This window comes from Diabrotica virgifera, chromosome 2, assembly GCF_917563875.1.
Source record: "Diabrotica virgifera virgifera chromosome 2, PGI_DIABVI_V3a".
Classification (NCBI taxonomy): Eukaryota; Metazoa; Arthropoda; class Insecta; order Coleoptera; family Chrysomelidae; genus Diabrotica; species Diabrotica virgifera.
In genome coordinates this window covers 135,818,813-135,962,991 of record NC_065444.1, presented here as the reverse complement: position 1 = coordinate 135,962,991, position 144,179 = coordinate 135,818,813, and the positions used below count along the sequence as shown (strand labels likewise).

Sequence of the window (144,179 nt, the reverse complement as noted above, 5' to 3'; positions counted from 1 at the left end):
CTTGCTCCTGTAGTAATCCTTTTACAAGTTAACAAACAACTTTTTTAACTTGCTACACTATACTGACGAAGCCCAAATAGGCCGAAACACCGGTGTATATAGTTGCACAGAAATGTATGGAATGATGACCCTTCATCATTTTATATATTTCCAACTAAATTCACATTCACTTTACGAGTATTAGCCAATGATTTTGCTTATTTATTTTTATATTTGTACTCGATTATCCAACATCATTTTATTTAATAATGTTATGGCTTTTCATTTCCTCAGGTAGCTTTACCTCCTTGGCAATGTTAGTTGTAGCCTTGCGACTGCGGGTCTTCTAACAACCTGACCAAAATTGGTAACCTTGCTCCTGTAGTAATCCTTTTACAAGTTAACAAACAACTTTTTTAACTTGCTACACTATACTGACGAAGCCCAAATAGGCCGAAACACCGGTGTATATAGTTGCACAGAAATGTATGGAATGATGACCCTTCATCATTTTATATATTTCCAACTAAATTCACATTCACTTTACGAGTATTAGCCAATGATTTTGCTTATTTATTTTTATATTTGTACTCGATTATCCAACATCATTTTATTTAATAATGTTATGGCTTTTCATTTCCTCAGGTAGCTTTACCTCCTTGGCAATGTTAGTTGTAGCCTTGCGACTGCGGGTCTTCTAACAACCTGACCAAAATTGGTAACCTTGCTCCTGTAGTAATCCTTTTACAAGTTAACAAACAACTTTTTTAACTTGCTACACTATACTGACGAAGCCCAAATAGGCCGAAACACCGGTGTATATAGTTGCACAGAAATGTATGGAATGATGACCCTTCATCATTTTATATATTTCCAACTAAATTCACATTCACTTTACGAGTATTAGCCAATGATTTTGCTTATTTATTTTTATATTTGTACTCGATTATCCAACATCATTTTATTTTATAATGTTATGGCTTTTCATTTCCTCAGGTAGCTTTACCTCCTTGGCAATGTTAGTTGTAGCCTTGCGACTGCGGGTCTTCTAACAACCTGACCAAAATTGGTAACCTTGCTCCTGTAGTAATCCTTTTACAAGTTAACAAACAACTTTTTTAACTTGCTACACTATACTGACGAAGCCCAAATAGGCCGAAACACCGGTGTATATAGTTGCACAGAAATGTATGGAATGATGACCCTTCATCATTTTATATATTTCCAACTAAATTCACATTCACTTTACGAGTATTAGCCAATGATTTTGCTTATTTATTTTTATATTTGTACTCGATTATCCAACATCATTTTATTTAATAATGTTATGGCTTTTCATTTCCTCAGGTAGCTTTACCTCCTTGGCAATGTTAGTTGTAGCCTTGCGACTGCGGGTCTTCTAACAACCTGACCAAAATTGGTAACCTTGCTCCTGTAGTAATCCTTTTACAAGTTAACAAACAACTTTTTTAACTTGCTACACTATACTGACGAAGCCCAAATAGGCCGAAACACCGGTGTATATAGTTGCACAGAAATGTATGGAATGATGACCCTTCATCATTTTATATATTTCCAACTAAATTCACATTCACTTTACGAGTATTAGCCAATGATTTTGCTTATTTATTTTTATATTTGTACTCGATTATCCAACATCATTTTATTTAATAATGTTATGGCTTTTCATTTCCTCAGGTAGCTTTACCTCCTTGGCAATGTTAGTTGTAGCCTTGCGACTGCGGGTCTTCTAACAACCTGACCAAAATTGGTAACCTTGCTCCTGTAGTAATCCTTTTACAAGTTAACAAACAACTTTTTTAACTTGCTACACTATACTGACGAAGCCCAAATAGGCCGAAACACCGGTGTATATAGTTGCACAGAAATGTATGGAATGATGACCCTTCATCATTTTATATATTTCCAACTAAATTCACATTCACTTTACGAGTATTAGCCAATGATTTTGCTTATTTATTTTTATATATATATATATATATATATATATATATATATATATATATATATATATAATTATTAATATGTAGTGACTGTTAATAATACAAAATGAATAATTTTGGGGAATGCTGTCAATGTGTTTTTTAAGTATTTTTATGTTTTTTATAAGTATGTTAGTTATTTTGTAAACCACGAGCAGTAAGTTTTTATTTTTCTAGTTTTCATCTAAATTTAAACATTTGTATTTTTAGATTGTCTTGATAAAGGAAATAAATTGTCCGAAAGCTCGACAAAAGTTCAAAGTGTTTCACTTTTAATCAGCCCAAAACACATTGACTGCATTCCCCAAAATTATTCATTTTATATATATATATATATATATATATATATATATATATATATATATATATATATATATATATATATATATACATCCCGCTATCATTATGTCATCTTTTCATGTTGCAGTCATTTGGCATCACCAAGAAATACTATCATTTTCGAATTTTAATTCGTGTATGTTTGTTGAGCGCATTTTTTAACGCCCTGTATCGTTCTCAGTTTTCTAAAATTTTAATTTTAAAAATTTAAATTATATACAACAATTTTTACACTTCATAACCATTTTGACTTCCACCACATAAAAATGTGTATTTCCCATCATTTTGCCGCTTTTCGACGTTGCCACGAGTTAAAAATACCGATCTTTTGAGGACAGGTAGAAAAGGTCTATTGTAAACTTAGAGGATGGAATATTTTGGTAAAATATTCCATCCTCTCAGATTATAAACTACATAAAAGGTAGGTTCTTTACCTGTTCAGCTGGATTACCAAGCAAGGGTCTAAATATTTTACGAGTTGAATTGTGTTTATTTGATTTCATCTGTTAAATTAAAATTTCTCATACCGACTTAAAATATTTGTTTGAAAAATTCATTTTATATTTTCGTTTAATTTACTTAGGGTTTTTGGTCAGAATTTTGAAGAAACGCTTGGTTTGACATAAAATTTGGGACACGTACCTATAGCTAATATGTTAAAGAAAAAAAGTGGTATTGTGCCGATATGTGCTTTTGATCTGGAGGTGAGTTTCGTCGGTTATAGGGTATGAAAACAAATACGTTCAAATAAGTCCGGAATTGGATAAACTGACTAATTCTAAGCAACTTCTATTTTATAGCGTTTTTCACTAAGTCAATACTTTTAGAGATATTTGCGAGTGAATATGTTCATTTTTCAACAAAAAAAAAAACGTTTTTATACGGTTTTTCGCAAATAACTCAAAAAGTAGGTACTTTATTGAAAAAAAAATAGCAAATAGTAAATATAGCTTATAAAAAAGTGAAAAAATGGTATATGTGTCAGGTCTGTAGACCCAGTAGAAGCAGAGTTATTGCTAAGCTTTGTTTTAAAACCAAGAGGAGTAGGTAAACTAAATGGCAGATTCACACCCAAGAAAGTCACTAGAAATATCATCAGATAAATCTTCTTTTTTGGTTGATCATATCGGCCTTTGACGGTAATCTTGACTAAAAATCTAAAAATAAAAGGAAGAACGCAGAAAATACAAAAATTGCTGATAAAATAAATAAACTAACCTATGAAATGCCAATAGTGTTAAAATTTGATATGAGTAAAATTGCCTGAGGTTGTACCAATTACAAACAAGGTGTACGGCGCGGGAAATTTGAATGACTCCTCTTGTTTAAAAACAGACTATAGTGAAAAATAAGCTCTTATATCTCAAATTCCAAATCGAATATTTTAACGTGAAATAAAAAAAATGAAACACTTTTCTGGGAAAACTTATTACAACTTTCTTAAAGTGTTTAAGAAAACGTTTATTTTTATTTTTTTTAAGTTTCCAGCAGCAAGAGTAAGCAGGTTACGCTCAAAATACAGTTGTTCCTTTTTTTTTTGGTTAAAAATATTCTAAAAACTCCCTCTAATTAACAGCCCAAATGGAATTAATCGTTACCACTTCACAAGTAACTTTATGTATTGTTTGTGTTTGTAAGTTTCATCAGTTCAAAGTGCTTATTTGTGGAAAAATTTGGTTTTAAAGTAAATTTTTTTAAATCTTTAATTTTGAAAAAAAGACTTTTGTCAAAATAACTTAAAAATTATTAGTGATACCAAATATCTTAAAGAGTAAAAAATGTAGGTGTTGCTTTTTTAAATATTTGGAATTTTTTGATTTTCTGGAAGACAAAAATTGGTTAAGATATGGCTGTTCAAAATTTGCATATACATACTCGTGACTAGTGATTCGTTCGAGGCCTTTCAACAAAACCCCTTTCAAAAATAAGCATTTTGAACCAATGCAACTTACAGATCATATACAGGGTTTCCCCGAAAATAGTGCGTTCCTTAAAGGTATAGATAGAAAGCACAATGTAGAGCAAAAAAGTCTTATAACATTTTATTCTAAATTCAGCCGTTTGACCAAAAAACGAAAATACATTTTGATATGCAAATTGATACTCAATTAGTAAATAAACAAGGGGTCCCATTAGATTAAATTTCACAGTCACAGGTTCTTCTACGCCATGTTGCCAGGTCATATAAATTTATGAAAATAAAAATTTACTCTTATGGAGAACAACGTAATTTTTGTTGAAACGGTTAACTTTAGGAAAAAATGTTACAACACCTTTTTGTTCTAAATTGTGTATTATATCCACACCTTAAAGGAACGCACTATTTTCGGAGACACCCTGTATAAACAATACATTTATCTAAAGTAACGTGTGAAGCGGTAACAATTAATTTTCATGACTTTCTTTTGCCAAAAAAAAGGGAACGATTTTATTTTCAGCGTAACTTGCTTACTTTTCACGCTAGAAACTGTTTTAAAAACACCAAAAAAAATTTTTTTTAAACACTTTAAAAGAGTTATGATGAGTGTTTCCCGAAAAGTGCTTTATTTTTTTGGTTATTTTACGTTGAAATATTCGATTTGGTATTTGACGAATAAGAACCTATTTTTCATTAGTTGCAACCCTGCTTCTACTGGGTCTACAGACCTTATACTGACACCTCTTTTTCATAAGCTATATTATTGCTAGGAATATTTTCTTCGATAAAATATGTACATACTTACTTTTTGAGTTATTTGCGAAAATCCGTCCAAAACGTGTTTTTCTATGAAAAATAAACATATTCACTCGCACATACCTCGAAAAGTATTGACCTAAAACTTTTATAGAACAAAATTTGCTTAGAATTAGAATTAGTCAGTTTATCCACTTCCGGACTTATTTTGCACGTATGTTTTTTCACCTCCAAGAAGGGGTGAAAGTCACATCCAGGACAAGAGAACATATCGGCATAATCTCACTTTTTTCTTTGGCATTTTAGCTACGTGTGTGCCAAATTTTATGTCAATCCAAGCGGTTCTTTAAAATCTGGAGGTTTTGCGATATTTTATCGTGAGTGAATGGAATAATAATTATTACAACGGCAATTATTGCCGTTGTCACTTTTAGATAAGAAGTCATTATCACAATGATATAGTCAGGTTAACTGAATTGTATAATTATTGTTTTTATCATTAAATGTGAAAACCTAGAATTATCCATGTCTGTCCGTCAATAAACACAACTCGTCTATTAGTAGGACAGAAAGAATGGCAAATAAGGTGTCAAATGAAAGCCTATAACCAAAATATGATATTACATGTGAGAAGTTTGACCTCGGACTGCCTGTTCCAGAGTTGCAACCGAAAGTACTGTTTTAAATTCGTCGAAATAGTACAAACTATTGGTCAACACGACTAAGAAAGACCAGAACAAATACATACTTCCGGTTTCATGCCTGTCTGTTCGTCCATATCTGTAGGTGAACAAAATTCATCCGTCATATCAGCTGACAAAAAGTTACACGAAGGGTTCAAATATCGACTGCCGGTTCAACTTCCTGTCACTTTTTTTGAAAAATTAGAACTTACGATGTCCAATTGCTTGTTACAATTTTTTTTATAAGTGTTCTACTCTATCTATTCTGACTTTTCATTAACTTACTTAGATCACATATAATTTAATACAGTTTTGATGTCAGGGTCTTCAAAATTTATGTGGTGAGTTCCGGTATGTGATGAATGAAAAACGACTCCATAAGCAGAAGAAAAAAGTGTTCTCAAGACCTAAGACAATACATCGACTCACAAGAGCGTTGTGACAGTAGCAAAAATTCGAGTTGGGGTTCTAATTACTTTCTCATGCGGCTTACTCTCCTGACTTGGCCCCCTCCGATTATTAAGTGTTCCCAAATCTGAAGAAATGATGGGCGAGTCACAAAGTTTCACAAAAAAGCGAATATTTCGCGAAATGAACGTCAGATTGAAAAACTAAAAAATGCGTGTTCAATATTTTTCAAAAGTCTATCGAATGATACCAAAAACGAACCCCCACGGAAAGGGGTGAGGAGTAAATTAAAAATTTTAAATACGAACCCTGCGATATTTCGCGAAATGAACATCAGAGTGCCAGTGTGTGCTTTTTTTCTGGGGATGAGTACCACCCCCTTCTCGAGTGTGAAAAAATATAGGTCCAAATAAGTCCGTAAGTGGATAAACTAATTAAATTCCTTGTAACTTTTGTTTTTAGATGGTTTTTCGCAAATAAATCAAAAAGTAAGTATTTGATCGAAAAACTATTCCTAGCAAATATAAAGCTTATAAAACAGTAAAAAAAATGATGTATGTATGAAGTCTGGACACACAATAAAAACAGAGTTGGAGCTAATCAAAAGTTGGTTCTTATTCGTCAAATTCCAAATCGACTAGTTCAACGTAAAATGTCCAAAAAATAACGCACTTTTCGGGGAAAACCCGCCACAAATTTTTTAAAGAGTTTAAAAAAAGTTTTATTTTTGTTATATAAAAAGTATCTATTCTATCACCATCAGCATCAAAAGTAGACCGGGCAGTATCGTCGCCCCCGCTAGCGAAATTATTCCGATTCGATTTTTTTGCACAAACTTACTCAAAAAGAGGTCCTTATAACATATCCAAAGGGTGCCGGGCGGTGCATTGGTCGAAAAATTGTTTAAAAAATTTTTTTGAAACAAATTCACAAAAACAATTTTTTCATTTCGAACAATTTTTTTTAGATAACTTGTGTCATTCTGGGCAAAAAAGGTGTCTTGCCATTTTTGTTTAAAATTGATTGTTGTCGAGTTATATGCGATTAAAAATTTGAAAAATGCGAAAATGGCCATTTTTAAGTCTTAATAACTCGATTAAAAGTTATTATTATGAAATTAAAAAGTGAGCAGATCAAGTTTCAAACCCTTGCTTCAAGGTCCTTAAGAGATTTTTGTCATTATTTTATTACAAAGCTGTTATTTTTAATTATTAATAATTAGCGCTATAGTCCCGGATTTATCGTCGCCCCTGTTAGTGAAATTATTCCGATTCGATTTTTTTGCACAAACTTACTCAAAAAGAGGTCCTTATAACATATTCACAAGGTGCCGTGGTCGAAAAATTGTTTAAACAATTTTTTAAACAAATCCACAAAAATAATTTTTTCACTTTGAACAATTTTTTTTAGATAATTTTGGACATTCTGAACAAAAAAGGTCTCTTGTCAATTTTCTCTAAAATTGATTGTTGTCGAGTTATACGCGATTTAAAACCTGAAAAATGCGAAAATGGCCATATAACTCGACAAAAATCAATTTTAGAGAAAAATCTCAAGATACCTTTTTTGCTCAGAATAACCCAACTTATCTAAAAAATCGTTCGTAATGAAAAAATTATTTTTGTGAATTTGTTTAAAAAATTGTTTAAGGTGATACAGTAGCGATCAACAGGTAGCCAAAACGCGTTCCAAGATTGCGGCTGTAATTTTGAATATTTTTTCAAGATATTTGGCACACGTATCCGTAATATAATAAAGAATGGCGGTACAGAGCCCAATTTGAAAAATATATTAGGTAATATTTGAAAATTATTCTGTAATTAAATACAATATTAAAAAAACGAGCCTGTACCGCCATTAAGAAGAACAAAAAAATACACTTTCTTCAAATAAACTTTTTTATCCGATGCCTAGATTTTGTGTCATTTTGGAACTACTAAAATGTTTTATTTCATTAGTCCAAAACAAAATTTAAATTTTTTAATTCGACAAAATATTTCCACGCACAGGCTGTGGTCTGTATTAATTCGAGAACCAAGAGAGACAGCTCATTAACCGCCTTTCATTTTTTCTTAGAAAATAAACGATCTCTACACAAAGTACTTATAGGATAATACGCCGCCGTTATGAAATGATTGTAGGATGTTAAAATGACGAAGGATGTTTTACCCGGAAATCCGAATTTTATATACTTTTGTTATATTTAATACCCTAATAGCACACGACGTCCTTTGGACGTCCAAAATAGGTCAATTTTTGGTCCTAACGTCCATGGACCATAAACGGACGTCCTTTGGACGTCCGACGCTGGACGTACTTCGGGTGTACTAAATATGTACGTCCTTTGGACGTCCGGCGTTGGACGTCCTTCAGGTGGACTAAATATGTACGTCCTTTGGACGTCCGGCGTTGGACGTCCTTCGGGTGGACTAAATATGTCCGTCCTTCGGACGTCCGGTGTTGGACGTCCTTCGGGTGGAATAAATATGAACGTCCTTTGGACGTCCGTACTCGCACGAAATACGGACCTTTTCCAATCGTCCATATTGGACATATTCTACCAATAAGGGGATTAAACAGCAAAATTATTTAATAAAATATTAACTTAATTATGTTAATAAAATAGTTTAAATGGAAAAGATTATAAATCATATTTAATTCAAAACTGTATATGTAGTTTAATATCTAATACATGTTTTTGTTTTTATGTAAATTGTGAAAATCTGATCGGTAAATTATTCGTTATGTCCACTCTACATCAACAATAAATTGAACAAGAAATTGACTAAGTTATTCAAGGCCAAATTTGACGAGTACAAAATGTATGATTTGTAAAAGAAAATGAAGGAATTTGATGAAATAGAACAATTGGATATGTTTTATTTTGTCAAATTTCTTTATTTTCTGTTTATTCACGGCAAAATTGGAAGTAGAATTGTGTTTTGTATAAGCCAAATTTGACCTTGAATAACTTGTCGTCAATTTCTTGTTCAATTATTGTTGATGTAAAGTGGACTTTATAATGTTTTATTATTCCCGTTACCAAGATGATAGAAGTTTGGTGGTTAATTCTAATAAGCAAAAATATAATTTTTATCAATGTATCCTTACTACAGATGAATATTGAGAGCATCCTTTTGAAGTTGAGCGTACGTGTGCCCAAAATAGGTCCAGTTTTAGTCCTAATGCGGATGGACTATAAATGAACGTCCTTCGGACGTCCGACGTTGGACGTACTTACGTGTTGAATAAATATGAACGTCCTTTGGACGTCCATTGGACGTCCGTGCTCGGACGTCCGTTGGACATTGACATCGATCCGTGAGCGTCATCTGTAAAGAAGAAAATCACAAGCCAGGACAACCAATCCAAATAGTGAGTGTTTCAAACTTTTGTGTTGTGTTGTCAAAAGTTTATTTAATTATTTATGTTTTTCCTTACATACTTACATATTTTTTCAAGCTTTTTGGTATATTTTTCATATTTTTTACTATATTTCGATAAAAAAATTCTTCGCAGTTTTATCCTAATCAACATCATCATCATTCTATCCAAAAAGGCAAATCGCCAAAATCGCAATTTTATCATAATATGATATTGTATATTTGCATTTTACCACATTTTTTCGATGTTTTGAAACATTTTTGTATATCTTTTGTGTATCTATCTATATTTTGTATATCACCCCTCCTCGGGGTGAAACTCACCCCCCAAATTCACATACTAATTTGTAAGTACACATACTTTGTAAGTATGGAATAAAGGTTGCTTAATATTAATCAGTTTATCGAAGTCCGGACTTATTTTGAACGTTTTTCACCCCAGAGAAAGAGTGAAACTCACCCCAGGGCAATAGCACAAATTGGCACAATATCACTTTTTTTCTTTGGCATGTTAGCTATGCGTATGCCAAATTTCATGTCAATCCTTTAAAATTTACAGCAAAAACCATCAAAGAATGTAGTAATACTTATTTTCATGAAGTCGGTGATAGAGTTTGACAAATCTTTATGGTTGTTAAATATCTTTTAATTTGTGTATTCGATTTTTAAAGGTAGGTACTATATACGTCCATTTGGCACAATAAAAAATAACCTTCGACCGGTACATATTGCTTGTATCGATGCTCGGTGCATTGTTCAGTCATAAATTTTACCTGTCCCTATAGCGTCGGCCGTCGGGTCCTATTGTAAATTATTATAATAATAGTCCGTCTCGGTATTTTATTATTTCTGTCATAAGTATCTCTGTGGAAATGCAAATGCTGCTTGTAACATCCCAAAAACCAGCTCTACTATTAATTGTACTCGTATAAATAAGTGTATAATATGTACCTACCTACTTATTTATTGTATTCATTTATAGACCTGGATCCCGCGTAATAAAAAAAGTTGATTAACAGCAAGCTGAAAATTTGTTAATAGCTTCACGGTGTCTAGTCGGACAAACTTTGATGTACGGGAATACTGGAACCGGGGAAGTTTTAATTGTGGAACAGGTTAAAAACTTGGAACATCAGACTACCGAAAACGTTCCATGTATTTTGTCGGACAGAACTTCCAATTGATTTGTTACCATTTCATTAAACTCTTATGCAAAAATCAGACTGCGTACCAGTCTACTTTTATTCTCTTAATATTTTTACTTAAAAAAAGTGTACTACAATCATCTCGCTAAACTTAATATAACTGTTTTCGAGATAAACCCATTTTAAATCTGCGATATAACATAATTTTTTGCATAATATTGTAGTTAAATCCGAAAAATCAACTTAAAACCATAATAATAATTGTGCCAATTCTCATTTATGTCATTTATATTTTTGGAGATTTTTATGGTTTATAAGTTATTTTTCGAGTTTAGCGAGACGAATGTAGTATATATTTTTTAAGTAATAATATTAAGAGAATAAAAGTTTTGATTCGAAAAGTATATGTAATGTAGAGTTCCCTCAGCGATGTGATATAATATTATTACAGTATAGCTCCCCGTGCATGACAAGCTTATGGAGGTAGCCCATATAGCCTAGGCTATAATATTATTAAAAAAATCACTTAGATTTGACAATGGCTTTAGGAAATTCGAGACATCAAAAATGGCCCATTTTTAAGGTGGTGCGTTAATTTCTTGGAGAAATGTAATTATAATTTAATGTAAATAATCTAATATCCAATAATTGTAAATTAATATAAGATGTAATATAAGTTCCTTAAAAAATATATTTTTTATTTCCCACAATACATTCTCCACAGGTATAAATATCGTCTCTAGACGTCCACCGAACGTCCTCCCAGGATGTTAGATGGATGATCGGCAGCAATACATTGGACCAAACTGGGACGTCCTATGAAGGCCCAATTGACGTCCACCGAACGTCCCTTCGGACGTTAGGTGGACCTCCATTGGGCGTTTGGCAACGTGGAATTTGGACCAAAATTGGACGTCCTGTTAAGGTCCAATTCACGTCCCTTAAGACGTCCGATTAAGATCCAATTTACTCCGATTAAGGTCCAATTTACGTCCAATTAAGGTCCCATTTACGTCCGATTAAGGTCCAATTTACGTCCGATTAAAGTCCAATTTACGTCCGATTAAGGTTCAATTTACGTCCGATTAAGGTCCAATTTACGTCCGATTAAGGTTCAATTTACGTCCGATTAAGGTCCAATTTACGTCCGATTAGGGTCCAATTTACGTCCCCTAGGACGTCCGATTAAGGTCCAATTTACGTCCGATTAAGATCCAATATATGTCCCCTCGGACATTAGATGGACGTCCAATGGACGTTCGGTAGCGCGACATTTGGACCAAAATAGGACGTATAAAGGACGTTCCTCGGACGAAAACGGACGTCCAATGGACGTCCCTAAAGTCCGTGAAGGACGTCCATTGGACGTCCTTGTGCTATTAGGGTAGGTACCTACCTATAATTCTGGTGATTTTTTAAATCCTCTATTGTTAAGAGAATTTACACCTTTAGCCAAAGTTTTACGATTTTCTAACGGAAATTAACAAGTTATTTTAAATACGCACCAATTATCGATGTTGAAAGGAGTTTTTCAAGTTATAAAAATATTTTGTCTGATCAAAGAATATGTTTCCTCGTAAAGAATTTGGAAAAACACATTGTAGTGAATTATAATCGAAGATATATTTATAGTGATATTGTTGTTTTATTTTAAATAGGTAACTATTGGTAGCAGTTTTTGTAAAAACTGTGAATAAATTGCATATATAAAAAATGATTTTATTTGAAAAATAATAAATAAGATTACTAAATAAGACAGAAAATTTGTGGTTTCCCGAAATGCGCATTTTTTGAATTTTTGTGCATATCTTGCGCATATTTCGTAATTTTTTACCGCATATATATGCGAATATTTCATCAAAATTGATCGCATATAAATACGCTCCCTAGTCATTGTATTCTGTTGGCTGATTCCAATGATTTGAGCCGCCGTACGACACGTTGGGACCAATGGGAGTGAAGATACGTAACTAATACCTATCAAGAGGTTTACTCAAACTTCTTTTCTGTACTTATACCTACCACTCGGTATAAGTACAAAAAAGAAGTTTGTGTAAACCTTTGCACAACTGTGTAAATACTAAAGAAAAATCTAAAATATTAAAAAAAAATAGTGGAATCCGTTAATCTGTTCTCGAAAAAATTAGCTATGAAAATGAGCATAATTTTCTATATCCCTAACTTTTGACGAGCAGTTTAGCTTAAATGGGGAAAAGCGGTAAGCTTAGACCAAACACCAGTAGGAGGCATTCAATTAATTGAGGAAAAAAGTTAAATGGATAACAATATTCATTTCAGTTATAGAAAAGGCATTGCCCCGCTAGAATGGTTGAAATCACAAGTAACAATTAATAGTCCTACAAAAAAGAGAGGCGCTTGAAAGTGATAAGACCATTGAACAATAAGCCTGCGAACTGCCTTTTAAACACATTCTTAAAAATAATCCATAACACAATTAAAAAAAGGTTTGTTAAGAAATTCTTTTATAGACTTCAGAAATTCAACAACTTCTGATTATGTTTAAAAAACGTACGGAATGCACTAAATGAAAAAAAGAAGAAAAAGATTTATCATACCGTTATACTCTAATATATTCTTACGTTGAATATTTGATGCTTCCCTGTAGAGTATAAAACGGACAGTTGTGTTTTTCCCGTGAGCTGCCTTGTTTAGTCTTCTTTGTCGTTCTATTCGTTAAATCCTATCCTCTCAAGTCACAGCGTCAGAAAGCAGTGGGTATATGCAGTGAACGGGAGGCCTATGTCGAGCAGTGAACGTTGGGGCCCTTTCGCGTTTATCATATGTAGAGAAGTCGCTTGTCAAAAACTGGACGTATGTAATCGTATTCTATTTGTTAAATACTCTCACCTAATATGTCATACCATGTGTGTTAATCCATTTTATTTCTACAATTTTAAAGTGTTATTACATGCCGTCATTTTCATTTGTCTACACCATCTTATTCTGCCAGTTAAATCCCATCATTTCAGACGCTGTACGTCACGATTGAACCAATAGAACCGTAGATACAAGACTAAGGCCCTTTTGACATGATGCTGTAATTGATTTTCATACGTCATTGTATTATATTAGTCAAATCCAGTTATTTTAGGTGCTGTACGCCACGATTGGACCAATAGGAGCGAAGATGCGTAAATAAGGCCCTTTTGACATATTGCTGTATTTGATTTTTCTGTGTCATTGTATTCTGTTCATTAAACCCTACCATTTGAGCTGCTGTACGTCACAATTGGACCAATAGGACTAGATATACATAACTAGGGCCCTTTTGACTTGTTGCTGTATTTGATTTTTCTGTGTCATTGTATTTTATTTGTCAAGTCCTATTATTTGAGATGCCGTACGTCACGATTGGTCTTATAGGACCGAAGATACGCGACTAAGGCCCTTTTGACATGAGGTTGTATTTGATTTTTCTCTCATTGTATTCTGTTTGTCAAATCCTATCATTTGAGGTGCTATACATCACGATTGGACCAACAGGACCGAAGATACATAACTAAGGCCCTTTTGACATATTGCTTGTTTGATTTTTCTGTGTCATTGTCTTCTATGATGTCTAAGGCATATCTCTGATATGCCCTATTTTTAAATTGGACTTCGTAAGTCCTAGGTTTTCACCCACAAGCTTTTATTTGACACCTCATTTGTCATTCTACCCGGTATAATGGCGGAGGAGTTATATTGGCGGTCGTACGGACCGACAGAAAGAGTACCCAGCTCAAATATCTCACCTTTAGTACCATCCTTGGATTATAAGCTTTCATTTGACACCTCATTTATTATTATAGCTGGTATAATGATAGAGGAGTTACATTCGCGGTCGGACGGACCCACCGACAGACCGCCTAGGTCAAATATCTCACCTTTAGTACCATCCTTGTATTACCAGCTTACATTTGACACCTTATTTGTCATTCTACCTGGTATAATGACGGAGAAGTTATATTCGCGGTCGTACGGACCGACAGAAAGATTGTCTAGGCCAAATATCTCACTTTTAGTACCATCCTTGGATTATAAGCTTTCATTTGACACCTTATTTATCATTCTACTTGGTATAAAGACGCAGAAGTTATAGTCGCGGTCGTACGGACCGGCGGAAAGACAGCTTAGGTCAAATCGCTCACCTGTAGTACCATCATTGGATTATCAGCTTTCATTTGACACCTCATTTGTCATTCTACTTGGTATAAAGACGCAGAAGTTATAGTCGCGGTCGTACGGACCGGCGGAAAGACAGCCTAGGTCAAATCGCTCACCTGTAGTACTATCATTGGATTATCAGCTTTCATTTGACACCTCATTTGTCATTCTACCTGGTATAACGACGGAGGGGTTATATGCGCGGTCGTACGGACCGACGGAAAGACAGCCTGGGTCAAATATCTCACCTTTAGTACCATCCTTGGAATATAAGCTTTCATTTGACACCTCATTTGTCATTCTACCTGGTATAATGACGGAGAAGTTATATTCGCGGTCGTACGGACCGACAGAAAGATTGCCTAGGCCAAATATCTCACCTTTAGTACCATCCTTGGATTATAAGCTTTCATTTGACACCTCATTTATCATTCTACCTGGTATAATGATTGAGGAGTTATACTCGCGGTCGGACGGACCGACGGACAGACCATGTAGGTCAAATATCTCACCTTTAGTACCATCCTTGGAATATCAGCCTTCATTTGACACCTCATTTCTCATTCTACATGGTATAATGACGGAGGAGTTATATTCCCGGTCGTACGGACCGTCGGAAAGACAGCCTAGGTCAAATATCTCACCTTTATTACCATCCTTGGAATATAAGCTTTCATTTGACACCTCATTTGTCATTCTACCTGGTATAATGATGGAGGAGTTATATTGGCGGTCGGAGGGACCGGCGCACAGATCGCCTAAGTTAAATATCTCACCTTTAGTACCATCCTTGTATTATAAGCTTTCTTTTGACACCTCATTTGTCATTCTACCTGGTATAATGACGGAGGAGTTATATTCGCGGTCGGAGGGACCGACGGAAAGACAGCCTAGGTCAAATATCTCACCTTTAGTACCATCCTAGGATTATCAGCTTTCATTTGACACCTCATTTGTCATTCTACCTGGTATAATGACGGATAAGTTATATTCGCGGTCGGAGGGACCGAGTCACAGACCGCCTAAGTCAAATATCTCACCTTTAGTACCATCCTTGTATTATAAGCTTTCTTTTGACACCTCATTTGTCATTCTACCTGGTATAATGACGGAGGAGTTATATTTGCGGTCGGAGGGACCGACGGAAAGACAGCCTAGGTCAAATATCTCACCGTTAGTACCATCCTTGGATTATATGCTTTCATTTGACACCTCATTTGTCATTCTACCTGGTATAATGATGGAGGAGTTATATTCGCGGTCGTAAAGACCGACGGACAGACCGCCAAGGTCAAATATCTCACCTTTAGTACCATCCTTGGATTATCAGCTTTCATTTGATACCTCATTTGTCATTCTAGCTGGTATATTGACGGAGGAGTTGTGGTTACAGACAGACGGACAGACGGACGTGGATAATACAAAGTTTTCACATCTTTTCAAAATTGGGTGAAAACAATAAAACATGATGCCAGACTGATTTCTTTATGAAAATAATATATACATTCTCAAATTGTCTATTTTTCGTTGTGAATAATATTGTATTCAACAGTGATGCCAAATTTCTGATGCCAAAATGATTGATAATGAAAGTGGGATATACGTTTTCATGTATATAACGGCAGCGACAAAACGGTAAAACACTGAACTAAATGTATATAATATTTTCACTGTACGATCATTTTGGACTCAAACATTTTATGGAATAAACTTATATAACTTAGTAAGAGGTAAACAAGGAAAGCTGATATATTAAAGTAACATCAAGGAATCAAATCTCTAACTACCGAGCTGATTAGACTTCTGGTAGCAAGTACAGGAATAAAGTTATTAAGGTAGTGTAAAGTGGCATCGATATACAGATGCCACTTTGCAAGACGATGCCAAATCGATGGTAAATGCATAATGTATCGATGCTATAAAAAAGCACAAAAACTTACAACGTGAGGTTAGTTCATTAATTTAACATTTCCATAAAACATAATTATATAAAATTTTATATAATTATGTTTTATGGAAATGTTAAATTAATGAACTAACCTCACGTTGTAAGTTTTTGTGCTTTTTTATACAATGTTCTTTTATCTTTAATTTCATTGTATTTATAATTATATACTCATTTTAGCTAATCTTGACGAAGCAAATAAATTTTGCGAAAGCTCGATTGTAACAAAGAGTTTCTCTCATCCTGCCCCTTACACTGACTGCAACCTCAATAAAAACTTGTATCTACATATTGTCAGTCAATAATACCAAACTACTTTATATATATATATATATATATATATATATATATATATATATATATATATATATATATATATAATATACGAGAGGGGCAAAATTATGAAATAAATTAATTTTCTCTACAACGGACGATTTTGGAGAAAAACCCCGAAACAAGTCGATTTTTATTTTTAAATTACAATTTTTTGGGTTATATTTTCATAGTAGTAAAGTCATCTAACTGTGCGTGATCACGTAATCAATGATTTTTTTAAATGGGAATAGGGGTCGTGTGGTAGCTTATTTGAAAGGGTGTTATATTCTCTATTCAGTAATATAAACGTTAACGTAATTATTGATTGATTGATTGATGACGTCACTAATATGAAATATAGATATGCCAAAAAATTGTAATTTAAAAATAAAAATTGACGTGGTTCGGGTTTTTTTGCCAAAATCGTCCATTTTAGAGAAAATGAATATATTCCATAATTTTGCCCCTCTCTGTATAAAATTCAATGTTGCTAAAAATCTTATATTTCTTTCACATTCACAACTAAATACAGTTAGCTTACTTTTGACACAGTTTATAAAGAGAAAATTTTCCTCCTTGGTTGTTTTTTGAGCACAGCTCTTCACAAATTCTTAAACCTCATCAATATTGGAAGGAAGTCGACCAGGCATCATTTTCGTCGTTAATTATATATATTTTTTTCTCATGTAAAAGACATTTATCGTAGTAATTGTTTCAGGCAAATTAGCTGCAAGCTCTTGGCGAATTATTTTTGGCGGTTTTTCAGTATATTCTCTTCGGCTTTACGTTTACAAGAGTTAGAAACAATTTTTCGATCTATCTTCTGCAGATCTGGTTCATGATTATGTTGTAGGCTACTTCTAGTTATTGTAAAATTTGCCCCAATAGTATTCAATTTCGCACTAAAAGTTATTTTATTGCCTCCAGAACACTTCTTCACTTTCTAAAACTTTCACCTTATAAAAAATAAAATTTTCAAATACCGCGATTACTTTCTATTAAACATACCATTTTTGTCAAAATTCCAATTATGACTAAAAATAAAATACTATAAAATTAATTAATTAATTATTATAGGTACCTACTGTAACTTTATAGTAGATAAATAATTTCCTTGAATGCCTTTTAGTAAAATCTACCTGAAACTACCATTTCAGTTTTGGTGAGGAAAATACCTGTCGGATTATGACATACCCTTCCAAACTCAGGTATAAGATTATTTTGGTGAGGAAATTACACCCGCCGCAAATAATAAACCAGTCGGACATTAAATTATATTTATACATAAAAAATACTTATTAATTTATGTATTTCATATTGTTCTGAAGCTATTTTTTTCTGGCATCTATGCAATTTACTATTTTACTTGGGAAATAAGCTACAATGTAGGTTGGAAATTAAATTTATTGACGTTTCGACTTCCACTTCGGAAATAGTTATTGAAATACAAGATATTAATAAATTAAACAAATTTTGATGAAATGAAACAGACAGTTTATGTTTCCTTTCGATTCAGAGGCGACACACAATTTCCAGACAGCTGTTTCTGTCTTACAGACTTCCCCAGTAGAGCTGCGTGCACACCTCTGAAGCAAAACGAAGCCAAACTGTCTATTTGTGTGGAATTTTAAAAGTACAGTAGAACCCCGCAAATCCGAACTAATTGGGGGGACAGCCGGTTCGGATTCCGAAAAGTTCGGATTATCCGAAAGTTAGCCTGGAAAGCATGGATGAATAGTGCACTTTTTAAGGAATGATTTGAAAAACAATTTGTTCCATCCGTTTCGATATTCAATAAGGAAGTGGAAAAGCTGTTTTCCTACAACCCAATTAGACCACCTTATTGCAACCCATGGACCAGGGTATGCTGCAGTTTATGAAACTGTATTATAGAAAAAATTTGGTACGGACTGTATTAGAAGCCGAGGAAAGCCGTCCACTACTGACAACCTAAAAAAATCACCGTAAAAGATCTCATTTATTGGGTGGCTGAGGCCTGGGACAACAGCCCTTAGACTTTAATTACAAAATCATGGAAGAAGTTGTGGCCAGATTTAGAGTTTGAAGAAGCTCCATTATAAGATGATCTAGAAGTCGTAACACAACTTCCAAGATGTGAAAACAAAGAAGAAAGTGCAATTACAAAATGTATTGAAGCTGACGACAATGGGCACCAATAAATAATTTGCGGATGAAGACATTGTAGATTTGGTTCAACCTTAAGGCAGCCCTAATGAAGAAGAAGAAAGCGAGAAAGAAGTTTTTCTGCCAGATCGAGTGTCACACGCAGTTGGCACTAAAGCTCTGGATGTGGCTCTACGTTACGTGGAGCAGAACTCTGCTGCGTTACCGGTCGATGTAATGTTTATGCGTAAATGGTTTAACATCGCTGCGTTAACTCGCTACACCTCCATGCGTCGGACGAAAGTGGCCGACTTCTTAAAGAATACGCCTTATTAATCCTACATTGTTAAATTTTCTGGTTTTACTATGTATAATAAACATGTTTTTAAGTTTTTGTCTTGAATTTTTAAATTTTTTTAACTTTCCGTGGGTTCGGATTTGCCGAACGTTCGGATTAGCGGGGTTCGGATTAGCGGGGTTCGGATTTGCGGGGCTCCACTGTAGTGTAAAATGCCCTTTTCGGGCGCTGCAGCCTGCAGCGTTCTTTCTTGTTCATTGTTAGGTTTGGTTTTAGATAAAATAGATCTCAGTGGGTACGTTCACCAGACCAGTGCGCTACGTCAGCGCTTTGAAACTGTTTAAGATTTTTCGGGTGAACGTCATGTCAATTTAGGCTAAACTTCAACGTGTTGACGAAGCGGTCGCCATTTTATTGAACGTAGTGTTTGTATCGCTTCAATATTGAACGTGTTTAAGAAATATATTGTAATGGCGCGATTATTTGAAAATATTTATTTTACAATGGTTTTAATTATAAAGTAATTGAAACTTAGGAGATACATAATTGTATATGCTCACGAAATTGTAAATCTGTGTATTAAGGAACAATATTTTCAACTTAATTCATATTTAGATACGTGATAATTATTATTTATTTATGGTGGGTTATCCAATGGTTCTGCTCTGCCAAGTCCAGCACAGCCAGCAGCACTAAAAATTATTTCTTGTTCATTTCATTATCAAACATCAATAGAGGTAGTATATTTTATTCATTTTTGAATTAAATTTGTTTAAGATACGTCCAATTTATCGTTGAACGATAAGTATAATAAATCAACAAAAACAACGAATCTCGTTTTAGGTTAGGTTCATAGAACAGGTGGGAACACAAAAAAAACAACTATGAAAGTGTCAAACGGAAAAATACCATTCACCAGACTAAACGTAGTTTTAAAGCGCTGCAACACAGCTGTTTAGTTGAAAGTTAAACCGATTATTTCTGGTGAACGCAGCCAATGTGTTTGTTGTTTTAAATATTGTTGAAATGTTGCATTTATTTCCTGTTATTATAAATTTCTCGGATTAGCATAGGAATAGGATTCTCCTATTATTTCTTGTGAATGTTATAAGAACCCGTCCCAAGTTGTTCTTTTCCATTCGATCCATTCATGACAATTCCTTATTTATAAATGACAAATGATCATAAGTTTTTAATAAAACAGATGTTAACAATTATTGTTTTTCTTCTAAGAATAAATTTTCGTTACAACAAGTAATTTTGGCTCTATCGTGTAAGGATTTAGTGATTCCCTTTTTAACATTGATGTTGTGATTTGATTTGTTATTTACTCTCTTTATCTCTATTTGTTATTTATCTTTCACTCGCCCGTTTCTTGTTTTTTTTTTCTTTATTACCAGATTGGGTATCCCCATTGTTATGTTTTTTATAGTCTAATTGTTTCGGGGTTATACCTATTTCTCCATCTATTTTTAGTACGTTATAGTTAAGGTACGCCTTGTAGACTTCTCTAGCTAATTTCTAGTTTAAGTTCTATTTTAATAGGCCTATTTTTATTGTTTTGGTTTCCTACTCAATGAATATCTAGTATCTCCCCGTTTTCATGTATTGAAATTTTCATTTTATTAGTAATTTCTTTGACTTTATTGTTTACGATTTCTCTATTTTCATTTTGCTGTTTGATCTACACTACACCATGTATCACGATTGTTACGTTGGGATGTCCACGAGTTACTTCACGCAAAGATCCCTGGTTCGAAATTAAATTCGCTTACCTTTTATTGATGACTCTGAACTTACTAAACTGGGTCTGTCTTCACATTTGTACTTCAGTTCATAGTAGCGTGTGCTGTATCTATCCTTTGCCTCCATCTCACTGATTAATTCTGCTTCGGAAGCCTTTTCGAACATAGCTTCAAATACCGCACTTTCCACGACACAAAGCTCATTGTACTTAACTTGTAAAAGTTCCCACTGTACACTAGTTTGTTGCCAGGGTCGAGTGTCCTCCGTTTCAGATAACAAATTGTCCAAAACATTAGCAGCTGTCGTAAAAACAGTACGAAGCACTGTTCGGCGTTTTGTTTCTAATTCTAATGCCATATTTCTCGCTTACAAGGGTAACAACTTCGGCCGAGCCTCACGACAAACGAATTTATTCGCCGGAAAAAAGTTGTTTACACTAAATAAGCGGAAACAACTAACTTTTAAGCACACCCGTATATATTTAAGTCCTGTCACGGTCGCCAAAATGTTACGTTGGGATGTCCACGAGTTACTTCACGCAAAGATCCCTGGTTCGAAATTAAATTATAGAAAATAACTTTCGATTCTAGAAAATTACCCCTATTAAAAATACGCAAGTGTAGCTTGAAATAAAGTTTTTATTTGGATGTTATCCGAAGAATGTTACAAACTCGACTGACTTTAAAAACATATTACAATATCTACACATTTCTTAAAACGGCAATATATTCTTATCAAGGGTTTCAATCTGAAGTGGGCTAGTAAGCCCAACCATCTCTTCACCTTAAAACAACGAAAAAAAGCCATATGGCTCGCCTTATGTATAAAGCAGAAATATCTTTTAAACACGGACACTGCCATATATGACTCGACATTCTCCCACCTTGGGGAATTTGACAAAATTTCTCAACAAATACAGAGAGTCACGAAAAATTACAACAAAATATCAAATAAAGTGAAAAGTAAAATATCAAAAAACAAACAGAGTCATGAAAAAATCAAGTCAATAAAATTTCACTTGAATCTTACAGGAGTTTGAACTACCCGGCCACTTCGCGTACATCTTTCATTTAAATCGGGTGCTCTGCTTTTTGTCACTCCCGCACTTATTTCACTTTTCCTCAGCCCGGAGCTGACAACCGTTCTCTTGAGGCACTGTCTCTGGAGCCGCATCCCGTAGGGTAATACCCTGGATATTCTCGCCAGCAATAACTGCCTCCACGACTTCCACTGGGTAAAGCCTTTGCAACGGTCTCAGAAGTTGGCCTTGTGCCGTCGCAAGACGAACTAATCGCACCTGATTATCTCTACCGGGTAAAAGTTCAATAACTTTTCCTAAAGGCCACTGAAGACGACTACTAAAACGACATCCCCGATAGACACTTTAAACACTTTCGTCTTCTTCGTTCCCGCTTTGAGTTGAGCCAGATATTCAGCACGAAATCTTTTTCGCAAATGACTTCTCAACTCTTGCAAACGGCGTATTTTGCGTGTGAGAGAATTCTGCTCTAGCAAATCACAATCCGGCAACTCGTAACTGACTTGCTCACGTAAAAACATACCTGGCGTCAACGCGGCTAACTCAGTAGGATCATCCGAAATATACGTCAACGGCCGCGAGTTGACTATACTCTAACGATCACACAACAATGTCAATAAGTCTTCATAATTGAGAGACGCTCGACCCAAAACTTTTCGCAAAAGTCCTTTCACAATACTTATTAATCGCTCCCAAAATCCACCCCACCATGCAGCTGTAGGGGGGTTGAAACGCCACTTAATACGTTGTGTAGAACTATATTCCGCGATCATGTTCCAGTCCAATTGCTTAAGCCCGTTCTCAAGTCCCGTAAAATTCGTTCCATTGTCACTATACACCGTTCTCGGGCGTCCACGCCTGGCAACAAAGCGACGGAAAGCTTGAATAAATGCATTTGTTGACAAGGAGGTAACGAGTTCCAGATGAACTGCGCGATAAACGGCACAAGTGAACAAACAAATCCATGCCTTCTCGCCCGATTTCAAGTAAAGAGGCCCAGCTAAGTCCACCCCGGAAATCTCAAACACTGCAGCATCTCGAACTCTATCGGCCGGCAATGAAGGCGTTTGTACTTCGAACGATTTCCCATCTTGTCTCTTGCACACACCACATTCTTTTAAAATGGATCGCACAATCCGTCTACCCCCTAAAGTCCAATATTTTTCGCGGAGCAAACTAAGCAGTCCCTGTGTACCAACGTGACAAGAGTTTGTGTGTAACCTCAAAATCAACTTGCGCACTATAAAATGTTCACCCGGAAGTAAGATAGGCAGACGAAAATCTTGCGTGTCAATTCTCTCGGTAACGCGAGTTTTTAAACGTATAAGTCCAAATTCATCGACAAACGTGTTCAGCGAGGAAATTCGTTTCGTATCTGAACCGAACGCTTCGTTCTGCACTAACTTCAACACAAACATTTCGGCTTTGTCGATTTCCACCGCGACCAATTCGCCTGTAAGTTTTCCATTTGAATTTCTCGTATTGTAACAAAATCGTAGCGTCCAAGCCATCATTCTTAACAGTTTCGTGTACTGAGAAAAGTATCGCAGGTGCCAATCGTCGGACGTCATATTCAGTAGTGACGATATGGCTTTTTTCTTTTTCTCAGTGCCGACTTCTTCTTCATCAACCTCTACTTTTTGTTGGGGCCAATAATTTTCGTTTCTGTGCAACCATTCCGGGCCTTCCCACCATCGAGATTCAAACAATTGCCGAACACCACAGCCTCTTGATGGAAGATCGGCAGGGTTGAGAGAACCAGGCACATATTTCCAACACTCAGCATTGGCTAAATTTCTAATCTCCTGAACTCTATTAAAAACAAAAACAGACCAGTCATCCTTACGTTGAATCCAAGAAAAAACCGTAGTGGAATCACTCCAAAAATAAGACTCAACATGCTGAGAAAATTGTCTTTTGACTGACTGATAAAGTCTAGCACCAATGGTGGCTGCCAACAGTTCCAATCTAGGTATAGAAATCTTCTTCAAAGGAGCCACACGACTCTTAGCTGCTACAAGAAAAATCGAAACACCATCATTCCGAAGAACTCTCAAAAACACTATGGCTGCATAAGCTTTCTTACTTGCATCTGAAAAGGTGTGTAAACTCCAATGGTCAGCTTTAATGGGCCCAGCCTGGATCCAACGTGGAATCTCAATACTCGACAGTTCAGGAAGATGAGTAACCCATTGACAAAATTCCTCAGCCATGTCATTCTCGACTGGTGCATCCCATCCCAAGCGCTTTTCCCAAAGTTTCTGCAGCAACAGTTTAGGGAACAGAGATACTGGACAGGTAAAACCAATAGGGTCAAATATACTCTGAGCCACAGAAAGCATCAGTCTCTTAGTTATGGGTTCTTTTCCGACCACTCCCTGAAAAATTTCACCATTGATTTTTAGTGTGTCTCTTGAGGAGTCCCAGAGAAGACCAAGAACAGGGACAACTGTTTTTGTACTACCAGAAGACTCCCACCCTCTCAAATCCATCTTAGCTTCCTCCATGATGGCAGTTGCTTCTGACACGAACTTTCTCAACTCATTCTCATCAGTAACACTAGTCACACAATTATCAACATAGAACCCCATCATAAGCCTTTCAATTGTATTTTTAGAGTACGGCATATCATTACAACACTTCTCCAGCGCCTTTATCAAATGAAATTCTATAGTAGCACCCAGAAGAAATGGACTACAGTTGACTCCAAAAACAACTCTCCTATGTCGAAATACAAATTCCTTTCCTTCATTGTTTACCCATAGGAACCTCAAAAAATCTCTGTCCTTCGAATGTACAGAAATTTGAAGAAAAGCCTTTCGAATATCCGACACAACACCTATTTTTTGTTGTCTGAACCCGTAATAACACAGAAGGAATAAGTTCAATAAGATTAGGCCCTACCTCTAAACACTGGTTCAAAGAAGGACGACCCTGTTCATGAGATGATGCATCAAAGACTGGCCTAATTTTCGTGGTTTCGCTAGTATTTTTAATAACGGGCCTGTGAGGCAAATAGTGCACACAATTATTCTCTTCGGGATTATTTACTATTTCGATCACACCCTCGTTCAACCACTCATTGAATATTAAATTATACGATTCAAACAAATTGGACTTTTTCAACTTATTTAAAGTAGTATCTAACCTTCTTCTAGTGACAACTAAATTATCTGAAATTAAAGGATGCTTGTTCAACCAAGGTAACATAACCTCATACCTACCTTCGTTGTCACATCGGATAGTCTCATAGAAAAAATTCTTAGCCTCCTTGGCCGTCACCTCTCGTGTCAATTTTTCTACAGGATCGGTTATCCCAATAATATCAAGCTCCCAGAGTTTCGCCACAGAAGAACTATCAACAAACAACGCAATCGACATCATAGATGTGCTGAAATTAGAAGCAACTGCCGGCACCTTGCCCATAAGGGTCCAACCTAACAAAGTTTCAACTGCTACAAGACCACACTGTAACTGATATTTCCTCCCTGTATACAATTTGCCTACAACATCAGCTCCTAACAAAATCTCAATTGGTGCTATATGTCCAACATCGCTGAGCGAAATATTCATGTCACTAAGTTCCTCAACCCAAGGGCCGTGATAAACAGGAGAGACATCTGCACAAATTTTTGGTTGATCTAAGGCATCAAATGAACAAGAGTAAGCTCCTTCACTCGCAGTTACCTTGTATAATTTATGTCGTTGTTCAGAAGTACTTTTACCGCCAAATAACGTATGTACGATATTTTCCGTTCCTTTAGCAGAAAAACCCATTTCTTGTGCGGTACGCTGTAAAATATATGTTCTCTGCGATCCAGTGTCAATAAGTGCCCTTACTTGTTTAGTACCATGTGCACTTCTTATGTTTACTCGCAGAGTTTGTAAAAAAACCTGTGTATTATTCAAATTCGCAAGCATCTGATCTTCAGTCCTATTCTCTTCCGAGCGGCTGATACTTGAGGTCGATGTATCAATTTTGTTAACAGGTAAATCAGGACACATCAAAACAACATGGGATTTACAACACAAAATACAATTCAAACGTGCTCTACAGTTCTTCGAAGAATGTCGCACCTTCAAACATCGAAAACAGGCTTTCTTTTCTGACAATGTTCGTCGTTTCTGTTCCATAGACAATTTTTGTGCTTTAAAACAATTGATACTGTCATGCTGTCCTTCGCAAAAAATACACCTGTCAACCTCATAATTTATCAACCCAGCAGCGGTCGCTGACGGCTGATCAGTTCCTTGCTTTGGTAATTTTATATTCTTCTTTTCAACCAGGTTATTGGATTTATATTTATTTTCAGTCGATAAACCAAAACCTTCCGTTGCTAAATTAATTTTTTGTTCATTTTGAACTTCATTTTGTAGAAAACTCATTAGCCCACTTAATCTTGTCTCCAAAGTTGAAACTTCTGCAGATTCTTCGACATTGTGCATGGATACGGAACCAGAAGGCCTTAAAAACTGTGAAGATCTATGCCATAGTCTGATCATATCCTCCGGTAAACATGACTCAATAAGGGGATACAATATTGCCGCATATTTGTCAGCAGTTATGCCTAAGGTCTCAAGTGAACGAAGTTGATTCTCTATCATATCATATAGTGCAGAAACATTACAAGAACTACTAGAAACTCGAAACTTTGTCGTTTAAATCAATCGATGGATCATCATGCACTACTTTGAACTGCGACCAAAATGGAAGCCAATCTATCAAGTCCCCAGAATATTTCTTGAATTCGATTGGAGGTAATTTAAAACTGCGCTTAGCTTTTATTGATGACTCTGAACTTACTAAACTGGGTCTGTCTTCACATTTGTACTTCAGTTCATAGTAGCGTGTGCTGTATCTATCCTTTGCTTCCATCTCACTGATTAATTCTGCTTCGGAAGCCTTTTCGACCATAGCTTAAAATACCGCACTTTCCACGACACAAAGCTCATTGTACTTAACTTGTAAAAGTTCCCACTGTACACTAGTTTGTTGCCAGGGTCGAGTGTCCACCGTTTCAGATAACAAATTGTCCAAAACATTAGCAGCTGTCGTAAAAACAGTACGAAGCACTGTTCGGCGTTTTGTTTCTAATCTAATGCCATATTTCTCGCTTACAAGGGTAACAACTTCGGCCGAGCCTCACGACAAACGAATTTATTCGCCGGAAAAAAGTTGTTTACACTAAATAAGCGGAAACAACTAACTTTTAAGCACACCCGTATATATTTAAGTCCTGTCACGGTCGCCAAAATGTTACGTTGGGATGTCCACGAGTTACTTCACGCAAAGATCCCTGGTTCGAAATTAAATTATAGAAAATAACTTTCGATTACAGAAAATTACCCCTATTAAAAATACGCAAGTGTAGCTTGAAATAAAGTTTTTATTTGGATGTTATCCGAAGAATGTTACCAACTCGACTGACTTTAAAAACATATTACAATATCTACACATTTCTTAAAACGGCAATATATTCTTATCAAGGGTTTCAATCTGAAGTGGGCTAGTAAGCCCAACCATCTCTTCACCTTAAAACAACGAAAACCAAGCCATATGGCTCGCCTTATGTATAAAGCAGAAATATCTTTTAAACACGGACACTGCCATATATGACTCGACAACGATGTTTTTCTTTCTTATTTCTTTTTCTAGAACCTGGATTATACATGGTGTAACAAAAATACAGGTCATAAATTAAATCACATATTCTGGGACCAAAAACAGTTTGATTGAACCTTTACCTTAGTACAAATATGCACACAAAAAAAGTAACAGCCCTTTAAAGTTACAAAATGAAAATTGATTTTTTCCGATATATCGAAAACTATTGAGAGATTTTTTAATAAAAATTAACATGTGTTATTCTTATGGCAAGGATATCTTAAAAAGGAATTATAGTGAAATTTGTGCACCCTATAAAAAATTTATGGGGGTTTTGTTCCCTTAAACCCCCCTCCCAAACTTTTATGTACGTTCCAATTAAATTATTATTGTGATACCATTAGTTAAACACAATATTTTTAAAACATTTTACCCTTTAGTAATTTTTTGATAAATCAGTTTTAATCGAGATGCGGCTTCTTTTTTAATATGTTTACATAAAATTTTTATGGGGTTTTCTGCCTTTAAACCCCCCAAATGTTTGTGTACGTTCCAATTAAACTATTATTGCGGTAACATTAGTTAAACAGAATGTTTTTATTTAAAACTTTTTTGCGTCTTAGTATTTTTCCGATAAGGCACCTTTTATCGAAATGTGGCTTATTTTCGAATATGGTTCAATATATACCTCAAACTGTAATTATTTATAAATAATATTATTACCAGGTCTGCTAGCTTTTCGAAAAAGTACTAAAAGGCAAAAAAGTTGTAGATATATTGTTGTTAACTAATAGTGCCACAATGATAATTTCATTGAACCGTACACAAAAGTTTGGGGGGGGGGGAGGGGTTTAATGGAACAAAACACCCATAAAATTTTTATGGGGTGCACAAATTTCTCTAAAATTTTATTTTAAGATGCGCCTGTCATAAGAATGCCACAAGTCCGTTTTCATTAAGAAACCACAAATAGTTTTCGGTATACAGTCGAACCCGCTTATTGGAATAGCCTTCGTGCCAAGCAAAAGTATTCCTATAACAGGGATATTCTAATAACCGATCATATGTGCCTAGTTAAAACGTTTTGTGACCTCAAATTTCTATTCCTTAAACCGGGATATTCCTTTAACAGGTACTCTAATAAGCGGGTTCGACTGTATTGGAAAAAATCGATATTTACTTTGTAACTTCAAAGGGCTGTAACTTTCTTTATTTGAACATTTGTACTAAGGTAAGTTAGGTTCAATCGAACTATTTTTGGTCCCAGAATATACGATTTAATTTATGACCTGTATTTTTGTTACACCCTGTATAATACTTGTAACTTATTTAGTTCGATCGATATAGCATCTATTTTATTTTCTACCCTGCTATCTCTCTCTTCCATCATATTAAGTTTTTCCAATATTACTTCCATGACGAAGTATTTGCTTGTACCTTTCCCTACAAGAGCACGTAACGAGAAAGATTTATCACAAGTCAATCCTTCAGAGGAACACTCTTCTTTGAAGTGGTTTAATTATGATTTAGATAAGAGTTTACCTTTTAAGTTGATTCAGGGCTCCGACACCCGGAAGGGCATTAAGGATTATGAGAAAGAAGAAGAAGAAGAAGAAGAAGAAGAGGTCCAGTATATTTCTAAACTTACAACGTATCGGATGTATGCACAAATGATAATGTTCGACATCAACAAAATTTCTTGGAAAATAGATCCTGACACTAAAGAGTTATTATACTACCTACATAATATTATGTAGTAAAGCCGCTGAAAAGATGGACTGATCACGTGAACGACACGCCCTCTTAAACGTTCTTCTCCCGATGTCCCCACTTTTTCCTCGTTTACACCGCTCAACAAACCGTTCTTGAGGTGGTTTACAATTACACGAGAATGTTGATTCTGATTCTGATCAATAGTCAGATCCTTTTGAAATATATACAATGTTTTTAAAGGTTTTTTGATTTTATTCTAAACAAAAATAAAAAATATTAGTTTAAAATATCGTAAAATATAAAGTTCCCAACATTTATTTAAAGAAAACGTTATTTACAAAAAGACGTATAATTTAGGACACGTGCCCGCTCATGTGAAATTAAATAGCGCGCCCATAGCTGGTTAATGAAATTTTTTTTGATATTTCTTTTATCATTTGAAAATCTACTTTCTTTGTTGTTACACTATAAAATGTATAGATATAACCTGGCACAATTTTCAATAAATTTTTAGTGTTGTACAGAAATTTAATGTATAAAAGACATTTAATCAGTGTCTAACTATTTTTTTGATGCAACAATAGATTGAGCCGAATCAGAAAAATTCAATACAGTGTTTTGATAGTTATTCGTATAAAATATAAGTAACTAAATTAACATGTTCCCCATCGGTAATCACGGGTTCGTGTGGTAGAAGAACATCCGGCAATCTTAGGAAGGGGAAGAACGACATCTAATTACCTTAGCAATCCCTATTTATTCCATGCGCTAGACAAGTGACGTCAATTAAACTTTTGTAAAAAAAATTAAATCCACTTCTGCTTTATTTATATAAACCGCCGCATGTGTGACCAAATAAAGACTTTATTAGTTGGTACTAGGTATATCTGGAGCAAAAAAAGGCAAAAAAGTAATCAGAGAACGGGTCTATTTACCTTTTTACCCAGTAAATTATTGACTGTCACCGGTGGGAACAATAAGATTACTTTTTATACTATAATTACTCCAGGGAAATAAAGCAAAAATAACCATGTTCGGGACACTTGACCATCCTACTATATTCTTAATACATTATAAATACAAAAATGCCCGTCACAGTACGGAGGAGAATTTTAGTTATTAACAAATAAGGGTCAAAAATGGCAGTTTTTTCGTTTAAATCGCTACAGGTAAAAATAGGGTAATTAAATATCTTATTAGAGTATTCATCTTCTAGTAGAGAAGCAAAGTTTGAAATGGTAGTTCTTGAATTTTGAGTACCATCATTTGTTTCTCCGGAAATTGTAAAATGAGACTAAAATTTTGAAAATCAAAAATTTGCTATAACTTTTGCGAAAATGAACATAAGACTTTGATATTACATGAAAAGTTGAGTCAAACAGTCCATATAATTCACAAACAATTTCAAAACGATTCGTCAATTAGTTTGTTTTATTCTATTTGTTGATCCCACAGAGCTTTATTTCCAATATTATTACTCAAAACATGATAATGGTACAGCGATTTTGCGGGTACCACATGAAAGAAGAAGACCTATGTTTTCAACATATTTAATAAAAATTTAATATCCGACTCGTATATTATTTGACAAATAATGACATGATTTCGAAGTCAGTTAAATATGATATAATGCCCTAGGGCGTTATTTTGAAAAATAACGCCCTTGTGCATTAAATTTAAATAACTAGATAAATACTGTGAAGTTGACAAATAAAAACCTAAGTAAAACTATGGTTACCACAATTACGTTACGACTATTGCTGGTAAATGTACTTATTTAAAACTAATTAATTCAAAATTCACTCAACAAATTTTTTGCATATAAAGAAGAATTTAGTCGGACATTAAACGTTGAAGGCACCACGGGTATTATAGATAATAACGCTTTCGGTCAACGTTCGGGCCATAGGCCCTCGGTATGTACAATGTACACCATTGACCTCAAGCGTTATTATCCTTATAATACCCTTGGTACCTTAATAACTATAACAAAAGTCATTTTTACCATTGCAAAAATAGTTTACTAAAGTAGAGTCATTTTTGGCTTAAAAATAATTTGAAAAACTTTGTTAATATTAAGAGTGGACTAAATCATCTGTATTATTATTTTTAAAGCTGATATTTTTATACAAATTATCACAAAAAAAATGTCGCCTAGATTAATTAAGGTCAAAGTTAGCCACTTTTTGAAGTTATACTTCTTTAGGCGCGATTGGGAGTGAATTCTTATTATTCTACGCGCAAGCGCACACAGACAGTATAGTGTTAGTTGCTAAACTCTCAAGTTATGTATAAATATATCAGTGCAAAAAAGGTGAGAAAAGAATATATTAGTGTTTTTAGTAAATATATTTACATATTATAATTTTTGTGTCTTTGGATTTGTCTTCCTCGGGAGTAAGATAAGTATTATTAAAACATTTATATTTATTATACTTCACTTCGTCTGGTTGTTACCGTGAATTGTCATTATGTCCGAGACTATATACAAATAGAGCTCTTAGCGTCATTGGTATAGCGTTTGGCTACAGATCGAGAGGTCTTGGGTTCAAATCCGGACCATTCTCATTCTTTTTTTTTTTATTTTGGAAAATGGTAAGCATTAAAATTAGTTTAATATTTAAATAAAATAAAAATAAACTGTTGAAAGTATATTTATTTCGTTGAAGTCATATAATAGAAGTATAACTTCTTACGTGCGTACAAAGTACACACAAATTCTTTTTTTTTTATTTAATTCACAGCTACTTCTGTAGAAACCACATCAAAGAAGAATACTTATATTTTCACAGTATTAAAAAAAATCAATAAAAAGTCATTTTTATCATTCCGAAAACCTTTTACTAAAATAAAGTCATTTTTGGTTTATAAACAATTTGAATAAATTTGTTAATATTGACTGTAGACTAAATCTACTTTAGTATTTGTAAAGCTGGTAATTTTTTTTATTTAATACACAACTACTTTGTTTATAAAAATTAAGCAACCTAACTAGCGCCATTTTGAAGTTCAAGGTATATAGTTTATGTGTAAAAATTTGAGTAAACTTTGAAGTTCAACAGAGCGATTAATAAAAATTTAAAAATGAAGTCCTAACGAAATCTACTCGGGGTCGGTGGAGGGGAATTATTAAAAGCCCTGCACCCAAAAAATGAAATTGATTCTTCAAACATTTGCTGCGATTAATATATCCGGAGCTTGTTGATGGATTTTGATGATTATTTTTTTAATTTGTATGTACTCGTGGTCTTGTAGAGTATATTATGTACATATATCCCCACCTAAAAATACAAAATGTTAGGGGGGACCCCTTATCACTCAGGGATATAAAAAATATATTGCCACCGATTCTCAGACCTACCTATATGTATAATTTCATAAAAATCGGTCCAGCCGTTTCGGAAGAGTATGGCAACTAACACTGTGACAGGAGAATTTTATAGATGTAAATATACAGGGTGTAACAAAAATACAGGTCATAAATTTAATCACATATTCTGGGACCAAAAATAGTTTGATTGAACCTAACTTACCTTAGTACAAATGTGCATATAAAAAAAGTTACAACCCTTTGAAGTTACAAAATGAAAATCGATTGTTTCCAATATATCGAAAACTATTAAAGATTTTTTATTGAAAATAGACATATGGCATTCATATGACAGTAGCATCTTAAGAAAAAATTATTGTGAAATTTGGACACCCTATAAAACTTTTATGGGGCTTTAGTTCCTTTAACCCCCCCCCCAAACTTTTGTGTACGTTCCAATAAAATTATTATTGTACTACCATTACTTAAACACAATATTTTTAAAACTTTTTTGTCTCTTGGTACTTTTTCGAAATGTCAGTTTTTATCAAGATATTTTGAATATTTGTCAAATCCACCACATATTTGTAATATGGTTAATACCCCAGGCTGTGGGTGAAAAAACGTGATATAATTCAGGAATTTTTGAAACCTATCAGGTGTTGTAAAGGACGATGCCAGGAATAACTTCTACTAAAATGTAACCAAAAATATTGTGCGCTTTTTTTTAATTGCGATTTTTATTTGTTAAATTTGCAATTGATTTTTAATTTTGTAGCTTAGGATATTGATTTTAGAGAAAAACTTTTTAATAGAAAGTTGTAGTAAATTAAAAAACCTACAATTTGAGGTACGGTAAGTTTAATTTGGTTAATTCGTTATTGCAAAACAACCTACGAAAGGTCCAAAATGGCCGTTTTTTACAATTGCAATATTTATTGTACAAATATTTTTTTTTATTTTTTAAAGCTTTAAAATGAAGATATTTCGATTCCAAACATAAAAAAAAATTGTGGAGCGAGATTAACGAATTTGTTGCTTAGATATTATAAATTGTTTATCCCAAGAGGCCAAATGTCCACGGCTATAACTTTTTGAAAAAGAATCGTAGAAAGTTGGTGAAACATCCAATCTCCTTCGAAAGAGTTATATTTTCATATTCTGATGTAAATAAATGCGTGCAACATTTTTAAACCTCTAATTTTTGGATTTGAATATAAGGGGGCAAATTTCGTTATAAACATTTAGAGCTGAAGCGGCCCTGTACATCCTATGAGTTTTTAACTTACATATTATTGTTGTTGAAGATAAAACGAAGATTTATAAAAAAATAAAAAATTTCTACGACCAACTGAAGCCGAGATAATATAATTTTTGGGATTGAAAATAAGGGGGCAAATTTCGTTAAAAACATTTAGAGCTGAAGCGGCCCTGTATATCCTATGAGTTTCTAACTTACAGATTATTGTTGCTAAAGACGAAACGAAGATTTATAAAAAAATTAAAATTTTCTACAACCAACTAAAGCCGAGATAATTGTTTTTTTTTCTTAAATCATAGTGCCTTTATTTATAACAATTAAGAAATTATTTTACAGTCATTGACTAAAGAAAGACTTATATTATCTTAAAATAAAAATTATTATAAAATATAATTACATTTAATTATTAAAAATTATTTTTTAAATCGGTGCTTTTGCAAGCAGCCGAATTTTGCAAATGGCCCGGCTCGCTTCAAATCCGCGCGCTCGGAAAATTTTTACGTAACTTGTATTAAATTTTGACAGAAAACAATTTAATTATATTACCATTATAATATACAGTCTATTTACCACTGTATTTGTTTTTCTTGGTAAACTTTTATATGTGAAATCCAAAAAGAATAGTCACTACAAGAAGAAAAAGTTTTATATTGTATATTATAGTAGGAAGTAACATTATTATTATTATATTTATATAACAATGAAAAAATTAAAAATATTGTTTTATATTTCATATATCCACAGAGAACGGCAGTTCTCACCAGTGGCGCACAACACCCCTACATGCGACACTATATATACACGAAATTTTCGATTTTCTAAACCTGACTGAACTGAAAATTGGGCCAAATCCCATCTTAAAGATTAGGAAAAGACTCGTCCATCGATATGTTACTTCTCCATTTTGGTCCAAGGGTGTGGATTTTACGGCCCTTCCCATTTAAAGCCTGTTTTTCGTTCTCGTCCCCAAAACTCACAAAAATTTCAAAAATTTAAGCCCAGACTTTACGGCTTCTGATAGCATAGATCATTCCTTTCCAAAGCATGTTTAATTTTGAAAATCGGTTATACCATTCAAAAGTTATCGAGCTCAGAAATATGATTCAATTTTTATTTAAAAAATGGAAAATGTTTGTGGATATGTATGTTTGTATGTATGTGTGTGGAAAAGTTAAACCGATCTGAATTTTTTTTTCTGTGTTTCAAGAGGGTGTGAGGGCCGATTCAGAACCGGTCTAATTTTTGACTTCTGACTACCCGTAAGTTAGCTAGAGGACTAGGTAAATACAAAATAGCATATTTTTTGGGCGTATATATCTTAGGTTCAAGGAGAGACAGGAAAACCGCAAATACACCAAATCAATAGGGTTGAGTTAAGCTTTCAAATGGTGCTTAAGCGATCAACCTGAGACATACATACTGCTCACCATAGCCGAAAAACTGAAAAATTAAACTTTGATAATTTTGGTTTTTCGACAATTACTCAAAATTTCAACCTACGAATTGCGCCAATAACTGAGCGTTTGTAGAAGGAATCAGGACGCGTCTAGCGGTGTATACCTTATATCTGGGAAAATTCGAATTTTTAAGTTATAGGCTTCATAAGTATTATCAAATCTATTTCTTATGGGAAAAAACGGTTTTTCAAGCTCAATAATTCCTGTAATACGTTCAGTTATCATACTCGATCTTGGATGCATCAGATACTACTTGTCAATACGTTTCAAATTCATGTTTAGTGATCAACATCAGGTAAGGCGTTCAGAAGTTATACAGCTCCAAAAGTATAATTAGTCCAGGAACTGAAATTTTTCACTTCGAAATTTTTACAGAATGGATAGATTTGCTTAAAAATTTGACAATAAGTATTGGATAGTCCAAGGATCAAAATCTATATGATGCCGAAAGACGCTTTTACCATGGAGTTTTTGCCACCTCATCTCGAGGGTGGAATTTTTTTTTTATATTTTGACCGCAAATGCTGGAAAAAATATTAATTATAAGCAAAAAATGTTCAATATACACTTTTTTGGTAAAATTAATAGTTTTCGATTTATTAGTTATCGAAGCTGTTAGTTTTATATCGGAAAGATTACCAGATAACGGCAGTTTTCGCCAGTGGCGCAGAAATAAACCCCCCTACACGCGACACTATTATATACACGAAATTTTCAATTTTCTAAATCTGACTGAATTGAAAATTTTGCCAACTCCTATCTTCAAGTTCAGAAAAAGACTCACCCATTCATATGTACCATCCATTTTGGTCCAAGGGTGTCGATTTTAAGGCCCTTCCTATTTAGGGTCTGTTTTTCGTTCTGGTCTCCAAAACTCCCAAAAACTTCGAAAATTTAAGTCCGACCTTTGCGGTTTCTAACAGTACTGATCATTACCTTTCCAACGCATTTCTAATTTTGAACATTACCAGAGAACGGCAGTTCTCGCCAGTGGCGCACACCCACACCACCCTACATGCGACACTATATATACACAAAATTTTCGATTTTCTAAATCTGACTTAATTGACAATTGGGCCAACTCATATCTTAAAGTTCAGAAAAGACTCGCCCATTTATATGTCAACCATCGATTTTGGTCCAAGGGTGTAGATTTTACGGCCTTTCCTATTTAGGATCTGTTTTTCGTTCTCGTCACCAAAACTCTCAAAAAGTTTAAAAATTTGTCCAACCTTTGCGGCCTCTAATAGAACTGATCATTACCTTTCCAACGCATGTCCAATTTTGAAAATCGGTTATACCTTTCAAAAGTTATAGAGCTTAGAAATGTGACTCAATTTTTATTTAAAAAAGGGAAAATGTTTGTGGATATGTATATGTGTTTGAAATATGGCCATGTGGCCATGTATATGTGTTTGAAAGTTAAACCGATTTGATATTTTTTCTCTGTGTTTAAAGAGGGGGTCAGGGCCGATTTAGAACCGGTGTAGTTTGTGACTTTTGACCACCCATAAGCCAGCTGTAGGACTTGGTAGGTACAAAACGGCATATTTTTTGAGGGTATATATATATTCGGATCAAGAAGAGGCAGGAGAACCGCAAACACATCAAATCAATGGTGTTGACTTTCAAATGGTGTCTAAGCCGTCAGGATTAGACATACATACGGCTCAGTATAGCCGAAAAACTGAAAAACTAAACTTTGAAAATTTTGGTTTTTCGACAATTACTCAACATTTCAACGTACGAATTGCGCCAATAACTTAAGCGTTTGTAGAAGGACTCGAGACGAATCTAACGATGTATACCTCATATCCGGGAAAATTCGAATTTTTAGGTTATAGGCTTCATAAATATGATAAAATCTATTTCCTGTGGGAAAATCGGTTTCGAAATCTCAATAATTCCTGTAATAGCTTCAGTTATCATACTTGACCTTAGATCCATCAGATACTACTGGTCAATACGTTTCAAACTCATGTTTACTGATCAAAATCGGTTAAGCCGTTTAGAAGTTATTAAGATACAAAAGTATAATCCAATTAACGATTATTCCCCAAATGGTTTATGTAGTTGTAGTGGTTACGACGCTAAATTTGATCTGGCAACGGGCAATCCGACTTCGTTTACCGGCCATCTCAATATATATTTTTTTTTCAATATATTTCAAATAGAAAAAAATCTAGTGTACATTCGATGGGCACTAGATCATTTGGGAGATAATGCAACAAAAGTGACAACTTATAAAGCTTGACGTGTAATAGAGGAACATTGCATTCAACTTCATACATTTAATTTATAAATAACTTTGAAAAACTCCTGATACAAGAATAAAAAACCGCTAAACGCCGTAAAAATGAGTGGCGCATAAAATATTCCAGCTACAAAAGATCTGATATGAATGTTACGTGGCGCGAAAATGGATTTTCATTTGATGCAAAACAAAATTTTAGTTTTATTTTAAAATATTTTTCCATAATATTTGCTAAATTTGAAGTAAACGCGCCACAAAAGAGTTTCAAAATTCAAACTGTATCAAAGATACTCTTTTGTGGCGCGTTTACTTCAAATTTAGCAAATATTATGGAAAAATATTTTAAAATAAAACTAAAATTTTGTTTTGCATAAAATGAAAATCCATTTTCGCGCCACGTAACATTCATATCAGATCTTTTGTAGCTGGAATATTTTATGTGCCACTCATTTTTACGGTGTTTAGCGGTTTTTTATTCTTGTATGTATCATTTTTGTAATATTATTTCTTCAGAAATGAAATTTTACTTATAAAAGTTTATCAAGAAAAACTGATTTTAAAAATAATTTTTAATAATTAAGTGCAATTATATTTTATAATAATTCTTATTTTAAGATAATATAAGTCTTTCTTTAGCCAATGACTGTAAAATAATTTCTTAATTGTTATAAATAAAGGCACTACGACTTAAGAAAAAAAACAATTATCTCGGCTTCAGTTGGTTGTAAAAATTTCTTATTTTTTTATAAACCTTCGTTTTGTCTTCAGCAACAATAATCTGTAGGTTAGAGACTCATAGGATGTACAGAGCCGCTTCAGCTCTAAATGTTTATAACGAAATTTTCCCCCTTATTTTCAAACCTAAATATTATCTCGGCTTCAGTTGGTCGTAGAAATTTTTTATTTTTTTATAAATCTTTGTCTCATCTTTAGCAACAACAATCTGTAAGTTAAAAACTCATAGGATGTACAGGGCCGCTTCAGCTCTAAATGTTTATAACGAAATTTGCCCCCTTATTTTCAAACCCAAAAATTAGAGGTTTAAAAATGTTTTTCGCATTTATTTACATCAGAATATGAAAATAAAACTCTTTATAAGGAGATTAGATGTTTGACCAACTCTCGACGATTTTTTTTCAAAAAGTTATTGCCTTCGACATTTGACCTCTTGGGATAAACAATTTATAATATCTAAGCAACAAATTCGTTAATCTGGCTTTACAATTTTTTTTATGTTTGAAATTGAAAGATCTTCATTTTAAAGCTTTAAAAAATAAAAAAATTATTTGTACAATAAATAATGCAATTGTAAAAAACGGCCATTTTGGACCTTTCGCAGGCTGTTTTGCAATAACCAATTTTTTATTAAAAAGTTTTTCTCTAAATACAATATCCTAAGCTGCAAAATTAAAAATCGTTAAAAATTGCAAATTTAACAAATGAAAATCCCAATAAAAAAAGCGCACAATATTTTTGGTTACATTTTAGTAGAAGTTATTCCTGGCATCGTCCTTTACAACACCTGATAGGTTTCAAAAATTCCTGAATTATATCCCGAAATCGACCTATTTTTTACCCACAGCCTGGGGTATAAGTACGATTATGGAGACTTGATTATAATATGAACATGTATGTATGATTTACATTTTTAGGTATATTTTGAACCGTATTAAAAATGAAGCCATATCTCGATAAAAGATGCCTTCTCGAAAAAATACAAAGAGGCAAAAAAGTTTTAAAATCACTGTGTTTAACTAATGGTACTGGAGCAATATTTTAATTAGAACGTACACAAACATTTGGGGGGTTTAAAAGAAGAAAACCCCCATAAAATTTTTATGTAAACATATTAAAAAATAAGCCTCAACTCGATAAAAACTGCCTTATCGAAAAAATACTAAGAGGCAAAAAAGTTTTAAGAATACTAAATGTAACTAATGGTACCAAAATAATAATTTAATTGAGACGTACACAAAAGTTTGGGGGGTTTAAGGGAACAAAACCCTCATAAAATTTTTATAGGGTACATAAATTTCACTATAATTTTTCTTTAAGATGCTCCTGCCATAAGAATGCCACATATCCATTTTCAATAAAAAATCTCTAATAGTTTTCGATATATTCGAAAAAATCGATTTTCATTTTGTAACTTCAAAGGGCTATAACTTTTTTTATGTGCATATTTGTATTAAGGTAAGTTAGGTTCATTCGAACTATTTTTGGTCCCAAAATATGTGATTTAATTTATGACCTGTATTTTTGTTACACCCTGTATAGACGCTATAGAAAATAGGTCTTGGTGATAGAAGGGTGAAAATTAAGGGTTGAATGTATTTTTTTAATTCTACATCATATACAATTAAGGAGGACAATTTTGTATAAAAAAATAAAAAACGTCAGGGGGCAACTTCCCTTATCACTTATGGGTATGAAAAATAGATTAGAACTTATTCTCAGTCCTACAGGATATAGGTACCTACGTGTAAAATTTCATAAAAATCGTAAGTCGATCAAGCCAGTTCTAAAGTGTAAAAAATATGGTAACTAACACTGTGACAGGATGAAACCTCTATACTCTGGGTATAGAGATTTTGAAGAAAAGATTTACGAAATATGGGGAAGATAGGAGAGAAGAGATTTAAGACCAAAAAGAAGAGGGGCTTAGCTCAGAAGGAAAAAAAATAATCAAAAGGACAGAGAGACACTAAATCTCAAGTGGGTATTCGGGCTAGCTTCAATACACCGAATATTGGTTTCAGAGACATAAAAGGAAAGATTTGATAATGAAATGATAGTAGATAGGAAGAAAATGAGACCTGTTAATACAAAAATTTAATACAACTAGGTAAGACCACTGGAGAGAGATCGAGATAAAAGGACCGATAAAGAGAGAAGGAAATGGGCACCAACTCGGTCAGCTCAACTTCTAAGCAACAGTATTTGAAAGCTCACTCTACTTTACTGTAGCGAAAAAGAAAAAAAACCTAAGTTTTGGGTCCAGAATTTGAACAGCTCGACATTTTCGAAGTAATGAACGACAGGAACTAAATGACACTGGTTACAACCACCTGAAACACAAAAATACTAAATACTAACCTTGTCTTGCTATTTTATATACTATTGATACAGACTGAAATAAAACATCTACCTTTCTTATAACAAATATATTAACAATAACTATATTATATATATTAACAATTTACATATAACTCTAGAAACACAATAACAGTGGTAGTGGGTGGTGTAACGGTCAAACAGGACCAAAAAGCCAATAACATGCAATTAACCACTACACACTGCGCTAAGTAAAGGTATTAATCACAAAATCAAAATCAAAAGTCCGTTAGAATAGCACAAAGTTCTTACAAGTAAAAGTTAGTAATATTCCCTAAATTGAACTAGCCTAGAATGAAATACACACGACAAGAACGCTACGGTTACCAAAATTAAGTATTTCACCTAGCAAAAATACTAATAATTATATAATGAGTTATATAAATGAGTTGGTCAGTGACTCTTTATACCATATATTTATACAAACAAGCCTACCAGACATATTCCCTATTTAAAATCCGCGACAAAATTTTACCCCCGATTCCCTATCAAATTTTAAGCTACAATTATTTATAATGATTATTAAAAAAACCTGATTTTATTTATTTAAACAAACTACTAATTATATTGAACCAAAAAAAACAACGACCTAAAACCCTATCTATCACGAAAATATGTACCTAGTTCTACTCGATTGTATGCATACAACAAGTTTACACTGTAGAAAATATAGATTACCCAAAATATATGAATAATAAAAGTAAACAAACTTATCTTTCACCACAGTTCGTTCCTATTTATGAATGCAAGTTGAAGTCCATAGGAGAGTCCTTTTGGCACGATAAACTGGTTGGATGCTGTGGTGGGTAAGTCCTACTGGAAAATCCTAGATGTTGTGAAATCAGGTACTGGTTTTCTCCAACAAAACAGCAAGCTCTATGGGTAAACCATGGCAAAGTTGCTAACAGTTACTGGTACATACTTCAAGTGACATAAATTATGCAAAGGAATGCAAAGTGACTAAGTTACTAAATTGCTATGTGACGACGTAACTAAGTGACGGAATCTAAAATAAAATTTATCAAATTTAATTACATTATTTATTGGAATCGGTGTACCAGTACAGCAGTTCACTGAACTGGACCCAAAACAAAAAACTCAGGTTAGGTATACATATGTCATGTCAAAATTTCTGACGCTACGTTCAATGCAGCCATGCTGATATGACAGGGATATGCGCAAAACAGAAGACTGTGTGATATTCGTTAAAACTTTTTATATTACCTCATAAAAAAATGAAATAAAAAGCCTAATGATAGGTATAAAATACATTGGAATTCAGGTTTGCCAATAAAAACTATGGCCTTGACTGACTGTTCCTTTGCAAATGAATAAAGGATAATATGAGCTATAATTTGGAATTTGTATGGTAAATTAATCTAACGAAATACCTAAATACCATGATGCATTGGATTTTATGATGAAGAAATGATACAAATATCAATATATTACTTACTGGAAAAAGAGCAGTACGCCGGCAGTATTATTCTCCTATGTGGAGAAGTCCCAAAATATATCGACTGTTTGAAATGGTATTGGCTGATTATTTAATAGTCTTTGTTTTATTCCCATCTCATATTTTTCTCCAAAGCCGCCACTTAACAATGAGAATAACCTCATTAGCGGCGTCTGCATTTAGAGCCGTTTCCTGACCCACTGCTGTTCAATGGACGAAATCGATTTCGTGTCGATCCGATAAAGTTCATGCGCGATTGCTTCGCTGCGAAAGTAGGCACCTGGGCGGTTCCATAGGCGTCTCCAAAGAATTTTCTAGAGGGGTATTTTTAATGAAATTTTAATGGGATTTATTTAGTTAATAGCGTAACCGCTACATTCTCGCTCATCTCCAGCAAAAAAAGGAAAACTCCCAGAAGTTTTCTTTTTTTTTTATTTTTTTCGAACGAACTAACGCTAGGGCGAACCTGAGGATGGACACGGTAACGGAAAACGTTGTGTTATAAAATCATAATTATAGTAGGCTCAACAGCCATACTATTTGCTGAGGAGACGGAACAAAAATCAGGAACGAAATCGAAATCACAGTAGAGAGGCCACGCGAGATATATTTAATCATATTTGCAGAAAGTATAGAACATAGAAGGGATGTGTAATTGACCGACATGAGGATCATGAGAAAAATCAGGAACGAAATCGAAATCACAGTAGAGAGGCCACGCGAGATATATTTAATCATATTTGCAGAAAGTATAGAACATAGAAGGGATGTGTAATTGACCGACATGAGTTATCCAACAAGATAATTTATTTTAATTTAGTGAAAGTTTAGTTTAAGTTACTTTAATTTAGATAGAGAAAAACAAATAATTACGCGTTAATCACTTACATTCTAAATATAATTATACAACCTTATAGAGTAAGTCAACTCTCAACACTACTTACTATCTACATTCTCATGTGTTAGTAAACCATCATTAAAACTAAATTACAGGTGTTTATCAACAACCTCTAACACCAGATTACCAAGAACCATACACAACAATCAAACTAAAACAAATGCTATCAACTTTACCCAACATTGACACTAGAGCGAACAGATTCTATTAATCACCTGAGAGTTCAATGACGGACTAATTCATCAGGACTAGTTGAAATTACATTACTACAAACCTAAACATATATGATATGGTTCTGGATACCAACAACAACTAAAAATCAAGGTAAAAGATAATCCATAACGTCTACTTGCTTTCGTAGCGATAGGAAAACACAATCTAGGTAAAGATACTAGCAAGCCCACTATACTCATGGTATAGGGTATGCAAAAAGGTAAAAATAATTGCAAGCCCACATCTACTCGTGGTAGAGGGTATGCACAAAAGGTAAAAGATAATAAAAATCCTAACTGTAATACCTAAACTGTACTATTGACGTGGTCCAATTCTTTACTCACGACAAGCACAGAGAAGGACAGGTTCTTAGGACTTTATAATAATTAAGATAAATATAAGATATACATCCAATCAAGATATAGATAATAGATAAACTCATCAAGGTAAAGGTACGAGATAAACCCAAAGTAAAGATAAAGATAAACGCCTCAAGGTAAAGGTACGAGATAAACTCAAGGTAAAGGTAAAGATAAACTCACTTCAGGCAAAGGTAAAGATAAACTCACTTCAGGTAAAGGTAAAGATAAACTCACTTTAGGTAAAGGTAAAGGTAAACTCACATCTACCTTTTCATATTTAAGGTAGAAGGACATCTACTAGCACAATGCTCAGTAGAGAGACATATAAGATAACTCACATACTCCCATCCACTAATCCAAGCAAGTGGTAGAGGGACAGGTAACCAAACTTAAGGTAATACGATACGTTAAAACTCAAATCATTAACAAGATAACAGCATAGGAGATGACAACCAAGTTAAACAGATCTACTTACTGGTGCCTATCAGAACGATCCAATTCTATATGACACATTCTAATTTCAACCTAAGAGACACTCTAGGAACAACTTATAGATATTAGTATATTTCTGAGCCAAGTGAGGTGCAGGGTGATCAGTCCTGAACCCACGCTAAAACTCCGACACAGATAAGTGAATGCCTAAGCTCTATGGACATGGTTCTAGAACCCATGCAAACCATAAACCAAAGGAGACACTCCAGTCAAAAAAAAATCCTAATTATCCCTGTAAATACATATCTATTTAACCCAGAATTCAAGATGGGGAAAATTCCCATTATCCATCCTGTATTCCTATGATAGGCAGTTTGAACTTTTAAGAGACAACTAACAACCAAAGGAACAAGTCCATAAACTGAGATATTAACCAACAGTAAGAGAAGATAATATAAGATAAAAGGCACAACAAACAGATGTTAACCAGGTAAACAAAATAGATAGACATATCTTAAATAACAAACTGGCCCTCACAATTTAATCTTCATCTGAAGATGAACCATCAGAATTATCAGACAAATTATGTGGACCTACAGTCTTACCCTCAAGTAAATCTTTGACATGAAACCTTCCTAGTTTCCTGCCAGTGGAGGTTTCCTTCAACTCATAAATCAAAGGACCTTAATAACAGTGCAAGGTATGTATTTTTGACACAGCTTGACAGATTGGAAATTCACTTTATCCGACTTGACAAAATTTTTCTTCAAAACGGAATCTCCAACTCTGAAAGATAAGGCTCGCTTTCTTAGGTCATAACGGCATTTATTTCTGTTATAAGATGCTTTCAAACGTTTGCGAACATCCACATATATATCAGGAAGATGCTGAAGATTTTCTAAACGGTGTAGCTTATCTGATATTGCAGGAAAATTAGTGTCATTATCTGAAATCTTACCAAAGTAATCACCAGAAAGAGGAACATGACGACCAAGCATTAAGTACGATGGAGGACATTTGGTTGTTTCATGAAAAGAAGTCCTGATAGCTTGTACTATAAAGTGGATATGAGTATCTCAAGCTCTCTGATCAGGAAATGAATATGATCTTAAAGCAGTCACGACTGGTTTGTTTACTCTTTCAGTGTGATTAATTTGAGGGTGGTAGTTCGCATTGTACCAGTTTTTTTGTACATTATATTTAGACATGAGATCACGAAAAGCCTTCGCTGTGAACTGGGGTCCATCATCGCATGACACGATCTGTGGAACACCATAAATTAGGAAAACTTCATTCTCCAGATACTTGATAATGGCTAAAGTAGTTTCTTTAGACATCGTATGGACCAAAGGAAATTTTGTAAAGTAATCAACAACTAGTAAGGCATATTGAGCACCTTTATACGACCTAGGATAACGACCAATAAGATCTAAAGATATAAGTTGGAATGGAAAATCGATCCGTCGATAACTACCCATTAAACCTGGTTGAGGAAGATTTGTCGACTTGCTCGTACTAGAGATTTTGCATCGAGCCAGATAAGCACGAACAGTCTGGCGCATCTTCGGCCAGTAATAGAGTTCAGATATACGACGGAAAGTTTTGTAGAAGCCAAAATGAGCTGCAGTAGGATGGTCATTCTTTTACTCCTAGCAATAAGTCTATTTTTCCTACCCTGTAGTATCTTGGGTCTGCCAGTAGTGCATTTCTCTCGTTATAGTCCTGTAGGATTATATCCTGTTCCGGTAAATCCCTTGTTATTTTCAGTAGTACCAGTGCCTCTATTTCCATCTCGAAGTCACTTTGGTAATGAGTTCCGATCAAAAGTTTCATACTCCAGTTGGCTGTCTTTTCCCCTGACGAGCCTATTCCGGATATGGTCGCTTGTATTGGCTGCCTTTTTGTTCCTAACGCCGTCGCTGCTTGCTTTGTTATAAATGCGCATTGTGACCCTTGGTCGATCAATGCTCTCATTATGTGAGAATCTCCTTTCGCATCCCTTATGCGTACCACTGCTGTGGCTAGTAGTGCTTCACCTTCCTTATGGCTTGCACAATTAACTGAGTTCTGTGTTGTGGTCTCTTTGTTGTGTGTTGTTGTTTCTTTGCCCATTGCTCTCTTGCGTGTTTTCTCGTCTTTCGTTATTTTGTTCTCTGGCGTTGTTGGAGTAATTATTTCCTCCTCTGTACCTGTCCGATTGGTACCCGTTTCTTCTACTGATCGATTCTCTTCCAATTATTTCTTGTGTTTGTTCTCCTTTTGTTTCATTTGTGGTTCTTCTGTTGCATGTGTTTCCTTTTTCATAATGCAATATTTTGTGGTGGTCTCCGCCACATTGTCTGCACCTCATCTGTGAAAAACATTGTTTTTCCTTCTTATGTGCTAGGCAATTCGCACACCATTCTTTTTCTCGTATTATCCTGTTCCGGTCTCTTACATTGAGCTCCTGAAATTCTCTGCAGTATGGTACTCCGTGATCTCCGTTGCATATCATGCAACTCCTTGTTGTCTTATCCGATCCTCCTTGCTTCTCTTGTCTCTTTTCTGACTCTAGCAGTTCTAGTGTTTGGAATCGTCGCTGTAAGAATGTTTGTGTTGATTTGTACGTCGGTATTTCTCTACTGTCTCCGATGTGGTTTTCGTATAGCCTCCTCGTCTCATTGTCCCATTTTGTTATGCTGATTCGCGCTATCAATGGGCTTCACGCTTCCGTGTCTGTTCCTAATCCTCCTATGGCTTCCAGACACTCATGGAAGGTGTCATGTAGTGATTTCAGTGCTCTAGCAGAAGATTCCTTTACTTCCTGCGCTAGTAGCATCCTGTCTATTAGTTTAAACAATATCATCCTCGGGTTTTCACATCTTTCCTTTAACATGTTCCATGTCACTTCGTAGTTGGCCTCGGATATGTGTAAGTGTTCCCCTCTTACTTGAGTTTTTAGGTACTGCATTTTATCTGCGTTCGACAATTGGTCGTTCTCATGTATTACTTTAGTAAACAAATCGTGAAAAGTTCTCCACGTCGTATCTTCCTTCATACACAGGGATTTTTACCTGCGGTAATGTCACACCATCTCTTCTCTGTGTGCTGTCTGGCCGTTGCATCCCAGGCCGTATTTTCTTTAAAGTCTCCCTGACTTTCCTTCTTATCTGATTTGTTCTCTCTACTTCCTCACTGTCTAACACGTCCAGCTCCTCATTTACTGTTGCTTCGATGACGAGTGTATTTATTTTCTCCATGTGTTCTTTTAACTCTGCTTGCAATTCTTCATCGTACTGCAAGTCTTGTTCATATTCTTGTAATAATTCATCGATTTTTTGTTTTCTTATCTGTATCTCCTTTACTTTTGTTGTCTTTCCTCTTTTCAAGTTTCTTCCATATTCTTCCAATAGGGTTTTTCCCTCAATATATGTCTTAAAGACCTGATCGTAGTATTTCGTTTCGAAGTATTTGTCTTTCGTTACTCCACTGTCTAATAATTTCTCGTGGTTATGCCCAAATCTTGTTCAATAATCCTCCAACCTATCCTGACGCTCTTTAATAAATTGTTGATTCTTGCGAGATCCAGGTTCCCTTTTAAGAGACGATACTTGTTTACCAATCTCTGATCCGATCTCCGCTTGCTTGTTGTATACCGCTTCCATGTTAAAATTTACCTACTTTTATCCAGTAGTAAGTGTTTTTTTGTATTTTTAAAATGTTGTTTATATTCTCAATTACTATGATTCACGTTTAAATGACGAGGGAATGTTATTTTGTTTGACCTTGCTGACGCTCAATTTTTCTGTAGGTCAGTTATACATGTAATTTACTGTTATATAATATTATGTTACACAACTATAATTGAAACCTTTTGTGTGTGTGTGTGTGTGTGAAAAAATGGGTTGGATGCGAGTCCGTTAGCCACAGATTTTTATTTTATTTTTACCTCAATTTATTAGTTTTGACCACTGGTACTTCACCACTGGTATAGTACGCCCACTCGATGTTACGTTTCCCGGTGCGCGCAACCTATGCCTGGTGAAAAACATAATATTGGATTTTTCTGTGGACATTGTCATATTATTTTCATTTGTCCATTGTATAATAATTTCAACTATATGCCTCAATGATCGTAGACAGTCGTCATAGGTTTTTTGGGTGGAGTATATACAGATATCATCGGCATATTGTAAACATTTAATATTTTCGTCAAACAAACTATGAATACTAGCAGAATATAAGTTGAATAATGTTGGACTTAATACTGAACCCTGTGACAGACCTTGATTTACAACTCTTGGTCCGTGTAGTATATTTCTATGATCTTTTAACCATACTGTTCTATTAGTATATAGATTTAATATATTATTACAGATTTCATTATTGAAACCAAGTGAACACATTTTATATTTTAGTATGTTAAGATCTACTGAATCATAAGTTCCTTTTATATCCAGAAACAAACAAACTAGGTACTCATTTTTAGACAGCGCAATTTGTATATCTGTAACTAGCTTTGTTACTACATCCAATGATCCAAGACCTCGGCGAAAGGTAAAATACAATTTGATTCTAAAAACCATTCTAATCGAGCTTTGATTAATCTTTCAAAGGTTTTACTTATACATGACATTAAAGAAATTGGTCGATATGACTTGGATAAATTTTTGTCTTTATTAGCTTTCTTTTGTCTTTATTTTGTCTTTATTTTGAAACCTTTTTTCTACGATGCTTAATTAAAATTATGCAATGTGAATAGACTACAACAGAGATATGTACCTATTAAATTACCTATACGTTTTTTCTTTATCAAAAATTTTTTAAATAAAATAATATGTAGTAAATATTTTCAGGGATAAATACCGTTTATTATTATTATACAGGCAAAAAATATCTATGTGTAAGTTAAATAGTTTGTGTTTAAATGAAAAATATTGTATAGAATGTACTATGAAAAAAAAAAAGATATATTGTATATATGTATAAGTTAAATAGTCTGGGGTTAAATGAAAAGTATTTCGGTATGCGATACGTAAAAGTTGGAAAAATATTAACTTATTCAAAAACTTACGGTTTTTTAATTTTTCTTTGAGCGTTGAGTCGCTCTTCTGGTTGTAGATCCTGCTCTCCTGGCTCTGGATTCTGCTCTGGAAACTCCGGCTCTCCCGTTCTGGTCTCTGATCTGGAAGCTGTCCGGCTGTCCCGCTCCTGTTTTCTGCTCTGGAAACTGTCCGGCTCTCCTGCTTCTGTTTTCTGATCTGGATGCTATGCTAATCTTCTGTTTGTAGTTTCTGTTGCGGATGCTATGCTAATCCTCTGTTTGTGGTTTCTGTTGCGGATGCTATGCTAATCCTCTGTTTGTAGTTTCTGTTGCGGATGCTATGCTAATCCTCTGTTTGTAGTTTCTGTTGCGGATGCTATGCTAATCCTCTGTTTGCAGTTTCTGTTGCGGATGCTATGCTAATCCTCTGTTGGTAGTTTCTGTTGCGGATGCTATGCTAATCCTCTGTTTGTAGTTTCTGTTGCGGATGCTATGCTAATCCTCTGTTTGCAGTTTCTGTTGCGGATGCTATGCTAATCCTCTGTTTGTAGTTTCTGTTGCGGATGCTATGCTAATCCTCTGTTTGTAGTTTCTGTTGCGGATGCTATGCTAATCCTCTGTTTGTGGTTTCTGTTGCGGATGCTATGCTAATCCTCTGTTTGTAGTTTCTGTTGCGGATGCTATGCTAATCCTCTGTTTGTGGTTTCTGTTGCGGATGCTATGCTAATCCTCTGTTTGTAGTTTCTGTTCACCCGGACCTAGCGTCGTCTATCTGCTACTGGTGTTGCGTGGTGTGGACTGTAGTTGTAGGTCTCCTTTTTTCTCGATAAGGACCATGTATATATCAAACTTTGTAATATGTCATTTTAAAGCTTTTTCCATAATCTCAAAGATATTTATTGTACTAAAAAAATCATAAGTTTCACTGTTTTCCATTGATTTGATAAAAAAAAAGGGAGAAATGCCATTTTTTGACAGTTAATTGTTTATAAAAAAAAATAGTTACAATTTGTTCCTGTAGGTATTACTTGTCGAAAAAACGCTTCAGTACCAATGAACTGTCAATACGGATGGAATAGGCACAAAGACAACTAATGCAGCCACGATACAAGAGAGAGGTCCTAGAGAGAGACAGACAAGGTGGTGGAAACTTTGACAGGCTGTGTAATTTGAGTTGCCTATATCAACTTAAATCGGGGAAATATAAAAGTCTAAATATAAAAGTAACATAAAAACATAATCAAGGACTTCTTCACTTTGTATAAAACAGTCACTAATTTAGTATTTAAATAGTTTTAAAATTATTTAACTCCCAAATACTTTAGGAAAGTAGGTATTTGTTTTGATAAATTACAAAGTTTGATATATACATGGTCCTTATCGAGAAAAAAGGAGACCTACAACTACAGTCCACACCACGCAACACCAGAAGCAGAGAGACGACGCTAGGCCCGGGTGAACAGAAACTACAAACAGAGGATTAGCATAGCATCCGCAACAGAAACCACAAACAGAGGATTAGCATAGCATCCGCAACAGAAACTACAAACAGAGGATTAGCATAGCATCCGCAACAGAAACTACAAACAGAGGATTAGCATAGCATCCGCAACAGAAACTGCAAACAGAGGATTAGCATAGCATCCGCAACAGAAACTACAAACAGAGGATTAGCATAGCATCCGCAACAGAAACTACAAACAGAGGATTAGCATAGCATCCGCAACAGAAACTGCAAACAGAGGATTAGCATAGCATCCGCAACAGAAACTACAAACAGAGGATTAGCATAGCATCCGCAACAGAAACTACAAACAGAGGACTAGCATAGCATCCGCAACAGAAACCACAAACAGAGGATTAGCATAGCATCCGCAACAGAAACTACAAACAGAAGATTAGCATAGCATCCAGATCAGAAAACAGAAGCAGGAGAGCCGGACAGTTTCCAGAGCAGAAAACAGGAGCGGGAGAGCCGGACAGCTTCCAGATCAGAGACCAGAAGCGGGAGAGCCGGAGTTTCCAGAGCAGAAACCAGAGCCAGGAGAGCAGAATCTACAACCAGAAGAGCGACTCAACGCTCAAAGAAAAATTAAAAAACCGTAAGTTTTTGAATAAGTTAATATTTTTCCAACTTTTACGTATCGCATACCGAAATACTTTTCATTTAAACCCAGACTATTTAACTTATACATATATACAATATATCTTTTTTTTTTCATAGTACATTCTATACAATATTTTTCATTTAAACACAAACTATTTAACTTACACATAGATATTTTTTGCCTGTATAATAATAATAAACGGTATTTATCCCTGAAAATATTTACTACATATTATTTTATTTAAAAAATTTTTGATAAAGAAAAAACTTATAGGTAATTTAATAGGTACATATCTCTGTTGTAGTCTATTCACATTGCATAATTTTCACATTTCAAAATAAAGACAAAATAAAGACAAAAGAAAGCTAATAAAGACAAAAATTTATCCAAGTCATATCGACCAATTTCTTTAATGTCATGTATAAGTAAAACCTTTGAAAGATTAATCAAAGCTCGATTAGAATGATTTTTAGAATCAAATTGTATTTTACCTAGTACACAGTATGGATTTCGCCGAGGTCTTGGATCATTGGATGTAGTAACAAAGCTAGTTACAGATATACGAATTGCGCTGTCTAAAAATGAGGACCTAGTTTGTTTGTTTCTGGATATAAAAGGAGCTTATGATTCAGTAGATCTTAACATACTAAAATATAAAATGTGTTCACTTGGTTTCAATAATGAAATCTGTAATAATATATTAAATCTATATACTAATAGAACAGTATGGTTAAAAGATCATAGAAATATACTACACGGACCAAGAGTTGTAAATCAAGGTCTGTCACAGGGTTCAGTATTAAGTCCAACATTATTCAACTTATATTCTGCTAGTATTCATAGTTTGTTTGACGAAAATATTAAATGTTTATAATATTCCGATGATATCTGTATATACTCCACCCAAAAAACCTATGACGACTGTCTACGATCATTGAGGCATCGAAGATGAGGCATGAGATTATAGCCATCGAAAAAGCTCTAGAATGGATCAAAGAGAATAATATTGAAAAAGCTGTGATAATAACAGACTCCAGATCTGCAATATATGCAATTGAAAATACTGATTTTAGTTCATACAAATCAAAAATTTTATGTAATAAAAAAAATAATTTGTCTAAAGTGGAAGTAGTATTTATATGGGCAAAAGGGCATGCCGGTATACTGGGTAATGAGAAAGTGGATGAGTTGGCCAAAGATGCAATAAAAAAAGGTGAGATACTAACTCACATCTTATCGACAGATGCAATAAATAACGTCAAAGTTAGAATAAATAAAATATGGAAAAAAAGAATGGAAAAATATTACAAGCATGTCAAAAAATTTATATTTTTCTTTACATCAAGAACTTCCTCCGCCACCTGAATACATATTTAAATATAACCTGCCAAAGCAAGATATTTCTACTTCTAAGTGATAATGTTTCGATTAGAGATTTAAACCATATTTTCTTAGAATGCAAAATTAACGAGAGATATATAAATCAATTATATTACAATTTACGACAAACACAAGTTCATTTTCCAATTAGTATAGAATATCTACTAAGTTGTCATAAAATGGAAATATTTAAATTACTCATAAACTACTTGAAAGAAACAAATATAATCATTTAAGTGAAATACGTATAAATATAACAAAACTAATAAATTGAGGTAAAAATAAAATAAAAATCTGTGGCTAACGGACTCGCATCCAACCCATTTTTTCACACACACACACACAAAAGGTTTCAATTATAGTTGTGTAACATAATATTATATAACAGTAAATTACATGTATAACTGACCTACAGAAAAATTGAGCGTCAGCAAGGTCAAACAAAATAACATTCCCTCGTCATTTAAACGTGAATCATAGTAATTGAGAATATAAACAACATTTTAAAAATACAATAAAAACACTTACTACTGGATAAAAGTAGGTAAATTTTAACATGGAAGCGGTATACAACAAGCAAGCGGAGATCGGATCAGAGATTGGTAAACAAGTATCGTCTCTTAAAAGGGAACCTGGATCTCGCAAGAATCAACAATTTATTAAAGAGCGTCAGGATAGGTTGGAGGATTATTGGACAAGATTTGGGCATAACCACGAGAAATTATTAGACAGTGGAGTAACGAAAGACAAATACTTCGAAACGAAATACTACGATCAGGTCTTTAAGACATATATTGAGGGAAAACCCCTATTGGAAGAATATGGAAGAAACTTGAAAAGAGGAAAGACAACAAAAGTAAAGGAGATACAGATAAGAAAACAAAAAATCGATGAATTATTACAAGAATATGAACAAGACTTGCAGTACGATGAAGAATTGCAAGCAGAGTTAAAAGAACACGTGGAGAAAATAAATACACTCGTCATCGAAGCAACAGTAAATGAGGAGCTGGACGTGTTAGACAGTGAGGAAGTAGAGAGAACAAATCAGCTAAGAAGGAAAGTCAGGGAGACTTTAAAGAAAATACGGCCTGGGATGCAACGGCCAGATAGCACACAGAGAAGAGATGGTGTGACATTACCGCAGGTAAAAATCCCTGTGTATGAAGGAAGATACGACGTGGAGAACTTTTCACGATTTGTTTACTAAAGTAATACATGAGAACGACCAATTGTCGAACGCAGATAAAATGCAGTACCTAAAAACTCAAGTAAGAGGGGAACACTTACACATATCCGAGGCCAACTACGAAGTGGCATGGAACATGTTAAAGGAAAGATGTGAAAACCCGAGGATGATATTGTTTAAACTAATAGACAGGATGCTACTAGCGCAGGAAGTAAAGGAATCTTCTGCTAGAGCACTGAAATCACTACATGACACCTTCCATGAGTGTCTGGAAGCCATAGGAGGATTAGGAACAGACACGGAAGCGTGGAGCCCATTGATAGCGCGAATCAGCATAACAAAATGGGACAATGAGACGAGGAGGCTATACGAAAACCACATCGGAGACAGTAGAGAGATACCGACGTACAAATCAACACACAACATTCTTACAGCGACGATTCCAAACACTGGAACTGCTAGAGTCAGAAAAGAGACAAGAGAAGCAAGGAGGATCGGGTAAGAAAACAAGAAGGAGTTGCATGATATGCAACGGAGATCACGGAGTACCATACTGCAGAGAATTTCAGGAGCTCAATGTAAGAGACCGGAACAGGATAATACGAGAAAAAGAATGGTGTGCGAATTACCTAGCACATAAGAAGGAAAAACAATGTTTTTCACAGATGAGGTGCAGACAATGTGGCGGAGACCACCACAAAATGTTACATTATGAAAAAGGAAACACAGGCAACAGAAGAACCACAAATGAAACAAAAGGAGAACAAACACAAGAAAGAATTGGAAGAGAATCGAACAGTAGAAGAAACGGGTACCAATCGGACAGGTACAGAGGAGGAAATAATTACTCCAACAACGCCAGAGAACAAAATAACGGAAGACGAGAAAACACGCAAGAGAGCAATGGGCAAAGAAACAACAACACACAACAAAGAGACCACAACACAGAACTCAGTTAATTGTGCAAGCCATAAGGAAGGTGATGCACTACTAGCCACAGCAGTGGTACGCATAAGGGATGCGAAAAGAGATTCTCACGTAATGAGAGCATTGATCGACCAAGGGTCACAATGCGCATTTATAACAGAGCAAGCAGCGACGGCGTTAGGAACAAAAAGGCAGCCAATACAAGCGACCATATCCGGAATAGGCTCGTCAGGGGAAAAGACAGCCAACTGGAGTATGAAACTTTTGATCGGAACTCATTACCAAAGTGACTTCGAGATGGAAATAGAGGCACTGGTACTACTGAAAATAACAAGGGATTTACCGGAACAGGACATAATCCTACAGGACTATAACGAGAGAAATGCACTACTGGCAGACCCAAGATACTACAGGGTAGGAAAAATAGACTTATTGCTAGGAGTAAAAGAATATAGTTACATATTGACAGAAGGAATGCACAGAATAAGTAATGTACTCCTAAGTCAAAACACCAAACTAGGATGGATAGTTTCGGGGATAGCACGAGAAAAAGAGAATACAAAAGCAGAAGTATGCTGTATGATATCCAGACAAGAAATGGACATACAAATAAAGAAATTCTGGGAATTAGAAGAAGTAAATCAAGAAACAAGTTTATCAGTAGAAGAACAAGAATGTGAAGAAATGTATCGACAGACAGTAAAAAGAAATGAAGAAGGGAGATACGAAGTGAGAATTCCGTTTAGGGAAGACGTCACAAAGTTAGGAGAATCTAAGCAGCAAGTATTCGCCAGATTGATGCAACTAGAAAGGACGTTTACAAAAGACAAACAGTTAGAAGCGAATTATAGATAATTCATGGAAGATTATGAAAACCAAGGTCATATGGCAATAGCAGAAAACCAGGGAGACGGTGACTACCTACCTCATCATCCAGTGAGAAAGGAGGACAGTACTACAACAAAAATAAGAGCCGTGTTTGATGCATCAAGTAAAAGCTCATCAACAGTAAGCTTGAATGACATTATGCACACAGGGCCAAAATTACAACAGGATTTGACAGATATACTATTAATATGGAGATCCAATAAGGTAGCATACTCAGCGGATCTGGAGAAAATGTTTAGACAGATCATAATGGTAGAAGAAGATCAAATGTATCAAAAAATACTCTGGAGAAAGGACACAAAAGATCCAGTGCAAGAATATAAATTGAAGACGGTGACATATGGCACGGCCGCAGCACCATTTTTAGCGTTAAGAACAATACAACAATTACAAGAAGATGAAGGAGGGAATTTTCCTATGGCATCGAAAATAGTAAAAGAAAATATGTACCTATGTAGACGACATCCTAGGAGGAGCGGAGACGTTACAAGAAGCAGAAGCAGCCCAAAAGGAACTAATACAACTTTTCAAGAAAGGTGGATTTACACTTAGAAAATGGTTGAGCAACGAAGAAAAAATAATGGAGAACGTACCGGAAGAAATGAGGAATGTAGACTCCAAAGCATTCAAGCAAGAAGAAGTACGAAAGACGTTAGGAATACATTGGTCACCTAAAGAAGATACAATCAGATTCAAAATAGAAATAACGGCGACAAAGAAAATAACGAAAAGACACATACTGTCAGAAGTAGCAAAACTTTATGACCCATTAGGATGGATAGCGCCAGTAGTAATTCAGGCGAAAATGTTCATACAAGAACTTTGGGAGCAAAAGACCAGCTGGGATAAAGAATTAACTAGCACGCAACAAAGCCGGTGGAAAGCATATCAGGCACAATTAATAAATCTTGAGAAGATAACAATACCCAGGTGGAACAATTTAAATAAAACAATCAGAGTAGAACTACATGGATTCGCAGATGCGTCTCTGAAAGGATATGGAGCGGTAATTTATTCAAGGGTGTTAGGCCCGGAAATTAAAACGAATCTAATGATAGCAAAATCGAAAGTCGCACCATTGAACGGGAAAACGACATTACCAAGATTAGAATTGTGTGCCGCGGTACTTATAGCAAATTTAATGAAGAAAACCCTACAAGCATTGAACAGGGAGAACATGGAAGTATATGCATGGTCGGACTCAACAATAACCCTGGCTTGGATAAAGCGATCGTCAAAAAGGTGGAAAATGTTCGTCGCCAACAGAGTAGAGGAGATAAAAAAAGTTATAGGATCAGAAAATTGGCATAAAGTGGATACGAAAGAAAACCCAGCAGACATCCTCTCACGTGGAAGTACCGCATCAGAGTTATTAAAAGCAGAGTTATGGTGGAAGGGACCAACTTGGCTGACAAGTAAAAAAGCATTTAGGCTGACGGCAGAGGAAATACCGGAAACAAATGAGGAGGAAGTCAAAAGGAAAGTAACGGCGCACATGGCAACGATAAAGGAAGACATATGCGAGAGATTCTCGAATTTAGAAAGAATGAGAAGAGTAGTAGGTATCATATTGTATGAGATTTGCAAACAACTGCAGAAAGAAGAAGGACAAAAGTCAAGGACAACTCACAGTCCGAGAATTAGAGGAAACACTGTTAAAAGTGATAAAGCTCACACAGTCTACCAACTTCAAGCAAGAAATCGACAAGCTGGAGAAGAAACAGCAACTAGACAGGAAGAACAAACTAGCATCATTGGTACCATTCCTGGATAAACAAGGGATTCTAAGAGTCACCGGAAGGCTGAAGCACACGAATTTACAATACGCAGAAAAACATCCTATAATTTTACCAAAGGACAGTGCACTAACAAAATTAATTATATCGGAGAGTCATACAAGAAATCTACATAGCGGACTACAACAGACATTACAGTACATAAAGAGGAAATATTGGGTAATAAACGGAAGAAGAACCGTGAAGAATCAACTAACTAAATGTATAAAGTGTAGGAGATATAAAGGGCAAGTAGCACAACAGCTAATGGGAGACCTGCCGAAGGACAGAGTGAACCCGACTCATCCCTTTACGAATACAGGGATAGATTATGCCGGGCCGCTAAAAATAAGTACTACGAAAGGCAGAGGACAAAGGAGTTATAAGGGATACATTGCAGTATTTGTGTGTCTGTCAACAAAGGCAGTACACCTCGAGGTAGTAAGTGATATGTCTACAGATGCATTTACTGCGGCGTTCAAAAGATTTACGGCACGCAGAGGACAGTGCATCAACATTTACAGTGACAACGGAACCACATTCGTAGGAACGGCTAATTTACTAAAACAAGAAAATCAAAACATAGAGGACGAGATAAAACAAGGATTAGTTGCACTAGGCACCCAGTGGCATGTCATACCTGCATATGCGCCACACTTCGGAGGATTTTGGGAAAGCGCAGTGCAAATAATGAATATTTGAAAAGAATAATAGGGGAAACAGTATTAACATATGAAGAACTTAGTACGGTGCTAACACAAATAGAAGCCTGTATGAATTCGAGACCATTATGTGGATCATCAGAAGACCCAGAAGGGAAAATAGCAATTACACCAGCTCACTTCCTTATAGGGAAAGAAATATTATCACCGAATCGGGAAGAAGAGCTCACGACGTATTTGAAGATGCCAGCAAGGTGGCGAATATTGGAAAAAATAAAAAGAGATTTTTGGAAGGTTTGGAGGCAAGAGTACCTGCAACAGTTACAACAAAGGAACAAATGGCATAAAACGCACCCAAACATAAAAAGAGAAGAAATAGTCATAATTAAGGAAGAGGATACACCTCCAGGCAGATGGCCATTAGCAAGGGTAATAGAAACACACCCTGGAGCGGAGGGATTAACCAGAGTAGTGACAGTGAGAAAGGCAAACGGGAAAATAACAAAAAGACCTATACATAAGCTGATAAAATTAGAAGAAGAAAAACAGGGAAAAACAAAGAATACATCAGGATCAAGATGGAAGAATTTACTCATCGCAATAATGTTTTTAACACTATTAAAACCCATGAATGCAGAACTGTATAAAATATACAATCCGGAACCAGGATTATTTACAGAAGACCTTGGAGAGGTTTATATAGACCGGGGAACATTCCGAATAAAGGTGCTACTCGAAAAAGGAAGAATTCAAAAGGAGCACCAACTGATAGGAAGTATGATACAAGGCATACAGGATCTGTGTCAAGAGACAAAAATCGTAAACTGTAAAGATATAATATGGAAGTTAGAGGAAGGACAAAGGAAGGCGGAGTCAGTAAGCGAGGCGTTGACAGTAGAAATAAAAGGAAGTAGAAATAAACAATGGACGCAGGTGACTTACAACCACCGTGAGCGACAAAAGAATTCGGTGCCTGATGCAAAATTTTCGGAAGTGTATGCAAACTAGATAGGGATTAACTTAAGGGTTGAAAACTAAGTCGTGTCGGATGATGCTAAGAGGTAGGCCTAGGGTGGTATGTAGTACGAATCCCACTCGGTTTGAGGATCTGCATATTTAACACGAAAATAGATTGTGTACATGATGAGAAAAAAGCAAACGGAACTTGGAATTATGGAATTAGGATATTTTTTTTGGAAATCAACTATAAAGCTGCAAATTGTGGGGATTTTTATTGCCTCGCCCCAAGGAATAATCTACTAACTAGAGAAAGTAGATTATTATTCTACACTTCTCTACAAATCTTATACAACTTTTGTGTACAACTACAGGGTTGATAATTTAATACTTCACTTATGGTCATCCAAAAGGACAATATAAAGGTGACTGCAATAATTAAATACTCTAATAATAAATCTTCTAATAATAAAAATCAGTAAAATAACTTTTATGTAGTTTAAGGCTGGATGGAATTAAAAAATGCATCAGCATTTAGGAAATATTAGCCTACATATATTTATCATGTCATATAACACGAGCAAAAACTCAGCTGGTATGTTATGTAATAATATACAACGGTATCTACTATAACACAAACACAAAGGCAAAAGCATATCAGGATATAAAAATAGTCCGAGAGCTAGTCGCACGATCTATAACATTAATAATAAACTAACGAGTAGTACTAGATAATAATAATAAAATAATACAATAATACTATTATTCTTAACTAACATATTGAAACATATACCACTCAATACCTTTAATTTACCCTTACCTAACCTAAACTTTCATTTGAATGTTTTGATTTAAATTCTGATTCAGATTTAACTTGATTTATTACCTAAGGTGTTGCAGTTGGAAAAGTATTAGTTGTTCAAAGACTAGTGTCTTTACATCACACATTATATTAACCTATCTTTGTAAACTAATGTATCTTGATTATTGTAAACTTTGAACACTGACTACATTCTTTATTACTTATTTCGTCGGGCAGTACTTACTTGGACGTCCGCAGCATGTCCAATATCAAACATTCATTATTCATATCCGATATTGAACAGTATATTTTTATCACCCCGTATATGACATGAGCCAATTTGTTATGGTATAATACATGTACGGGTTTCTAATTTAGTTCACGAATTGTAAATTGTAAACAATAATTCGGGCAATTGCATTATTTAATTTGATGATCAAATATATTTCTTTGTTCTCAATATTTGTAAATATACTCAACGCGTGGCTTGACCCCAATACTAAGTGCCACCGCTGATAAAGAATACACATTTAGAATCATTCTCAAGAATCACGTCAACCAGGCCAGAAGTGTCTTTAACTTCAGTATTCATCAGTCGTCAACTAAACGCGTACCAGTCAGTATTCAAAGTTCTCCCGGGGTAAAACTTTACCCTAGTGTCGGTTCCATCAATAAATACCTTTACCGCTATTTGGTGTTTCCCTTAATCTATACACTCATTTATTGTTAATATAATTGCGAAAAAAGGTCGGAATTGCAAAAAAAAATATTTTCGCAATAACTGTTGTAAAAATTAGTCTACAGGTTTGAAATTTTTGTCAAATGAGGGTTTTTTGGTGCTTAATGTGTGATAAAAATTTCAAAGCGATTCATTGAATTGTTTAAATTTTATTCGAATTGTTTATCTTAGAGAGCATTTTTTTTTGCAATGCAATAACATAAGTCAGAAAAAAATGACGTTAGAACCATCCCATAGGTGTCAAATTGAAGAGCATGAGCTATGTTTTCAACTTGGTTTAAAAAAAAGCGAATAAAAAATGCATTTATTAGTAATAAATAATTATGCAAAAGTATCGTAAATCTTTCCTTATAAACTTTTTGGATAACTTTTTCCAAAAAAATTAACTTTTTTACCCTGTTTTAAGTGCACAACTACCAAGTAATGTTATTTATATCATAATTGATTAAAATTGTAATAAATATATATAATTTCTTATATAACAAAAAAAGTTTATAAGGAAAGATTTACGGTACTTTTGCATAATTATTTATTACTAATAAATGCATTTTTATTTGCTTTTTTGAAACCAAGTTGAAAATATAGCATATGCTCTTTCATTTTACATCTGTGAAATGGTTCTAACGTCATTTTTTTCTGACTTATGTTATTGCAAAAAAATTGCTTTCTGGGATAAACAATTTGAATAAAATTTAAACAATAGAATGAATCGCTTTGAAATTCTTATCACATATTAAGCACTAAAGAACCCTTATATGACAAAAATTTCAAAGCTGTACACTAATTTTTAAAATAGATATTGCGAAATTAATTTTTTCTTGCAATTCCGACGTTTTTTCGCAATTATATTAACAATAAATGAGTATGTCAAACTTTGTATTACATCATTTTAAAGCTTTTTCCATAATCTCACAGATATTTGTACTAAAAAAACCATAAGTTTCACTGTTTTCCATTGATTTGAAAAAAAAAGGGAAAAATGCCATTTTTTGACACTTAATTGTTTATAAATAAAAATGGCCGCCAGATTCTACGCAGGAAATAGTTACAATTTGCTCTTATAGGTACTATCTGTCGAAAAAACGCTTCAGTACCCTGGCTGCTCGAGTGTCATGGGAAAAATCTTATTACCGTGGACTATATCAGTGATATTTCAAAGCAAGTTTCTCGGTCAGTTATAAACACAATTGAACAGAAACTAAAAACGATTGAGGAATCAGTGGCGGAGTTGAAGCGAATATATGAATTTAAAATTGAAAACTTTGAAAACAAAATGCTGAAATTGGAAGATAAATTTACCAACGCCGATTTAGTAAAAAGCAAAATGGAAATGAAATTGGACCAGATAGACCAATCCATGCGAGCAACTAGCCTGAGAATATTTGGTATGAAAGAGAAACCTCAAGAAAATACTTCCCAAGAAATTATAAATATACTCACCAAAAAAATGTCTATTACCCTGTCAGATAACGACATTGTGTCGTGCTATAGAATTGATAAAATGCAACAGAATAAAGTTAGAGGCATTTTCTTAAAATTAAACTATTTTACCACTAAAAAACTTATTTATAGAAAAAAAAGTTATTGAAAGGCACTGGTATAGTTGTTATACGTGAAGATTTAACCTCCTTAAGAGTCAAGATGCTGATGGCTCCGTGCGTCTCCCCTCTACGTACAGTCACGTGATACGCTGTCAGATTTTGTAAGGACGTTTTAACATTGAGTCTTATGGGATTATTTTGTTAAACTTGAATATTTTATTTTGTAGTGATAATAACCGAATACAATTGTTAGAATTCATTAGTTATTAATTTATACTGTAATTTATAGTGCAACAAAATATTTTCTTTTTCGTTAATAAATATTTATTGACATAAACTGCGATAGTGAGGTTATGCATACAAAATCAAACTGATAATCAATATTGGAAAGTGAAGAATTTATAGTGCGTTTTTATTTTCTGTTTATATTAATACATAATATAACTAGCGTGACACGACATTTTTTTAAATGTCTCATTTAAACATATACAAAGCGTCCTTATAAAATTTCAAAAAACCGCCACCATGAGCAGGTCGGTCGATTTTGCTTTGACACTTTGTTAACGCTCGGAGCGAATAGAAAAATTTAGTTTAACAAATGTTTGGTCTGATAATGGTAAACTTCATATTACTAAGGACGGTAAAGTGATGATTGCAAGAAATAAAGACGAATTTGAAGAATTAGTTAATTAGTTATCTCTGCATATTGTTCAGGTATTTATTTTAATTCAATTAGGTTGTGGTAATTTATTGTTTTTATTTTCTTTTTATATTTTTATATATATATTTTTTGTTCTTATCTACTTATTTCTACAAAATATGAACCAGAATGAAGTGTTCTACCTGTTCAGTATTAGCTGCTTTTGTTTTGATTTTATTTTATATACTTTTCTCTCACGTACTACATAATTGCATTAACCAGTTTAGCACCTGTAAGATATTTTTTTTATTCTCTTTTTGTTATTTCGGGAGTTCAGACGTAGAAATCAGAATAATGATTGATTATTTGGATAATTTAGATAATGATGAGATAAACACAATGGTGTTTAACAATTTTGAGGATAGCATGCAGAATAGGACTGACGGCGATAGATACTCTTTGGGTATCGTTCACTTTAATATAAGAAGTATACAAAAAAATTTTCAGGAACTTCTAGTGTACATTGAAATGTCCAAAAACATGTTCGATGTTATAATTTTGTCAGAAACTAGAGAAATAACTGACCTTAGTAACTATATAATACCAGGTTTTACTATTCATTATAATGAATCATTAGCTAATAAATGTGATGGTGTTGTTGTTTTTATTAGGAATAATTTAGGTGCCTCGGTAAATATATTACCCATCAATGAAAGTAAATTTTTAAGGGTAACGTTTTCTAGTAAAAAATTATCTAATACAATTTGCAAAATAGGTATAACGGCTTTTATAGGCTTCCATCAACAGATATTAAACAATTTTTAGGGGATTTGGGTGAATATTTTGGAACAATGCAAAAACAAAATATTTAAATATTTGCAGGTGATATTAATATTGATTTAAAAAAAAGATGAAGTTTATACAAACAGTTATTTGAATATATTAAATTCTAATGGTTTTGTTTCCTATATAAACAAGACAACGAGAGTGACAATAAATAAAAAATCAATCATTGATCATATATTTATAAAAACACAAGCTAATCTAAAACAGCAAATTAGTATTGATCCGTTCGTTTTTCACACTGACATGACTGATCACTTCACTCCAGCCGTTTTGGTAAATAATGAAACTAAAAAAACCCTACACCTGAATCTCCAGTCATAATTAAAAATCTTAATATCGGACAACTACAACAGCTTTTAAAAAATGAACATTGGAATGATATTTATATCAACAAAATAGATTCTCAAGTTGCATATGATACATAAATAAATAACTTAAATAATTACATACAAACCTCTACGGAGGTAAAAAGTATGAATAAAAAAATATCAAAAATAAAACCCTGGATAACGGTGGGGCTGATATCGTCAATCGAACGACGAGATTTTCTTAAAAAGAAATTATTAAGACAATTTTCACCAGCACTTAATGCTGAATATAAAAATTATAGAAACAAACTTAATAGTCTACTAAAAAAAACCAAGAATGACTTTTATCAAAATAAAATTCATGAAGCTGGTGGAAACACAAAAAAAAATGTGGAATATTATAAATGATATCTCTGGTCGGTATCAAAAATCTGAAAACATTGAACACATATCAATTGTTAATGACAATATAACTGTAATAGTCTAGAGCTAGAGGCGAGAAATCATCGTCATAAGTAATATGGAGTTTGGCATGTGAAATGTGTCTATTGTATGTTGATAATTATGACCCCTTTCAGGCTGACACCTCAGTGGATACAGGGAGTAGCAATAAGGGATGAAAGGGGAAAGTTAACGCAGTCATTAAAGGTTCTCACCTCCTATTTTGTTAAACCTCCATCGATTTACATGAAAATTGGTGAGTAGTTAGAGCATACCTCAAGAAATAAAACTGATATGGTGCCAATGTGCGCTTTTACCCTGGGGGTGGATGTCACCCCTTCTAAGAGGTGAAAACTATTTTATTAAAAATAACCCCACTAATCGATAGAGGGACAAATTCTAAGCAAAATTTATTACCTCTAATTATTAAAATAAATCAATACTTTTTGAGTTATTAAAGATCAAAGATTTGAATTTTTCGTGAAATAAATGCATGATGTAAAGCGGTTTTTCGTAAATAATTCAAAAACTGTAAGTTTTATCAAAATAGTTATGATTACTAAAATTGAAGATAATAAAAAATAAAAGAGATTTCTTATTCGAAAAACCTTTGATAATTAATAAAAAGTGAGTTATAGGTGATGGAATGTATATTTTTTTTCGGCTAGTACCCAAATCTATGTATTCAAGCTCAAATAACGGGAAAACGGTGCATTTTATAAAATATATTTACTGAACACTTGTCAAAGTACTTAGAAATATGATACCATTAAACATTATGCTACAAACATTTTTCAAAGTTTAGGCTCCAAAAATTTAGAGCTTAATTATTATATTATTTATATAAGTTTTTAAAATTGGTTTAAGACATTTATATAAAATATAGCAAAAATGTATTTGAATATTATGTCAAATGTGCCCATTATTGGACACCCTCAGTTTCTGTACAGATTCAGTTTATACAGGGCAAGTTCTAGACCAAAAAAAGTGGGGGGCAAGGGAACACAACCGCTAAATAAACAAGATAACGTGCCTGTTTACCGAAAATTATAGTACAAAAGTACTGTAAAAACTGAAGGGGGGCAGCTGCCCCCCTGCCCCTGGCTAGAACCGCCACTAAGTTTATATCGATAGAAAAAATTCAATTAAATATCGAAATAATATAAAAATAATATTTTAGTAACATACATTTAAATAATAATAATATGTTCTTTTTATCATTCGTAACTTCACGCATGTGCTCTTAAATTGACGCTATTGTATAGGTACTTGCTACTGTCATTTCGGAGTCGGCGTTTGTATTGAATATATCCATCTCAATCTGAGCTATATCAACATCTTTTACGAGCACGATACATTACAAGTATTTGGTTGAACGCCTATAAAAAAAATCCAACAGATCTGGTTATTGAACAAAATGGTTGGGAACTTGCTGAAGATAACACATATAAATTCAAATGGTTTGAAGGGCCTCAAATGCCAGAGATTGTTAGAGATATTATTTTTGAGAATGAAACAGACGATGAGATGGATGATGAGCAAGCTGATGATGACATTCATAATAGCGAAAGTGATGAAAATAATTATGATAGCGATTTCAGTGAATGTGACAGAGAAAGTGAAACATAAATAGTATTTTCAACGAAAATTTTGATTTCGTTTATAAATTCGCAAAGTCCGTTCGTTCGTTCCTGCGTTGCCACCCCTATAATATTTGGAGCTTATGTACCGATGTCAATGTAGTTTTGTCTCCTGAATCCAAATCTTTAAACGGTATTTCGATATCTCAAACCATCTTCGAGATAACCGACCTAAAAGACAAGTTGCATCTCGGGACAGCAATTTATGATTTTTTAGCAATTTTAAATAGCGAGATAATTCTACAATGGAGACACTGTACGTAAAAATGTTAATGAAAATTTTATATTATTTCAAAAATATATTACTTCATATAAACTGTAAAAGAATTGAAATATCAAATAAATAAATATTACTTATTAATTTTAATGTAAGTAATGTTAAATGGTAGGTTACAAATTTTTGGTGCTGTACCCAATGATTTATGTATTATGTATATTATATTGTATAATATACAGTGTGTCTACTGAAGTTGGACACATATATTATGGGACACTTTTTATTTTTAATTTTACGAAATAAAGTTATAATTCATAAAAAGTTCTGCATCGTCTAAAACCTACGATCCAATCATCAGAGAGCAAATTTTATCTATATTATAGGAGGTATTTTAAAAAATATGAATTTCGCTCAAGATTAAATTACCTTTTTTCACACTGTTTTAAATTATTGTTACTAATATAAACTGTGTTCTAATATATGCAATAGTTGTTATTATTATAATTAAATAATTAATAATTATTATAATAATGTAACTATTATCTACATTCTTCTAATAAAAAGAAAATATTTAATTTTTTTCTCAAATTAGAGATACCTACCAATCATCATTTTCATTTATAACTCTTTTATTATTAATTTTACGAACACAAATTATTCATCATAAAAAGATCTGCACGGTCTAAAATCCAAGCTGCAATCATAAACATAAGCTTATATAAAATTGTATCGATTTTAGTCGATGTGTAAAAAATATAAATTTCGCTCAAGAAATTCGCTCAGTAAAGTGCCTTTATAGTCCACAATATTTAAATAGTAGGATATAATTGCACATTAAACATAATTTTTAATTCTAAACAACTTTTCATAATAGCAATTTTCCATATTCGGAATTTAAATACATAAAAAACAAAGTTTTCGTTATAATAATGCTCGCATTTTTAACTTGTTTTATTTAAATTGTAATAAAACGAACTTATAATAAATTATAATCCTAACTTTATTCCCGAAATTCCTTTAAAAATTATTCTGTTAACAAATTTGAAAATAAATATATAAATAGCGTATGTTTTAATTTTCACTTTTTCCTAAAAACTCGAAAGGGTTCTCTTATTTTCATCATCACTTGCTTAGCTTTGATGTTATAAACTTCATCTGGAGCTCACTTGATAGGTATTCTTGAGTACTTTGACAAATGTTCAGTAAATATATTTTATAAAATGCACCGTTTTCCCGTTATTTGAGCTTGAATACTTAAATTTGGGTACTAGCCGAAAAAAATATACATTCCATCACCTGTAACTCACTTTTTATTAATTCTCAAAGGTTTTTCGAATAATAAATCTCTTTTGTTTTTTATTTTCTTCAATTTTGGTAATCACAACTATTTTGATAAAACTTACAGTTTTTGAATTATTCACGAAAAACCGCTTTACATCATGCATTTATTTCACGAAAAATTCAAATCTTTGATCTTTAATAACTCAAAAAGTATTGATTTATTTTAATAATTAGAAGTAACAAATTTTGCTTAAAATTTGTCCCTCTATCGATTAGTGGGGTTATTTTTAATAAAATAGTTTTCACCCTCGAGAAGGGGTGGCATCCACCCCCAGGGTAAAAGCGCACGTTGGCACCATATCAGTTTTGTTTCTTGAGTTATGCTCTAACTACTTACCAATTTTCATTCAAATCGATGGAGGTTTAATAAAATAGAAGGTGAAAACATTTAATGACTGCACCAACTTTCCCCTTTCATCCCTTATTGCTACTTCCTGTATCCACTGAGGTGTCAGCCTGAAAGGGGTCATAATTATCAATATAAAATAAACACATTTCACATGACAAACTCCATATTACTTATGACGATGATTTCTCGCCTCTAGCTCTCCGTCTATAAGTAATAACAAAGAAAAGCAGATATGTTTAATAATTTCTTTTCTAATATTGGTGCTGATATGGCAAATAGAATACCGGTGACAAGTATACCTGATAATTTTATTGCTAATGATAAGGTTGAATCTAGCTTATTCTTAAAACCAGTAACTAAAAATGAAGTAACAATACTAATATCAAAGTTAAAAAATAACTGTGCTCCTGGACCAGATAAATTGTATGCTAAAACAATAAAAAATATCCATGATCTAATCTCACAGCCTTTAACTCATATTATAAATTTGTGTTTTCAAAGTGGTAAAATACCACTACAATGGAAAGAATCTACAGTCACCCCCATTTTTAAATCCGAAAATTCGAGTAAACTGAACAACTATAGGCCCATTTCTTTAATAAATAATTTTGCTAAAATATTTTAAATGGCCCTAAAAGAAAGGTTGCTTGAATTTTTTCATATAAATAAGGTTATTTCAGATAAGCAATTTGGTTTTGTAAAAAAATCAAGTACAGAAAGGGCTGTAGTTGACCTACAGGAGAAAGTGATAGGAGCTGTGGATGAATCATTGAAATGCTTAGTGGTTTTCCTTGATTTAGCTAATGCTAAATCATATAATTATATATATATATATATATATATATATATATATATATATCATAATTATATATCAATATAGTGGAAGCAAACAAGCCTTGAACCTCCGAGAAAAAAGCGACAAGACGGATCTTAATAATTATTTTTGCATTCGTTTCGTGAATGCGCCAGGGCCTATATTTCTGACCCTTCGCTTCGTTATCGAACGTATTCGCTTAATATCTGTTTAATGTACAAATAGCGAATGATCGATAACAAAGCGAAGGGTCAAAAATCGAGCCCACAGGAAACTTTGTGGCCCCCTGACAGTGGCGTACTGAGCATGGTTCCGCGGGTTCCGCGAACCAGGGCCCAGGCCACGCAGGGGCCCGCACTAACACGCTTTTTGCTTCTTTTGTTTCTAATTTTATGGGAACATTTTAAACTAGATAAGTACACATTAGGAAATGTAACTGCTTAATAAATTTTAATTTTTTTTAGGTTGTACTTATAAATACAAGCAAATATACCAATTTATCAAAAAATTTGAAAACAAAATTTAAAGAACACAGGAATCGCTTTTGAAGGTTCCTTACTCGTTTTACCTTCTTTAAACCGAAGCCCTTGTTTCAACACTTCTTGTAAGAATAGCCACCAGTGGCTGCCTTAACACGTGCTAACACAAGCAATTGTATTTTTTATATTAGCACGACCCATGAATAAATTGTAAACTGCAAAGTTACAGAAATTAGGAAGCTCAATTCAAGTTTTATACGGTGGGCCATAAAAATAATCCCAAGACGCTCGCTGCTCCTTTTGTTCGTATTTATAGCACCCTCATCCCCAATGCTGGTAAGGATAATAAGGATAAATATAGACACGAGTTTCTTTATCGTCGTTTGATAAAGATCAACCCCACTGATCCAAGGTTTTTTTTTTTGATATTTTTGTTATCTCCCTAGAGGTTTGTATGTAATTATTTAACTTATCAATAAGTGTACCATATGCTATTGGAGAATCTATTTTGTTGATATAAACTTCATTCTCATGTTCATTTTTTCGGGACAAACTAGATAATTTAATTTTCCTAGACTTACCGTTAAAAACTGTACTAGACATCGAAACAGCAGTCGAAAAACTAACAAAGAATATACAAGAAGCATCTTGGTTAGCCACTATAAACTATGAAACACCTCTAGGCAAAAGTGAAACATCCCCTACAATTAAAGAAAAAATTGCTGTCAAAAGACAATTACGGAAACAATGGCAACAGGCAAGGACTGGTGAAAACAAGAAGAAACTATTATATTATAGGCATTCAAGACTATCTAGAAAGTCTTACACCTACAGAAGCAACGGAATATTCATTATGGAAAGCAACAAGAAAACTCAAAACGCAACAACTTCCAAATCCACCAATCAAAAACTTCAACAATACATAGGCCAGAAGCAATAAAGAAAAAGCTGAAGTCTTCGCGGAGCACCTAAAAAATGGACCAAATACAATTTGGAGCAAAAACCGTGAGTAAATGAACTATAAATTAGCTTGAGTTTTTATAAATATATGATATATTTTATGATATATGATGATATATATTTAATGTTTATTAAAAACTTTTGATATACAATGTGTGTTTTTATTGTGCTGGCTGGCGGGGTTTTATTTTATTCAGAATTCGTCAATTATCGGCGGAAATAAGTTTATTTTGTTACTGGAGGTTTCTTGGAGTCGCTAACGACGAATATGACATCGAAAGTGATCTCCGGAGTACCTGGTGCTCAGGGTAAAAATTAGTCAAAAATCATTACTCGGTGGGTTTTTGGGGTCGCTGACGACGAATATGACATCGAAAGTGATTTTAGGAGTACTTGATACCCAGGGTACCTACTGTTTACCTCGTCTTCTGGAGTTTTCAGCAAAGTCATTAAAAAATTAGTCAAAATTCATTACTCGGGATTTTTGGCGTCTCTGACGACGAATATGACATCGAAAGTGATCTCCGGAGTACCCGGTGCCCAGGGTACCTACTATTGACCTCGTCTTCTGGCGTTTTCGGCAAATTCATTAAGTAATTAGTAAAAAATCATTAGTCGAGGGTTTTGGGGTCGGCGACGACAAATATGGCATTGGAAGTGGTCTCCGGAGTACCTGGTGTTCAGGGTACCTACTGTTTATGTCGTGACTAATGATTTTTGACTAATTTTTTAATGAATTTGCCGAAAACTTCGGAAGACGAGATAAACAGTAGGTACCCTGAGCACCAGGTATTCCGGAGATCACTTCCAATTTTATATTCGCCGTCAGCGACCCCAAAAACCCACAACCAGGGCCGGCGATAACGGGCCTGTAAGGAATGTACTGCTGGCGGGCGCCCCTGTTTGGGGGGCGCCAAACTGAGCTTTTTTTCTGCTAGTGCTATACCTACAAAATACTAATTAGAAAAACCAAAGGGCGCCTATGTAGTGTTTTGAAGGCAGGCGCCTTATACCCTAGCGCCGGTACTGCCCACAAGTAATGATTTTTTACCAATGTTTCAATGAATATGCCGAAAACTCCACAAGACCAGGTAAACAGTAGGTACCCTGGGCACCAGGTACTCCGATTATCACTTACGACGTCATATTCGTTTTCAGCGACCCCAAGAACCCCGAGTAACAAAATGAAACTCATTTCCGTTCATAATTGATGAGTTCTGAATTTTTTTTTATTGTCTGTTTGAGATGCACTTTAAGAATGCATTTTTTGTATGCAGTTTTTCAATATTATCTCATGGCTAGGGGTCACAAAGTTTCCTGGCGCATTCACGAATAGAATGCAAAAAGAATTATTAAGATCCGTTTTGTCGTTTTTTTTTTTCGGAGGTAAGGCCGATTTTAGTGCTTTATTGCTTCGCCTAATAAGCTAAATTGTACTATTACTAAGATAATAAACAAGAAACAATAAACAATAACCCTTCATTATTTTTAAATACATCGGAATTTTCAATATTACTCTAATTATTATTATACGAGCACATAATATAATAATTTATATACCTATATAGAAATGTGGGTTGTGTCAATAAAACGATTGGTAAACACCCGCTTTTGTTTATTAACCTCAATTGGTTGCTACGTATTTTCATCAAATTACTTGTTTTCCTGCTATTTGATTATTTTAAAGGGAGGCGTCACTGCAGATGACACTTTCCAATAACGACTCATATCCGTTTGTAGGGTGAAAGTTTATATACACCCTCAGCAGGAGGTTGCTATGGATTGTTTTTCATTGGCTGTGTAATGCAGAAAATAAAATATCAACAAAATTTAGGAAAAATCTATTTATAAAGAATATTTTTTATCAAAGGCCTTTCATGGTATCGATTAGTTATGACATGATTATACCTACATTATAGTATTATGTATGTGTTTGAGAGCTCTATACGAAAGAACTTAAAGGAAACAGCATTCACTATAATATTATTCTTAGTTAGTCTTCTAACCTGTCGGTGAAAAACAGGTCGATATCAGGATATAATTCAGGAATTTTTGAAACCTATCAGGTAATCAGGTATTGTAAAGGACGATGTCAGGAAAAAGTTCTACTAAAATGTAACACCTAATTTTGAGTGCCTATTTAAGTAGTTATGATGTTTTAAAGTTGTAAAATTTGCAATTTTTAGAGATTTTTAATTCTTCAATTTAGGATATCCATTTTAGAGAAAAACTTAAAAAAAAATGTATGAAATTTAAAAAAACTATAATTTGAGCTATGGCAAGTTTAATTTCGTTAATTTATTATTAGTCTATTTACTCACGGTTTTTACTCTTAATTTTAAAGAACCGCTTGGATTGACTGAAATTTGGCATACACATACACTCGGTAAAATGAAAGATTACCCATGAACCATCACATCAATCACATATTTTGTATTCAATGTCTTTTTCCATAAATAGCAAAACTAGAGAGAGAGAGAGAGAGAGAGAGAGAGAGAGAGAGAGAGAGAGAGAGAGAGAGAGAGAGAGATATTATTAATAATCTGAATAATATGTGATTGATAATAAATGATCCTTCAAGGGTAATCTTTCGTTTTTCCGACTGTAGCTAACATGTCAAAGAAAAAAGTAATATTGTGCCGATGTGTGCTTTTGTCCTGGCGATACGGTTCATTCCTTCTCGGAAAAATGCCTCCCGAAAAAGGGTATCTTACCTGTGGCTAAAATGGTCACATATGAATTGCCTCCCAAGCTAACATGCTTCTAATCTTTATGTGAAGGTGAAACGTTGCACATCTTCGTCCCTTTGTAAATTTTTGGCGAAATTGGTATTTTGTTATTTAATTTTCAACCTTTATGTATTAAACATTATTCACACTAGGCGGTATTTATAAATTTCAAATAACTACTTATCCACAGAGAATGGCAGTTCTCACCAGTGGCGCACAACACCCCTACAAGCGACACTATATATACACGAAATTTTCGATTTTCTAAACCTAACTGAATTGAAAATTGGGCCAAATCTCATCTTAAAGTATATGAAAAGACTCATCTATCCATATGTTACATCTCCATTTTGGTCCAAGGGTGTAGATTTTACGACCCTTCCCATTTAGAGTCTGTTTTTCGTTCTCGTTCCCAAAACTCCCAAAAATTTCAAAAACTTAAGCCCGACCTTTGCGGCTTCTGATAGCACAGATTATTACCTTTCCAACGCATGTTTAATTTCGAAAATCGGTTATACCATTCAAAAGTTATCGCGCTCAGAATTATGACTTAATTTTTATTTAAAAAATGGAAAATGTTTGTGGATATGTTTGTATGTATGTATGTTTGTATGTGTGTGGAAAAGTTACACCGATCTGAAATTTTTTTTCTGTGTTTCAAGATGGTGTGAGGGCCGATTCAGAACCGGTCTAATTTTTGACTTCTGACTACCCGTAAGCCAGCTAGAGGACTAGGTAGATACAAAATAGCATATTTTTGGGCGTATATATCTTAGGTTCAAGGAGAGACAGGAAAACCGCAAATACACCAAATCAATAAGGTTGAGTTAAGCTCTCAAATGGTGCTTAAGCGATGAACCTGAGACATACACACTGCTCACCATAGCCGAAAAACTGAAAAATTAAACTTTGAAAATTTTGGTTTTTCGACAATTACTCAAAATTTCAACCTACGAATTGCACCAATAACTGAGCGTTTGTAGGAGTTCTCTAGACGCATCTAACGGTGTATACCTCATATCTGGGAAAATTCGAATTTTTAAGTTATAGGCTTCATAAATATGATTCGATCTATTTCTTACGGGAAAAAATGTTTTTAAAGCTCAATAATAATTCCTGTAATACGTTCAGTTATCATATTTAATCTTGAATGTATCAGATACTACTTGTCAATACGTTTCAAACTCATGTTTATTGATCAAAATCAGTTAAGCTGTTCAGAAGTTATAGAGCTCCAAACGTATAATTAGTTCAGGAACTGAAACTTTTCACTTCGCAATTTTTACAGAATGGATCGATTTGCTTGAAAATTTGACAATAAGTAGTGGAAAGTCTAAGGATCAAAATCTATATGATGCCGAAAGACGTCTTTACGATGGGGTGGTTGCCACCCCATCTTGGGGGTTGAAATTTTTTATTATACTTTGACCGCAAATGTTGGTAAAAATATTAATTGTAAGCAAAAAATATTTTATTAATTTTTTTGATAAAATTAATAGTTCTCGATTTATTGGTTATTGAAAGTGTTAGTTTTATATCGAAAAAATCAATGGTATTAATCAGTTTTCTGCTAATAACTCAAAAAGTTTTTGTTTTATCAAAACAACTTTACTTAACGAATATATACCTTTTAAAAGAGAAAAAAAGTTTTTTTTTAATTTTCTTTAAGGTGATACAGTAGCGATCAACAGGTAGCCAAAACGCGTTCCAAGATTGCGGCTGTAATTTTGAATATTTTTTCGAGATATTTGGCACACGTATTCGTAATATAATAAAGAATGGCGGTACAGAGCCCAATTTAAAAAATATATTAATATGTGGAAATTACTCTGTAATTAAATACAATATTAAAAAAACGAGCCTGTACCGCCATTAAAAAGAACAAAAATATACACTTTCTTCAAATTTTTTTTTTTTTTTTTCGTTTTATTAAGTGCAAATTTACAATCTACTCCAATTACAACACAGAGTATTTAGCAAATAGTAGCAAAGTCTTGAATCCTGGCATGCTTTGGGCACCATCCATCGATGGTTCTCCAATACACCTAATCAGTTAGGTCCTCTGGCCATGTCCTTTTCAGTCTTCTTCCCACAAGTGGCGGCTGGTAGAGTTGTTGAATAGTTTGACTTTCATGGGCGAAATTTCTTTCTTGGGCTTTGGTTGCCTGTAGTCTAATAACATCTTCGATGAATGGTATCCCAAGGTCATTATGGATAGTTATATTGGAGACGTACCATGGTGCATTCGCTATCATGCGCAGCGTCTTTGATTGAAAAGTTTGCAGTATTTTAGTGTTGCTCGGTTTGCTGCAGCCCCATAACTCTATACCATAACTCCATATCGGCTTTAGTATAATTTTGTATAATAATACTTTGTTTTCTAATGATAACTGGGATCTTTTACCTAGCAGTCAATACATTTGTCTGACTTTTAAATTTAGTTGAGCTTTCTTGGTTTTGATATGGTTCTTCCATGTCAGCTTTCGGTCCAAATGGAGTCCCAGGTACTTGACATCTGATTTTAAGGGGATAGGAATGTTGTTAATATGAACCTGTGGACAGTCGATCCTTCTTGTTGTGAACGTAATTTGTGAAGACTTTTCACCGCTTACTTTAATCTTCCATTTTGTTAACCATGTTTGAAGTGAACTTAAATAGTTTTGCAGTTTGTTAGAAGCTCTATCTGGGTTATCGTCTGATGTAAGGATTCCTGTATCGTCGGCAAATGTGGCCATAGTAATGTCATCATCAGCAGGTATATCAGCAGTGTAAAGGAGATAAAGGAAGGGACCGAGGACACTACCTTGAGGTACTCCGGATTGTATAGGATGATATTTGGAAAGTGAGGTATTTACTTTGATTTGGAAAAATCGCTCGTTCAGATATGATTTTAATATCAGGTATATTTCATTAGGCATATTCTTTTTCACTTTATACAACAGGCCTTTATGCCACACCTTATCAAATGCTTTTTCCACATCAAGGAATACTGCCGCACACATTTTCTTTCCCTCTAAAGTTTCTTTTATATAATTTACAATCCTATGGCACTACTGTATTGTTGAGTAGTTCTGTCGAAAGCCAAATTGATGATCAGGTATTATGTTATTTATGTTTATTCTTTCGAGAATTCGGACTAAAAGAAGTCTTTCGAAAATTTTTGACATTATTGGTAGAAGGCTTATAGGACGATAGAAGGAGGGTTCTGTAGGCGGTTTGCCCGGTTTCGCAATCATAATTATTTGTGCGTATTTCCATTGAATAGGAAAGTGACACAGTCTTATCATGCTGTTATATACAATAGTTAGCAGGACTATCGCTTTTCTAGGCAAATGCTTTAGTACATCACCATTAATTAAGTCATAACCTGGAGCCTTATGAGGGTTTATTTTATTTATCGCCTTCCAGATCTCTGTTGGTGTACATGGTTTCAGTGGTAGTGATAATTGACAAGGAGCGTCGAGAAATGTGTATACTTCTTCATCTTCAGCATTGACTTCTGTATGTAGACTAAATACCTGGGCGAGGTGTTGTGCTAATGTGTTTGATTTTTCTTCATCAGTTTTTGCCCAGCTTAGATCCGATTTTCTAATTGGTGGAATAGATGTTATTGGTCTCTTGAATTTTTTGGTCGCTTGCCATAATGAATGGTCATTAGGTGTTAGGTTGGAGATGTAATATTTAAAAGTCTCATTACGGGCCTGGATTAAAGCTGTACGCAGTTGATGTGTTAACCGATTTAATTGTGTTTTATCCCGGGGATTCCTTGACCGCTGCCATTTGGCTCTAGCTCTTCTTTTTTCATTTAAAATTTCTTTAATTTGTAAAGGAATGTTATGATCATGAGTGGTAATTTTTTTATCATCTGGAGTTGACTTCCATGCAGCATCTTGTATTACTTCTGTTAAATGTTGCACTGCTTTTTCTATTTCATGGGGTTCTTTAATTCGATGTTTTAAGTTTATATTTGTGTTAATAATAGCTTGAAATTGTTCCCAGTTGGTTCTTTTATTGCAGAGTTTTGCCACAGGTTCCTTCCAAATTACATTTGTACTTAGTGTTATGATTATTGCGGTGTGATCTGAACTTAAATCAAGACTGGGTTCTATTTTGTAATGTATATTTGAGATACCTTTGATAACGGCAAAGTCTAGCAGGTCAGGAATCCTGTTTTGATCGGTCGGCCAATACGTTGGCTGACCTGTCGAAAGGAAGTTTAAATTATTTCTCTGCGAGCACGCCAATAAATTTCTACCCTTTGGTGTTATAAGCCTCGATCCCCATACGGTGTGTTTGGCGTTCCAGTCTCCAGCTGCTATAAATCGGGGTCCTAGTTCTTGAAAAAAGGTCTCGTATTCTTCAATTGATATGGAGTGTCTAGGAGGACAGTAAATTGCTGCAATGGCAAGTGGCCATGTAAATGTTTCTATTTTTAGTATAGTTCCTTGTATTTTAGGTATGGCGTAATTTTGTAGGAAATAGTGTTTAATAGAAGATTTAATAATAATTGCTGTTCCTGCGTGAGCAGTTCCATCAGGATGATGAGTAAGGTACGTTGTGTATAAAGGGATTTTTACTACTGTTCTTTCGGTTGAGTGTGATTCTGAGATGAGAAGAACATCTATTAAAAATGCTGTGATTTCCTGTACATGGTTTGGTAGCCCGTTGGCGTTCCAGGCGGCTATTCTAATTGATGGAGCCATTAATTCGTTATTTTACTAATGACTGTTGTTAGCATGTTCAGGATCATGCTATTTTGGTTCAGAAGTTGATTAAATAGATTTTTGAATTCATTTAAGAAGCTTGACATCATGTGTGTTAAATCTTCACCATTATTTGGTCTGTTGATGTTTCCTGAGGTTACTTGAGCATAATTCATTCCATTTTGCGCATATTGTTGAGTCATTTGGTGCAGTGCTGGATTGGGATTTATGTATCCTTGTGTGTTTCTAGGTCCAGTTGTGTCGTTATTCCTGTTCTTTGCTTTTAATAAGTCTCGATAAACAGTGCAGCCTTTATAGTTCGCTGGGTGGTTGCCCTTGCAAAGAGTACATGTTGCAGGTGTGTCTTTCGGCTTTGTGCAACTTTTGGTGTCGTGTGATCCTCCACATTTAACACATTTATAAGGTTTATAACAGTATGACTTAGAGTGTCCGTATGCCTGACATCGAGTGCATTGCACAATGGTGTTCTTGTGTTTCGGAGGTTCTACTCTAATTCTGGTATTGTATATAAATTCCACATTAAAAACTTTATTATTGTTGTTTTTTGGTTCCAAATCGACGAAAAATAATGGTAGGGGCTCTTTTGTTACTCTGTGCCGGATGTTTAAAACATTTCTGACTGTGTGGCCTTGCCTTAATAATTCAGATTTTATTTGCTCTAAGGGTATAGAATGGTGTAAACCTCTTAGGACGACTCTATATGCTCTTTCTTGTTTGAGTTGATAGCTATGGTGTACTATTTTTTCTTCTCTCATGTAATTTATTATTTTTCTATAAGAATCAGGTGTTTTAGCATTTATTTTAACAACATTTTCAGGAAGAGTGGTAGTATAATATGTTTCATCTTCAGTAACTTGCGCTATAGAGTCAGTCATTGCTTTGTAGTCTATTACTCCGTAAACATAGATAGGGGGCGGCTTGGGATCTTTCGTTTGAGTATTTGGGTTGTCATCGTTTCTTTTACTGATATGGATTTGGTTTGTATCTGCGTTTTCTTCTGAGAGAGTTTGAAACCTATTAGATGTGCTTACTGAGGCACCTTGCTCAGTAGTTTCTGCTATTTTTTTACGTTTTCTTTTTGATCTCGACTCTTTTAGTTGTTGCCACGGACAAACATTTGCATCACTTTCCATGTTTTCATCGTCACTTGATGAGGACGGTAGGGAATAATCCATTCCTTCTTCGAAAGTTTTTGAGTGTATCTCTGGCTGTGGAGGAACTGAGTTTTGGCTCATTTGAGGTAAGGATAAATTTTGTAAATTAGATGGATAAGTGTACATATTTGGAAGAGGCGGGAATTGATTTTGATAATAGTGCATCATGTCTGCTGATACAGAGTTGCGTTGTTGCATATATTGATGATTTGGTTGCATTGGTATCATTGTATTTGAGGGTTGATTCATTTGTGCATTATATATATTGTTGACTGGACCGGATCCGTTCCCATTTCCAGCCAAAAACATTTTTATAAATGGATGATTAATATTTCTTGTCTAGTGCAATTGAGTCGCACCCAAGAATAATAAAATAAAAACATTTAAAAATAAATTGCTGATAAAAAGTCTATATAGTCTTTGTGTAATTCTAATTCTAATTAATAGTCTATTTGGACACTTTGAATTTGGCAAACACTTACCCAGCTAGTGGATAGTGTAATGTTCTTGCTGGACCACTTTCACTATTTTTAAACGATGCTAATTCACTATTTTTGAGGTATTAGTACTCAACAAACAATGGCTGATGTTTACCATATAGTGGGTCAACTGCACTTACTTTCTTCAAATAAACTTTTTTATCCGATGCCTAAATTTTGTGTCATTTTGGAACTACTAATGAAATAAAAAATTTTACTAGTTCCAAAATGACACAAAATCTAGGCATCGGATAAAAAAGTTTATTTGAAGAAAGTGTATTTTTTGTTCTTCTTAATGGCGGTACAGGCTCGTTTTATTAATATTGTATTTAATTACAGAGTAATTTCCACATATTAATATATTTTTCAAATTGGGCTCTGTACCGCCATTCTTTATTAGATTACGAATACGTGTGCCAAATATCTCGAAAAAATATTCAAAATTACAGCCGCAATCTTGGAACGCGTTTTCGCTACCTGTTGATCGCTACTGTTTCCTCTTAAGACCAATAATAGTAATCGAGCTGTACTTTATTTTATGTCAGCTTTTCTTCATCAAATATTAAATATTATAATTTCAAAGTCAAAAGACGGAAAAACTATGCATTTTTCGAGGATACTTTTTAGAAACTAATTTTAACTGTTTAAAAACATTTATGTTCAAAAATAAAAAATAAAGTCTGTAGCTTAAAAATTAAGTGACTAATAATGAACAGAATGCCAGTCCCTATTTTTTTAGTCAAAAAGTTATAGGAAACAAACCCCTAATTACCACCCTAATTAAAACTAGTCATCGACCTTATTCCGTATTTTTTATTTATGTATTTTTAATAGATTACAGAAGTTTTACCGGCTTAAAACAATTAGTTTTTAAAAAAATGGAGTTAAAAGCGAATAACGAATTTTTGTAGTTTGACAGCATCAGAGATACTAAAAAATGTTTACATATGAAAATGCAGCTTGTTTAATTAAGTTCTTAAAAACTGAACTTGTAGAAGGACTCTAGACGAATCTAATGGTGTTTACCTTATATCCGGGAAAATTCGAATCTTTAAGTTATATGCTTCATAAATATGATCAAATTTTTTTTTCTTAGGGAAAAAACGGGGTTTCAATCTCAATAATTCCTGTAATAGATTTAGTTTTCATACTTGACCTTAGATGCATCAGATACTACTTATCAATACGTTTCGATCATGTTTAGTGATCAAAATCGGTTAAGCCTTTTAGAATTTATTAAGCTACAAAAGTATAATCCAAAAAACGATTATTCCCGAAATGGTTTATGTAGTTGTAGTGGTTACGACGCTAAATTTGATCTGGAACGGGCAATCCGAGTTAATTTACCGGCCATCCCAATATTTTTATTCAATCTATTTCGACTAGAAAACAATCTAGTGTACATTCGATGGACACTAGATCATTTGGCAGATAATGCGACAAAGGTGACCATTTATAAAACTTAACGTGTAATCGAGAAAAATTGCATTCAACTTCATATATTTAATTTGTAAAAGCTTGAAAAACTCCTGATACAAGAATAAAAAACCGCTAAACGCCGTAAAAATGAGTGGCGCATACAATATTCCAGCTACAAAAGATCTGATATGAAAATTACGTGGCGCGAAAATGTATTTCATTTTGATGCAAAACAAAATTCTAGTTTTATTTTAAAAGATTTTTCCATAATATTTACTAAATTTGAAGTAAACGCGCCACAAAAGAGTTTCAAAATTCAAACTGTATCAAAGTTACTCTTTTGTGGCGCGTTTACTTCAAATTTAGCAAATATTATCGAAAAATCTTTTAAAATAAAACTAGAATTTTGTTTTGCATCAAAATGAAATACATTTTCGCGCCACGTAATTTTCATATCAGATCTTTTGTAGCTGGAATATTGTATGCGCCACTCATTTTTACGGCGTTTAGCGGTTTTTTATTCTTGTACATAATACACAATTAGTTTTATAACCATTATAATATATTTTATAATAACCATTATTTTTTGTTATTATAGTTATTAAGGTACCAAGGGCATTATAAGGATAATAACGCTTGAGGTCTTTGGTGTATAGACCGAGGGCCTTCGGCCCGAGGTATATACGTTGACCGAAAGCGCGATTATTATAATACCCGTGGTGCCTTCAACGTTTAATGTCCGAGTAAATTATTCTTTATATGCAAAAAATTTGCATGAATTTTGAATGAATTAGTTTTCAAATAAGTATATTTACCAGAAATAGTCGTAACGTAATTGTGGTAACCATAGTTTTACTTAGAGTTTTATTTGTCAACTTGACAGTATTTAACTCGTTATTTAAATTTAATAGGCCCTAGGGCGTTATATCGTATCTACTAATAGACTTCGCAATAATGTCATTATTTGTCAAATAATAAACCAGTCGGACATTAATAATTGAATGTCCGACTGGTATATTATTTGACAAATAATGACATGATTTCGAGGTCAGTTACGTATGATATAATGCCCTAGGGCGATATTTTTAAAAACAACGCCCTAGCGCCCTAGGGCATTAAATTTAAATGGCTAGTTAAATACTGTCAAGTTGACAAATAACAACCTAAGTAAAACTATGGTTACCACAATTACGTTACGACTATTGCTGGTAAATGTATTTATTTTAAAACTAATTTATTCAAAATTCACTCAAATTTTTTGCACATAAAAAATAATTTAGTCGGACATTAAACGTTGAAGGCACCGCGGGTATTATAGATAATAACGTTTTCGGTCAACGTATATCCCTCAGACCAAAGGCCCTCGGTGTATACACCATTGACATCAAGCGTTATTATCCTTATAATACCCTTGGTACCTTAATAACTATAACAGAAAATACAAAAACATAAGTACATATTTTATAGATTTATTAAAAATATCATCACAAAAAACTTATTTGGAAAATATTACAAAATGTGTATAGAAATATAAAATTAAAAATATTCTTCCTAAATTTATATGATACTACTTTGACAAATTCTAATCTATTTATTTTAGATTCTCTTAATTCTAAAATTTTTTCATTTAGAAAATTTATTTTTGCTTTACTTTCGGCAACATTTTTTTTGGTGTCGAAACAGAATTCATTTTAATATAGGTATTTATTTGAAATTGTAAAATTATGTCAATAAAATTATTAATGTTGGGATGAGGGCAGTAGAAAGAAGAATTATACTTGGAATCAACACTTTCGCATGGGTTTGTGGTTCTTTGTAAGGATGAAGAATGCTCAGCCCAATGATGTGGAGGAAATGTTGAATTTTCTGATATGTAATTATCTACAAGATAATCACAAAATTGGGTGACTCTTTCATCGACTGGTTTAATTTCTGCCAAATTTATAGCAAAAAAATCGCTAAGAACTTCAGGATATAAGAATGAAAGACCAAAAATATAAATAAGAAAATGCGTAATTTCGGTTGAGTTAACACCTTTTTTCTGGTATTCTGGTGCTAATCCCAGTGCTTGAACCTTTCTATACCATGCCCGTCCCAAATGAAAACGACATCCATGAAGATCTGCTTCAGGAAATGCCATACGAATACCATTATGAATGGAAATTTCAAAGTCTGAAGTTGGTACTTTAGAGGATAGAGCACAATTAATTGCAAAACATTCTTCTATGATATATTTAAAAGCGAGATAATATGAAGACGACTTTCTATCTTGAAGTAAACAAAAGACAAGAGGAATACAATGTCCATTTTTCAAGCCATGTATACTAAACAATTGAGTGAAATAACGAGGACAGTATTCAAAAGTTCCGTCAACATACCAATTGGAAACAGTCGAAAGAAAACGAAGATTTGAAAAGCATGTTAATGTAACAATATGATTATCTTTGTCATTTTTAATTATAAAATTTTCATTTCTATTTGTAATAATAGAAGATAAATCAAGAGCTTGATGAAATTCAGATATATTTTTGGGAAGTTTATTTAAAGAATTAGTGGTTCTAGCATAATATAAATTTTGTCTCACCTTATTGATGTCATTGATAGTAAATGTCTCTATATTTGTCTTCTTAAGTTCTTTACAGATGAGCTTTATTGCTTTTTCGCTGAGATCTTCCACGGCTGCTACTTTTTATTGGATTGCTTACGGCTTTTCTATTGTAAACTTCGGCAGACAACTTCTCGTGGTTATGATCTAATATTGATTCCATTATCGTATTTTTACATCCCTGTGTTTTCACAAATGCTTTGCAGGTTTTTTTAGTGCATTAGTGCATATTTAGTACAATATAAACAAAAAAAAGATTAAGGTAAAAGTACCTATTCATGTATTCGTTAAGAAGAGATAAGAATCGGAATTGGAATTACCCAGAAAAGCTGGCTATTAGATTGTCGGAACAAGTTTCTTTTCTAAAAAGAAAAAATATGTCATATTGTGAAATATTTATGTTACCATATTTTATGTACATTTTAGTACCTATTTAAATTATGAATTTTCAACATTGTCTCATTATACAGAGATTAAGTAGACAAAATATCAGCCTAAATGTTTAACAAACCGGAGGCATTTCGATTTTACCTGGGAGGCATTCCATGTATGAAAATATTTACCTGAACAAGTGGGAGGCATTTCGATAACGCCGAAAAAATATACGTTCAAAATAAACCGGAAGTGGATAAATTGACTAATTAAATAACTTTTCTTCAGTGAAGTTTTTTCACTAAATCAATACGTTTCGAGTTATTGGCGAGTGAATAATATGTACGTTTATTTTTATACAAAAATGAACACATTTTTAGACGGGTTTTCTCAGCTAATTTAAAAAGTGATTATTTTATCGAAAAAAGAGAAAAAAAAATGGTGTATGTATGAGCTCCGTAGATCCAGTAGAAGCAGAGTTGTATCTAATGTAAATAGGTTCTTATTCGTCAAATTCCAAATCGAATATGTCAACGGAAAATAACCAAAAAATTAAGAAATTTTCGGGGAAAACTCATCACAACTCTTTTGAAGTGTTTGAAAAAGCTTTGTTTTTGTTTTTTTTTTGTTTCTAGCATTAAAAGTAGGCAAGTTACGCTCAAAATATGATTGGTCCCTTTTTTTGGTAAAAAAATCGTGAAAATCACCTCCTAATTAGCATCCCAAATTAAATTAGTCATTACCGAATCACAAGTTACTTTACTTATGTATTGTTTATATAATTGTAAATATCTTGGGTACAAAGTGCTTATTTTTGGAAAGATTTGATTTTAAAGTAAAATTTTTAAAAATTTTAAATTTGAAATAAATGCTTTTTTTTTTCAAAGTAACTTAAAAATTATTAGTGGTACCAAATATTATCTCAAAGAGTAAAAAATTTCTGCTTTTATGAATATTCTATAATATAGCTTTTTTATTTATTTATGCCTCAACCTCAAAGGGTCATTGGCGCAGTACAATTTAAAAGTTTACAATTTATTTATTACATATACAGTAGGTATGTCCCTGTAAGTTATTGTATCCATATGGAAAACTTTTTTATTATTAATTTTACGAAAAAAAGTTATTCTTTATAAAAAGCTCTGCATGGTCCAAAACCTAAGATTTAACCATCAAATATCAAATTTTTTGAATATTATACGAGGTATGTCAAAAAGTTTGAATTTTACTCAAGAGTAAAGTAGCTTTATTTTTCACAATATTGAAAATTGCTATTAAGAAAAGTTGTTTGGAATTAAAAACTATATTCTAGTATGCAATTAGATCCTTCTAACTGAATTTTTTTTAATTATGGATAACAACATTATTTTCAGGTATTTCAATTCAGATAACTCTTTTTAGTTATTTTACGATATAAAGAGATTCTTAATAAAAAGTTATGCACCTAAAATACAACCATTTTATGTCAAATTTGAATATTTCAATTAGAAGAATGTAATTACAAACTGAAACATAGTATTTAATTCTAAATAACTTTTCATTATAACAATTTTCGATATTGTGAAAAATAAACGTATTTTACTCTTGAGCGATATTCATATTTTTTGACATACCTCGTATAAAATTGATAAAATTTGACATAAGATGGTTGCATTTTAGGTTTTAGACCTTGCAGAACTTTTTATTAAGAATCACTTTTTTTCGTAAAATTAATAATAAAAGAGTTACCTGAATTGAACTAACTGAAAATAATGTTATCCATAATTTAAAAAAAATAAATTTCATTAGAAGGATGTAATTGCATACTAGAATACAGTTTTTAATTCCAAACAATTTTTTATAATAGCAATTTTCAATATTGCAAAAAATAAAGCTACTTTACTCTTGAGTGAAATTCAAACTTTTTGACATACCTCGTATAATATTCAAAAAATTATATATTTGATGGTTAAATCGTAGGTTTTGGACCATGCAGAGCTTTTTATAAAGAATAACTTTTTTTCGTAAAATTAATAATAAAAAAGTTTTCCATATGGATACAACTTACAGGGACATACTGTATATAAAATGTAAGTATGATGTCAAATTGTTCATATCAGTTCCGCCACTTAATATTGCTTGTAAGGTGTCTTGTGGTTTATATTGAAGTCTCTCCATGCAATAGACTAGTGTTGCCCAAAATCGGTCTTCATCTTGCAGTCTTGGTCTTGTTCTTGCGTTTTAGCAAGACCAAGACCAAGACCGCCTTATTTTAGCAAGACCAAGACCAAGACTAACCGTGCAAGACTTGAGCAAGAACAAGACTAAGCCTGCGAGGCTCTTGCGTCTTGCAGTTTGAGTGTTGTTTTATGGAATAATACAGGGTGTAACAAAAATACAGGTCATAAATTTAATCACATATTTTGGGACCAAAAATAGTTCGATTGAACCTAACTTACCTTAGTACAGATGTGCACATAAAAGAAGTTACAGCCCTTTGAAGTTACAAAATGAAAATCGATTTTTTCCAATATATCGAAAACTATTGTTGAAAATGAACATGTAGCATTCTTATGGCAGTAGTATCTTAAGAAAAAATTATAGTGAAATTTAGACACCCCATAAAAATTTTAGGGGGGTTTTGTTCCTTTAAACCCCCCCTCCCCAAAGTTTTGTGTACGTTCCAATTTGATTATTATTGTAGTACCATTAGTTAAACACAATGCTTTAAAAACTTCTTTGCCTCTTAGTACTTTTTCGAAAAGTCAGTATTTGTCGAGATATTTTGCATATTATTTGTCAAATCCACCACATATTTGTATAATATGGTATATGGCTAAGTACGATTATGGAGACTTGATAATAATAGGAATAGTTATTTTCCTAACTAGTGCGGAAAGTGATACTTTCACGCACGAGACTGCCGTTGACCCGAACGACGCGACAGCGGAGTTCGGGCAAGCGAGTGCGGGGAAGACACTTTCCGCATGAGTTAGGAACAATATTTTTTCTAGGGCCGTACGTTTGGAAAAAAGCCACAAAAATAGGGTTATGTATATCAATTTTTATTTAGAAGTGAAAATACACAAATTAATTCTTTGACAAGGTTGTCAAAACCAAACTTTCAATATACCTAATGGGTTACCACGACGACGATATTGGTTCCCATGACGACGATTCAAAACCATTGTAATTGTCTACTGATCTGACTTTTAAATATTACTTATGTCAAAATAATTTTATTTCATCGAATTATCGCGCTAATTTCATTAAAATATGAGCACAATAAAATAAATTTGAAATAAATTAGTAAATAATATCTAAATATTAGTTTATTGCATGTATTATAATAAATTATAATGCCATATTACAAGGTATTTTACTTTCCGCACGCCGTTCAAACTCGTTTTTGGCCTTGTTTCTGAGTGATGTGTTTAGGTCAATATATTTTTTTAACCATGGTGATTGCGAAAACTCTAGTATACGATGAATCCTTTTTAGTACCAGACCATACCTAAGACACTGCTTAAGATTGCGATAATGGATAATGTATTTAGTTTTATTGTTGAAATTTGGGATAAGTTTAGGATATTTGCTTCCTGGAGGTACCATGCTCTCGGGGCAGAATGCAAATCATTATGTAAAGAATGTAAATATTCCAAATCCACTTCCAACACATACCCTTTATCCGCATCATCCTCCACCGAAAAACAGTTGAAATTTTCAACATCGGTTACCCATTTAAAATTTCCATATGGAAGATATTGACACATGACTGCACCATATAAATTTGTGGCATCTAGATACATGATGTAAGACTCGGGTTGTTGTGGATCATAGTTGGGTACATATTGATTATTGGCCACGGCTTCTCGGCGGGAAAGTGCAACTTTCGGAAACGAAATGCGTGCTAGTGGAGTCAATGAAGGTTTTCACCTCCGATTTCGTTGAACCTCCATCGATTTTCATGAAAATTGGTAAGTATGTAGAGGATACCTCAAGAAACAAAGGTGACATGGTGCCAACTTGCGCTTTTACCCTGGGGGGGATGCCACCCCTTCTCGGGGGTGGAAATTATTTTATTAAAAATAATATCACTAGTCGATAGCGGGACAAATTATAATTAAAATTTTTTATATAAAGTTATTCCAATAAATCAATAGTTTTTGAGTTATTAATGATCAAAAGTTTTGATTTTTCCTGAAAAAATCCATGTTTTAAAACAGTTTTTCATAAATAACTCAAAAACCATAAATTTCTTCAAAAAAGTTGTTATTACCAAAATCGAAGATAATTTAAAAATAAATGAGCTCCTTATTCCAAAAATCCTTTATTACATATACAAAGTGAGTTATATGCAATGGAATGTATATTTTTTTCCGCGAGTACTCAAATCTTAGTATTCAAGCTTAAATAACAGGAAAACGATGCACTTTGTTAAATATAGACACTAAACATTTTAATAAAGTACTTAAAGTTAACTATCAAAAAGCTATATAAGAAGTCGATAGCATCAAAATTAAGCAAGTTATGATGGAAATAAGAGGACCCTTTCAGATTTCTTAGGGAAGAATGAAAAATGAAACATACGTCATTTCCACAAAAATTAAAATTTATAGTAACCCATTAAAAACTTTATTTATTTTAACATGAGTAATAACTTCAACAATTTTGACCGGTTTATAATGCATATTTTTGAAAAAAAATACGATTAAAAAAAATTAGAACTTTTCAAATTTTCGTGAATTTCATTTTCTTTTGATAATAACTCCAAAAATACTCGATATACTTAAAAAATAGTAAAGAACAAAATTTTAGTTTTAACTTTATTTAAGCTTTTTATTTTTTTAATATTTTTTTACGACAAAAAATAACCGAGATAGAAACATTTAAAACCTAAATTTTACTGCGAGAACCATGTAAGCGGGGCCTTTTCACCTTGTATTTAAAAAAATAAAGGATTTAGAAAATTATGTTTAATACAGTGTTATAGACCTTTTACTTAGCTTTGTAATGGTTTTTGGATAAATCTCATATTTCAAAAATTAACGGAGTTATTTAAAAAAAAAAACCAATAACATTTTCTTTGAAAAAATTTTGTAGCGGAGATTTTGTATGTATACAGGTTGTGGGAAGTCCAATTAGTCGTTTGTTGTAGGAGATACGAAAAAAGTTTATTAAGGTTAGATTGGGATTATATCAGAATTTAAATACATTTCCAAATATACAGGGCCACCCATATTGACAGGGTGAAACAAAATTTTCTTTTGTTTAATGGAACACCCTGTATATTTTTACATTTTTGGATTCTCCTCTATGTTTTATTTCTTAAAATATCAGGTTTTGTGATGTTATACGAAGTATTTTAAAAGATAATTACGTTTTTTTTTCAAATTTCATAGCAATATTCACCCCCTGTATAATTGTAGTGATTTGACATCAGAAAATCAATTTATGTTCAAGTGATTTTTAATATAGTATATTATTGTTAAAAATTATTAATCTAGCAAAACGTTTAATTTTAGCTAATACAGGGTTGGTCGAAACTGAATGAGTGTTTTCTCAAAGTTTGAGAGTATGAGTTTTCTCAAACGGAGCAGCCTGTAATGTCTGTAATGAGCATTGTAATGAAATGCTATTGTATGGCACTTTATTATTTCCCACCCTGCCAGTGAGACTGAATTTATTTTTGAAATCCCTAACTTTATGTCTTTAATTATTTTAAATATTGTAAACGATTAAAAAACAATCAAATTAAATTGAAATGAATAACCAGTGTATATCTTCCACATTTACTTCATATTTAACGTAGCCTGTACCATAACATTGCACAGATTATTATCCCTGTATAGCAACGATATACCATGAATGTGACTTCATATTGAGAAATGTCCTATATCCAGTCTCACAAAAAAAGGGATTCCTCAAACATAATATATATGCAGACAAAATCAGCCAAAGTGATTTGCGATATCTAATTAAAGGCCGTACCAAGTTGGTTTTGTTGAATATAGTATGAAAGCACGACGATACTTTAGTGATAAGCGTATTTTTCGTAGTAGCTATAGTATGTTGTTTTATATTATGTATTACCTATATTAAATTAGTTTTAGTATGTTTCGTTTATCTAAAAAAATGTAAAATAAACAAAAATCCTGTTTTTCTTGTAGTTGTTTTTTCGTGTATAGATATTGTTTTATATTGTAGTAAATTGAATTTAGTTTTAGTATGTTCAGTTTGTTTGTAGAATTATATTTAATTAGATTTGCTTTAATTACTAAAATAAATAAATTTTCAATTATATTTTACGTATTTGTGGAAAAGGAAACCTAGCATTAGCGGCCACATTTCTATATAGGCCAATTGTTTTCTATTTTTAGTGGCCGTTATTGTCAGGTTTTACTGTACCAATAATATTTTATTAAATTATGAAATATTATTTAAATAAAAAATTTATAAACTTGATAAAAGAAAGTTTGCTTAGAATTTACTCCTCTATCTAATTATGGGGTTATTTTTAATAAAATAGTGTTCACCCATGAGAAGGGGTAACATGCACCCCCAGGATAAAAGCGCAAGTTGGTACCACATCATTTTTGTTTCTTGAGGTATCCTCTAACTACTTACCAATTTTCATGAAAATTGATGGAGGTTCAACGAAATCAAGGGTGAAAACCTTCAGTGACTGCCTTTTTGGGAATATAAAAGAATAATTTTTTTCGTGATTGTCGATTTGCTAATTTTCTGATTTTTGGTTGCTATAAGGTTTGAAAAATTAATAAAAATTATAAATCATGCACATAAATGTAAAAAACTATTTATTTTACTTAATTAAACGAGATTGCTTGAGCCAGAATGCTGAAATCTGCATTTTTATAATTTAAAAAAAAGGTGGATTTCACCCCTAAAATGCAGAAAGCGCAACTTGGTGCCGTATCACTTTTATTTTTTGAGGCATCCTCTAACTAATCAACAATTTTCATGAAAATCAATGAAGGTTCAAAGAAATCGTGGGTGAAAACATTCAGTGACTACACTTTCAGAAATATAGAAGAATAAGGTTTTCGTGATTTTCGACTTGTTAATTTTCAGATTTTTGGTTGCTATAAGGTTTGAAAAATTAAAAAAAATTGTAATTCATGCACATAAATATAAAAAAAAATTTTATTTTTCTTAATTAAACGATATTACTTGCGCCATAATGCGGAAATCTGCATTTTTTACTATTTAAAAAGTAGGGGTGTATTGCACCCCTAAAATGCAAAAGCGCAAGTTGATGCTATATAACTTTTATTGCTTGAGGTATCCTCTAACCACTTACCGATTTTCATGAAAATCGATGAAGGTTCAACGAAATAGGAAGTGGAAACTTACAGTGACTGCACTTTCAGAAATCTAAAAAATAATTTTTAAAAAAGGGGTGTATTTCACCCCTAAAATGCAAAAAGCGCAAGTTGGCACTATGTCACCTTTGTTCCTTGAGGTATTCTTTAACCTCTCACCAATTTTTATGAAAATCGATGGAGGTTCAACGAAATCTGAGGTAATAACTCCTATCCACCTTCATTGACTCCACTATGCGTGAAAGTGGCTCTTTTAGAACGGCCGTAGAAAATGGTATATTGTGCAACAAGTGCAGAAAGGTACTAATTTCTCACGAGTTTGAAAAGTTGCGGTACGAGCGCAAGCGAGTGCCGCAATTCAAACGAGTGAGAAATTACCTTTCTGCACGTGTTTCACACTATACTTTTTCTACAAGCACAGTTTTTCCTAAAAATAAAAATCACAATTTCCAAACGACGATTAATTATAATAGGTACCTATGTGATAAATTTTAAACTGTATTTAATTAATACCTACTAATCAATTTAAATTCCTTATACCTAAATAAATTGCACAGAAATCAGTTAAAAAATTAATGCACTGCCTTAATTTGTTTAAATTTAAACAATTATTACACATTATTGACATTATATTTATGCAGTCACGGATTTACACAAAACCTACTTCATTCGACGTCTCTTGCACAGGTTGCTAAATCCTTATTGGTTATTTGATAATTTAAAATGTTTAATAAGAATAAAATTGTAAAATAAAACAGTTGTAACAGTCATAATTTAGTTTCTACGCTATAGTTAAATATAATAATTGTCTTATAGGTTATATATTTGTCTAAAGTTTAACCACGGATGTAAACAGAATATAACGTTACTCAGAATGCGGTAGTCCACGGATGTAAACAGAATATAACGTTACTCAGAATGAGGTAGTCAACTGCGCAGAAAAGAACTTTGCGGCACAGAAACGTCACTTTTCTGCACACTAATGTCAAATATCTTATACTGTGAGAAAATATCAAGCTTGCTAACATAAAACCGTGCAGAAAAGTGCACTTTGAATAGTGGTTGTAGAAAAAATTTATTTATGATTTACATTTTTAGGTATATTTTGAACCATATTAAAAAAGAAGTCACGTCACATCTCGATAAAGTGCCTTATCGAAAAAATACAAAGAAGCAAAAAAGTTTTAAAAACAATGTGTTTAACTAATGGTATCGCAGTAATCGTTTAATTGGAACGTACACAACCATTTGGGAGGTTTAAAGGAACAAAACCCCCATTAAATCTCTATGTAAACATATTACAAAAGAAGCCGCAACTTGATAAAAACTGCCTTGTCGAAAAAATACTAAGAACCAAAAAAGTTTTAGAAATATTGAATTTAACTAATAGTATCACAATAATAATTTAATTGGAACGTACACAAAAGTTTGGGTGGGTTTAAGGGAACAAAACCCCCATAACATTTTTATGGGGTGCACAAATTTCACTATAATTTTTCTTTAAGATATTCCTGCCATAAAAATGCCACATGTCCATTTTCAATAAAAAATCTCTAATAGTTTTCGATATATTGGAAAAAATCGATTTTCATTTTGTAACTTTTTTATGTGCATATTTGTACTAAGGTTAGTTAGGTTCATTCGAACTATTTTTGGTCCCAGAATAGGTAATTTAATTTATGACCTGTATTTTTGTTACACCCTGTATATTAGTACGGGTATATGCTTAGAGACTATGAGATACAAAAAAATATGTAACAAAAATTTTGAAAATTGGATTTATCCGCATTATGAACAATACGATAACCATACATACCGAATTAAAAATATGAACACTTATTTATTGGATACGTACTCAGAGGTCATAATAAATTATTATACAATGTAAAAATAAAATATTTCATTCTTTCCTAATATCAGACGACGCCTTCGGTCCGAAATCAATTACAATTGAGCAATTGTCTAGATTTTGAGAATAGATATCCTTTCATAAAATAATCTTCTTGTGTTGTGTGACGCCGACATGACAGTATAATAATATCGCATTGAAACTTTTAAAGAAGTATGTCACCTAAGGTGATAAAAATGTAATACGAATACCATATCCACTGTTACGGACAACCACTCAATTGTTTTTCCTTATCCATATCGTAAAGACTAAACGTCTTACTTATAAACTGTTTACATTGTGTGCAATTAGATATTAGATCAATCGGCCAAACAAAATTTTTTGCTGAAAAAGCACTAGATAAGATAATGCCTGGCTACCCTGTATAGTCCATTCACGCACGGTAAAATGTTACAAAACCTTCAAATTTCAAAAAAAAGATATATTATTATAAAAAAAGAGATATTGGCCGATGTGTGATTTAGCCATTGTTTTTTTATGGTTAATGAAGAACTTATGGGAGGATGGGCGATCGGGCTGCATTAAAAACTAAAAAACAATATTTTTTCAAATGAAATAAACAAATTGCTTATCGATAACTGATAAATAAAGTTTAAACTTCAGTTTAGGCACTTCGAGATTTCGAAAATAATATTTTTTACTTGTGTTTTTGAGCCTTGAAAATCGTCATTTTTCGATTTTTTTCAGTTTTAAATTATTTAAAACTCGGAAACGAATAACTTTAGACAAAAACTACAACAGACCTTTTTTGTTCCATATGGTTCAAAGAACCTAAAATAAGTCTGCCAGGGCTAAAACAATTGATTTTTATAATTTGTTTAATTTTTTTTTAAATAAATATAGAAATAACTCAGAAATTACGGCATTTCGGTATATGAAATATTACATGAAAATTAATCAATTATGGTTCACAATGCAAAAATATACAGGGTGTTCTATTCGAAATACGAAAGTTCATTATATTTTCAAAAAAACGCAAGATCTGACAACAATGTGTAATTACCACCATAATATCGACCGCATTAGAAGACCTTTACCCACCAAATTCTATAAAAATCGTTCAAGTCGTTTCCGAGATATTTGAGGCGTTCCATACATAAAACTCACTCTGTATAAATGTTATTTAATTAAACTGCGTGTATTACTTTGTATTAATTCTTGTTAAAAAAAGTCAATCTTAAAATTTTCAACTAATAGCAAACAAAAATTATCAACTAATAATAGTGTCAAAGCTATTGCGTACTGTGCTGTAATTTAATTTGTATTTTTTTATTTTTTATTTGAATAAATGGCAAATTGTAGAACTCTTTTATTCCATTTCATTTCATATACCTAATGTGAGAGTCCATCAATCCCTTTCTAGACAGATAATGTTCTTTAAAATACAGTCAAGTTTATGTCATTTATTTGTTTTTTTTGTGTTTTCACCATGTTTTAGAACATGTCAGGTTATCAAATGCAGACGTTTATTAAGAAACAGACTGACTCCCGTGGGACATGGTAGATAGCCCAGTTAGTTAGAGTATAGGCAGGGATAGTTTAGATCGTGGGTTCAAACCCACCTAATGTGAGTTGTTTATTAATAAATAGCAATATGCTAGTGGGTAACTGCGAGACTTGCAAGACTTTTGCTGCAAGACCAAGACCAAGACCAAGACTGGGAGTGCAATACCAAGACCAAGACCAAGACCAGGTGTACTGGTGCAAGACCAAGACCAATACTGTCCAAGTCTCGTCTTGGTCTTGTATTTGGGCAACAATACAATAGACAGACACTCCAGTAAAATGTTGCGAACACTGAGCACAATATCACATACGTAGAACTGTAGTTTTCACTCTCCAGCAGATGTTTATGGGTGATGGCGGAGTGGCCATTCTTAGACGAGAGAGAATGGTTTGATCTGAATTCCAAAGTAATATCGAATGTTTTACTTCTCGTAGTTTGGATGTTGATTGATTCCACTTCGTCTGCCAAGCATGCATTACAAAGTTCTTAATTACAAGTTTTACATCTAGATGTGGAATGCTTCTGATTTCTACAGCTTCCGTGCTCGATACTGCTAGTTTTGCCAAGGAATCTAGGTACTTCTATATTACCAGCAATTCCCTTATATGATGGAATCCATACAAAGTTGACATTTATATTCATAGTTTGCAGTCGGTGTAATGCTGATTTAATAAGTACTTAGTAGACTTGGATGACGAGGATATACACTATTTAAGGCAGTTACAGAACGTAGGGAATCAGTAATAATGACAGGGTTTTTCATATTATATGGAATTAAGTATCTTGTTTCGAAGTCTAGTGCATCTAGTTTTTGTTTTCTTATTTAGCAAATTTTCCTGTAGTTGACTTAAAAGATTCAATAGGCTTTCGAGATCGTTTGTATAAGTTTTTATTATATTAAGCTTATTGAGTCAGGGGTACCAAGAGCATTTTCCAATATATCTACTAGTGTTTCATAAGATATTGATTGGGTTACTGAAGTATCGTCATATTCGTCTAACTGAATTTTTTATATCTTCCATTGCATGAATTTTTCCTATATCTGTGATTGAAGACTTTGGCTTTTTCAATTTTGGAGCTGGAATGGAGTTATTTTTTGGAGTATCATTTGGTGGAGGGGTTACAATTTCAGAAATATTTCGTTTGTTTGAAGAAGGATCGTGTGATATTTGTAAGGTGTCAGTACTTTGTGTAACATGAGTAGCGGGTAAAATATGTATATCGGGTTTAGTCGATAGTGTAGGAGCAGAGGAAGATATAGTTTGCGTTGGGGGAATGTATTTATTGTTTATTTTATCAGTTGAAGTAGTTGGAGCAGTTGGAGCAGTTGGAATGCATTCATTGTTTATTGGATCAGTTGAAGTAGTTGGAGCAGCATCTTTTATTTGAGATGTTTGGGTTTCTGAAGCAGTTGGACAATTTTCAGCCGAATGTCCGGCATGCCTGCAATTAGTACATAAATTCTTCTCCATTACAAGAAATATACGGTATGATAATATCATTTCATAATTTACAATTATTGAGTCAGATATTGATAAGACGGGGGTAGAAATAAAAGTATGTCTTCTGAAATTGAAAATGTGTTTGTAAGTAAGATTTGATGTAACAATTTTTAAAAAATTGATTGCAGTTACCAAATTTAATCCCAAATTAGAAAGTTCATTTTCAATAATTGAATGTGGGATTGAACGACAAACATTTTATATCAATAATCTTTCATTTGGGGACATTAATTTACGACCCTGAATTTTTTGGTGGTTTACAGTTATTATTCCTTTTTTAATTTGTATAAAATTTGTTAACTAAATTTTCGCTTGCTAGGAAATACAAATTCAACCATTTGACATTTTAGATGAGAAAAGATTATTTTTGGGATGCATTAAATTACCAACTGCAAACAAATTTCTTCCAACTTTGTATTTTCCAGCACAGGAAAAACTATTGCTTGTGTTTTGGATGGGAAATTAGGTACATTTTGATTTGTGACAGTGGCAAAAGATGGTTTCATATTTGGATTCGGTAAATGTTGCTCCAGTTCTTGATCAGGAGCCCAAGAGGCGGAAAACTATCCGTTTTTGATTATTATTGTCATCGATAAATTTTATAAACTTAGTCCGGTCCTGTCCCACGTACGACTCGTTCGATTTCTCAATATTCTATATTTTTTTTCTGTAAGCCAAGAATTGGTTAAGATTAATGGCTGTTCAAAAATTTGCATACATGGTAATTAGTCACTCATTTAAGACGTTTCAACTACAGTCCTTTCAAAAATAAGCACTTTCAACCGATGAAACTTACAGAACACATAAACAATACATAAGTAAAGTAACTTGTAAAGCATTGATGAATAACTTTATTTGAGATGCTAATTAAGGGGAGATTTTCACGATTTTTTTTACCAAAAACAAAAGGGAGTAACTTTATTTTGAGCGATTTTTTATTTTTTATAGGCTATATTTTTGCTAACAATAGTTTTTTCGATAAAATATTTACGTTTTGAGTTATTTGCAAAAAAAAACCGCCTAAACACGTGGTTTTTTGTTGAAAAATGAACATTCACTCGCACCTAACTTGAAAAGTATTGACTTACCAATTGAAAAAACTCTGTAGAACAAACGTTGCTTAGAATTAGTTAAATTATCTATTTCCGGACTTATTTTGAACGCATGTTTTTTCACCGCCGAGAAAGGAAGAAACTCACCCCAGCAATGTGTACTTTTCCCCAGGGAAAAAGTATTATTGTGATAAAAAGTTCTTGTGATAATACGGCTCCAATACCATGCTGAGATGCATCACAATCTAACAGAATGTTTCCATCTTCTGGTGGATAGGTTAGGATAGGTGTTGATGTAAGACGCTTTTTAAATCTACGAAGGTATTTTGACAATCCGGTGTCCAGTTAGAATCAGTGTTGTTTTCGTTTAGTCGATAAAGGGGCTTAGCGATGCCGCCAAAATCTTTTATGAATTTTCGGTAATATGAACAGCGTCTAAGAAAACTTTCAATTTCCTTTTTATTTCCCACTTTAGAAGACTCTTTAATGCCAGAAATCTTCTCTGGATCAGTTTTAATTCCCTCTGCTGAAACGATGTAAATAGTGAACATTTCTTACAATTTAGCTTTAAGTTGGCATTCCTCAAGCTGTCAATTACCTCGCTTAAGTTTTTAAGATGCTCATCAAAAGTTGTGGACATAATCATTATATCATCGAGATATACAAGATATGTTTTCCATAAGTCCTCATAAAACCATTTCCATTAGACGTTCAAACGTAGCTGGAGCATAAGAAAGAGTAGAACTTGAAACCTGTAAAGACCACGGCCAGTTGAAAAAACTGTTTTTTCTCCATAATACTTGCCAGTAGCCGCTTTTTAAATCTAGTATCGATAACCATTTAGAACCTGATAAAATGTTTAGTTTATAATCTATTCGTGGCAATCTTTTTGTGTAACTTGGTCTAATCTTCTGTAGTCTACACAAAAGCGAGTAGATCCGTCTTTTTTAGTTACTAACAATGCTGGTAACACCAGGGGCCAGAAGCTTCTTCGATGATATCAGAATTTATCATGTCTGGTATTATGTTTTTAACTTCTTTTTGTCTAGCAAATGGTAATCTCCGTGGGGCTTGACAAATACGTCTTGCATTTCCAGTATAAATTCTACGTTGAACTAGACTAGTACGCTCTGTACGCTTCTCGGATTTAAAAATTTCGTAGTTTTCATTATTAAATCCATTAATTTTTTCGAATTCTTCAGTTTTTAAGTGATCTACATTTTTTATTAGTTGTTGCACGAGGTTAGCGTCAAACTGGGTAACTTGAGGCTGTATTATTTTTCAAATATTTTTAGCACTTAATGATCTTTTCTATTGGAGTAAAGAGTGCTAGTGGTTGTTCTTTATTCAACTTAAAAGGCTTTTTCGACAAATTAGCAATCCTTACTCGAATAGTTTAATCTACATTAACGGGGTACCTTGCTATTAAAATTCCGTCATTAATAAGTTCCTCGCTTTCCACAATGCCGAAATGTAGACCCTCAGGTTTTTGACTCAGTCTCGCCAGAACGATACTTTCAGAATTTTGAGGAATTTCTGTATCCGCAGTCATTCTATCTTTTACTTGAGGTATTGATTCTTCGAAATTTAAGAGAATTTCTTCATTTTCAATAAACAAACATTTTATTCTGAAAATCTATAATAAATTTGTTTTGCATAATATCCATCCAAAGAACTCATTCGTCTTTAGTATCGGCTACAAGAAATAGATGTTTTATCAAGGTGTTACCAATCTGTATGGTTGCCATTATTTCTCCATGAATTTGAATATTGTGACCTAAAGCTGTTTGCAGAACTAAGTTTGTTTTAGTTGGCTGGAGTTTTCCATTCTGAAATCCGGTACGAATAAAGGATCTGACTGCACCGGCATCAATAATAAACGTGCATTTTTGCACATTTTTGTTCATTTGTCATCAAATTCTGTTCATTTTTATTTAAAGTATAAGTGTGAATCTGGGGCATTTGTTAGGTACAGCCGACGCCCGCCCGTTAGTGTCGACTTTTATTCGTTTCCCTGGCCATTTTTTGAATATCTGTGGTCAGTTGTGGGACATCGATTCCTTAGATACCTATCTCTACTAGTATTTCTAGTAGGACTAGGTAATAGTTTCTGGATGTCGATCTAAACGACCTTCTGACCTCGGTATTAGGTTCTTTGCTTGACTGGGATCGGCCTCTGCAATTTTAGAAATGTCCCATTCTTCCACAAACATCTTCTGTTTTCATTTCGAGGTCTTTGTTGAATGTTTTGTAGTATGCCTAAAATTTGGGATAAAATAGGGTATTGATTATTTGAGGTAGTGACTTCTTTCATTTTCTCTAACTCTCATCTGTTTCAATTTTGGGCGAGATCTGGAAATACTTTTCGCCGCTTTAAACTCCTGAGCTGAGATTAGTGCTCCATCTAGCGTGTTGTGTAATCGGAGAGCATGTAGTCCATCTATAAATGCTTGTATACTGAGGTGTTTCAGAAAATCTCTATATGCCTGAGGGTACGCCAAATGCAATAGTTTTTTAATATTGGCTTCAAATTCTTGCAGGTTCGTTATCTTTTTGATATCGAACTTTCAGTTGACTTAAGAAAACCTGTTTTAGATTTTTCTGGCCATATCTTGTCTCTAAAGCTTGTACGAAAGAGGTATAACTGGATGAATCCTGGGAAAAATTTCGTTGTCATCCAAGCCATTTGCTCTAGCTGCAGTTTCGAATTAAAAACGATAAGTTTCTCATCCTGCTTGGCCATCGAATGTGGGTGGTTTTAAAATTTTGCTGGTTCTGATGGTTCCTGAATCAACTATCGAAGACGTAGCTGTGTGTTCAGACTCAATATTAGTCACTGAAATAATATGAGATAATGAAACGTGGGTAATAATTTTTCTCTCTAAATCAATTATCTGTTTTTCTAGACCCTTATCTAGAGATAAGTCGTTTTGTAGTTGTTGTGTTTTATTTTTTAAATTGGTTTTTATATCGTTCTGTTGTTCCTCTAATTTATCTAATCTATTAGTAATTTGACTTACCTTTAACTGAAAATGTTCGTTAATTTGCGATAAACTGTTTATAATTTCTACCTCTACGTGTCTACGCCTTTATTTCTCCTCCACCTTTTCTTGTCTACGCACGCTTCTCCTTTACTTCTCTACGCTGCTTTTCCTCTTGCTCGTCTTGTCTACGCTTCTCTTCGACTTCTTGCCTACGCTTTCCCTCTTCTTGTCTACGCTTTTAATCATCTTCTTTTATTTTCATAAACCATGCGGTGGGTCCGGAGGTATCCATTTCTTTACCAACTTCACCAGATCCCGTGTTCACCATTAACATTTACCTAATTTCTTCTTACCCCTCCGCTGTCACCAATGTTACTCGGATTTAAAATCAATTTATTGAACAGGAACTCGTTTACAATAACCTTATAACTTTTACAACCCAATGACAACTGTATACTTCAAAAACTCTTCTATAAACTGTCAACTCATATGTTTTTATATATTTTCTGACGTTCTAGACGTCACTAGACATTTCTGGGTCATTTCATGACATCTCGAATATTCTGTATTTGAATACTTCTTCTTTTTCGATAAGGAACTTTCTCTATATGGGATCAATCTTACAGAACTGTGGTTACAATATTTTACGGTACTTTCCCCTCAGACGCAATCAACAGATCCTTTTCGAGAGTGGTTTAAAATCTACTACACTACCCTTGAGACTTTCTTTTATTAACATCCCCGTACCCAGCAGCTTGTTTACTCTACCACTACAAGATTGCTTCATCAACTTTTGATGTTCCGGTTGTCTTAAGCTTTGTTTCTTGGAGAGCAAGAAAGTTCTATTCGTATTGATTCAAGATTCTGACTAAGTTTTTCACTCCTCCCTCCTCAGAAATACTTCTAACACTTCTTCTTCTTCTACGGCACTACAGCCCAAATTTAGCCTTCGCCTCCTTTATTTTTTGCCTCACCCTTGTTTTTCTATGGCTGCTCTTCTCCATACACGGACTCCTAAAAGGGCTTGTGCTTCGCTGTTTACTGTATCTTCCCAGCGCTTTTTTGGCTTTCCAACCGGCCTCTTTCACTGCATTCTATCCTCTCTCATTCTTATCACATGTCCAGCCCATTGCAATCCTTGTATTCTAATGAAGTCTGACAGGGTTGTTTCCTTATAAAGTTGATAGAGCTCGTTGTTGTATCGACCTCTGAAGATTCCGTTTTCCCTCACAGGTCCTAGTATTCTTCTCAGTACTTTCCTTTCGAATTTGTCGAGTTTGATTTTGAATGTTTCTTTTAGGACCCATGATTCACTGACATAGCATTGTGTTGGGATACACGGCATCTCTTAGTAATCTTCTTATTAAAACAAATCCTTTTAATAATTAAAAATGTCTTTGGCAAAACAACTACGTTTGTTGATAGTAAATACGATCGACCTACATTAGCACATATCGGTGTAACAGTTTAGGTTTGACCAAGGTCGGTTTGAAATAACAATAGTATTCATGATTTTTATAACCTAGTCGACTCAGCGCTTTTAACCAAAACAATCTTACTTTCATTATATACCAAAACAATAAACAGGAGAAGACTAATGATTATTTTCTAATTCCATTGCGAAGAGTAAGTCATTAATATTTGAGATCCCAAAGGGAAAACATCACAGCTACTGAGAACTAACGTACCACCAGCTCTTTACCATTAGTACTCTAACTTACAAAATAAATGCATCTACGGTGATACGAGTTATTTCATCAACCCTTATGGTAGGGGGTAACCAACCCTTAATTATCTAAGGTGGCTCAGAAGTTAGGAGCTACCATATGGCGATCTGAAACCAGGCGAGAACGTATGGGACGAGTATGGAGAAAAACGTCAATGTTCTTGTACCTCGACCACCCTAGAATACATTGTGGTATGTAGAAAGGATGGAGACATCAGGCCTGATATGGAGCTAAATGGACAACGGCATGGAAAATGGAACTTGGTATGGAGATGGAACATCGTGGGACAATGGACAATGCTATGAAACGTGCAGCGAGGACTTTTGGGTGATCCGTACACAGACCGTGTAAAAGTGGTAAGTCCATATTAGCTATTCTTATGGTATTTCCACGATATTACTCCTGATTTGTATAACCATATAATAACGTAATATAATCGTCATTTAAGATACATAATCTAAGTTTTACCTATTTTTATCTACCTAGTTTATTTTAATTACCTTATTGGTATTATAAGGAATTTTTTTTTACAAATAATATGGTTATTTATAGGACGTAATGATACATTTTTATTTGATATTGATTTTTATTTGATTTTTATATATTTACTAGCATATTTTTATCTTTACTGACTTTTTATCCATTTATTATTTTACCTACTGATTTTTATTACATTTTTATTGGTCTACTGATTTTTACGGTGATTTATATTGATTGACATAATAATTTTTTATTACAATTTACTATATTTTTACTATTTTTGACATAACATTTTATATACATATATATTTACTATACCTCGTAAGACTGTCAAATTTATGCGTTCGTTACGGGTACAGGAATAAGGAAAATTATGAATAAATGAGTAGCAACAAAGTTACTTGGGAAGACTTCGTCAAAATAGTTGAGGGGATTACGCAAGAAGTAACAAGACAAAGTAGAAGGGTTTTGAAGAAGAAAGTACCTAAATCTAAGGATATACAAGAAGAAGTAACGACACAGCTAATTAAATTGTATAACAAATTCACACATTTAACGAAGAAAAATTGGGAAGCACTATCGGACAAACAAAGAGAAGCGTGCAACAAATATTTCGGAAAAATAAGAGACAAAGTTATATGCTCATTTCAAGCTGTAAACTTAAGAACAGTAGTTCCAAGTTCAATACACCAACCAATCGACAAGGAAATAGAGGAAGAACAAAGCGACGAAGAAGTAGAAGAGGAAAAAAGTGACGAGGAGATAGAGGAAAAAATTGACGAGGAAATAAAAGAGGGGAAAAGCGACATAAAACAAGATATAAAAATATTAAACATGGCTCTGACAATCAACGAATTTTTGAATATTGCAAGCAAGGTATTGCCCAACGAGTTTGATGGAAGCGCAGGGAAACTACAACCATTTTTGGACGCATTAGAGTTACTTGGAAAAATAGCAGAAGGACATGAAGAAACAGCGATAACATTAATAAAAACAAGATTGACTAATAAGGCTAGAAACCTGATAACCACAGAGGATACGATCCCACTTATAGCAGCGGCACTGAAGAAGGAATTAAGAGGCGACAATCCGAAAACCATAATAGCCAAGTTAGCAAAGAAAAGACAAGGAAACAAAGATGCAGCAGTGTACGCATCCGAAGTAGAGGAATTAGCGGAACAGTTGAAGGTAGCATACATAGCGGAAGGAATGCCATTGGAGCTAGCGAAAAAATACACAACGGAAACAGTCGTAGCAACAATGAAACGCAATGTTAATACGGATAGAGCTAAGTTAATACTGGAGGCAGGTAATTTCACAACACCGCAGGAAGTAGTATCTAAATTTTTATCGATTGACACGACAGAGGAGAACACACAGGGGAGAGTGTTCAATTATAGGACGACTTATGAAAAGAGGAGAGGACAACAACAGCAATACCGAAGAGGATACCATAACAAATACGACAGAGGAAGAAGAAATAACTTCGGACAACGGAACGAAGGAGAAGAAACAGGAAACTAACGGAATTATTCCAACAGAGGATATAGACAATTCAACAACCAAACGTACAGAGGAAACCAGAGAGGAGGACGAAACAGAAACGTAAGGCTACTGGAGTTAGAGGACAGCCAAGAGGAACCAGAAAACCAGCAGTTGGGGTTTTGAATGAACGAAACAAGGAAAGTACACAGTCAGAGGTGGAATATAATATTTACAACTTCGATTTAAACCTAACGAATTTTGTACGAATGAAAACAGGAATCCTAGAAAACACAAATACCTTTATCATAGACACAGGAGCTGATATGGCAATACTGAAATGTTCACAAGATTTTATGAAGGAACATGTGAAACCAAACACAAAAGCGAAAATAAAAGGAGTAACTAAAGGAGAATTACAAACAATGGGAGAAGTTGAAACAACGCTAGAAGTAAAAGGATCTCGATTTGAGCATATCTTTCAGTTAGTGGAACCTAGCTTTCCTATTCCAGCCGACGGAATCATTGGGAGAGACTTTATTTCAAACTTTCAATGCATACTAGACTACGCTAACCTTAAAATGCACATTAAAGAGGACAACGATTGTTACATTAGTACAAACATTTTGGATAATATAGATAATGACACGATAATAATACCGCCTAGATGTGAAATTTACAGAGTCGTAAAAATTTTTCAAACGCTGAAGAATGACAGGATAGTGGAACAACAGGAAATACAACCAGGAATATTCATAGCGAGAGCAATTATTTCAAGTAATAATCCATATATCAAAATTTTGAACACAACCTACGAAACAGTAAAAGTAGAGACAAACGCAATCAAAACATTAGACATTAAATTATTCAACATATATAGACTGATCAACTACAGCAAGGATAGGAAAAAGGAATTACGGGAATCATTGAAGTATGTGACATTCCAGAATACATACGCGATAAGTTAGTATTTTTATGTGAAGATTATTCAGATATATTCGCCCTAAGGCATGACATGCTAAGATGTAACAACTTCTACGAGCAGAAACTGAGAGTTAAAGACCAAACTCCGGTATACATTAAAAAATTTAGGACACCTCATGCACAAACAGAGGAATTAAACCGTCAAGTACAAAAGCTGAGAGACCAAGGAATAATAGAACCGTCTACATCCGAATACAACAGCCCAGTAGTGCTGGTACCGAAAAAGGCGATAGGTGGAAATAAAGCATGGAGATTATGCATAGATTTTAGACAACTGAATAAGAAAATAGTCACAGACAAATTTCCTTTACCAAGGATAGACTCGATACTAGATCAACTAGGAAGAGCAAAATGGTTTTCAGTTATAGACTTAATGTCAGGTTTTCACCAGATACCATTAGAAAAATCATCGAGAAAATACACATCGTTTAGCACAGAAAATGGAGCATTTCAATTTACCAGATTATCTTTTGGATTAAATGTAAGCCCAAATAGCTTTTCAAGGATGATTTCAATAGCATTTTCGGGATTAACACCAGACAAAGCATTTCTTTACATGGACGATATAGTAGTAATAGGAATATCCGAAAAACATCACCTAGACAACCTGAAAAAGACATTCGAGACATGTCGAAAATTCAATTTGAAACTTAACCCAGGAAAATGTCAATTTTTTAGAAGAGAAGTAACATATTTAGGACATGATCTTTCTCAGGAAGGAGTATCACCAGACAAAGCGAAATATGCAACGATTGAACAATACCCGACACCTAAGACAGCGGAAGAAACAAAAAGATTCGTAGCATTTTGTAACTATTATAGACGTTTTATTTAAAATTTTGCTGAAATATGCAGACCACTCAACAGATTATCAAGAAAAGGAGTAGAATTTTTTTGGTCAGAAGAATGTGAAAAAGCATTCAATAAGCTTAAATCATCTCTGATGAAGCCACCGATCCTAAAATATCCAGATTTCAATAAACAATTCATCCTAACAACAGACGCATCCAACGAGAGTTGTTCAGCAATTTTAAGTCAGGATTATAACGGAATAGACCTACCAATAGCATACGCATCAAGAAGTTTCAATAAAGGAGAATGTAATAAACCTATAATCGTTAAGGAATTACTAGCGATTCATTGGGGAATTAATCATTTCAAATGTTATTTATAAGGAGCACCAACATTTTTAGTCAAAACGGATCATAAACCACTAACACATTTATTCGCAATGAAAGAACCAACTTCGAAACTTATAAGAATCAGATTAGATTTAGAGGAATACGATTTCGAAATAGAGTATATAACAGGGAAAAATAACTATGCAGATAGTCTTTTAAGAATAACATTACATCAACTAAAGAACTTATACATAGATAATATCCATATATTAGCTATAACACCAGCACAAGCAAGAGAAAAGAAGAAGGATGCAAGGCAAACGAAGGCAGAAAGTGAACTCGCACTACAGCCAGAAGCCCCCAAACAGACAGTAAGAAAGGTACTAAATAATTTAGAGGCGCATAGACTACCAATTTTGTCTTTTGGAGCAGAACTAATCTCACCAAGACTGAGCATTAGGGTCAAAAACAAAATAAAGTGCAGCAAGAGCATAGCCACAGGATTCAATCATTTTGATTTAAACCAAATGTTGGCACAGCTTGATAAGCTGGCGGTAGAGAATGCAGTACGTAAAGTAAAAATATACGTAAACGATATTATTTTTAAAGTGTGCACAATTGAGGAATTTATTAAACAAGGAAACGAAATATTGAAGAATGTAGAAATATACATATGTGAAGTACCAGAAACAATAGAAGATGACAAAGAAAAACACAGGTTAATAGAACAATATCATAATCATCCGATGTTTGGAGGACACGTAGGAAATAACAGACTCATAAAGAAGCTAAAAGCAAGATTTAGATGGAAAAATTTGGAAAAAGACGTAAGAAAATACGTTAAACAATGTTATGAATGTCAAATTAACAAACCGAATAGAATACATGTCAAAGAAGACGTGATATCGGACACCTCTTCGAAACCAGAGGACACAGAATACATAGACACGATAGGTCAATTCACTAGAAGCAATGAAAGCAAGGAAGACAAAAAAGAGCGGCAAGAAGAAAATAAGCCCAAAACAACATCACAACACTTTAAAATAGGAGACCTAGTCCTGATAAAAAGGGAAGAGAATGGTAAGTTTGATAGTCTTTATGTAGGCCCCTTCACAATAACAGAGGTAAATAATGTTAATTGTAAGATCAGATTGGAAAACAATAAAATCAGGGAAATACATAAGAATAGATTATATGCTTACAATCCGAGAACACCGTGAGTGACAAGTGGAACGGGAACAATGTTGATAACGAACATTTTCACTTTTATTTTTTTGTATTTAATTATTATTTATAGGAAATAAAAAATGTATATATTGTATTTATTAAAACGCAGTGAGCAGGTGGTGGTACTATTAGAAAATTTTCTTCCTTTTCCGTAGTCAGAAAATTTTCGGAAGGAAAGGAAGATGTGTTGGGATACACGGCATCTCTTAGTAATCTTCTTATTAAAACAAATCCTTTTAATAATTAGAAATGTCTTTGGCAAAACAACTACGTTTGTTGATAGTAAATACGATCGACCTACATTAGTACATATCGGTGTAACAGTTTAGGTTTGACCAAGGTCGGTTTGAAATAACAATAGTATTCATTATTTTTATAACCTAGTCGACTCAGCGCTTTTAACCAAAACAATCTTACTTTCATTATATACCAAAACAATAAACAGGAGAATACTAATTATTATTTTCTAATTCCATTGCGAAGAGTAAGTCATTAATATTTGAGATCCCAAAGGGAAAACATCACAGCTACTGAGAACTAGCGTACCACCAGCTCTTTACCGTTAGTACTCTAACTTACAAAATAAATGCATCTACGGTGATACGAGTTATTTAATCAACCCTTATGGTAGGGGGTAACCAACCCTTAATTATCTAAGGTGGCTCAGAAGTTAGGAGCCACCATAGCATGCTATTGGCCGAATTAAGGTTTTATAGATTTTCATCTTTGTATTTCGGTGAACACTTAGGCCGAAATATATGGCAGAGGGCAAAATAGCCTCTGTTTTCCTGGATTATTCTCTTCCATATTTCTATATCTTCTGATCCGTCGGCATATATTTCTACTCCCAGGTATGATGTAAACTTTACAACCGTTTTAATGTCATCTTCATGTGGCTTCTAACACTCCACGTTGCTAATTTTAGTTTGCGATCCCTTAATTTATGTACTCTTTTTGTTTGACTCTCCTTATAATTATCTCTTTTGCTTGCACTTTAACTCCTTTCCATCAACTTTCAGTTTTATAGACCCTATTTGTGTCTTCTTTCCCTTCTCTCTTTCTTCACTTGCTATTTTTCTAATTGCAGCCTGTATTCCTCTCTCCATTTTTGTCATGTCTGACTCTATGTATATAGTCTATCCTACTATATTTTTAAGTTTGCTTTAATCACACTCACTTTGACCGTCGTGTTTTCCATTTCAGCGAGGAACATTTTGCCGCCTATTTTGCTACTTTCTTTCAATTTAAGGTTGAGGTGAAGATTTGTTTCCATAAATTGCTCCAGTTTACCTTTAGTATCTCTCCCATTATTAGTTTTTAAATCTAAGCCTTTAATAATTATATTTCTCTTTCTTTTGTATTTCTCCAGCTGATCGATCCTCTTATTTGGTCTCATTTGGTCCCTTCTCTAGTTCTAAATTTTTCTCTTTTAATTATCTAATACAAGCCAGTGTATCTCTTTGTTATTTACGCAGTTCCTTCATTTCGGCTATCATATCGTAATTTTTTGCATATATCATTTTAAGTATATCCTCGTTTTGGGCGTTGTTCTTGCTCGGTGACCTCTTCGTTAATTTGCTCTTTCAAAAATCTCTTCATCACTTCCTGAACTATTTCAATACTATCTCTTCAAAAACAGTATCAAGAATGATAGGCGAAAGAGCACACGAAATATTCAACAATATCAGGAACCATCCTAGCAGATTATTAAGAGAATTTACTTACTATGACGAAAACCAAAGAACGGTACATAGACGGCCCAGACAGCAGTTAGCTGGATATGAAGAAAACCCTTAAGAATGAGGAATTGAGATAGCCACAGGATAGTAGAAACACAAACGTCGCCCTTCAGGCACTAAGTACCCTTCAGGTAGGTCAAATGGATCATAGTCGTAGAAGTTGAGCATCGAGGTCACGTACCGACAAACGTGGGCTTGATGGCCACACCTTTCGAGCGCTCAGCCGTCGAGGAAAACAAAATTTATTTTGACAATTCGGCGGCTGAGTGACCGAGCACACACGGTACGGACAACGAGACACCGATTTAGATCGGTGCCTTGATGCCCGGAACACACTTTTTAGGACACAAGTCCAAAGTCAAGAAATAAATTAACTAAGTCATTGATAGGGATAACAGCTCTTCTAGCTACCCCTAAAATCAGATGGCTTAACCACATGAAGTAATACGGAGGATGTCCCATTATCCAGGGCAACCAAAGTAACGTCAAGTACAACCCCTCCCCATTCGGTATGTCCTTCGATGGGAGGAGTGATGGTATAGCTTGGGGGTCAGATAGGCACCATTCCATTATGGAGTGTGACCAGTTTGATCTTCGGACATGTTGGTCCCACTTTTTCATTGGAACACACATGTTCCCCGGGGCTGGGGTTGTACACGTATGTGTGTGTGTGCTCCATTATAAACAAAATGGTATATACTTTTATATACCACTTTTATATACTTTTATACGAAGTCATTAATTAGCAGCCAAAGCGGACGGTTGTCTAAAAATCTGTGACTGTGATAACCAAATCTGGTTTCGTTATTCGAGACGAAAACAAAACAACTATTTTATTGTGTCCAAAAGTGATGAGTGTTATTTAAAATGTTTGTAATTAGATGTACTTGAACATGCAAGGTTTCCGTTTAGTCTCATAAGAAACATAATACCTGTTATTTTCAAGGGTGTTTTTGTTCCGCAAAAACATTATATTCCTACAAATAGTGCTAATTAGTGAAAAAAACTCAAACTTTGTGTCAAAACATTCTTCGTTTTGTTGTAATTGTTGACGGCAGTATAAAGTTGGGAATCAACGCTCCAAAGTAACGTATTATTTCATTATTATTATTTCAATAAATATTGCAATTTTATAAATTTCGAGATTACAAAAGCATTAAAAAAATTAAAGAAACCGATTGGGGTTAATTTTCTGAGGAGTTGATCCGAAATTAACCCCTCTCGCGGGTTTTTTACATTAAATCAAGGAAAATAAAAAAAAATAAAAAAGTAATAAAATATTTTATTATACTAAAAATTGTTAACTGTAAATAAGAGGTTTAGTGTTTAGCTTCAAAATTCTTGATGATAAAAAATATTATTTAATAACGCATAAGAATACCTATGCTTCAGATCTTAACGACTTCAAACCATGAGTCAAAATTATAATACTCAGTATGTACAGTACCCACAACAGGACATTACTATAAATCCATCTCTAAATTCACTAAACCAATGTGCAGGGCCGTACGCGCAAATTCAATATGTACCATTCAACAGTCCTTATACAGGGTGTCCCGAAAAGATTGGTCATAAATTATACCACACGCTCTGGGGTCAAAAGTAGTTCGATTGAACCTAACATACCTTAGTACAAATGTGCTCATAAAAAAAGTTACAGCCCTTTGAAGTTACAAAATGAAAATCGATTTTTTTCAATATATCGAAAACTATTAGGGATTTTTTATTGAAAATGGGCATGTATGATTCTTATAGTAGGAACAACTTAAAACAAAATTATAGTCAAATTTGTCCACCCCATAAAAAATTTATGGGGATTTTGTTCCCTTAAACCCCCCCAAACTTTTGTGTACGTTCCAATTAATTCATTATTGTGGTACCATTGGTTATACACAACGTTTTTAAAACTTTTTTGCCTCCTAGTATTTTTTCGATAAGCCAGTTTTTATCGAGATGCGGCTTCTTTTTTAATACATTTACGTAAAAATTTTATGGGGCTTTGGTCATTTAAAACCCCCAAATGTTTGTGTACATTCCAATTAAACTATTATTGTGGTACCATTAGTTAAACAGAGTGTTTTTAAAACTTTTGCATCCTAGTCTTTTTTTCATAAGTCAACTTTTATCGAGTTGTAGCTTCTTTTTCAAAATATACTTAAAAATATAAATTATAAATAAATTTTCAGATTATTAACAGGTCTCTATAATCGTACTTAACCATAGGGATGAGAAAAACCTACCGGTTTTAACTAAAACCGGTTTTTTTACTTCGCAATAACCGGTTTTACCGGTTGTTTTTTGTCCCGGTTATAACCGGTTTTTTCTTTTTAAAGTAAAAACCGGTTATTAGGTTTTTACGGTGATTAGGATTAGGTTAGGTATTTTTTTGGATCCCAATCATAATTATTATTCTCAAGTAATTATTCTAAACAAAACCATAATTCAAATTTTATTTTACAAATATAGAAGCAAACTGAAAGTGCAAACTCACATCATCCAGAAACAATTAAGTTTTATTATAATATTTCGTTGAAAAGGTATTTGTAATCATAATATTTACATAAGAAGTGATCTGGTTGAAGTAGACGCAAACATCATCTATTTTTCACACTTGACTCTTGACATTGAAAGTGGGTGAATGACTTTTTCTGATTACCAAAAATAATGTTCTGACTATGAATATCGAATTACCGATTACGAATACGAATCTCCAAGGATTTCCCTACGTTTTCAAAACGATACACCCATCATACAGGAAGTATTAAATGAGTTAAAATGTACCTATTATACAAATATACAAACGTGTTAAAAGAAATACATGATAATTTTTTTATGGTAGTAAAAATAAAAGATAAATTGCATTATCCAATAAGATAAAATGGTTGGGTTAAAGTATATTATTGCAATATGTATATATTAATCTTAGGCTACCTATATTATATTTAATAATAATCAATAAATATATAATAATTATAAAATAATAAATAAATATAATAATTAATAGAATAAAATGGTTTTATTAAAAATTGTGTTTTATCTATATTGATATTGATGTTCTGTCGATAGTACTAATTTTGATCATATTGATATCGAGTAACGAGTTGAGTGGAGTATCGCAAACTAAAGTGCATTGTAAATGTAACATTGTAACCTATTGGATTAAAAAAACCGAAAACCGGTTTTTGGAAAAAACCGCCATCCCTACTTAACTATATACATATATGTGGTGGATTCGATAAATATTCAAAATATTTCGATAAATACTGGCTTATCGAAAAAGTATTAAGAGGCAAAAAAGTTTTAAAAACACTGTGTTTAACTAACGGTGCCACAATAATAATTTCATTCGAACGTACACAAAAGTTTGCGGGGGTTTAAAGGAACAAAACCCTCATAAAATTTTAACGGGGTGCACAAATTTCACTTTAATTTTTTTCAAAGATGTTGCTCCCATAAAAATGCCACATGTCCATTTTCAATAAAAAATCTCTGAGAGTTTTCGATATATGAAAAAAAATCGATTTTCATTTTGTAACTTCAAAGGGTGTTTTAGGGTAACTTTTTTTGTAATTTCAAAGGGTAACTTTTTTTTGTAACTTCAAAGGGTAACTTTTTTGTGTGCACTATATAGGTTAGTGAGGTTCAATCAACCTATTTTTGACCCCAGAATCTGTGGTATAATTTATGACCAATCTTTTCGGGACACCCTGTATAATAACACAGCTCAGAGTATTCAAAACGTGCAACCGCATTTAGTTCCACAATCGATGCAGCCTTCTACTAGTGCAGCATAATATTATCCTGTAGTAACTGTTCAATCGCAATCCCAAGTTTAATCTGCACCAGATGATTGAAAACACGTACATAACAAAAAAAGAAGAATTGATAGCCCTGAAAAATATATTAGAGCAACAAAACAATCCATCCAAAATAGATTATTACTGGTTAAACTAACCAATATCGACCTCCAACAAATTCTCAGTATTACAAAAAGAACAAAACGATGCAAATCAGGATACAGCTACAGAAGAACAAAACGATGCAAATCAGGATACAACTACAGAAGAAAACCAGAGCCAAAATACAAATACAACTACTAAAACGCCACCAAGATTTGTGTACAGTGTTAAAAATATTACTCCGCTTACCAAACTACTACAAACGATTGCAAAAGATGCTTATGTATTAAAAACTCTCGCTAATGACCAAGTAAACATAATGCCTCAAAATAATGAAGTCTAATTTGTCATAACAAAAGCACTAAAAGACAAAAATACTGAATTTCATAGCTACCAACTCAAAGAAGATCGCTCATTCAGAGTTGTACTAAGAAATGTACATCCATCTACAGATATCAACGAAATTAGGGCGAAAATCCAAAACGTAGGGCACGAAGTCATAAACATCAATAACGTTCGTCAATTAGATACTAAAAAGCCACTACCACTGTTCTACGTTGAACTAAAACAAGCCGAGAATAACAAAGATATATATGAGATCAATTCATTGTTGAACTATAGAGTAATGTTTTAACCGCCACATAAAAAGCGTGTAGTGCTAAGTGCATAAAATGCCAACGCTACGGCCACACCAAAAATTGTTGCTACCTTCCTCCAAGATGTGTTAAATGAGCGGGTAACCACAGATCTGATCAGTGCTCTTACAAAGAAAGAAACAACCAGGTAAAATGCGTGCTGTGTGAAAGAAATCACCCAGCAAACTATCTTGAGTGCTTAGTCCACAAAGAGCTGCAAAAAAGAGCATTTCCGCAACTGAGAAGCAAACCAACAAGTCAACCTGTCCAATCAAACCAACACTTAGTAGTCCCGAATGTAACCTATGCTCAGGTAGCAACCGCTGGTAATCAAATACCATCAATTGCAGCTCCCAGACTTCAACAATCCACTGACATGCTCGAACTTAAAAATATGATCAAACAATTGGTAGAACAAAAATGAGCACAATGTTAAACCTCTTAACTGCTCTCATTGCTAAAAAACCCTAAGATGGCGGCGTTTCTTAAACTAGCTTCATGGAACGCCAATGGCTTATCACAACATACACAGGAAATCAAATACTTTCTACACCTTCATAAAATAGATATATTGCTGGTATACGAAACTCACTTTACACAAAAAAGTTACCTTAAAATTCCAAACTATACTATATATACTAATAATTATCCAGATGGATCCGCACATGGAGGCTCTACTATTATAGTTAGAAATACAATAAAACATCATAATGCTGGCGAGTACCAAACAAATCATATTTAAGCGACCAATATTGTGGTTGAAGACTGGGATGGACCACTTACAGTATCTGCGCTATATTGCCCCCACGACACTCTATCACAAACGAACAATTTAAAGATTATATTAGAATTCACTTGGGAACCGCTTCATTGCAACAGGGGACTATAATGCCAAACATACCAGGTGGGGATCAAGACTATTCACTCCGAAAGCTAGAGTTCTCCCAAATATCATAGAGTCAAATAATATGGATTATGCATCAACCGGCGAACCAACATACTGGCTCTCGGACAGAAATAAAATCCCCGATTTGGTCGATTTTGCCGTAGTTAAGAACATCCCTAGGTCTAACATAAACGATACATCATGCTACGAATTATCTTCTGATCACTCGCTATACTATTCACAGTTGTAACCCAGCTACTTATTAAAGAAATATCCCACTCACTTCATAACAGACGCACACACTGGCCAAAATTCAGATCTATCCTGGAGAACAAGGTGTCTCTAGACATTCCAAAAACCAAAGAGGAACAACTAACTTGCTGTGGAACAACTAACTACAAATATCCAATCAGCGGCCTGGCAAGCAACACCAACAATACAAGATAAATGCATAATAAATGACTGCCCACAAGTAGACAAAGAAAAAATTTCGCTAAAGAGAAGATTGAGGAAAGAAGGCAACGGACCAGAGATCCTGCTGATAAGCGTAGATTCAATAGTATATCAAGGGAATTAAAAAAGCTGTTTGAAGACCTCAAAAACCAATCACTTCAGTACTACTTGGAAAATTTAGATTCCACTAAAGATAGCGATTATTCGCTATGGAAAGCGACGAGAAAACTGAAACAACCCCAGAAACCGTCACCTCCAATCAGAAAATCGGACAGAGAATGGGCTGGTAGTGCACAAGAGAAAGCAAGTTGTTTTGCAGAGTATTTCTTCGAAGTATTTACTCCCAATCAAATGAATTCATCTGTGGAAGTAGGCGTATTCTCATTTCTTCAAAGTTCATATCAAAAATGAGTTTGTCTATTCCGAAATTTAAATCGTCCGAAGTCATCTTAGCTATTAATAATTTAAACGATAGAAAATCTCCAGGGTATGGCTTGATCAGTGGAAAAGAATTACCTCTCAAATGCATAAAACTTATAACGTTTATATTCAATGCCATATTAAACTTAGGTTACTTTCCTGATCAATGGAAAGTGTCTCAAATAATAACCATTCTAAAACCGGGGAAACCTCAAGAAGAAACTGCATCGTACTGGCCAATCAGCCTCTTGCCAGTCACGTCTAGTCACGCCAAGTTTTCGAAAAACTGTTAGTAAAAAACTCGAACCCTGGATCAAAAATCTAATTCCATACCACCAGTTTGGATTTTGGCCTCATCACTCAACAATCCAACAAGTTCACAGAGTGGTAAAACATATAAATGCTGATTTTGATGCCAAAAGGTACTGTATTACCGCACAGCTTTTACATTCTTCTTGAGTAATATTTGCCAGGTAGGTGTTATTTTATTAAATACCAAGATGCAATTTCCAAACTCTATTCTATCAAAGCTGGCGTACCACAGGGTAGCGTGCTAGGACCCTCCTTGTATTTCTTGTTTACCGCAGATATACCTCCAACTCTTCAGGAACCACTAGAGGAGAGGCCACCTACAGAAGAAATGACACTAGGAACATTTTCCGACGATACTACAATCCTAGCCTCACACACTGACCCTATTTATGTTTCGCATCTCTTTCAAGCGTATCTAGACAGAATACAAGATTGGTTTTTGGAATGAAAAATTAAAGTCAATGAAGGAAAATCTATTCATGTTACATTTACAACACGAAGAGGAACTTGTCCTCCTGTAACTTTAAACAATCACCAATTACCATCAGCCAACGAGGTAAAATATGTTGGTATTCATTTGGACAGAAGTCTCACATGGAGGAAACATATCTAGACCAAGGGAAAGCAACTAGGTCTCCAATTCAGAAATATGTATTGGTTAATGGGCCGTTCATCAAGACTATCTCTGGATAATAAATTGCTGCTCTATAAGGAAATACTTATGCCAATCTGGACATATGGGTTGGAACTATCGGGAACAGCCAGTCACTCCAACATCGAAATCATCCAACGCTTCCAGTCAAAAACCCTCAGAACCATCACTAATGCACCTTGGTACATCAACAACAGAATTATTCATCGAGACCTTAAAATGGATATGGTAAAAGAAGTCATCACAAAAAAGAAGTCATCGCTGCATACATTGCCAAGTTGGAGGATCACGAAAACCAGTTTGCACTTAACCTCCTAGACAATTCCCAAGAACAGCGTAAGTTAAAGAGGTTCAAACCAGTGGACTTACCATTTAGAGTAAACTTTTAAACTAATTAGTTAGTAGTTATAAAATGTAATTGTTTTCTACACAATTTTATAAAAATTGTACTTTGATTTTATCAGTGGGTAAAATCTTTCTTGTCCTTAGTTAATGTCATTACTTTTGTTTATTGTTGTATTACTCAATAGATTGCAAAATACTTTTAAATTAAATAAAAAAAACTTTCTTCTTCTTTTACTTTTGGTTTCATGGCCTCTACCTCTTAGGTACTTGGCCAGTCCTCGAAAAAAAAAAAATTTTAAAAACCTGTTAAACCACCTTTTTCAAATTGCGCAAGTTGTACTATTAATATTAATGTTAATAAATGAAATATAAATATTTTGACGTTTCACAATTTGACAATTCACTTTTAACTGCAGTGCCTTAAAAATTTTAAAGCACTAGTGCTTTAAAGTAGCATTTTTAACGCTCCTATGGAGTGCTAAAAATTGCATTTATCTACTCTATGTCATATTATGTATAAGTTTTTAGTTTGTGAAAACTGTCATTATAGGTAGCAGTGCGTGAAGGGTTTAAAGTGTGCGTGAAGTAACAATGTATTTTAAATGGGATTTACTTTTTCGCACACTTTCAATGGGTTTTTTGGCACACTTTCATATAATCAAATATCCTTAACTTTCGCGTTGTCATGGTGATGACAATATGAGCAATGACTTACAACTAAATTTTTGATTTTGTGGTTTGAAAGTAGTTAGGATTTTTAAATGTCAAAGTTCTAAAAATTGTAGAATAGGAATGAATTCCAGTGACGAAGAGTTACAGTTTTTTTATTTGTTCATGGTAGACTAGATAAAATATTGTATGAAACTGTGCGTGTAAAAAAAAACTTGTATACGAAACAGAAGATCTGTCATTATAGAATATTACGATATGACATCACAAATGTTCGCGCGCTTTTTCGATCGTTTAATAGTTTTTTATGATATAAGTGTTAAAAGTACAATTTTAAGGCAAGCATGTGAATGCTTGCAGAATGAGCAAAGCGAATTCTGCAATTCAAATGAGTGCCTTAAAAATGTACTTTTTAACACGTATATCATACAATATTTTTTCTACAAACGTCTTATATATCAACAATTATAGAGATAATTTATTCATTCTCGATTACAGGACAATATCTACAAAAACTTTTACTTGAACTTGACTGACATTCCATTTTTATATTTTTTTTTGACATTACATCAAAACTGCCTATACTGCCAATACGTAAATTATAACAACTATAGAATAACATCTTACTTTTATTGTTGTATATTCTAACAAATTTTAATAGTTTTTTCTACAAACGTGTTAAAAATGCAATAATACAGTTTAAATTAAATTTTAAAAAACCTTTTAAACCACCTTTTTCAAATTGCGCAAGTTGTACTATTAATATTAATGTTAATAAATGAAATATAAATATTTTGACGTTTCGTAATTTGACAATTCACTTTTAACTGCAGTGCCTTAAAAATTTTAAAGCACTAGTGCTTTAAAGTAGCATTTTTAACGCTCCTATGGAGTGCTAAAAATTGCATTTATCTACTCTATGTCATATTATGTATAAGTTTTTAGTTTGTGAAAACTGTCATTATAGATAGCAGTGCGTGAAGGGTTTAAAGTGTGCGTGAAGTAACAATGTATTTTAAATGGGATTTACTTTTTCGCACACTTTCAATGGGTTTTTTGGCACACTTTCATATAATCAAATATCCTTAACTTTCGCGTTGTCATGGTGATGACAATATGAGCAATGACTTACAACTAAATTTTTGACAGTTTTGTGGTTTGAAAGTAGTTAGGATTTTTAAATGTCAAAGTTCTAAAAATTGTAGAATAGAAATGAATTCCAGTGACGAAGAGTTACAGTTTTTTTATTTGTTCATGGTAGACTAGATAAAATATTGTATGAAACTGTGCGTGTAGTCCTTTTTGCGAACTTACGCGATGTATAGCACTTGCTCCGTTGTCGCTCGTGCTCTAAAAATCGCGTGCGTTCGCAAAAAGCATACTTTGCGAACTGTTTCATTAATAACTATTTTAACACGGTTGTAGAAAAAATGATTTAATTACACAGATTTTAAATTTGTATTGCTAAATTATTATGATTTTTTGAGGCATGCAATTTTGGAAATCTTATTTTTAATGAAACTGAACATTATTATGTAATAAAACACAAATACAAGTTCCCTATTACTTGTTTCTCTATATACAGGGTGTTTGGTAAAGAATGGGCCATAGCTTAACCTTAGATTCCTGAGCTTAAAATAGGTCGATTTAAGCTAACCTACCTTAGTACGAAAGTTGATAATAAGCGAAATACAGGGTGTCAAAGTTAAACTTTTATTTTATTTACTTTTGAATATTTCCTGACAGACATGAAATAATAGCACGAAATTTGGTAAACGGGGATTTTTTTGGGATGAGAAATCTAAATTTTCCACCTAAAAAATGATGTATTACCGAGAGGGCGCCACATGCGTATTTCAGAGCTCATTTAATACGTTCAATTTTTTTATCCCCCACTCTACATACTTTTTGAATCAAAACTTTTATTCTCTTAATATTTTTACTTAAAAAAGATATACTTCATTCATCTCGCTAAACTCAACTGTTTTCGAGATAAACCCATTTTAAATCTGCGATACAACATATTTTTTTGCATAATATCATTGTAATTACACCCGAAAAATAACTTAAAACCATAATAATTGTGCCAGTTCTCATATTTATGTCATTGCATCGCAAATTCGATTTGAAGAAATTTGCGATACAGTTTAATCATTTATAAACTTGATTAAGATATTAAATATAGATTTGTCAGAATAAGATAAAAGATTGCTGATGCTAACTGGAAGGCTAATGTTAAGGTTAATTAAACCTAAATATACGTTTCGAGTCTGATCCCTATGATTAAGACAATCAAAGAATACATGGTTCAGATCCCCGATGGACTCATGATTACACGAACAGAAGGGAGTTTCATAGATTCCAATCCTATGTAGATGCTCTGGAAAAAGGCCATGGTTAAGTTTTAGCCGGGTTATTAATGAGGAATGTACTTTGTTATAATTGTAGTTAAAATGAGGTATACATTTGGGTAATAATGGGTGAATAGAAAAGTAATGATTTCTTGATGTCTGCTGAACATCTTCGTATTTGGACCTCCATCTTTCCCTGCCAACACTTCTGATAATAGAAAATAGGTCTTTGAAGTTGAAAAGGTTTGTGATTTCTGGTATCTCGGATGTATTTTTTGCCATTCCATCCACTATTTCGTTTCCAACCACTCCACTATGTCCTTTAACCCACAGTAAAGTAACTGTTTTTTTAGTGGATTTTAGATTATGTAATGTTTTTTTGATATCAAGAATAATGGAGTTTTGGAAATTATCTAATGGATGGCTACAAATAGCTTGTAGTACTGCCTGAGAGTCTGAGACTACTACAACGTTCTCGCAATAATTAGAAGCACACCAAGTTAGTGCTTTCTGTATGGCAGCAACTTCGGCTGTAAAAATAGAACAACAATCCGGAATTCGGTATTTTTCTGCATAATTGTTGTTTGAAACAAAAAATGCGAAACCAGTACTTTCATCTGTTTTTGATCCATCTGTATAAATTACTGTTAAATTTTTCCCTAATTTGTTTAGTATGGATTTAAATATAAGATTTGTTAAAGTTGGCAAGTCTGAATAAGATGGCATTATAATGGTTGGTTTGTCTCTCAGAACTTCAAAGTCATGTTCGAAAAAAGGAAATTTTGGTAGCTGTAAAATATAAGGTTGGTAAAAATTCGTATCGATAAAAGATTCTGTAAGAGGAGGCGAATTTTTTATCCTCCAGTAAGAATTTATTAAATTTTCTGTCGAAAGTAGACCTATTTTGTGAACCATAGTTGTATTAAACTTTCTGTATTTTATTAGACATTTGTTTGCTAATATTTGCCTACGTATGTATAAAAGTGGTTCTTGAGCTTCTGCTAGAACTGCATGACTTGGTGAGGACATCATAGCTCCTAGACAGATTTTTATAGATTTATATTTTATTCTGTCTAGTGTTAAAAGATTTGTTTTCCAAGTAGAACCATAAAGAATACAGCCATAATCTAGAATGGATCGTATGTAGGATCTATAAAACATTAAGGAAATATATTGGTTTGCACCCCAACTTTTTTTGGAAACGAAACGCAGAAGGTTAATTCCACGCTCTGACTTTTGTTTCACATATTTTATATGGCTAGACCACAAGAGTTTTTTATCTAGGATCATGCCCAGATACTTATACTCTTCTGCTAAGGGAAAAGCATAATCACCTATATGGCATTTGCCTCTGATTTTTTGTCTACCTCTTGTAAAACATACAATCGATATCTTATCTTGTGATATGCTAAATCCCATGTTTTAACCCACCTATCTATATTCCTAAAGTTACGTTTTAGATTAAACATACAATAATCGTAGGATTTATGGCTGGTATATAAACATATATCATCGGCATACGGTATTATTTTACATTTGTCGTTTATCAGGTCATGCAGATCTGCAGTGTAAACATTAAATAATAAAGGGCTTAGAATTGAGCCTTGTGGAAGACCGTTATATAGTATTCTTGGACCGTGTAATACATTATTATGGTCACGTACATATATTTTTTTGTTAACGTACAAATTTAATATATTTAAAGATAATCTTTTATCGATACCACATGCCACCATTTTTGAATATAATATATCCAAATCAACCACGTCACACGCACCCTTTAAATCTATAAACAAACATAGCATAAATTCGTTTTTTGAGAAGCAAAGTTGAATATCCGAAACTAAGTGTATGAGAGCATCAATTGTGCCTCGACATTTACGAAATCCATACTGTGAATAGGTAAAAACTGCTTTACTTTCTAAAAGATGTTCTACTCTCAATTGTATTAGTCTTTCAAAAGATTTTGTTATACATGATAATAAGGAGATGGGCCTATAAGATGATGGAAGTTCTGGATTTTTGTTGAATTTAAGTATAGGACATATGACTATATTTTTTAAAGTGTCGCAATATTCTTGTTTCAACCACCAATTATTAAAGATTTGTAAGAGAATGTGTTTAGCATTTAATGGCAATTTGTCCAATATTTTATAGGTAAAACCATCTAAACCAGGTGCTGTATTTCTGCTTTTTTTTAAGAGCAAACTCTAGTTCTGAAAAAGTAAAAGGTTTTGACATGTGATCTATGTTAGTATTAAAACGAAAAATGTCTATGTTATTATCAGCAATATTACCTGGGGCATATGAAGGTGTAAGTTGATCTAGTAATTTATTAATGAGATCTTCAGAAAGTTGTGGTTTTTTGTTGTACTGATTATTGTTGGAAATTAATCTTACAGTTCTCCAAATTTTTGAGAGAGGAGTATTTTGTTCAAGCTATTTAAAAAATGGCTGCATTTTTTCTTCATCTTAAATAACCGTCTGGTTTGGGCTGCAATGTTTTTATAAATTATGTAATTTTATTATGGTTACTTTGCATTCGGTATGCTTTTAAATCTTCTGATCGTTTTTTTATTATATGTGTACATTCCTCATCCCACCAATAGGGCCTTGGGGTTGAAGGAGTAAAGGGTTTCTTTATGGGCATAGATTTAGAGGCGACAATGGAAATAGTTTGAAAAAGTTGAGCTGTCTGCTCATCGTTTGAAAGATCATCGGTTGTTGAAAAGGTAGAAAGTTGATTCTCTAAATATGTATGGAACAGTTTCCAGTCAGCGCGGGATTCATTCCATTTGGTTGATGGAATTATTAGAAAAAAACAAGGATTAATTTTAAGTTCTATTTTAATAGGAAAATGATCGGATCCCAGTGTGTCAGAGTGTACTGACCAGTTTATACGGTTTGTTAATGTAGCTGATGTGATAGTCAAATCAACGGCAGACTGATTCCCACTTGGACCGATTCTAGTAGGTGTTAAGTCATTTTGAAAGACTAGTTCGAGAAAATCCATACTTTCGACTAAAGTTCTACCATTACGGTCATCCGGGATCGGACCCCACATGCAATGGTGGGCATTAAAATCACCACAAAAAACTGTTTTATTAAAATCAAATTGTTTGAATAAATGTATCCAATCTGTTTTATCTACTCTGATGTCAGGTGGTCTATATATAGACAAAAAAGATATATTAATTTTATTAAGTAAGACTGCACACACTTCCATTCCACTATTAAAATTATAGTTAATATTTATTATTTGATAATCAATGCTCTTTAATATGAAAATACCTACGCCACCATATCCGCTGTCACGACATTTTGAAACAAAATATCCAATATATCCTTTTAATTTAAAATCCATTTGGCTTTTCAACCAAGTTTCGGACAAAATAATAATATCTACATGAAAATTATTAATATATTTTACAAGATTATCCCTATTGCTAACTAAAGAACTACAATTCCATTGTAAAATATTTAATAATGATTGACTAGGCTGATTATGTTTATCCATTTGGAAGTTAGTGACTGCTGTCATTAAGACTAGTCCCTGTATTATCCGTTTCTGTGTTAGTACCTGTATCTTCTAGATTATTAGAAATAAGTTTTCTTAATTCATTTTCTAAATTGCATATGAGTTGAGATTGATTAGTAGTATCTATGAGTTGGTTTATATGAGATGTCACAAGTAATATAAGTTTCTCTTTATAATCAATAAATTCGTCCCTGTAAGGATTAGGGATTATAGGATTAGATTTAGGGGTGGGTCTTTTGCTAGTTGAGGCAGAGGAATGGGGTAGAATTGGAGGAGAAGTTGCTTTACGTTTATTAGCTGTATTTGTTGTGTTACTAAATCTTTTTGCCTTTTTATTTAATGTGAAATTAGAGGTATTGTTAGTTGGGTTAGGTAAGCTTGGAAAATTAGTAATGTTATTTAAAATAGCAAATCTGTTATTAGTAGTTATTTTTGCGTAGTTCGGGTTGTTATGTAGTTGCTCTGCTTCTTTGAAATTTATATTTTCTGTTGCTATTATTGTCTTGATTTTTCTCTGTTTCTCGTATATTGGACACTTTCTTGACTAGTGGTGTGCTCGTTAGTTTTACAATATATGCATGGATTATTTTCACTACAATTTTGACGTGTATGAGACGTGTCTCTACATTTTTTACATTTACTCTCCTTGGATTTACATAATTTCGAGCTGTGTCCGTACATAAGACATTTGTAGCATTGCACCACTGGATGCACGTAAGGATCAACTACGAAGTTACATAAGTTAATTATTATGTTTTGGGGAATTTCATTGCCCAAAAAGTCTACAATAATTATTTGTCTTGGTACTAATTGAGTAGTACCGTCGCTGTTGGTTATTTTTCTTTGCCTTCTTTGCACATTCACCACCTGTTTTTCAGAAATGATTGCGTCTTTCAGGTAATCCTCCGAAAAGAACGTGTCAACCATTTTGACCACGCCCTTTCTGTGCGTGTAAAATTTGGGGATATATGCTATTAGATCGTTTTTAATTATTAATTCATGATTAATTAATGTATTTGCTGCAGAATAAGTTTTAAATATGACTTTTACCCTACTAATAGCTACCGTTTTTATGTCTACTAAGTACATCATGTTTTATTAAAGGATCATTTAACAAAAAAGAACCGACCCTGATTGGAAATAATCTTCCAATACTAGAATTTTTATGTTCAATATAAACAAAGAATGGTGCCTTATCATCAGATTTATACCTATTATCAAAATCGATTAAATTATTTACAGACCTGTTGTTATCCATATTAGTTTTTTTAGAGTTGTTTTGGTCAGGCGGTTCGCCAGCACCTATTGACTCTGCTTCCATATTTACCTAGTTTTTGTTGAAAAACTTTATGACTCTAATATATCAGTTTATTAGCACTAATTAAATAAATTCACAAAATATCACAATAGCAATTATTTTGAAAACAGCGAAGACAATAATATTGGCCTTTACTCTATGATTGTCGAAACCATACTGAAAAATTATGTTGCCTCGCAGATTTAAAATGCTTTTATCTCGAAAACGGTTAAGTTTAGCGAGATGAATATACTTTTTTAAGAAAAAATATTATGAGAATGAAAGTTTTGGTTCAAAAAGTATGTAGAGTGCGTAATAAAAAAAAATTGAACATATTACATGAGCGCTGAAAGGAGTATGTGGCGCCCTCTGGGCAATACATCATTTTTGTTTAGATTTCTAGTCCCAAAAAAAACCCATTTACCAAATTTCGTGTTATTATCCCATGCCTGTTAGGAAATATTCAAGAATAAATAAAATAAAAGTTTAACTTTGACACCCTCTATTTCGGTTATTATCAACTTTCGTACTAAGATCTTTTTTAAACACTACATTTATTTTTTTTATTGTATGTTTTAAGTTATTATGAAGTATTTTTATGTAAATATGACCTTTGAATATTTTACATGACACCACTCAGTTGAGAAATTATAATGTACACTTTCCTGACCCAATTGTATATACTCAGATTGAATCGAATCGTCGTTCAGTGTGGTAAAATAAATCCACAAGCACAAGAATAATATATGCAAAACATGAAAATTTTTCAGTCTCAACATCATGCGATATGCTTATGGAATCGCATTGCATATAAACTCTCAGAGACTGACCCTTCTAATGAAGTTCGATAATGTGTTTTCATTATAGGTGTGGCACTCTTAATGTTATTGGATTTTCCTTAATATCGGTCTAATGATCAACCCGGTTTACATAAATATATTTCTTTGATGCTTTTAAGGCCATCGGTACGTAATTCGCAAATATTTTACGGCTATCCCTACTTTTTCTGTCTTTACACGGCAAATTACGTGTAGTAAAATTCTCACTGGTATGGATATGTAAACATTACTACTTGACAATGTCATCATTAACTTTAAAGAGATGGCTTTTGAATGTTCTTGGATAACTGCTACTTTTATAATTGCAAATTATTAATTCAGCTAATAAATATGATTATTTCATTCATAGGAGGTTCTGACCAATAGAAAGCTACAGAAATCTGAATTAAATCGATAATTTTTGATAATCTCCCGTCGTTAAGTATATTACGTCAGATGCCCTTCGTTGCTACGAAAAAATACATTCAGTGACATTAATGACAATTAATGTTTTAAAAATTATAAAAGTGATGACTTTCAATCGTCAAATATTTATAAAAACTGTGTGTTTAATGGTACTTACATAAATAAATTACAATAAAATTTTGGTTTTGAACAGTTTTATTCATGAAATAATCGCAACAAATTGCACTCGACCTCTGAAATTAATATAGAATTTTTGCTCACGTGACACTTTGACATAATTTCACTCGCCTTCGGCTCGTGAAATTAAAACTGTCAAAGTGTCACTCGGGAAAAATTCAATAATTTCAGAGCTCTTGTGCAATTACTACTGATAATTTTTTCACTAATTATGTATTCAGTGATTGTAATAATTTATATACTGTATTTATATACTGTGTGGAAGTATAAATTTATATTTAATAATATATTGTTACTATCGAACGCTTACAATTTTGAACATCTTTAACCACAAAATACTTGGATCACAGAATATATCCAGTAGTGGGAGCACGCCAAATAGAATTCTATTTTAGTGACGTCACGTTTCCTAGCAGACGTCGATTCTTGCATTGTGAAATTCGATTTTGTGACGTCAGCAAAATAGAATTCTATTTGGCGTGCTCAGGGCCCTGGTTAATTCTCTGCTTGGATCGTCCATAAATAACAAACAATTAACTGTTTAGTAAGTTCACGTCAAATCAAATATTTATCGAATACACTATCAATATTATTTAATATTCTTTAGTTAATATTTGAGTTATTATTTAATAACTTAAAATATTCCCGATGCCATGTCAAATATTTAGAATTGTCACTGTTTTGTCATCATATTCTATTTGACTCAGTGCGTTGTATGACAAAGATAGCGAATGTTCGATTTGGAAAATATCACCACGGACATGGTGTCCATTTTTTTTCAAATCCTGAAAAAACTAATAAATATTTTTAAAAAATTTAAACGCAGAATGAAAACTAAATTATTATGGAGGGCCGAAAGTCCCTTAGAATAGATAAAACGTTTTTTTTTTGAACGAGATATTTGAAATTAAAAATCACACTACATTTTCCCTTAGTTTTTCACCCCTTTAACTTATTAAAATAAACATTACAGAAGTTTTCAGGGACTTTCGGCCCTCGGTAAGAACGTAATCTTTCATTCTGCGTTTAAATTTTTCAAAAATACTCATTAGTTTTCTTAGGATTTGAAAAAACTGAATCCCATTTAAATAGCATTAGAGCCGAAACTACGTACCTATCCCCTAAATGTACGTCACATTTTTTTCTATTTATAGTGGAGTCAATTTAGTTTTTAATTACGGAAACAATCAAACAAGATAGAACTTTTTATAAATTCACTAAGAAATAAAAATGTGTAATAAACCACATACCAAAAAGTTCTATTCCAAAAGTAGATGCTTATTTTTTTATTTAACAAATGAATTTTAAAATTATCTGGTTTTTAAACACCTACGAAAATATAAATTTTAGAAAGAAACTGACCTTACCATTGAAAAATTCAGAAAATTTTAAGTAAAAAACCACATATAAATTTTTTTCTAAAATTAAATCTACAGCTTCTATAATATTTTTTTAATTATAACGCTTGAGTCACCCCCCTTACACACATTGGCGCACTGTATAGCAGCGTTCGTCGGAGTGCGCAATTGACTTAGTTTAACATAACTTTTTAATGAATTGATCAAATTAAATTTTATAAATTGAAAATGTAAGAACATTAAAGCTATTTTATAGTTAGGCATACTATAATGACAAAAACAATTAATTGCGTAAGTACAGTATGGGCGGAAAGTGGGACTTACGTGAATTTTGTTTAAAAATTATTTAAAAGTGTGTTACTAATACACTTACACAAATTACTTTTCGTTTCATTAGAAATACTCTAAAAAATTTATTTAAATGAGACTTCTCAAAAAAATGTAATTTTTTAAAACTTCGTAGGTTTACAGAATTACACTTTTAACAGGATATCACTCAATATTAAAATGTTATATTACAATTTTATGTGTGCTTTTTATGTAATCTTTAAAATGTACTATATTTAAAACCAAAAATTATCAATTAAAAAAATGTTTGTATAAAGTCGTAAAAACTTTTTCTCTACAACTTACCTAAAATACATTTAATAAAAAGCTTTAAGAGCCAACAGTAGAGCGTCACCAATATAATTTCTGGAGATAGTAGCACACCTTTTTTCGAAAGTTCTTCGAAACTTTGGTAACAGTGCGTCGGGATTAATTGACATAACTTGAATATTGTGACATTAACTAATAGGCGCGCTAAATGGAAGTAATAGAAAACAATTTTATTATTAGTAAATAGATATTTATAAAAATAAACCAAAATAGGTGAAAATTTTATCGTGTATTTTGGTTTTTTTTATTTAAATTTAAAATTTAACTTTGAAATTATTAATGACATTTCTATCTAAAAATCCTCCTAAAACGTTATATAGGGTGATTGATTAGTGGGGAAAAGCTCTGTAGATCCGTTATAGTAATAGATAGGAATAAAAGTTAATAACAAAAATTGTAGCCAACTTTGAGCTTCATATTTCAAAATTAATTAGAATATTACAGGATGTTCGATAACCTAGAGGCAGGCCAAACTTTTGTTTTTTTTTAACTGAACACCCTGTATTTTATTTTACATTCGAAATCTTCTGAACTTATCCTTTACAAAACTATAAAGGTTTGTTATGTTATATATGGTGTCTACGAAGTTATAACCAATTTTATGTATAAATCGTAACAAGTTCAACTCACTGTATAAATAAAAATAAGCACAAAAGCAATGGATCATTGATTCCATATTTTTTATTTATTGTCAAAACTTCATAAATGATTGATATTGTTAATTTTCCTTATATTTAATACAGGGTGAGTCAAAACGCAAGTACATTATTTTTTCAGTAATTTTAAATAGAACACCCTGTATTTTATATCACTATCGAAAAGCTCCATTACCGTACTTTAATTTTTATCGCTTAAGTTTTGTCATCGCTAGGTTATACTTTCTCCTCTGTGTTTTAGAAGCTCGTTGGTTATTCCGTCTAGTTCTGCTGACTTTCTATTTTTGAGTGAATTTATGGCTTTCCTTTAAACAGTTCCGTCAAGTATCTTTCCCATTCGTTTGCTGGTATGTTATTATATTCCTTCAATTCTGCCATTTCTTTCCGTTGGTTTCTTATGAATCTCCATATTTGTTTTTGTGTACCGTAGAAATCACTTTCCATCCTTTTTGTAAACTGTTCAAAGTGTTTATTTTTGTTCTTCTTACCAACTGCTTTGTTTCATTTCGTATTCTTCTGTAAGTGTCTCTGGATTTTGAGTATTTGGTGTATTATACTTCGTGTAGGTCTCTCGTTTCTTTTTACATTTTCTCTTTTATTTCTTTGCTGAAACATGGTGTATTGTGGTTGTTGATTTTGTTCAGTATGACTTTGCGTTTTCCTAGAGCTTCTGTTGCTGCCTCTTCAATGTTGTTTTTAATTTTCTCCCAGCTCGCATTTATGTCCTCAATGTCGTCTATTTGTTTCAGCTCGGAATGGGACGTTTCATCGCCGTCGGTTCATCGCCGCTGTTTCGATGCCGCCGGTTCATCGCCAGTCCATTTTATCGCCGTCCGTTTCATCGCCGGCCGTTTCATCGCCAGTTAGTCAGTTGATTTTGTAATATGGGAGATGACACGACACGATGTTAAATTCAGTTCAAAACTTATGACAAATAAAAAGATACAAAATATTATCTAACAATAAAACACTGAAAACGTTTGTTTTCTATACTCCCACAAAATTTATTACAACTATGTGACTACAGCTGTTTCGGCAAGTGATAAGTTTACAATGTGTTTGCCTTTTTAAGTCTTTAACTGAAGAGGTTGAGGAGTGGGGAGCTGTTTGTCTCCAGTTGGTCATTCAGAATTACATCTGCATTTTTTAGTTTATTAATTTCCATAGATTCTAAAAAAGATAGCTTAAGGCTTTTATTTTGGATATGCAGAATGTGAAACTCTTCATTGAAAGAATGATTATGATCTAGAAGGTGAAGTGCGTATGTAGAAGTGTCTGTTTTTCTATTGTTGAAAGCCCTTTTGTGTTCTGCTATCCGTTTGTCAAAAGTTCTGCCAGTTTGACCGATGTTAGTTCTGAAAGCTGGTGTTATTCCTTTCTTTTTTATGTATCTGGCTATTTTTGTTGTTATCTTTCCAGTATATGTGAGAGAGCAGAAGGTACTGGGTTCTTTCTGTGGTGGTGGATACACTAATTTCAGGGCTTTCTTATGGAGTTTTTGGTTTAAAATTTTGTTAACTTTTTGTTCATTATAGCCCTTGTTTACTGCTATTTGTTTAATGATGATCCATCAATTATCAATTAAATATTTTTATTTTTATTTACTGTTCTATTATTACTTCCCCTAAATTTGATATTAATATTATTAAATTTGTAGTGTTAAATTATATTTTATATTATAAAAGTTTAAAAGTCTATTAAAAGATTAAGTATGTCAACAGGAATGGTCATATCTCGCATTTCCTAGAATTCCTAATTAATACTAAAAATAAATAATAAATGTAACTGTTGAAAATTGGTCGAAAATTCGGAAATATATCAGTTAGCGATTAACTGACTGGCGATGAACCGGCCGGCGATGAATCGGCCGACGATGAATCGGCCGACGATGAATCGGCCGGCGATGAACTGGCGGCATCAAAACGGCGGAGATGAACTGGCGGCGATGAAACGTCCTAGACCCGTTTCAGCTGTATCTTCTGTGATAGCCTCCTTTGGTACATTTTTCTTGTAGAGTCGTTCCACAGTGATTCTACATTGAATTTTTCCTCGGTGATTTCCTGTAGAAAATGTTTTGGTGTTATTTTCATTCTTAATTTTACAGGACTAGTTTGTGTTCACTCCCTGCATCTGCTAAGTTTTAAGTTCGAATATCTAGAATCTGCTTTGGATGAATTTTTATATTAGTGACTATAAAATAAATCATAGATTTGTGCCCCCTGAAGTTTTCAAACGTATATTTATATTGAAGCTTATGGTCGAAAAATGTATTATTGATTTTCACGTCGTTAAAAAAAACAGAGATTAGCCATTAGTTCTCCATTTGCGTTGACATGGTTTTCATTGAATCTTTGCTTTACTCCTGGAACTATTTCATTTTCGATTCGTGCAGTAAAGTCACCCATAAGAATTAAGGGTTCTTTATAAGATATTTCATCCAGGATGGTTTGCAATTGTTCGTAGAATGCCTCTCGTTCCTCCTTAGGTTTGCAGTCCTCGGGACTACAGATAGATATGACATTTAATTTTTGGTATTCCATTGTGATGTTCATATGTATTATTCTTTCGGAGATATAAAGGCAGTTACTTATGTTGTCTTTAAGTTTTTATGGACAAGTATACCTACGCCTGCTCGTGCTTGTTCTTCTTTCTTCACTCCACTATATGCTAAAATATATTGGTTATAGTCTCTTTGGCCTGTACCTTTCTTCTTGGTTTCTTGGATTGCACAAAATCTATGTTTTTATTTATCAGTTTTTCTATTATCTCTTGGTCTTTGTTGTTGAAAGAAGTGATTTTCCGTGTTGCTAATCTGATTGTGGGCTTATTTTTCCTTCTCGTTTTTCTTTTCTCTGCGTGGTTCTTATCTTAGGTTCCGTCGGGTTCCGAAGCATTATATCGGTTCTTTGAGCCTTGTTTTCTTTTACAATGGGTAGGATGCTAACCTGGCCAATCAAACCTCCTATTTAATCCGGGCTTGGGACCGGCTGTGAGTGTGAACTCGGCTTCTGAGCTACTCAATCCACCCAGTCTTCGCGCTCATAACCCCCAGGCAGAGTTATCTAGGATGCATCCATCAGATATATTTTATAGATAAATTTGATATCTGATCTAGAATGCAACCATCATATATCAAATTTTATCAATTTTATACGAGGTATGTCAAATAATATGAATTTGGCTCTGGAGTAAAATACTTTTATAATTCACAATATCAAAAATAGTTATTTTGAAAGTTGTTTAAATTAAAAACTATGTTTTAATATGCAACTACATCCTTCTAATTTAAATATTGTGAACTATAAAGGTACTTCACTCTTAAGTGAAATTAATATTTTTTAAAATTCCTCGTATAAAATTCATAAAATTTGATATTTGATAGCAGCATCTGTGTTAGGTATCCTGTTTGTACTAATTGAAAATGATAGGTATCAGTAATTTGAACGAATTTTTTTTTAATTAGATGGATGTAATTGCATATTGAAGCATCATTATTTTTAATTCTGGACAACTTTTCATAATAATAATTTTCGATATTATGAAATATAATGATAATTTACTCTTGGGCAAAATTCATATTCTTTGACATACCTGGTATAAAATTAATAAAACTTTATATCTGATAGTTGCATTATAAATTTTAGATCATGCAGAGCCTGTTTTGAATAATGCCTTTTTTCACAAAATTGATAATAGAAGAAGTTTCCCATATATGGTTCAAACATACTTTATAAGAGCTCAATTTTCTTTAAATTTTCAAATTGTAATATCAAAACAAAATAGAAACATTTTTGATCAAAGTAAAATGATGAATTTGCCGTTATTCTTAAAATTATTTATCCAAAACAGCCATTTTTGTTTAAACAATTGTATGTTTTCGATCTACATGGACTCCCCTATTAGTAGTATTAATAATAATGATATTTTAGTTATTTAACTTTTTTAAATAAATGAGAGTTTTATATTATCCAACTAAAATTATAATGTAATAAAATTGGAAATGGAACTTTCACCAAAAATTGAAAAAATAAGAGACAGATTCAATTGAATTCTGGCAAAATATAATATAACAAAACAAGTATAATATAACAAATCTTTCCTTCGCTGACGATCAAGTGATTATGGCAAACGATGAGGGAGACCTGGATTATATGATTCGAAAGTTAACCGAGAAATACGTAAATTGGGGACTCAGTCAACATGAACAAACCGAAATGTCTTAGAATAATGGACAAATAAAGAGACCGAGACCCACAACTCTCGATTAGAAATATAAAAAATGCGAACAATTTAAATACATTGGGACAGTGATAGTGAAGGAAGGAATATTGAAACGGGACATCCAGCAGAAAATGCAACAGGATCGAAATGTACAAAATCTAAGCTCATCACTTTGGTCTCTTAAAATTAGTTTACGAACAAAATCGACAATCTACAAGTCGGTTGTAGAACCAATTTTGACGTACGGATCTGAATGTTGGCAAATGACGATGAAAGGTAATAAAACACTGGAAGTAGTAGAAATGGACTATCTAAGAAGAGGTGTCGGATATGTACACTTTGATCACATCCCAAATGAAGAAATAAGAAGTGGAACAGGAAGGATGTACAATACCGTAGATACAATAGATTCCAATCAGCTTTTATGGTACAGGTATGTATTGCGAATAAACGATGAACGATGAAAAAACAGGCCTTAAACTATATTTCATAGAATAGAAGAAGAAGAGGAATACCAGCATTGGAATGAAGAGAAAAAATCAGAGGAATAATGAGAGATAGAGCCATAAATAAGGAGGATTTTGGCCAGGATATCAAAGAAACACTCTTTTGACTTTTTTTCTAGCTTTCGGGCTTGTTTGATCCCTTGATCAAGACACTATGCAAAACAAAAATGTAAATATTAACAAAATATATATACCTATATTATATACACTTGACCATATCCCAAATAAAGAAATAAGAAGATTTTTTTAGAAAATGTTTTTCGGAAAAATTAAAAATGATAGAAAACAAGTACAACATCACAACAACAATTAAAACATCCAGTCTGTCCAAAAACAAACCCAACAACATCCAAAAAAAGGTAAAAGAACAGCATCCACAAAACACCCTGTGAATGAAACAATTTCGAGAATGAAATGAATGAAAACTAGAATAAACTTCATCAAAAAAAGGGATTTCGACAGATCAGAGATATGCAAATATGCCTGGGACAATAAACACAGAATGCAATGGAAATATGCATCAATAATCATGAATAAAACAGACATGAAAAAGAGAAAAATCAAGGAAGTATCCCATATCCTACTAAATGAAGAAAAATGTGTAGCAAACATATCAGCAGATATTGTATCAGCAGCAGGCGTTCGTTACCACTACTTAAAGAAGAAGTGAACAATAAGAATACACCAACAGTAGCAGATCAGAAAATGTGAAAGGCACATCTCAATCATGCACGATACATATGCAATACACTATACACAACACAAATACGAACTCTCCATACACAGAACACCATAAAACATATAGTAAGAATGCAGAAACACACAGAATAATCAGAGTTTGATATACCATAGGGCAGGGGTCACCAATTAGCGGACCGCGATCCGCATCCGGACCGTGGGCTAGTTTTGTGCGGACCGTCAATAAATTCAGAATATACCTAGTGTTTGGCAATTTTGAAAATGTTTGGCCATGAAAATGTGTACTATGTTTGGCTCAATTTATGTGTGCGAAGCCCCTTTATCAAGAATGAACTTTATTAAAAATCGGTAGAGATCTCACTTAACAGATGAATATCTCAAACCGTCCAAACTTCAGACAGGTTGTACATAAAAAAAATGTCATTTTGCTCTCTGATAATTTAATTTCGTAAAGAGTTTTCCCCCTTATTGTTATACTTACTAATCATTAATTTTGAAATTAAGTAAACTGTAATATAAAATTGTCATGTGCATTTTTTTATATTCATTTCCTCTCTACTATTATGTTAAATAGGAGTATTTTTCAGATGTACATTTAATTAAAATAATTTTCAGATTTAATAAGTTTGCAACACACACCTTGCATTGAAACTAATGTAGAAAAGATAACATGTTAATTAGCATTTTGTACTATGATTATTTATTTTAAATTCCTCAGTTTCCTTTCTTTAAATTGAAGATATCTAAAACTTCATTAGCATTCAAAATATAAATTCCTAACTTTTAAAATATTCCCAGTAACAATTTACAATACTGCTGTTTTCAAAATATACTGATAATAACATCAAAACAATACACAATGAATTTATATTTTATTTATTGTGCCAAGAAAACTTACAGAAAAGTATGCAGTAACCAAAAAACAATCAGATAATTATTAGTTTTCCTTTCCATATTAGTCCATGTGTGAGGACACTTTCGTATGGAAAATGTTTCTGACTCGATTCCTTTGCAGATTCCTATTCCAAAATTTTCCCTTTAAACAAATCAGAAGGGTGCCGGGTGAAATAATTTTTTAAGCAACTTCAAAATTACTTGTTTGCCTCTAAAAATGTATTTTAGGTTTCTTGAGTAATTATAAATAAAAAAGGTCTATTGTCATATTTCTGAAAAGTTAATAATTTGAAAAAAAGTTAATCTGAAAAATGCGAAAATATGCATTTGCGATGCTTGAAAACTCTTAAGTTTTAATAAAATGACAGATCTTTTTTGTTTAAGGTGACCCAAAAATGCTAAAAACATATTTTCGGGGGCAAAGAGGTGATGTTTTGAATTTGTTAAAAAAATGTTACACAATTTCTGCCCAAAAATTTCGCCCGGCAGCCTTCTGATTTGTTTATAGGGGATATTTTTTAACAAGAATCCGCAAAGAAACCGAATCAGAACAGCCAGATACAGGCAGTATAAATCCGGACCCCGGAAGTGTCATAGGTTTTCGAAACGGACCCTCAGGGAAACTAATTGGTGACCCCTGCCATAGGGCATAAAACATCCACGCTCAGATCTTTTCAGCCAAAGCACTACTGGTGCCTATAACACCATGGCCAAGTATATCAATCTTAATTTGACAACACATAATCTCCTCAACAACCTTGGCGGTTATACACTCTTTAACACATTTTTTTATTAATCTTTTTGAAACGATTTCCTGAATGGAAATCGAAACAGAATCGAATCTTTTTAGGTAAAAATGTAATTGTCATTACAAAAAACTGTGGATAATCCTTCATAAACACAATATTTAACAGACATGCCACAAAAAACAGTTTCAGAACCTTAATAAATTTGGCAGTCAAGGTCCGAATTATTTGGAATAACGTGCAAAGCACTAGAATTCAAACTTGACCCAAAGCTTGAGGTTTCAACCTTCTCGTGAGCATGCAAAAATATATTTACAATATGATTTATTTAGTAAGTATTTATAGTCAGTTCTTTCGAAAATATAAGATCAAGATTAGCTTACTCGTTGTATTTTAGGAAAGGTTCAATAAAATGCTAATATTTGTCATAAAGATCTGTATTAGATGTCTGTGTTTTACTAAACGTAATATTAATCTATACGATTTTGTTTCTTTAAATAACTGAAAAACTAATTTAGGTTAATAATAAATACTAACTTTATAACCGCGAGATAAACAATAGTATATTAAGTATGGAGAACGGTAAGGGTTTTATACCGATCGAAGACAATTGTTTGGAGGAGGAGGAGCGGAGCGACGACTCCAATTATTGTCTGAGATCGGTTACCCTTAACGTTCGACATGCTTATAACGTTTTTTGCACGATTGATACGATTATAAATTATAAAATTAAACATTTTCGTCATATTGACTAGTTTCATTCATTTTATCAAGATAGATACTTTGGTTGTTAGGTAGTAACTAGGGTGCATAACAACAATGGAGAATTGAGTTTTTATTTAGTTGTCAATAATTTTAAGTACAATTTTGATTATTATAAATTAAAATATGAGCGAAAGTGAATTTGAAGAAATTGTACGGGCTTGGGAAGAAGGGTGTTCCGCAATTATTCCCGAAATATCCAAAAAATATTGTGCAATACTAGTAATACTACTAATGTATGCGATTCTGCAGGAGTTTCTGTTAGAAGTGAAACCACAGCCCAAACAAGTGGGATTTCATTAAATAATTTAACAAATTGTACCATAAGTTTCAATATTAATAAATAATTCGTTAGTTTTCTTTATTCTTTCAAAAAATAAATTAAAATTAAGAGATTTTTTAACTCGACGTCGTGAATTACTTACCGTCGAGTTGGAGTACTTACCGTCGAGTTGGATTACTTACCGTCGAGTTGCTAGTAAATGTCACCTACTGACGTAAAATCTGTCGCGGTAAACAGTCAAAAATGATCAATCGTGCAAAAAATTATTTTTTATGCTAAAAAAAATTAATAAGGATCACACGGAAGTATCTTTATATCGCAAAATTAGATTGTTGCATATTATAGCCAAAGCGTTTGAAGGGTTTTTTCTGAAAAGACTGGAGCTTATTTTTATGACAGTAATGTTTTACCGAATTACAGTGGCGGCGCCTGGTGTAAAATATTGGGGGTGCACACATAATATTAAGATATAAAAAGACCTTGAGACCCTATTTCCGTAGGTAAAATTTTTTGAGTGTCGTCAAATTGTAAAAATCAATGGACCTTATTAAAAATTACAATAAATAATGTATTTTATTGACTTAAAATTATAATTTAGTGTTTCAATGTTACAAGCAAGTTTTGTAACGAAAGTCAGTCGCCTTTTTTAGATAAATTATACACAAACAAATTCAGTAAAATTTGAAATTTCTTGAATCATTTGTTTTTAATTGAAAACATTGCGAGTGTAGTTAATCGATCCTGGCCCATAGCTATTATAAGGAAAGTTTTGATACGTTTCAATGCAGAGAGACATCGTTCTGTTTCTGCAGTTGTCACTGGCATCGTAACAAGTAATTGAAGAATTCAAATTATTTTAGAAAAATCGTCTTGTAAATTATTTTTAATCAAAAATTTAGTTAAGTGGACTGCGCCGTATAGTTAAAATCGTATCTTCTATTTTATTCATTATGCTTCCTCTTCTCCAAATATGTACTTCACACCTACACAATTTGTAACTTTTACACAAACCTCCATTTTAAATAATCATTTATAATCCCGACCTTTGCACTTTGGTACATTCTTAATTAACAAATTTGGTCTCGGCATTTTTAATTTTTCTTCTAAAAATAATGAAGAAAATTTAATTGATTTTAAATATTCCACGCAACATTTACATCCACAAATCCTCCCATTCTTAATAATATTGTTCCGAAATTCGAACTTCACGAAAGCAAAATTTAAACGTAAAATACGTGTGCCGTGCATCGTACACGTTAAAAACACCATAAGATCACATCCAACTTGTGCTCTTGTGGCAATCTAAACTTGTGGGCTATAGCGGGTAGCGGGGCGGGTGGTGAGTTGTATTTTGCCGTATGAAAAGTCATTGGGATAGGAACCACCGTGAGCAATGAACGAGGGGTTCTGTCTAAGGCCCCGCATCCGTGAAGTTTCTCCTTTCAAATAGAATAAAAATATACTTATAAACTCCTTGGATCTGTTATTTCGAATTTCACTTACTATATAGTTAGATTAAAATGTTATTTATAGAATGATAAATTTTACATTATATGAATGTTGGTGTGAAAAGAATTTTAGGGGTTCACGTGCACATGTGTACTTATGGAGAAACCACCACTGCCGAATTATCAGTTGAGATTTCGGAAACAACATGGTACCATCGAGCAAAATTATATGGTGGTAAAGACTATCGATTAGAAATTTCTTCCAATACAAAAATTACTATAAAACTGCATATAGGTCTTATCTCCAAAATTAAATCCACATTTCCTCATCCCATAAGTTCACTTTTAAGATCCTACCTAAGAGATCGATTTTTTCAAGTCAGAGTGGTGGGGAAATCACTAACCTGTTTCCAAATGTTCTGCATTTCCACAAGGAAGCAAATTAGTACCCACCCTCTAGTTAACATACACATCATATCTCCCAACCACGAACAATACAACAATCGCAACATATGTTGATGACATAGTTATCACGGATTTAAATTATAAAGCAACTCTAGCATCCCAGGTATTGGAAATTTATCTGCTTAAACTAGAGAGCTGGCTTAAACTCTGGCCAGTCTAAGTCACAGTTTAAAATCAACAGAAATAAATTTAATTTTAAAAAATGTGTCGGCCACCAGTATATATAAACAAGATTTCACTATCATCGTTGAAAATCAAATATTAGCCTGGAGAACAAATTTTTGATTTATAAATGTATTTTAAAACCGATATGGCTATAAGCAGCTAGCAGATATCTGGGGTACAGCCAGTAATACCAACGTACAAAAACTTTAACGATTATAATCGAAAGTACTGAGCAGATTTTCAATGCCGCATGGTATATTACGATCCACAGATTACACCAAGTTCTAGCGTTACCAACAGTTAGCGAAGCAATATCTGCTGTAAACTCTGTATACAAGATCGGACTATCTTGCCTTCCAAATCCTCTGGCCACGAATCTGTTCAACATTTCACATGAAAGAAAATTAAGAAGACCAGACCCTTTAGACCTCTAATAATTCTGAAGAAATAGAGTGGGTATAGTATATAAAAAACAGCATATTAATGCATCACTTCCTTCATGTTTTCCCTCTTCTTTTCCTCCCTTGTTCTAGGTTCCAGGTATTAGAAAATTACCTGCTTAAATTGGAGAGCTCTCTTAAACGCTGGGCAGTCCAAGTCACAGTTTAAAATCAACATAAATAAGGGTTACTTAAAAAAAAATTGTCGGCCACCAGTATCTATAAACAACATTTCACTACCAGTTAATAGCATGAATAAATACCTGGAAATTCATTTGGATTAAAAACTTAGTTAGACCACACATATCTCGAAGAAACGCATCAACTTAGCTTAATCTACAGGAAAATATATTGGTAAATGAGTTGAAAATCAAATCTTAGCCTAGAGAACAAATTTCTGATTTATAAACGTATTTTTAAACCGATATGGCTATATGCAGCACAAATCTGGGGTACAGAAAGTAATATCAATTTACAAAAACTCCATTGATTCCAATCTAAAGTACTGTGCAGATCTACAATGCCGCATGGTACATTACGCACCACAGATTGCACCAAGATCTACAGTTACCTACAGTTTGCAAAGCAATATTTGCTATAAAGTCTGCATACAAGACCAGACTATCTTGCCTTCCAAATTCCATGGCCACGAATCTGCTCAAAATTTCACGTGAAAGAAAATTAAAAAGACCAGACCCTTTAGACCTCTAGTAAACCTGAATAAACAGAGTATGGGGTCATAGTGCGGTGAAATAATAAGTGTTTAATATGCTGTTTTTTAAAACTTTTCTTGATTTCTTTTAGACTTACAGACTTAATTTAGACTACAGGCTGTATTGGCTTCGGTAGTCTTGATTACATTAGTCAATTTTTGCCGGTCCTTCGCTTGTTCTCTCCAGTCTCTTGTACTCATTTCTCCTATGTCAGTTCAGACAGCATCAAAGCACTTCCTTCGTGTTATCCCTCTTTTTTTCATCCCTTGTTCTGATACTTATAAAACACTGGAAACTTTTCTTTGTTTTGGCATTCGTGAAACATCTCCCAGCCATCTAACTGTCTGCGTTCTGATTTTCTGTGTTAATATGGTAATACTTACTTATTATATTATATCTTGAAATATTCATAAGTTACATTCTTCTTCTTCATGTGCCTCATCGTTTAAGGATATTGGCGTTAGCATGGTTCATTTTACTTTGTCTGCAGCTGTTCTGAAGAGTTCTATTGTAGTTTTTCTACTCCACTCCTTTAAATATTTCAATCAGAACGTGCGTCGTTTTCTCGGATTCCTTTTTCCTTCCACTTTTCCTTCTATAACCAATTGCATCAACTCATATTTTTTATTTCTTAGTATGTGACCAAAGTAGCTCATTTGTCTTTCCTTCATAGTGTTTAGTAATTATTTTTCTTAATTCATCTTTCTTAATGTTTCCGTATTTGTCACGTGTTGTGTCCATTATAATTTGCACATTCTTCGACAACACCACATCTCAAAGCTGGCAAGTCTCTTTTCAGTTCCGTTCGTAATTGTCCAGGCTTCAACCCCACATAAAAGGACAGAGAATACGTAACATCTCAATACTCTCGTTCAAATTTATATTCCCAGTTTTCCATTGCATTATACTAATTTAATTTTATTGAAAACGCTTTTGGCCATATGCGTCGTTTTATTTCAAGGCTACTGTTCCATTGTTCATTCAGCTCACATCTCAAATAATTGTAACTGGGTACTTTCTCTATAGCTTTTCCTTTAACCTAGATTGTTTCGTCATTATTCTTATTCTTTCTGACAATCATGATTTTTGTTTTTTTTTTGTTTTGTTCTGAGTCATTCCATTCCTCTCGCAATATTACGTAGTGCGAGCAACCAGCATCCCATCTCCGGTCTACTCAAATTATGGCTTTCTGATATCGGTATAAATTTGGAATGATTCTCACATTCTGATTATCTATTTCTGTGTTCCGTAATATGCTTGCAAGCCTTTTGTATTGTATTTTGTCGAAGGCTTTCTCAAAGTCAACCAGACATATGAATACGTCCCAGTTGACATATCGACACCATTTTATGAATGTGTGTATTAGGTCTGGATCCCGCGTATGAAAAAAAAGTTGATTAATAGCAAGCTGAAAATTTGTTAATAGCTTAAGGGTGTCTAGTCGGATAAACTTGGGAACGCTGTAACAGGGGCAGTTTTAATTGTAGAACAGGTTAAAAATTTGGAACGGTCAGACCACGAAAACGGCACATTTATTTTGTCCGACAGAACAGACTTAACCTCTCCGAATAGAGATTAAACTCTCATGCAAAAAATCAGACTGCTATTTATCACCTGTCATCCATCCATCCAATGGCACTACAGCCCAAATCGAGCCTTGGCCTCCTTCAACAAGCTTCTCCAATCATTTCGATTTACCGCTGTTCTTTTCCATGAACGCGTTCCCAGGAAGTTCCTGGCATCCTCATCGACTTCGTCTTCCCATCTCTTTTTAGGTCTTCCAACAGGTCTTCTTCCCTGCATTCTTGCATTCAGCAATTTTCTGGGGATTCTATTCTCATGCATGCGGACCACGTGCCCTGCCCACCGTAATCTCTGCAGTTTAGTGTATTGTGCTAGAGTTGGTTCGCTATATTGCTCGTATATTTCTCTATTATACCTAATTCGCCAGTTGTTATTTTCACTGATTGGGCCCAGTATCCTACGTAATACTTTTCTTTCAAACACATCTAATGCATTGGCAGATTTCTGTGTCACCACCCATGTTTCGCAGCCATAAGTTACTATAGGCCTGATTATTGTTTTATATACCCGGAATTTTGTTTTCCGGTGTACGTCTCGCGATTTGAATATGTGACCCATCGCGAAATAGGCTTTATTTGCCAGCACAAGCCTTCTATTTATTTCCGGTTCTTCTTCATTGATTGCAACCAGATCCATTCCTAGGTAGGTGAATCTATTCACATGTTCTATATCGTCAATAAAGTGTTGTTGCGCCGGTCTATTTGATCTGGTTTGTATGAGTAGTTTTGTTTTATTTATATTTATTGCTAGCCCTACTGCTTCTGCACTCGGTTTCAACTCAACGTAGGTTTTTTCCGCTGCATTCATTGTTCTGCTCATTATGTTTATATCATCTACGTATGCTGCTAATTGGGTAGATTTGTTTGTAAGTATGTTATTTCCGCTCACAGTCAACCGTCTAATTACATATTTAAGAACAAGATTAAAAAGCGTTGGAGCCAGTCCGTCGCCTTGTTTCAGTCCTTGTGTTATCGTAAACGCATCAGTAATCTGTCCTTGAATACATACCTGTGCTTCTGTTTCTGTCATTGTCATTTGCACTAGTCGTATTAATTTTGATGGTATGCCAAATTCTTCCAATATATTAGGTAGAATTGTTCTATCTATTGAATCATAGGCTTGTTTAAAATCTACAAAGAGATTGTAAACGTCCACGTCATATTCCCATGCTTTGGCTAGTATTTGTTTAACTGTAAATAGTTGGTCAATGGTAGATCTATTTTGCCTAAACCCTGCTTGATATTCCCCGATGATTTTTTCCGTGAGAGGTTGAAGTCTTCGATTAAGGATGTTTGTGAATATTTTGTATCCCGAACAAAGTAAAGAGATGCCTCTATAATTCTGACACAACAGTTTGTCTCCTTTTTTATGAATAGGGCAGATTATACTTTTCTTCCATTGTTGGGGATTTCTTCTTCTATCCATACCTCTCGTATTAGCTGGTACATCTGTTGTGTCAAATTCCTTCCTCCTTGCTTGAGTAGTTCTGCCGGTATTTTATCTATTCCCGGTGATTTATGGCTTTTTTGTATGTGGATTGCCGTTTGGACCTCCTCTAGCGTTGGGGGTCTAGTTAATTCATTTTCTTCTCCATCTTCCCCCAGCTCTTGTTGTTGTATCTCCTGCCGTGCCTGCTGCTGCCTCTGTTGTTGTAATGGTGGTTGTGCCCCTTTGTTTAATACTTCCTTAAAATATGTCATCCAGGTTATCTTAATTTCATCCATATCGCTAATGATTTCACCCTTCTTATTTTTGCAGAGGCTAGTCTTCGGTTTGTATCCCTGTCTTAAATGTTTAATAAGTTGGTATGCACTACGTGTTTCGTTTTCCTTTAACTCCCTTTCTATGTTCAGTATCCGTTGGTTTTCGTACTTTCTCTTTTTCTGCCTGCACAGTTTATCTGCTCTTCGTCTTTTGTTCTCAAATTCTGTTTTTCTCTCTCTAGTACGTCTGAGTATGTAATTCTTATGTGCTTCATTTCTTTCCTGTATAGCTTGTTTGCATTCTTCATCGAACCATGTTTCTTCTCTCTGTTGTGTCTTTGTTCCAAGGACTTCTTTCGCTGTGTTTAGTATGATACTGCTTATGGTGTTCCATTGATTTTCTATTGTGGAGTCTGCTCTGTTTTCTTCTAGTAATTTTTCATCCACTGTTCTCTCAAATCTTTCTTGTACCTCAGGGACTTTTAGGTTATCTAAGTTTAGTTTTTTTTGTTTTGGATATTTTTCCTTTACCTGTCGACTGATTTTGCATCTAAACCGTGCTGCACTAGTAGATGGTCTGAGTCACAGCTTGCGCCACGTCTGCTTTTTACATCTAATATACTCGTCGCCATTCTTTTTTCAGTCAGTATATGGTCTATTTGATTTATTGTGTTTCCGTCAGGTGATATCCAAGTGCCCTTATGTATGTCCCGATGTGGGAAGCATGTCGAACTGATAATCATATTCTTTCCAGCTGCGAAATCTATTAGAAACTGACCATTCTCATTTGTGTCTCTATGCAAACTATGTTTCCCTATTACCCCTATGTACTCTTCTTCTTTTCCGATCTTGGCGTTTTTGTCGCCAATCACCATTTTAATGTCGTTTCTTGGTACTGAGTCATAGATTCGTTCTAGATCTTGATAAAAGGCTACCTTAGTGTCTTCTTCCTGTTCATTTGTGGGAAGTGTATATTTGTAAGGGTTATGTTAAAGAAATGCGTTTTTATCCTAAGCTTGCAGATTCTTTCATTGATGGCTTGAAAATCTGTTATCAGGTGCTTCATTTTATTATCTACAATAAAGGCTACTCCAAATTCTTTATTTCCTTCATCTTTACCGCTATACAGTATAG

General features: G+C 33.5%; 1 protein-coding gene across 1 annotated transcript; it reads right to left on the bottom strand.

The window, feature by feature from the left end:
• Positions 1-24,996: 24,996 nt before the first annotated feature.
• LOC126880799 (uncharacterized) lies at positions 24,997-26,853 on the bottom strand. Its single transcript, XM_050644861.1, has one exon. The coding sequence runs from the start codon at positions 26,851-26,853 to the stop codon at positions 24,997-24,999; it is 1,857 nt and encodes a 618-aa protein (XP_050500818.1).
• Between the last annotated feature and the right edge of the window lie 117,326 nt (positions 26,854-144,179).

Bases quoted from the DNA above. Each gene is read 5' to 3' on its own strand.
- LOC126880799 (XM_050644861.1), bottom strand. From the start codon at position 26,853: ATGATAGAGAATCAACTTCGTTCACTTGAGACCTTAGGCATAACTGCT.